General features: G+C 47.5%; 6 protein-coding genes and 2 long non-coding RNA genes across 22 annotated transcripts; 3 read left to right on the plus strand and 5 right to left on the minus strand.

Moving 5' to 3' along the window:
- Positions 1 to 23,703: 23,703 nt before the first annotated feature.
- ISG20L2 (interferon stimulated exonuclease gene 20 like 2) lies at positions 23,704 to 29,340 on the minus strand. The gene is made up of 4 exons (XM_028503251.2): positions 28,992 to 29,340; positions 27,607 to 28,437; positions 25,326 to 25,526; positions 23,704 to 24,604 (listed from the first exon to the last, which is right to left on the minus strand). Exons 2-4 carry the CDS (start codon positions 28,321 to 28,323, stop codon positions 24,491 to 24,493), a joined length of 1,032 nt encoding a protein of 343 aa, XP_028359052.1. The 5' UTR covers positions 28,324 to 28,437; positions 28,992 to 29,340; the 3' UTR covers positions 23,704 to 24,490.
- On the minus strand, positions 25,775 to 27,600 carry LOC118498100. The gene is made up of 2 exons (XR_004900634.1): positions 27,351 to 27,600; positions 25,775 to 27,320 (listed from the first exon to the last, which is right to left on the minus strand). It is a non-coding gene; the product is annotated as an uncharacterized LOC118498100 (long non-coding RNA).
- A 26-nt stretch (positions 29,341 to 29,366) lies between the features above and the next one.
- On the plus strand, positions 29,367 to 36,063 carry RRNAD1 (ribosomal RNA adenine dimethylase domain containing 1). 8 transcript variants are annotated; one of them, XM_036015167.1, is made up of 8 exons: positions 29,367 to 29,695; positions 31,552 to 32,288; positions 32,442 to 32,634; positions 33,043 to 33,159; positions 33,419 to 33,562; positions 34,212 to 34,696; positions 35,115 to 35,299; positions 35,710 to 36,063. In XM_036015167.1, the coding sequence occupies exons 2-8, from the start codon at positions 31,855 to 31,857 to the stop codon at positions 35,829 to 35,831; spliced, it is 1,680 nt and encodes a 559-aa protein (XP_035871060.1). In that variant the 5' UTR covers positions 29,367 to 29,695; positions 31,552 to 31,854; the 3' UTR covers positions 35,832 to 36,063. The 8 variants fall into 8 exon arrangements, with proteins under 8 accessions (XP_035871060.1, XP_035871062.1, XP_035871064.1 ...); XM_036015169.1 differs by having other exon boundaries at positions 29,368 to 29,695; positions 32,164 to 32,288; XM_036015171.1 differs by having other exon boundaries at positions 29,370 to 29,695; positions 32,164 to 32,288; positions 32,527 to 32,634.
- A 287-nt stretch (positions 36,064 to 36,350) lies between these two features.
- On the minus strand, positions 36,351 to 40,054 carry MRPL24 (mitochondrial ribosomal protein L24). 5 transcript variants are annotated; one of them, XM_036015175.1, is made up of 6 exons: positions 39,952 to 40,054; positions 37,528 to 37,771; positions 37,350 to 37,445; positions 37,039 to 37,142; positions 36,672 to 36,802; positions 36,351 to 36,582 (listed from the first exon to the last, which is right to left on the minus strand). In XM_036015175.1, exons 2-6 carry the CDS (start codon positions 37,708 to 37,710, stop codon positions 36,446 to 36,448), a joined length of 651 nt encoding a protein of 216 aa, XP_035871068.1. In that variant the 5' UTR covers positions 37,711 to 37,771; positions 39,952 to 40,054; the 3' UTR covers positions 36,351 to 36,445. The 5 variants fall into 5 exon arrangements, with proteins under 5 accessions (XP_035871068.1, XP_028359054.1, XP_035871066.1 ...); XM_028503253.2 differs by having other exon boundaries at positions 39,944 to 40,039; XM_036015173.1 differs by having other exon boundaries at positions 39,868 to 40,037.
- Positions 40,055 to 41,019: 965 nt separating this feature from the next.
- On the minus strand, positions 41,020 to 50,712 carry HDGF (heparin binding growth factor). Of its 2 annotated transcripts, none has more exons than XM_028502571.2 (6): positions 50,372 to 50,712; positions 44,171 to 44,247; positions 43,891 to 44,029; positions 43,053 to 43,238; positions 42,589 to 42,797; positions 41,020 to 41,522 (listed from the first exon to the last, which is right to left on the minus strand). In XM_028502571.2, exons 1-6 carry the CDS (start codon positions 50,456 to 50,458, stop codon positions 41,462 to 41,464), a joined length of 759 nt encoding a protein of 252 aa, XP_028358372.1. In that variant the 5' UTR covers positions 50,459 to 50,712; the 3' UTR covers positions 41,020 to 41,461. The 2 variants fall into 2 exon arrangements, with proteins under 2 accessions (XP_028358372.1, XP_028358373.1); XM_028502572.2 differs by having other exon boundaries at positions 41,020 to 42,378; positions 50,372 to 50,638.
- A 183-nt stretch (positions 50,713 to 50,895) lies between these two features.
- Positions 50,896 to 52,092, plus strand: LOC118498101. Its single transcript, XR_004900635.1, has 2 exons — positions 50,896 to 51,441; positions 51,917 to 52,092. It is a non-coding gene; the product is annotated as an uncharacterized LOC118498101 (long non-coding RNA).
- A 13,668-nt stretch (positions 52,093 to 65,760) lies between these two features.
- Positions 65,761 to 103,630, plus strand: PRCC (proline rich mitotic checkpoint control factor). The gene is made up of 7 exons (XM_028502674.2): positions 65,761 to 66,651; positions 77,908 to 77,955; positions 80,357 to 80,923; positions 84,115 to 84,210; positions 85,900 to 86,043; positions 88,444 to 88,509; positions 103,166 to 103,630. The coding sequence occupies exons 1-7, from the start codon at positions 66,190 to 66,192 to the stop codon at positions 103,250 to 103,252; spliced, it is 1,470 nt and encodes a 489-aa protein (XP_028358475.1). The 5' UTR covers positions 65,761 to 66,189; the 3' UTR covers positions 103,253 to 103,630.
- Positions 103,631 to 108,886: 5,256 nt separating this feature from the next.
- Positions 108,887 to 118,805, minus strand: SH2D2A (SH2 domain containing 2A). Of its 3 annotated transcripts, XM_036015109.1 has the most exons (9): positions 118,380 to 118,805; positions 117,625 to 117,785; positions 116,675 to 116,859; positions 115,837 to 115,926; positions 115,396 to 115,564; positions 112,334 to 112,483; positions 111,846 to 112,142; positions 110,504 to 110,643; positions 108,887 to 109,975 (listed from the first exon to the last, which is right to left on the minus strand). In XM_036015109.1, exons 2-9 carry the CDS (start codon positions 117,739 to 117,741, stop codon positions 109,801 to 109,803), a joined length of 1,323 nt encoding a protein of 440 aa, XP_035871002.1. In that variant the 5' UTR covers positions 117,742 to 117,785; positions 118,380 to 118,805; the 3' UTR covers positions 108,887 to 109,800. The 3 variants fall into 3 exon arrangements, with proteins under 3 accessions (XP_035871002.1, XP_035871004.1, XP_035871003.1); XM_036015111.1 differs by lacking the exon at positions 112,334 to 112,483; XM_036015110.1 differs by lacking the exon at positions 110,504 to 110,643.
- Between the last annotated feature and the right edge of the window lie 19,928 nt (positions 118,806 to 138,733).

Raw genomic sequence — 138,733 nt, forward strand, 5'->3', positions numbered from 1 at the left:
CGGCACTCAATCCACTGAGCCACACCAGCCAGGGCTAGAAAGCACTTTTTGAAGGTGTCCACCCAGCAGTAACCAATAAACTGTCAGATTTGAAGGGAGCTGGATGCCAAAGCCTGGTTTTAGGGGTCCAGGTTTTATGTGGAGGAGCTTATGTGGGGGTGAGGAGGACTGGGCCTCTGGAAGTATGAGGATAGCAAGTCTAGGAGCTCTCTGAGGAAGGTCAGATAAAAGCAGGGTTGGTAGCACGAAGAGGGTGTCCCTGGGGCATGTTTAGGGCCTGGGGTTGTAAGTTCTGCCTGTGCTCCTCCCCCACACACTGTCTCCAGCAGTGCTGTAGGTAAAGAGAGAAGGATTAGGTTCTGACAGTGAAATCAGGCTCCCAGCCAAAGGGAGGGAGCTGGGGAAACCAGACTCCGCGGCCCCTCCTCCTCCCTCACTGGCCCCTGCTTCCTCCACCCAAGTCTCCACTCCATTCCAGCCCTCTTGAGCCCCCAGACAGGAGAGTCCAGTGTCCTGCTCAACAGGCAGCTTACTGCAGAGACAAAGGCCAGGACAGGCCCCCACCCCACAAGCCTGGTGCCTGGACCTACGGGCGCACAAAGGAGGGACTTGGTCTGGCTGAGGATACTGGGGAGGCTGGATGGGACCTCCCTGGGGTAGGGCAGGGAGGCCTGGGCCCACTCCCTTCCCTTTACTTCCTCACTCCCCACACTGACTAGTTGGCCAGAATTTCCAAAAAGACAGAAGTAAGACAAAGGGAAGTCAGGCTTGGGAGGGGAATTTTTTCCAGATGTGTTTGTGGTTTGGCAGCTCTGGGCCTGAGCTTCGGCCCCAGCACCCTGCCTGTGGCTGAGGGAGGTGGTCCCAGGGTCCGGAGGAGGATGCTGGGCAGCTAGGCTGGAAGTCTCAGCCTATTAATCCATTGGAAAGTGCTGGGGTGGGGGTGGGGTGGGGTGGGCGGAGCTTGAGGAAGATGCTGGAGAAGGGAGTTTGATGAGAAGGCTGGGAGTGCAGGGAGGGATGGGGGAAGGGGACTAACACAGGAGAATGAGAGAATGGGCTAGCCCAGGAGCGAGGAGCAGGGGGTAGGCCCTGGAGCCAGGCACTGGGGAGGAGCTTAGAGAGCATCAGTTGCTCAGTTACGAACAACTGGCTTTAATTTTCTGTTGGGATCAGTAAGGAGAAGGAATTTCCCAGTGTTGTTGGTCTTTTAATTATGACCAAATCTGCAGATCTGCTGGGGGACAACCCTTTCCCCCTTTCCAGGGGCCTTGGTCATACCCCTCTCTTGGGGCTCTCCCAGGAATTTGGAGACTCAAGTCGGGGAGGGTGCAAAGTTGGTGAGAAAAGCTGGGGGAGCTGAAGCAGGATGGGGGTGGAGTAAGGAGGAAACAGGCTAGAGAGTTAGGAGAGGGAACTTCTGGAACTTTGTTCCCATTGCAGTGTGGCTGAGAGGAAAGAGGCTGGTTTGCAGCAGAAGGAATGGAGGCGAGCAGACTTTTGGACGGCTGGAGGAGAGTCAGTGAGAGTGTGGTGTGCATGACTGACAGGTCTGGGCCTCAGGAAAAGGAGATGTCCCCACCCCTTCCATCACTCCCCTGAGGCTGATTGGCGGGGAGGAGTGGGAAGAGTGGGAGAGTCCTGTACCCCTCACCCTCACCCCCAAATGGGACAAAGGAGAAGCTCCAGCCAAATTCAACACTTGTAGAAGGGCCTCACCCTGAGCAGTGTTATTGCATCTGCTGGGTCAGAGAGTTTGTTGGCTGGGAATCATGTGGAAATGAAAGCCAGGTGGGGGTGGACCCTGGGTCTCTGACACTCCATATGGGAGCAGCAAAGGAGGCAGGACTTGGACAGAGGGTGGGAGGTCTGAGAGTAGAAGAAAGGCCTGGGAGTGGCTGGACCAGGACAGTTGCATCTCTTGGCCTCCCTGAGCCCTTAATATTCCACTTAGCTCCTTGAGAGCATCCTGCCTCCTCATCTGGTCTGACCCTCCATACAGAGGGGAATGGTCCATTCCTGTCTCCCTGGATTCAGGGACGCAGCCCTTTTCAAATCTGGTAAGGCCTGGCTCTGATTCTCCCAAATAAAATTGCAGCAGGATGGATGGGAGTTAGACCAAAAGCAGCTTCCAGCAAGCTGAAGTACAAGCTGAGAAATGGGGCCAGAGATCCAGGAAAAAGGATATTCCCTTCCCAGAAACCTTTGGGAGCTGTGGAGAGACCCTGAGAACTAAGGAAGGTATGGGCAGCTGGACTCGAAGATCACCTGACAGTGGCCTCTAGGGCCAGCTCCAGGCCCTAGCACAGGGAGGCAGGTGTGCCTCAGTAGGATCAGAAACATGGTGGGGGGTGCTGCAATAGGAGGCATTACAGTTAGACCAAGAATGGACTGGGAAGCACCCAAGCAGCCAGGCGGTTCCTCTGTTGTTTCTGGCTCTGCCACCTGGTTCCCAACTCCAGCTGCCAGCGCTCTCCTCTGGGCTGGGCCAGGTGCTGAGCAGGCAGGCTGAGCCAGTGGAGGGGCAAGGAGACGGAGGAGGTGGGATGCACTGCCTGAGGTCATGTCTGGACTGAATCTCTGTCCCCTGAAAGAAACCCCTGGCTTTGCTGCCTCTTCGGAGTAGGGGGACAGTGCCCAGGCCGTCATTGAAGAGCCTGGAGCCCTGAGCAGGTGCCGGCAGCTGCCACACTGATCTTATTCTCGGGCCCCGGGGTTTTTGCTTCCCTGTTCCTCTGCCCTGGCTCCCCCACCCAGACTGATACTTCTTGCCAGTTGGGCATGAGGCGGGGGGTAGGTATCTCTATCCCCACTCAGGCTCCTGCTTGTTTTTCTCTCCAACTACAGTGAAAGACACCAATTTGACTCCCTCCAAGCCTCCCTGCTTCTCAGAAAACCTCCAGGGAGAGGTGGGGATACAGTATCACTGGGGCTCTGGGGGGTAGTTGCCAACATCTAAAGCTGGACAGACCTGGGCCTGACCCTGGCCAGTTGTGGCTCCTTCTCCCATCAAGGGCAACACTGCTGGATAAAGAAGTCAGTCAGCAACAGAACTGTAGTTAACTCCTTTTGGCTTTTATGGTCCAGTAACTAGGGCCAGATCCCTCTGCCACTCCCACTCCCTGCCCTGCACTGGCCCTTTAACCCGTGGCAGCCCAGGGTAGAAGGGAGAAGGCTGTAGCTGTGACAAGTTTGGCAGGCTGGACACTTAGGGACAGTGGTGAACAGCCAGCAGTCTAGCCTTGATCCCTGCCACTGTTGCCCAGGGTACTAGACCTGGGGAGCCCAAGCCTTCTCCCAGATGCCACCTTGCCCACTCTCTGAGACGGGAATGGGAGAAGAGCCTGGGGTCCCGGAAATCCCTCTCCTTACTGGGATAAACCGGAGTTCCTGGATGTATCCGCAGGGCTGCAGAATGGGTGGGTGCTATGTGCCTCTTCTAGCCTGAACTGCAGAAAGTAGGCACTGGGCCAGATAACCAGACTCTGGGATTGAAGAGGAAAGAGGAGGAGAAAGAGGAGAAGGGCAAATTCCCAGACACTGAGAGGGTCCTAGGTCTGAGCTTTGAGGTCTGGATAGGGACAGAAAGAGGGGAATGGACTCAGGGTCGGTGGGGGGTGGTCTGGGTAAGCAGGGCTGATGGGTCATCCTTAGGGAGGGGTCAGGCAGCCTGGGGAGAACTCCTCTGCAAGGCTCTTGAGTACTTTATTTCCCTCCTCTCTCCAGCTCCCAGATGCGGCTACTGTCTCCAGACACAATAGTTGGCCTCCAGCCGAGCTCTTAGGGGCCTATGGAAACCAGCTGTGCTAGCAGCTCCAGGAGGAGGCTGGAGCCCTAGAAGTCGGGTAATAAGGACCAGCTTCTCCAACCTCAGGGTCCTTCCTGCTGCAGACCAGGCCCAGGCCCAGGTCCTTTTGGCCAATGGGCCAGACTCCCTAGAGATAGAATTAGAGGTGCAGGGGGATTTGAGCAGAGTAAGGGAGGTCCCGGGAACCCAGATTCCTGGCCCCTGCCCCCACCTTCCCATCATGGGCAGGCAGGGAATTAAGGAGGGGCATGAGTTCAGAGTCTGGCCCCTTAGCCAGGCTAGTACCTTGTCCTTCCAGTGACCCTACCACCGTCACCCCTCCTTATGGTAGACTGGAGAGACGGGTGGCAGGGGAGGCCCTGGCCTGACCTAGCCCTAATAGCATTCTCCGGGCAGCCTGAACAAAATGGGAAAAAGATGTGTGAGGTGGGAAGCTCCGATTTCCTTTCCGCTGCGGGCGCCAGCTCTGGAAAATGTTAGCTGTCAAAGAGAGACTGAACAGTCTCCCACCTCCCACTGCCCAGTACCTCCTACCCCATTCCATCTACCAGGGTCCCTCAGCCTGCCTGGATTCCCAGAGAACACTGGGCTAGCACCTATGAATTTCAGTTAGCCAGGCTGAGCAGGCGCACTGCCCTGAGAAGCCCCCAGCCTCCCTGACCTGTGTCTCCTCCATCAATCTGGGGAACACATCCAGGCGGGAGCTTTGGCACTTGGGAATATGCAGGGATCTGTCCCTGGGGGATCAAAGGAGACAGCAGCTCCTGGATTTCACAGCTGCCAACTTCATGGCCATGGTTTCACACCTCCTAGATCCCAAAGCTCTGGGACTGTCTGCCGCAGGTTTCCAGAGGATCTGGACTTTTGGTTAGTCTTCGCACTCAGCTCACAGTAACTGTCGTAGAGAGGGAACCATCCTGAATCCAGGACACATGGGGTGGGCCTTTCTCACTGTCTACAGGCACTGTGGTCTCTTGGGCCGAGTCTCCCCTTGTAAGCCCCCTGACCCCTTAGTGCCAGGCTTCCAGGAGGCCAGGGAGTTGACTCCAAAGCTGGAAGGAGTGAGTTCTTGCCTTGAAGTGGAGAGTGTGTCTTGGTGGGGTTTTGGCAGGGGGTGGGGGAGTGGTTAGCCTATGAGGAACCTTCCAGAACACTGTGTCCTTTCCCTAGCTGGGGCTCCTTTGCTCGTAACTCAGCTCCACATCCCCACCTTCAGGAAAGCTTCCAGATCTCCCCATCCTACCAGCCCAGCCTCAGGTCTAAAGCTGCCAGTCTGGATTATCTGCCTCTGCCTCCCTGTGGGTCCTGGGTGTGGGCCCCAGCTTCCAGAGCAAGGATACCTGCCTTCTTCCTCCTTAGATTATGGTGTGGATTCCTCTCTTGGAATCTTTCCAAAGAAGTGACCAAACAGGATTCCATGGGGTAGTAGGGCTGGCCTTTGGGAAATTGCCTCTGGCTGAGGGATGCCAGACAAATTAGGTTCACGGTGCTGCTGTGCACTGGGACCCAGGGGTCGGGTCACAGGTGCAGGGCCCAGCCCTCAGTGCACAGGCCTGGGAGAGAAGGGGTGTGATTGGGCCCACCCTGTGCCAGACTTTCCTTGTGCTGCATTAGGTCTGTCTGATTTTACGGCTTTTCTCTTAAACATTGCAGAATGGAATTTGGTTGAGTCTGGAAGAAAATTAAGGTGTGCTCTCTTTTCCATGCCAAATTCTTAAAAATACCTTCTCTCTCCATCTCTCTCCCTACCCCTGCCTCTCTCAAAATCCTATGCATTAGGATTTTGAAATCATAGAGCTGATGGTGTCCCTAAATAAGACTAGAAACCATACATGAAAGGAAGAAAGAGAGAAAGAAAGAAAGAAAGAGAGAGAGAAAGAAAGAAAGAAAGAAAGAAAGAAAGAAAGAGAAAGAAAGAAAGAAAGAAAGAAAGAAAGAAAGAAAGAAAGAAAGAAAGAAAGAAAGAAAGAAAGAAAGAAAGAAAGAAAGAGGGAGGGAGGGAGGGAGGGAGGGAGGGAGGGAGGGAGGGAGGGAGGGAGGAAGGAAGGAAGGAAGGAAGGAAGGAAGGAAGGCCAGTAAGTATCAGCACAGTTGAACAGTGGGAGGGCAGTGAGGACACCAGGACAGACAAGCAAGAGTCCACAGAGACCAGGGGCTGGGGACAGGGAGGGCTGGAGGGTGGCAGACCTGGCTCACCATGACCCTGCCCCTCAGCAGGAGCATCCCCTGTCACATATCCGTTTAGGCACTGCCTGAAAACGATCACGCAACTTGACTCTGCCTAGAGTCTGCCGAGAACCTCCACCCCTGAGCGCACATGGGTCTCCCACTTCCGAGGACGCAGTCGCACCGTGAGCACTCTGTGAGGAGCCTGTGTGCTCATGAACTGGGTTGGGAGTTGAAAGGCCAAGTATATTGGCCTTGATTTAAACATGTGTTCAGGACCAACCACATCAAAGATCATCTGTGTGTGTAAAATTATTCTGCCCCCAGTTAGGCCACTTACTACCTCCACTGTTTCAGCCCATCACCTCTTGCCTAGATTAGAGTAAAAGCCTCCACATTGGTTCTCTGTTCCCATTCTTCCCCCCCTCACAGCAGCCAGGGGGAGTTCTTTAAATATATCAGTTCATACTACTCCTCTGCTCAAAACCCTGCTCCCTGTTTCTTGCAGATATAAGCTCAAGTCCTTACAATGGCCTATAAGGCTCTATATTATTTGCCTATATCTCCCTCTGCTCACTGATTCCCCTTACTACAGCCTTCCCCTTGGCTTACTCTACTTCTGCCCTCCTTGTTTGTTGCTCCTTGAATGCACAAAGCATACTTTTACCTCAGGGCCTTTTCACCCATCACTTTCTCTGAAATTTCTTCCCTCAGGTTTTTTTTTTTTTTTTTTTTAATTTTATTCATTTTATTTTTAGACAGAGGGGAAGGGATGGAGAAAGAGAGGGAAGGAAATAATGTGTGGTCACCTCTCATGTGTCCCCTCGTGGGGACCTTGCCTGCAACCCAGGCATGTGCCCTGGCTGGGAATTGAACTCGTGACCCTTTGGTTTTCGGGCCAGCGTTCAGTCCACTGAACATACCAGCCAGGGCTTCCCTCAGGTTTTTACATGACTCGCTTCCTCACTTCTTTCAGGTCTCTGCTCAAAGGTCACCTCCTTTTATTTTATTTTTTTAAAGATTTTATTTACTTAGCCCTGGCTGGCGTAACTCAGTGGATTGAGTGCGGGCTGGGAACTAAAGTGTCCCAGGTTCGATTCCCAGCCAGGGTACATTCCTGGGTTGCAGGCCAGAACCCCCAGCAACCGCACACATTGAATCTTTCTCTCTCTCTCTCTCTCCCTCTCTCTCTCTCTCCCTCCCTCCCTCCCCCTCTCTAAAAATAAATAAATAAAATCTTTAAAAAAAAGATTTTATTTACTTATTTTTAGGGAGGGGAAGGGAAGGAGAAAGAAAGGGAGAGAAACATCAATGTGTGGTTGCCTCTTGAGCGCCCCCAACTGGGGACCTAGCCTGCACTGCAACCCAGGCCTGTACCCTAACTGGGAATTGAACTGGAGATCCTTTGGTTCATAGTCCAGTGCTCAATCCACTAAGCCACACCAGCCAGAGCAAATGTCACCTCCTTTTAAAGCCCTGGCCTGGTAGCCTGGTAGCTCAGTTGGTTAGGGAGTTGTCCTGATACACTGAGGTTGTGGGTTCAATTTCTGGTCAGGGAACATACAAGAATCAACCAATGAATGCAGAAATAAGTGAAACAAACTGTTGTTTCTTTCTCTCTCCCCACCTCTTCCTCTCTCTCTCTAGATCAATAAAAAATATAAATAAAATCTTTTTATATTTATTGATTTGAGAGAGAGAAATGGGGAGGGAGAGAGAGAGAAACATCGATTTGTTGCTCCACATTGATTTTGATTTCAGTCAAAATCAATGACTACTAAGGCTAAAAGAAATACCTGATTGTTTCTTTCATTAGTCCTTTTGTTCTTGATTTAATCATTTACTTAGCTGTCCCTGCTAGGTACATGAAAGAGGTACTCTGACAAAACTCGAATCTGACTTTGAGAGGGAAACAGCACTGGCTGAGGCCATAGCCATTCTCTGGTAGAGCTCAGAACTCTTCATGCTTCACTGTACGGGTATTTCCCAAGATTCTGCTGGTTTTGACCTTCTGCTCTTCTTTGTATACCTTCATATATAAAGGCCTCATCCCACAGCTACACGGTCATCTGTGAGGCTTAATTGGCAGCCCCGGATCTCTGTTAAGTTCTGGTCTGGTATCTCCAGCTGCTGGTTTACATCTCCATTTGTCTATCTTCAGGCAGCTTAAAGCTTCCTAATCAATACCCAATTCATCTTCCTCAAAAACCAGTTCTTGCCCTGATTGGTGTGGCTCAGTGGGCTGTCCCACAAAGTGAAGGATTACCCGTTTGATTCCCAGTCAGGGCACGTGCCTGGGTTGTGGGTTCGGTCCCCTGTCGGGGCATGTGCTAGAGGCAACCCACTGATCAATGTTTCTCTCTCACATCAATGTTTCCCTTCCTCTCTTTCTCATTCCCTTCCCCTCTCTCTAAAAATAAATAAACAAAATAAAAAAACACAACAGCCCTGTTCTTCTACCTATCATATCCTCTATTTTAGTGAATGGCATAATGCCTGTTTGTTCACTATAATTCAGAAATATCATGTCTACTTTTAGTTCTCTTGCACTGATCTCTAAGTCTTGTTGATTCTACCTCCTCAGTGGTGCTCATATGCATCTTCTCAGTTCGTTGCTTCAGGCCTCCATCATTGTTCATCCAAATTATTCAAACAGAAGAACTCATCTGCTAGCTCTTATTCAATCCAGTTTCCATTTGACTGTCAGCCATCATCTTCCCAATACAGAAATCTGATCACATTAGTCCCTTGCTTTCAGTCTCTCAGTGACTCTGGACAGCACTTGCCACTGTGCACTGAGATTAGTGTACTGGTTTGTCTTCATGTTGCTGTAAGCAACTTGGGGACCAAGACAATACCATTTTCCTAATGCCTAGCACAATGTCTGTCACATAGCAGGTGCTAAAAATTTGAGTGGACTTTGTCCAGGTAACTCAGTTGGTTAGACCATTATCCTGATATACCAAGGTTGTGGGTTCCATCCACATATAAGAAGCAATCGATGAATGGATAATTAAGTGGAACAACAAACAGATGTCTCTCACTCTTTCTCTTCCCCTTCCTTTCTCTCTCTCAAATCAATAAATTAAAAATCAAAAAATTTCAGTGGAAGTATTCCGAGTCTTACCAGATGCCACTTGGATATGTTAGCAGCAGATTAGTACAGTGATTACGAACAGAGGCTTTGAAACTGGAAAAGACACTGGAGTTCGGGCTGCCTATCACTACCAAACCCAATAAGCAATGACAGCAGTTGGATCTTTATGGGCACTTTATTCAGATGGCCAGAGATCTGAGAAGATGGCGGGTTCATACCCTAACAGACCATCTTAAATTTGGTTTTAAAATGACCCTTTTTATAAGGAGAACAAAGTGTAGGTAAGGGGTTTGGAATTCAGGGAAAAGTTAATTGGATTTAAAAAAAAAAACAACTTCAGCATTCTTGTCCTGGGTGGTGGTCTTAAGCTGTGCTCCAGGTGGTGGTCTTTAGCTATGTTCTGGGCAGTGGTCATCTCACCCTGGAGTACTAGGGCTCAGATATCACCTTGAATTGCTTGCAGTCCTCCTGAGGCACAAAGGTGGAACTGCTTATGGTCTCCTGGAGTCAGGGTGGGTCATACCTTCAGTTCCTGGAGCAAAAGCTTTTACTCACATTGATTACTAAGCTTATTGGCTATTACTTAAATTTTCCAACTCTTGCCCTGGCTGGCGTGACTCAGTGGATTGAGCATGGGCTGTGAATCAGGCATCGCATGTTCGATTCCCAGTCAGGGCACATACCTGGGTTGCAGGCCATGATCCCCAGCAACTGCACATTGATGTTTTCCTCTCTCTCTCTCTCTCTCCCTCCCTTCCCTCTCTAAAAATAAATAAATAAAGTCTTAAAATTTTTTTTCCAACTCTTAAGTCCTCCATGAGCTTCAGAATGGCAAACTTGGGAGGTCTGGGTGCCAGCATCACCAACCTCCAGCTATTTGGCCTGGGGAAGATTTCTTACCTTTTGTCATCCTTGGTTTCCTCAGCTGTTAAATTAGAATACCACCCCCAACCTTACAGAGTATGGGACAATGCACCTGAAGGGCCCAGCACAGTGCCTGGCACAGAGAAGCACTCCATAAATAGTTGCCATTATTATTAATAACAGCAATCAGCAGTTAAATGTCAAGGTTTAGAAAAGAACCCAGGATTTTTGATGCTAAAACCACTGAGGCTCCAAGGAGCAAAGTGACGATGTCACACATTTAGTAAGGGGTAAAATCAAACTTAAAACCCAGTGTCAAGCAAGGTAACTTGCTGTTACTCTGTAAGCTGTGGACAAAAGGGATCACATACTAAACCTGACAAGCTTAGAAACCAGAAGTAACCACATAGGATGTTCTGAAATTAACTTTCTAGCTAAAAATGGGCCATGGCAGGTAGTCATATCCTAGGTGTGTAGCTTCCTTTAACAAAGGTCCATCTTAAATGAGGCTGTCTGTTGCCCTTGTACATCTAAGATAACATTTCCTTGGAATGTCAGACTAATCTCTTTTTAGATCCCTCAGAGCTTGGGGCCACAGAATACCTTATTGTTATCTCATTCCCTACAGACCATCTCCACATGCTATATATACTCACCAATGTAAGAGAAGTTTGTCTCTCAGTTTTACTCTTTGTACAATCTCAGGGATTCCCTTCTCTTTGCTTTCTCCCACCTCCCTAATCTACCACCAATGAATTTCATGTAAGCCCACCTATGACTCTAATGTATAAAATAAGCTGTAAAACTGCCATTCTTGGAAGTGTTTTCTCAATTTATTGAGATTTGGCTTCCTGGAATTTCTCATCAGTTTGCTCAAATAAACTCTTACAATTTTTTTACAGGTTTGTATGTTTCTTAAGATGATACAGCTTTCTGGTGGAGTTGTTCCACAGTATAGGTAAGTGAAAGTGAAACCAGAAGAGTCTGTGTTCTTGTTGCCTGTCACTACCAGAACCTATAAGTAGAGACAAGGATTACATCTTTTTGGATGCTTTATTCAGATGCTGGAGATCTGAGAAGAGTTATGTACCCTCAAAAACCATCTTGACATCTCATCTCAAGGTGACATTTTTATAAGAAGAAAGGGTAGGTGAGGGGCTTGGGGGAAAAAGGTTAATCAGATAAGAGTTGCCATCTGGTGACTATTTTCCCAGAACTTCTTTATCTGTTGATTAGCAGTTCTTTATGTGTGTCACAGATGTTCCCTTCCTGGAGTACAATAGCTCAGGCACTATCTCCATCATTTGCAGACCCCCTGGGTCACAAAGTTTGAATTGCTTGCTGACCTTCTGGAGTCATGTAGGTCAAGCATTCCTGTTCCTGGAATAACAGCTTTCCACAAGTTAAAGACTTGTGAGTCTTTAACTCACAAGTTCCCCTATCATTCTCTCACTGTTAGTTTTAATTATCTTATTTCTATAAGATTTATTTCATATGGAAGTATAATTTTGCTATTGAATAAACAGCCCTTCTATATATTAGAAACCATCCTGCAGGCAATTTGATGTGACTAAAGGCATACAATACATTAGTGGTATTGTTGCAATCCATCTAGAACAGTTTTTAGTACAATTGACAAAAGTTGCCTACTGTTCAGCTGGGACTGCATTAGCAATTTTTAAAGAAAAACATTTGCCTGTCCTTTAGAGTTACTGCAGGTCCCCGATTATATTAATAATTTTGGAGGCTTTCCAGGGGAGTACAAATGCCTATGATTCATGAAGTGAAAGTTTGCTCAGCATAGGTTCCTCCTGCAAGACCAAAGTCAGGAATATTATGACATTTTTAAACTAAATATACCCAAATATTTTCATCTTGTTTGAAATGAATAAGTTCTCCATAACATGGGAAAAGATTATAAGTCATTGTTTTGGAAAAATGACTTTCAGGTCTTCTTGTGGTTTGGTGGTCTATTGTTCTTTCAGTGCTTTCTTTATTCTGGTGTGATGAATCCAAGGTTTTATTCCTGCTAACTACACCGTGGTTGAGGTGGTGAGGAATACATTCTAAGGTACAGTCTACTTTTCTTCCAGTCGGCTTTCTAGGGATCCTGTTTTCCAAGTCTTGAGTAGCACCGTATCTCCGGGCGCAAAGGAATGTAGTGAATCTGTTAGGGAGAGAGCTCTAATATATACAAGCAAGGTCATTAACCATAGCTATGGTCTGACTTAGCTGTTGGACATAGTTCTTTACCTTTGCTTCTTGATCTACATACATATCTCCCACCCCAATCATAGCCTGAAATGGTCAGCTGTACTTCACAAGGACTCAACTGAATCCCACTTTGAGGAGCTATCCTTATCCTTAGCAGGCAAAGCTTGATCCCAATGGAGATGAGTTTCTTAATGAACCTTGGCTATACTTTCCTTCAAGATGTGATTTGCTTTCTCTATTTTCCCAGAAGCCTGAGGTCTCCATGTCATGTAGAGTCTCCACCTGATTCCTAAAAGTTTACTAACTTTCTGTGTGATTTATGAAACAAAAGCAGGTCCATTATTGTTCTGGATGCTGCCGGGTAGGCCAAAGTGAGGAATCATTTTATTCAGTAAAGCTTTCACTACCTCCAAGGATTTCTCCGTTCCAGTAGGATAGGCTTCTACCCATCCTGAAAAGGAATCAACAAAGACCAACAAATATATCCACCCTCAGACCTGAATAAAGTCTACTTGCCAGTCCTCAAATGGGCACTGTCCTTGGTATTGTTTCCCTTCTTTCTTCTGATAGGGATCTGTCCTGGGGTTGTTCTTCTCGCACACAACACATCTAGCTGTTGTTTAACATATGGCTTTAGAAATTCCAGAACCTGTGAGCCATGGTTTAATATAAGTGGTTAATGAATCCCTTCCATAGTGAGTGGCCTCATGCACATGCTTCATGACTGGTTCTACTAAATGTTCAAGAGGCAGAAGAACTCCTTTCTTATTCTTCCTCCATTCATTATATGGGCCTTCTTCATTGAAACCCCAGCTCTTAGTTTTTTCCAAGTCTGCAGTCTAATATTCAAGGTTGAATTGTGATGAGACTAGAACAGGTACCAAAGGCACTATAAATGTTCCTTTAGCAGACCCTTTCACTGCTCAACCATCCAGATTGTTTCCTCTAGCCACTTCAGCATCCTCTTTCTGATGCCCAGGGCAGTGTGTAACTGCACAGCCTCTAATAATTTAAAAATTTCTGTTGCTGCCCTGGCTGGTATGCTCAGTGGGTTGAGTGCCAGCCTGCAGACCAAAAGGTTGCCAGTCAGGGCACATGACTGGGTTGTAGGCCAGGTTCCCAGTTAGGGGTGTGCAGGAGGCAACCACTGATGTTTCTCTCACACACCAATATTTATCTCCCTCTTTCTCCTATCTTTCCCCTCTCTCTAAAAATAAAATATTTTTGCTCTAGCTAGTGTAGCTCAGTGGATTGAGCTTGGGCCTGCGAACCAAAGGGTCTCCAGTTTGATTCCCAGTCAGGGCCCAAGCCTGGGTTGTGGGCCAGGTCCCCAGTTGGGGCCACTCAAAAGGCAACCATACATTGATGTGTCTCTCCTCTCTTTCTCCTTCCTTTCCCCTCTCTGTAAAAATAAATAATAAAAATTTTAAAAATATACAAATAAAATAAAATGTTTTTTAAAAATATAAAAAAATTCTGTTGCATTGAGTGCTGCCCTGTGAAACAAAGGGTCATCAGTTCAATTCCCAGTCAGGGCACATGCATGGGTTGTGGGCCAGGTCCCAAGTAGGGGGCACATGAGAGGTAACCACACACACTGATTTTCCTCTCTCTCTTTCTTCCTCCCTTACCCCCTAAAAATAAGCAAATTTAAAAAATATTTAAAAAATAAATGTCTGCCCTGGCTCGTGTGGCTCAGTAGATTGAGCGGGGGCCTGAGAACCAAAGGGTCACCGGTTCGATTCCCAGTCAGGGCACATGCCTGAGTTGCAGGCCAGGTCCCCAGTGGAGGGCATGGAGGAGGCAGCCACATACTTATGTTTCTCTCCCTCTCTTTCTCCCTCCCTTTCCCTCTGTCTAAATAAATAAACAAAAAATCTTTAAAAAATTCTGTTGCATGCTTAATTTCCTTTTTATTGGAGGTTAATAACCCTCTTTCCTTTAGATTGAACCATGCACATGCAAAATTAGGAAAGTGTACACATGACACGAGTCAGAATACACATTTACTCTTTGTGTGCGACAATTCCAGTGTTCTCGTCAATGAAATCAGTTCAGTTTTCTGAGCAGATTCCTGATGGTAAGGCCTTGTTCTCTACTACTCCTTCAAGAGTCACAACGGCATATCTAGACTGTTTCCTTTGTCCATACAACTGCTTCCATCCGCATATAGAGTCCAGTCTGCCTCTTATAGAAGATGGTCCTGTAAATCAGTTCTGCTAGAATAAACTGTTTCAGCACAGTCATACATTAGTACAGCGATGTCAGGCTCTGGGAGAAGGGAGGCAGGGTTTAACTTACAGTTTTGTGGGAGATGGGATTGTTAAGGAGGGTTTTCTGGTACCTGCCTATTCTTCCAGCAGTGAGCCACAAATTTCCCTTTTGCTCTAGGAGGTTTAACACTTGGCGGGGTGCATAAATGGTGATAGGCTGTCCCAAGGGAAACTTTTTAGCTTCCTGTAAAAGTTTTTCACAGGTGGCTGCCACAGCTCTCAAGCAGGCTGGCCACCCATGAATAGTGTGATCTAGTTTCTTTGACAAGTATGTGATGAGTTGTGGAATATCATTAAGCATTTGGGTGAGGACTCCTAGGGCAATGCCCTGCCTTTCATGGACATACATACACTTGAAAGGGCTTCAGTAGGTTTAGAAGCCCCAAGGCTGGTGCAGAAGCCAGGTGAGCCTTCAGGGTCTCAAAAACCTGAGTGATGAGCTATATTCCGGTCCTTTCAGAGCTTCACACAGTGGTTTAGCAATAAGCTCAAACTTTGGAATCCAAATGTGGCAGTAGCCCGCCAGTCCCAGGAATCCTCTGAACTGTTTCTGGGTATTAGGAGACTTCATTTGAATTATGATTTCTTTTCTGTTTCCACTAAGACTCCTTTGGCCAAGTTCAAGCAGGAACCCCAAAAATCTTACTGCTTCTTGGAACATCTGGGCCTTCTGTGCTGATATTTTATAGCCACAAGCCAAATAGTTCAAGGTAGCTATATAGAGTTAGTTAAACATTGCTGAAATGATGTCCCAGTAATTAAGAGGTCATCTACATGTTATAACAGAATTCCTCCTTCTAATTTTAGATCCCTTAAGTCCTGGCTCAGGGTATCCCCCAAAATCATGGGGAGTTCTTGAACCTTGTGGTAAGACAGTCCAGCAGTACTGAGTCTTGACCTGAGATTCCAGTCCTGCCATTGGAAAGCAAACAACGGCTGAGAGCCTTGGCCAGCCAGAATGCAGAAGAAGGCATCTATTAAGTCCAGTACTGAAAACCAGAGGCTGTGCCTGGGTATATACTGTTCACCAAGGTATAAGGATTCAGGACAGTGGGATGAATGTCCCATAGGATATCATTTATACCTCTTAAATCTTGAACAAATCAATGCTCATTTGAATGGGTTTTTAAAAAGATTTATTTACTTTTAGAGAGCAGGGAAGGGAGGGAGAAAGAGAGGGAGAGAAACATCAATGCATGGGAGAGACATTGATCAGCTGTGTTTCACATGCCTCCAGCTGGGGCCCAGGCATGTGCCTTAACTGGGAATTGAACTGGTGACCTTTGGGTTCGTAGGCCAGCAACCAGAGCAGAGTGAGGTTTCTTTTCTTTTTTAAAGATTTTATTTTATTTTTAGAAAGAGAAGGAAGGGAGGGAGAGAAACATGGATGTGTGAGAGAAACATCAATTGATTGTCCCTCACATGCCCCAACTGGGGACCTGGTCTGCAATGTAGGCGTGTGCCCTGACTGGGAATTAAACCAGTGACCTTTTGATTTGTGGGACAGTGCCCAAACCACTGAGCCAAACCAGTTAGGGCCAGAACAGGGTTTATTAATGGGGAATATGGGTATATTGTATGGGGAACGGCAGGGCCAAATAAGGCCATATTACTGAAGCTTCTGAATTATTGGGTGAATTCCTTCTAAGGGCCCTTTCTGCAAGGGACATTGCCTCGTATTAGGAGTCCCCACCTCTGGTTTGAAGTCAACTTTAACGGTGGGGAGTGGGGCTTGCTTAGCCCTCTCTGGCCTTCCAGCAGCCCACCCCATGGGGTTTTCCTGCTTCTCAACATCTTCTGGCCAGAGTTGCTTTTCTCCTTTCTCCATGGTTTCATAAGGAGCTGCCAGGTGTGCTCTGGGGGGACCTGGAGGTGGTACTGCTGTTCTTCTGGAGAGAAAGTGATCTGAGCACAGTGTTGTGACAGCAAGTCCCTTCCCAGAAGAGGAAGTGGTCACTCCATTTAAGAGGAATATATAAAAATTTATGAGACACTGAAATTGAGAACAGGCTGACAGTGAACAGAGGGGAGAGGGGAGGGAATCTCAGGGGAAAAGGGTGGAGGGTGTGCAGGAACAATTATAAAGGACACATGGACAGTAACGGGGGGTATGTGGAAATGGGAGGGAAGTGGGGAGGGCTGGGGGGTTGGGGGAAAAGGTAGAAAACTGTACTTGAACAATTAAAAATTTTTTGGAGTTAAAATCATATTTCTCACAGCATATTCTAATGGTTTCAAGAAAAATTGGTTTTTGAGGGGTTTCCAGAAATTCCAGTTATAGTTACAGCTTGCCACAAGGACTTAGAGTTCTATTATCCACAGAATATGTCACTCCAGTATCAACCACAAAGTCCAGAATTTGTTACCCCACTGTTAGTTTTACCCAAAATTGCTGGGGAGGGGGCGACTTTAATAGTTTTTTTTGTTTTTTTTTTAGATATTATCTGTGCTCCTTTTTTTTTTTTAAGATTTTATTTATGGACTTCTGGCAAGATGGAGGAATAGGTGGACGCACTGTACCTCCTCGCACAACCAAGATTAGAACAACAATAATTTACAACAATAATTTACAGACAGAATAATGCCCAGAACCGGCAGAGGGTTTATCTGAATGGAAGTCAGGCAGCCAAGAAGTTGAAGTAGACACATTCATCTGGACTGGTAGGAGAAGACGAGCCAGGCGGGCGCGGGGCTGGCGAAGGTCGGTGGCGCGCGGAGGTCGGGGAAAGTTTGGTGCGAAATCGGCGCGACAGCCATCCGGGGGCACAAGAACGCAGCGGTGATCCCTGAGTACGCAAGCTGCGGCTGGCAGACCCAGAGGGGTAGCGATTGTGGACCAGGGCAGAACTCGCATCCTGGGAGCCCAGAGAAGGGTCTGAGCCTAGGAGAACGGAACTACCGCCGTTGTTCCCTCCCGTCCCTGCTCCCGCCCTCGCCCCCACATATAACGTCACAATTTAGCGACTGGGGTGCCCAGCCCCGGTGAACACCTAAGGCTCCGCCCCCCACCATAACAAGAGCAACCAGACTGGGGGGAAAAAAAAAGGAGAGACAGGGAAAAATATGTTTTCAACAGAGCAGATCAGTCCCTCAGGACTCATCCTTTTGAGCGACCAAGAAATAGCCAATCTGTCAGACACGCAGTTCAAAACACTGATGATCAGAAAGCTCACTGAATTGATGGACTCTGGGTGCAATTTAGATGAAAGGATGCAGGTTACCATAAAAGAGATGCAGGAAGATACGTGGAGGAGAGCCAAAAGTGAAAGGAAGGAATCTGAGTCTCAAAACAATACAGTGGACCAGAAGGAAGATAGAATCAACCAAGTAGGAAAGCAGGATGAAATAAGAATTCAGAAAATCGAGGAAAAGCTTAAGAGCATCCAAGAAACCTTTAAACGTTCCAATATCCGAATTATAGGGGTACCAGAATCGGAAGGTGAAAAGCAACGAATTGAGCATGTATTTGAACAAATAATAAAGGAGAACTTCCCCAATCTGGCAAAGGGAACACTCTTCCAAGAAATCCAAGAAGCTCAGAGAGCCCCAAAGAAGTTGGACCTAAGAAGAAACACACCAAGGCACATCATCATTACATTAGCCAAGGTAAAAACGAAGGAGAGAATCCTAGAGGAGCAGGAGGAGCAGGAGCAGCAGGAGATAAGGGGACAGTAACCTACAAAGGAGTTCCCATCAGACTGTCAGCTGATTTCTCCAAAGAGACCTTACAGGCAAGAAGGGGCTGGAGAGAAATATTCCAAGTCATGAAAGACAAGGACCTACATCCCAGATTGCTCTATCCAGCAAAGCTCTCATTTAGAATGGAAGGGCAGATAAAGTGCTTCTCAGATAAGGTCAAGTTAAAGGAGTTCATCATCACCAAGCCCTTATTTTATGAAGTGCTAAAGGGACTTATCTAAAAAAAGAAGATAAAGAAAATACATGTATAGTAAAAGGACAGCAAACTCACAAATATTAACAACCACACCTAAAGCAAAACCAGAGAAACTAAGTAAACAATTAGAACAGGAACAGAGCCACAGAAATGGAGGTCACATGGAGGGTTAGCAGCAGGGGGCTGGGAGGAGGAGAGAGGGGGAAAAGGTATAGAGAATAAGTAGCATAGAATGTAGGTTGAAAATAGATAGGGGGAGGGCAAGAATAGTACGGGAAATGTAGAAGCTAAAGAACTCATAAGTATGACACATGGACATGAACTAAAAGGGGGAAACGTGGGTGGGAGGGGGGTACAGGGTGGAGGGGAGAGAAGGGGGAAATGGGACAACTGTAATAGCATAATCAATAAAATATATATATATATTTTAATATTTTATTTATTTATTTTTAGAGAGGGCAGGGAGGGGGAGAGAGAGGGAGAGAGAGAGAGAGAGAGAGGGAGAGAGAGAGAGAGGGAGAGGGAGAGAGAGAGAGAGGCATCAATGTGCGGTTCCTGGGGGTTATGGCCTGCAACCCAGGAATGTACCCTGGCTGGGAATCGAACCTGTGACACTTTGGTTTGCAGCCTGCGCTCAATACACTGAGCTACGCCAGCCAGGCAATAGGTTGTTATAATAATAGAATCTCTGGGCCCCCTAACTCATTTGTTGGTGCTATTTCTGTTTCTCAGCATAACTCTTGAGTTCTCAGACTCTGACCTCCACCCCCCTCACTTGGAGCACTCCTTTCTCCAGGCCCCCTTTCCTCTGCAATATGTGCATTGATCAGTGGCAAGAGTTTTAGATGGGGGCGGTGGAGTGCCCCTTGCCCACCTATGGAATTTTGCTGAGGCTTGTTCCAAGAAAATAGTGGCCACGTGGGCCTTCTTCTGTTTTCTGCTATTATAAACTTTGAAGGCAATGTCTACTGACTGAGAAGGATTCATGCCTATTCCTCCCTCCAACTCCTGAAGTTTCTTTCTGATGTCTGGTGCACTTTGACAGAGAAAGGTCATACTTACCCTTCTAGTATTTTCAGGGACTTGTTGATCCAAACCAGTATATTTTCTATAGGCCTCATACGTTCTTTCGAGAAAGTCAGAGGGGTCCTCAGTGGGCCTTTGTAGCACTGCCTGTTCCATATTCAGACTTTTCTGCTTTGGGACTCCTTTCTTCAGTCCCTCAAAGAGGACCTCTTATAATGCTCTAAGAGAGGAAGGCCATTCCCATTAGGGTCCCAGTTGGGTTTGGTTAAAGGTATTGCCTTAGTAGGGTTGGGAGTCCCATCTGGATTTTCTTGGTGCCGCTTCCAAGCCTCTTCATTTGCCTTATCCAATACCAACCTCTGCTCATCTCCTATAAGTAAAATATTCAGTAAGGCTTGTATGTCTGCCCAACTGGGATGGAGGGTGGCAAAAATTGATGTAACTAAGTCAGTCATTTTAGAAGGATAATCCCTATAAGAAGGATTTGAGCCCTGGCTGGTGTAGCTCAGTGGATTGAGTGCTGGCCTGTGAACGAAAGAGTCACCAGTTCGATTCCCAGTCAGAGCACATGTCTGGGTTGCGGGCGAGGTCCTCAGTTGGGGGCATGTGAGAGGCAACCAATCATGTGTCTCCCACACATTGATGTTTCTCTCTCTCTTTCTCCTTTCCTTTCTCTCTAAAAATAAATAAAATCTTTTTTTTTTAGAGGATTTGAGGTTTTCCAGTTTAACAGATCCAATGTAGAGAACGGAGTATATGCCCAATAATACCCAGTGGGCTGGCCCTACTCCCACTGGAAGTCTTCACAAAGGATACTGCCCTGACCTGGCAGGGGCGTGTCCTCTCCTGAATTTGGTTCCCAGATGAGCTGGGATGGAGAGACCAGCTCAGGCTCACCTTATTTGGCTCCCTCAGCTGGGTAAGGAGGACAATCCCCCAGGGCTGAAGGGGCTGTGGGAACCCTGACCATGCTCACAGCAGCCATGGCATCCTGATTTTCCCAGTACCTCTCTTCTGAGCTTCTGCTCTCTACCACAGGTAAATTCCCTTTTCTCTGGGCCATCAATCTATTTCCTTTTAATCCTGCATTTGCATATTTATTATATAAAGTCATAAAAACCTGTACATAAGGTACTTCATCCCCTTTCCCTGACCTTTGACAAAACAACTCTAACTGCAGTACAGTATAGTATGTTAAAGACCCATTCAGTGACCAGTGCTCTCCTGAGTCCAGATTGTACATAGGCCAAGCAGTATTGCAATAAAAGACCACTTCATGCCCTGGCTGGTGTAGCTCAGTGGATTGAGCACTGGCCTGCAAACCAAAAGGTTGCCAGTTTGATTCCCAGTCGGGGCACACGCGTGGGTTGCAGGCTGGGTCCCCAGTGAGGGGATGCATGAGAGGCAACCACATATTGATGTTTCTCTCCCTCTCTTCTCCTCTCTAAAATATATAAATAAAATCTTAAAAAAAAGACCACTTCCTTTTTAGTCATAGGTTTATAAGCATAGGTGACCAATCAGCCATAATTTGCCCCAAAGAGCTGTCTCCAGAATGGAAGCTTCCCCCACCCCCATTCTACCAGATGGAACCCTGCAATATCACACAAACCAGAAGGCAACTAAAGAAGGCATCAGGAACCTTAATTCCTGACAATTGTTCTAAATCATAACCAGGGACTACAATCTCAAACCAGAAAGCACAGTGATTCAATCCAATGTGAAGGTGATGGGGAGTGCTGAGAATCAGAGGAGAATCCCCAAGTAACATCACTTGGCAGCTGCTAGGGAGTCTCCAAATCTGCACCCTGGTGGCCCTCCAGTCCAGGCAGCCACAGGACTCCCTGACAAAAACCCAGACTTACCAGCGTTTCAAAGGTATCCCAACAGTCGCCAGAAAATGAAACTGGAGAAGTCAGTGTTCATGCTGTCTGTCACTACCAGAACCAATGAACAGAGACACGGATTAACTATTTATTGGCACTTTATTCAGATGCCAGTGTTCTGAGAAGGTGGTGGGTTAAGTACCCCACAAAACCGTCTTAACAGCTCATCTCAAAGCAACCTTTTTATAAGAAGAAAGGGTAGGTAAGGGGGTTGGGAAAAAGGTTAATTGGATAAGAGTTGTAGTCTGACAAAGATTTTCCTGGTACTTTATCTGTTGATCAACAACTCTTGTTGTGAATCGGCAGACATCCCTCCTTAGAGCACAATGACTCAGGTACCAGCTCCAACTGCTTGCAGACCCCCTGGGGCACAATGGCTGAACTGCTTCCTGACCTCCTGGAGTCACATAGGTAATGCATTCCAGTTTCTGAATAACAGCTTTTCACATGTATTAATTGCTTAAGTCTCTCAATTATAACTAAGGCTAAAATCTTTAACTCTTGAATTCCCCTACTCAAAGTGTTCTGTGTACATTACACAGACTATAGATAAAGGGTATTTACTTGGCATATCACATACGTGAGTGTTTGTCTCTAAACTTGGACTTTGGCTAATGTGCCTTGGGGACAAGTTCATAATTATAGTACTGTTGATCTTTCTTATTGTCAGCTGTAATCATCTGTTGAACTAAAGATTAAATGCTTCCTCTTTGGAGCCTTCACTAGATCAGTGGGTTTTTAAAAAAATTTTTATTGTATTTTTTCCATTACCATTTAGTCCCCTTATACCCCCTCCCCACCCTGCAATCACCACACTGTTATCCATGAGTCCTTTTCCCTTTTTGCTCTATCCCTCCACCCCACCCTATAGCTGTCATGCTGCTCTGTGAATCTGATCATGAAGGTGGGGGAAGGGGCAGTACTGTCTTCTGAAATTTCAAAATACACTGCCCCTTCCTCTTTTGAGAACCACTGTTAAGTTCTAGACTATCCAGTTTATGATTGGTGAATATAGTTCTCAATCTTCACCCTTTCCCATGTTCACCTGCAGTAGTGGGTCTCTTAGCATATATCATTGTGCCAGGAAGAGATTACTAGAAGAGCTTGTGTTTTGTCAGGAATGTGGTCCACTCTAAAGGATCTTAAATTTAAAGCCATAAAGGTCTTGCCGACAGGGATTCAGGCAGCAATCTGCAATGGGGCTCTTCTATTATCAGTTGATGAAGCCAGGATCCTGAGGACAGAGGGTTGTGGACAAGAAAGAGGACTGAACGACAGTGTATCCCCATGTACCCTTGCAGGGTGAACTGGGTTCTGATCAGAAAGTGCGATGACAGAAAACAGTGCAAGATCCTCTCATCTTCCAGGTTCTTCCTGGTGAGCAAAGTAAGACTGAGCTCTTTCTAATGTTGGACTGACACCAGGGGGCGTTCAGAACATGGGGATGGGGGTTTCAGGGTGAGAGGATGAAGCAGAAAAACCAGCTGCTATTTTACCAAGATACATACAAACCCAGGTTTGTTTCAGCCAGCAGGTAACACAAAAACTGAACTCAAATGAGGGTTGTCTGGTTAACTGATCACAATGTAATGAAGACTTGCTTTCATGTGTATGTCTAGTTGGGGTGTGGCCTTCCTAGTGTGTAGGGCACCTGGCACCTCCTTGTGAAGTGTCCTGGACATTTCAAGTTGGGCTCAGCAGGAACCAATTTTCTCAGAGCTCAAGAGCTGCCTGTGCAAATAGATCCTGCAGCACAGTATGTGACAAGACCATGTCTGGTCTTGTCCTAACCATCCCTGCTACAGGCAGCCATGACTATGACTCTGGCCCCTGGAGTCAAACCAGCCACTCATGAGGGCATAAGTCCTGGTAAGCATATGGAGTCTGCATTTTCTCAAGACAGTTATCTTAGACACAAGGTCAAATCTGTGACTCACCTTCCCAAAATGAGGGTCTGTACCAAGGAAACGATACCAGGAGCAACCAGGCTAGCATCATGAAGCACCCTTCCTCTTGCTCCAATCCTCCCATGTGCCCACCAAGTCACTCTCATGGTCACATGTACTCCATGTAAATGTGTTCCAGTGGCTTGGGGTGTGATGTGAGCTATGCTTTTTGATTTGTGGAAAGGGCAAGGACAAAGCACCACAGCACACTGGCTATACAAACAGGCTTGTCAGTGCTTCCTGATGACTTCCAGCAAACCAGGACCCAGTCAGTGCCACCCAGACACTGGGACCCCTTACAGAATTACAGCCCAACAAGACCTTGCAACTAAGCAAGTTAATTCACAGCTGGGTATCTTAATCTTAGCTGGAGCACTGTTCCATACAACAAAAGGTTGCGGGTTTGATCCCTGGTCAGGGTGCATATGGTAGGCAACCAATCAATGTTTCTCTCTAAAATCAACGAAGAGATCCTTAGGTGAAGATTTAAAAAATATTAAAAACTAAGTAAAATAAAATACCACATAATTATTTTTCCATTAAAATTTATCAAAGAAAAAGATTTTATCAAGGGAATAATTTGAGTTTTTAAGAGGCTTATTTCAGCAAAGTAAAAGACTTTAAAATTCTTTTTTAACCTATCAAGTGGGATCTAAATTAAATAAATCCTCTATTGCTTTAAGAAAGAGAATGCTTTCCTACATCATAAAAGTTGATTTCCAAGTCATACTCTCTTACCTCTACTGCCTTGTACCTCACCAGGGATGGCTCCTCTCAAAGTCAGGGGGGAAAAAACAGGTGATATCCTGACATAGACTAAATGTAGACTTTGATATGTAATGTGGTCATACAATTATCATCCAACCAGGATACTTCTGAGAGTGAAAAAGGGTGCCGTTAATTATTTGAGAACAAAAGGCATACAATGGGACATATAGCTACCCTAGTGATAAGGCAGTCTGGGAAACTAAATTTTCCAGTATGCCCTGCCCCTTAAAAGTCAAAAAGCTTGACAAGAACAAAGCACCCTGGGACCTGTGGTTAGCACCATTTAACGGGTAAACAGTATATATAGGGCTTGGTACTGACATGGAGATCCCTCCTTCCATGCGACACTTAACCAGACACAGGACACAACACCTGAGGTGAGATTTCAATACATATTAAGTCCGGGGTAGAGCCTCTCTCACCACAACAACTGTGGTTTCCAAAGGTGGGGAGCTGGTAGGGTTGTCCTGTCCATTGGTTCACTGCCCTGTTTCTCCAGGTGTGGTGCTGCCTTTGCCTCCTCTCATCAAGGGTATCTCCACTGCTGCTAATCTTTGGGGGGATTCTGGGCCAGGTGCTGTTCCCACTCAACTTCAACCAACTTGTACAGCTCCATGGTGGCCTGAGCGTCTTCCACAGAGGAATGTCCACTTTTCCCAGCCTGATCAAGGGAGGAAGAGAAGAGCAAGAGGCTATAAGAAAGTGTGCTTTTTTCCCACTTCCCTACTTGCTCCCCTTAAGCCCGATACAAGCTGTTGTTTGTGCAGGCTTACTGGGCTGCAAAGGTAGAACTCTGGTGGGGCTCTTCCCTTTACCTAATTTCAAGGGTTCAACTCCTACAAAGCCTTTGCTAAAGCCTACCTCAGTCCTTTCTGTGGCACCACGTGTATGCCATATTTTCCTACACTGTAGAAACAGGGCATCCAGATCATGGCCAGACCATCTGAGTCTTCCATTTCCCCCCATTCCTTAACTCTCTCTATAACATGTGTCTACATGTTACTTACCAGGCAGATCACACCTTCCTTGAAAGTCAAACATGTGAAATACATGAGAGGTCTTTGCAACCACTATGAGGTCTTTAGACCACCACCACCTGACTTTCCTCTTTTCTTAGGGTTTTATACCCACTTAAGGCTTTTTTTTTTCTTTTCCAAGCACCCTTTGGAACACTGTGAGGTAGAGAACAGGAATTAGTATCCTTATGTATACCTAGGGAGAGAGAGAAGTAGGCCCCTTACACCAACACTCTTCCTATAAGGGCAGCCTTCCTGAATCTCTCTACAACCAAAGGAATTCTGGGGTCAGAGCCTAGAAACACAACAAGGAAAGACTCCACAATGTCCAAGCAAGGGGCCTGGCATCATGGGGGGGGAAGCTACCTGGATGTCCCGGTTCAGCAGTTTCTTGGTGAGATGCTTCAGAGACATGGTAGCATTCTCTGGGCAGTCGGCCTTCCGGTTGAGAGGGGGGATGTGAGAGGTGTCACGGGTGAGAGACTTGGGGTGAAAGTACTGAAGGGCTTTGAAGTCGTTGTGGATGGCATGTCCCACCACTATCTTCCCTGTGAGTATCTTCAAGATCTGAAAGCAGCGTGGAAGAGATGGTGATTAGGAGAACTCAGGTGGAGCCCTAAGTCCTAAAAGTCCATCATGGTCCTTAGGTCCTTGCAGATTTTTTTTCCATCAAGTGCCCACCTGCCTCATCCCTGAAATGCCCTCTCCTACAAGTTTTCTTTCACCTGAAATCTATCTCCTCTCCCCAAGATGAAAACAGAAATTTTGTTTTATTTTTGTGTTTTTTATTTTTCAACTACAGTTTACTTTCAATATTATTTTGTATTGGTTTCAGGTGTACAACATTGTGGTCAGACAATCATAAACTTTACAAAGTGTTCCGCCCAACATTTCCAGTACCTGGCACCATACGTAGTTACTGCAATGTCATTAACTATATTCTCTATGCTGTACTTTACATCCCCATGACTGTTTTGTAACCACCAAGCTGTACTTACTAATCCTTTCACCCAGTCCCTCAACTCCCCTTCCCTGAAAGTAGGTATTTTTCACAGTGTGACCCCAGAGAAAGATAAACCCCAATTTGTTGTTCCACTTATTAATATATTCATTGGTTGATTCTTATATGAGCCCTTGTTTGAGTCGGGAATCAAACCCGAAACCTTGGCACTTTGGGACAACGCTCTAACCAAATGAGCTACCCAGCCAGAACCACAGTATAACCCTTTTTGGACTTACATTGTCAGCAGCTCCTTACCTTCTCATTAATTTCTATCCCAATGATAGATTAATTTGCCCACAGTCCCAAATCACACTCACATTCAAGATGTTTATGTAACTATAAAGCATCTAGTTCAGTTCTGGCTTGCTTCTTGAACTCCTTTAACTGTTATCTTTATGCTGGCCTTAGGTGCAAGGCTAGGACAAATGGAATCAAAGATGGGCTCCAGGGAGGTGATGGAAGTCCCAAATTACAGGCAAATCCATATACCTACATATATTTTTGTTTTTTTGCAAGGAGAAGGTCTAGGCTTTTGTCATGTCCTCAAAAGGTCTACAAGCCATAAAAGATTCAGAATCACTTAACACTAAGGCTGTAGAGGGAAGTGATCAGGTGACCCATGCTTATGCTGTTTTAACAAAGTCAGTCCCACTGCTTTATGGATCCTCCTGCTCATAACCAGGTGTCTACCAGCCATTCAGGAACCTTATTCACACCAGACTTGGAACCAAGTAACTTCTCACCATTTCAGGATCTTAAAGCATGGTGACATATTATCAGTGAGGACAACCAAATAATATGCTATGGGCTCTGAAGGCCATTCCCAAAATGGAGTTCCAAATAGGTTTTAAACAAGAGCAATAGTCCTGGAAAAATGAGTACATGGTCTCCCAATAGGACCCCTTGCTAGGGGCCAGACTCATCTGGCTATACCTTGGTTTCATATCCCACTTGGACCCTGGGGAAATGATTTACGATGAAAACCAGATGCAGTCTAATCAACTAGATATTTAGTTGCTCCTGACTCTACTTGCAGTTTACTGTCCAAACAACACCTTTACTTGCATTAACTTTAACACACAGCCCTTGTTAAGCCGAGTCATTTTGCTATCTCAGGCCCACCCCATCTTCTGCCTCTCCCAAGACTTTGCCCAGCTGTGCCACTAATGCACAGGTTTTTCAACTCTTCAAGTTCTTTGTAAAATCCAACCGTTTCACCTTTGATAGACCTCCTCCAACTGACTATTCTGGTATATAAGGAAATACTGTCTAGAGAAGGCAAAGAAATGCGAAGCTGAAATTACAAAGAGGTGGACCAAGGGCGCCCTCTGGAGGCCTCCCAAGGCCAGTTCGCTCCCCTCCTTTCTATCACCTCTGCTGACACGCACTCCTTTCCTGTTCATTTGTTGTGCTCCCAGGACTCAACAGAGGGCTACAATGAGTAGGTTAGCTCAATGGGTGAAATAAGACACATCAGCCATGTCTTTTATCCCCTTCACTGCAGACTACCAGTCCCAGTTATATAAATAACGCCCAAGCTCCTTCTGTAAACATTCTGCCTTTTTCCACCACCAACATGGTCCACACCTGCCTGGACCTCTCCCCACCCACCTCACTGCTACCATAGTGCCCCACACCTCTCACCTGACCCCGAGCAATCTTGAAGGGTGTAGCATTCACCATGTGGTGCTTGCGAATACCACTCCATCTGGTGCGGTAGTCCACAATGTGGCAGGGGGGAAGGATGTACTCATCATAGAGCACATCTCCATTGTAGTTGATGATGCTACATCGAGCCAAGGAACTGACATGCCCCTTGGGTCCTGTGCCCACCATCTCACAGTCAATTGCCACCATCTTCCTTGGCATCGTCTGGGATGCTCCGGAACATTTATTCTCTGAATGAGCTGGGGTATTCTTCTGAGGAGGGTTCTTTTGGGGGTCCTTCTTCTGGTGGCGAGTTGGGTGGCTCTTAATCTTTGGAAGGGCACTCTGGAACTCCCCCAGCAAATCTACTTTAGCCACAAGAGAACCAGCCTTCTGTGAAGGGGCAGGGGTCAGCCAAGGCACAGAAGCTTTCTTGTCCAAGGACTGCTCTGACCCACCACTGGAGGCAGCAGTCTTCTTTTTTGGAGGGGGAGGGATTTTCGAAGTGTCATCCATCTGACAAGTTTGCCCTTTCTTTGGAGGTTCTGAGTGCAATTTAGGCACATTGCTAAGGGGCTGGTTCTTCTTATTCAAAATGCCTCTCCTTTCCAAGAGCCGCCGCCTCTTGACAAATTTTTGGTGCTTGGCATTTCCCTCTAATGCCTTTTTGTGGGGAGGTTCACCAAAATCCAGATTGAGAAGTAAGGTAGACATGAGGATGGTGGATGACAGGACAGCAATCGGGAAGAGTGGCTTACCAATGAAGGGATAGAGAACTCATCCTCTGCTGAACCCCACAGACCAACATCTGGAGGTTTGTAATATACCCTGGGGAAGAAAGTGAACTTGATAACACAGCCCAAAGGCCTGGGAGAACAATAAGATTCATTTCCATAGGACTTAAGGGGGAAAATACATCAGAGCAACCTTCTTGATAGAGCAGGAATCAATCTGTCATGTGAAATGACGTTAGGAGCACTGAGACAAGCCCACAATTAGCCAGCTATATGGTCTTAGGAAGGTCATTTCCCCTCTCTAGATCCGTCTCATTTGAAACTGAGAAGGCTGAAGGGCCAACCAGCTCGATTCTGTCTCATTGAGTCTGGAAAGCCGGGAATAAGTGAGCTCTACTACATCTGCCCAAGGAGGGAACGTCTAAGTACGCTCGAAACCAGTGAGGAGTGCGGCATACACGGCATCTAGATTACCCTGGCATCCCCAACTCGGGTCCCAGATCGAGGGAATCTCCACATGCTTCTCACCCAAGTCCTTCTAAGAAAGGGCCCTTGACAACACACAAGATCAGAGGGGAAAGTCGAAGCCACGGGCAGGCTACCTAGGCGAGCACACTTAAGAAGCCCGTCCTCCTCACAATCACCTACCTCCCAGAAGAGCCCGCTAAGACCGGAAACGCCCGGAGCCGGGCACGGAAGTCTGCTCGCACCTCAGGGGCCCGGGATTCCCGCCCGCGCGCGCGCCGAGGGACTCTGCTTCTGGGACCGAGGCCAGGACAGAGGCCTGAGCAGAGGCGGTGGCGTGGGCGTGGGCAGGATGCGCTCCCCTGGTCCCTTTGGCTCCGTTGAGGTACAACTTGAAAGTATGGGGAGGCCGCGACAAACGGGAAGTGCCGCGCGCCGGGACCCCAAACCCCACTTCCGGGGACGGGCGGGAAGTACACGGGAAGGGGCGGGACTTGGACGCCGAGACCTGCCTCTGTAGCGTCACTACCCGACACCCCACCACTGCTCGCCTTGGACGCTTACACTTTTGCGCTATGGACGTAGTGGCCTGTGACGTCAGGCGGACGTCTTAGGTCTTCAGCCTCTACCTGGAACTCGGGAAAGACGGCGTTGGAGGCCAATGCAGACTGGTTTCTTCTGCAGAGCCGAGCCCACTCTAGGTTCTGGGCCTGCGTGGTGTTGAGCCTGCTTCCTTCACAGCGTTCTCGCTCGCGGCGCCACCAACTGGACCCCGGATGCCGGGCGTTTCCGCTCGGGGGCTCTCTCACGAGGAGAGGAGGCAGCTAGCTGTGAACCTCACCCGTGTCCTGTCGCTGTACCGTTCCATCCTGGACGCCTACATCATCGTGAGGCCATGGGGGTGTGGCGGGATGCTTCTGGTTGTGTGAGTGGCTAAGTGCCCACGACAGAGAGAGAATCTGGAGTTAGCTTCTGATCTCTTCTGTGACTTTCAGTCTGTCTTTACAGAAAGGGGTTAAAACTGGGATGATTCCTTTTTTTTTTTTTTTACAGATGACACAAATATTAATATTTCTAATATCTAGGTTGTTTTTCTAACCTTTTTAAATCCAAAGTAATAAAACTCATGCACTTCTGAGCCATGCTGCAGATACGTTGAACTCTCCTAGGAACATGTGAGGTGTTCCAAGAACACACAAGTTCATTCATCCACGCTTAAATTCCTGATTTTGTAACGTAACGGACAATAAACTTTGGAATTAGATAGACTCCGACTAGAAACCTGCCTCTTCTACTGTGGGTAACCTTAGGCATTAAGTAAAAATTTCTTCTAGCCCTAGTTTCTAGCTGCAAAAATGAATTCCTATTTGAAGGACCATTGAGAAGAATAAATTAGATGGTGTGTTAATGGCACCAGCAACTGCTGAGCTGTTCAGCCCACAAACCCAAAAGCCATCCTTGATTCAGCTTTCCTTCACTGATCTACAGTCCAATCCTTCAACAAGTTCTCTTGGCTCTACCTCCAGAAAAAAATGTCAAATTCACCCATTTGTCTCCATTTCATTGCTACCACCCTGGGCCAAGCCACCATCATCTCTCTCGTGGACTTCAGCTCCCCCATAACCAGTTCCTCTCAAACAGCCAGACTGATCTTTTAAAAATATAAATCTGACCACAACAGTCCCTTGCTACGAGTTTTGATGAAATCCTAACTCCTTATTACCTTTGATACTTACGAAGCCCTGTGGGATCTGTCCCCTGCTGCTGCTTGAACCCCACAATATTTCATTTCCATATTCACTGTACTGTACCCCCACTGCCATGATTTCTACTCCACAGATATGGCAGGCATCTGGGCCTTTGCTCTTAGTGATCTGTCTGGAATGTTTTTCCGCAATAGAATAGAATGGTTAAAAGCAAGAATTCTAGTCAGCTTGATTTCAAATCCCAGCTCTGCTACTTACTAGCTTTTTGACTTGGGCAAGTTACTTAATTGTGTTGCCAATTTTCTTTTCTTTTTTAAATATATATTTTTAAGTTTTTTAGAGAGAGAGGAAGGGAGGGAGAAAGAGAAGGAGAGAAACATCAATGTGTGGTTGCTTTTCACATGGCCCCCACCGGGGATCTGGCCTGCAACCCAGGCATGTGCCCTAGACTGAGAATCGAACTTGTGACCCTTTGGTTCGCAGCCTGCGCTCAATCTACTGAGCTACACCAGCCAGGGTTTCTTTTCTTTTTTGAATTCTCAGCTGAGGATATGTTTTTATTGATTTTAGAGAGAAAGAAACATCAGTGTGAGGGAGAAATGTTGATCAGTTGCCTCCCCTAGGTGCCCCTAATGGGGATCAAACCTGCAACCTAGGTATGTGCCTTGACCAGAAATTAAACCTGCAGCCTTTTGGTGTACAGGATGATACTCCAGCCAACTGAGCCACCTGGCCAGGGTGCCATTTTTATCTGTAAAATGAGGGATAAAAATGATACCTACCTCATAGCAATTAAATGTGTTACTATAAATATAAAATGTTTAGAACAGTGCCTGGCATATTATTTTATAAGTGTTTGCTATTGCCTGATTTTTTTACATGCCTGTTTCCTGTTAATCATTCAAGTTTCAGCTCAAGTGTCAACTCAAGTCTTCCCTCATTACTCTATCTAAAATCCTCTTTCAGAGTCTTCTTATATTTCATTAGTGTTTTCTTGTCTCTGTGCATTTGATGTTATCTGAATTTTTTTTCTTTAGGTAAACTCTGCAAGAGCAAGAATTTTGTCCGCCTGGTTCATTGCTGTATCATAGAACAGAGCTTGGTACATAACCAGAGCTCCCGAATTTGTGTTCAACAAATGAGTGAATAAAAATATATCCTGGCATATCAGGTGTCTGACATATATAACAGTAGGTTACTAAATGATAACATACTAATACTGTATGTCAGTTACTGTGGTGTCGAGGATGCTGATGTAAAGAAGACACCATTCCTACCCTTAGGTTCAATTGAGTGGAGAAAACAAACACATAAATAAGTGGCAAAAGCTAAAAGGAAAGATGTGTTCAGAATGCATTCTGGTCTCCGAGGAAGGAGGGGAGTCTGGAACAGGCTTTAGAGAAGAGGTGACTCAGTTGAGCAGGATGACACACTGGTTGCAGCTAGTGTTGAGTGTGGGGTGGGGACAAATGGGAATGATAGTAGTTGGTGGGTTTTTTTTGAAGACTTTATTTTTAGAGAGGGGGAAGGGAGAGAGAAAGAGAGGGAGACAAATATCAGTTGATTGCAACATTTCAGTTTGCAGGACGACGCTCACCATGGAGCCACCCGTTGGTAGCAGCCTGTTGATCACATCTCCCCTTCTGCAGGAGTTTTTTACGGACAGCCTATGGGGCACACTGCCTTGCTCATGGCAGGAAGCACTGGATGGACTGAACCCGCCACAGCTGGCCACACTGCTGCTAGGGATGCCTGGGGATGGGGAAGTGGTCAGGTATGGGCAAGGGGGATCCTGTGCTGGGGGACTTGGCACTGAACCCTGCAGCCAACCATTGCTCAGAGTCTCACAAGGGCTTCCTGGGTTGTAAATTGGTGCCCTCGGGACACAATGGGTCTATTCACTGGGGGTCTGGGTGGGCTATCTCAGGTACAGGTCGGTGTGGCCACTTACCCTGCTGGCCCTGAAGTCCACAGCCTATGCCCTGGCCTTTAACCGGACGCCTGGGTTTCAGACCCCCTCAGAGTTTTTGGAGAACCCCAGCCAGAGCTCCCGACTTACAGCTCCATTCCGAAAACACGTCAGGCCCAAGAAGCAGCATGAAATCCGGAGGCTGGGAGAGGTAAGGAGATGCTTGTGGTATAGGTGGTGACTGGGGGCCTGGGGACTTGTTAAGCTGGTGGGTTACAAAGATGCAGGCACCTTATATCACCTGTAGGACCAGAGGTCCTAGAAGTTTCCTTCCTTGGCAGGCATACTAAATCATAACTTATGCTGGTTTGGGGGATTTTTTTTTTAATCCTTTTGCTGGATTGGTTGGTAGCTATGACAGAAATTCCTGTTTTTACACCTTCATAACCTGCTCATGGCTTCACAGATGGGCTCTTGTTCTAAGGGGGAGACTGAATACTGACCTGAGAGGAGCAAGGAGCCTGGGGTCAGCACCCCTAGTATTAGTTTCCCTGTCTTATCTCTTCCCTGGCACCCTCTGCCCTTCTTCCTCTGCCATCTTAAGCCCTTCCATCATTAGGCTCCAGGAATCAAGAACCAGTGGCCAAGAGACCTTTGTTCCCTCCTTTTTCAGTTGGTGAAAAAACTGAGTGACCTCACCGGCTGCACCCAGGTTGTGGATGTAGGTTCAGGCCAGGTGAGCCAGACAGACTCCTAACATTGTTTTTTGGGGGGGAGGGGGAGGTGAGGGGAGTGGTGGCGCTAGAATAGCTAAAAGGCAAGTTGTCGGGCCCCAGGCCTAGGGAGGCAGGCACCAAGGAGCGGCAAAAGTAAACAGGACAGAATTTAAGTCTTCTGGGAGCCTGTGACCCAGGTGTCTGTTCAGGCCACGGTAGGGTGACAGTGGGTAAGAGCACTGAATGGAGCTGTCTCTACTCTCCCTCTCACGGTTCCAGGGCCATCTCTCTCGCTTCATGTCCCTGGGGCTGGGGCTGAAGGTGAAGAGCATTGAAGGGGACCAGAGACTGGTGGAGAGAGCCCAGCACCTGGACCAGGAGCTCCTGCAGGCTCTGGAAAAAGAGGAGAAAAGGAACCCACAGGTAGGCCAGCCCTTACTGCAGCCAGAACTGCAGGAGCAGGGTCTGATTGGCTGAGCTGTCTTTCAAGTTTCTCAGCCTGAGATGGTGTGGTCCCTATTTCTGCTAACCCTTTCCCAGGTTTCCCCTTTGGCAAAGCCTCTTCACATCTTAAAAGCACTCTCCCAGGTTCGATTCCCAGCCAGGGTACATTCCTGGGTTGCAGGCCATAACCCCCAGCAACCGCACATTGATGTTTCTCTCTCTCTCTCTCTCTCTCTCTCTCTCTCTCTCTCTCTCTCTCTGTCTCTCTCTCTCTCCCCCTCCCTTCCCTCTCTAAAAAATAAATTAAAAAAAAAAAAAAAAAAGCACTCTCTAGTTACAAGGTGCTTTCCACACTGGTATGTCGATCTCACAACAAGCTGTGAAGTAGCCAGTCAGGTATTATACTTGTTACAAATGAGGAAACGGACTCAGAGATGAAAAAACTTGCAGTTAATAATAGGTCCATAATTTATCCTGACTCTTGATTCAAGGTCTAGTTCTCTCCCATACCCCAGCTTCTCATCCACCTCCCATGGGAAAGACTAGAGGACATTCCTCCAGCCACCAGAGGTGGCATGGGGACAGCAAACAAACTTCCCACCTGCTTTGTCCTTTCCTGCTTCCACAGGTGGTGCAAATCGGGTCTCGCCGCTCCCCACACCATGTGGTTCAGTGGGTAGACCCCAGGACCCGGTGTGAGGAGCTTCTGCTTCCACTGGAGGACTCACCTCAGGGTGGGGCCCGCTTGCTGCTGACAGGCCTCCATGCCTGTGGGGACCTGAGTGTCGCCTTGCTGAGGCATTTCTCCTGCTGCCCTGAGGTGGAGGCCCTGGCCTCAGTGGGCTGCTGCTACATGAAGTTGAGTGACCCTGGTGGCTACCCACTGAGTCAGTGGGTGGCCACACTACCCGGCTATGAATTGTCCTACAGGCTGCGGGAGGGGGCCTGCCACGCCCTGGAGGAATATGCCCAGAGGCTACAGAAAGCAGGCCCTGGCCTCCGAACCCACTGCTACCGGGCAGCACTGGAGACGGTCATCCGGCATGCCCAGCCCAAGCTCCGTCGGCCAGGCGTGCAGGGGATCCCCAGGGTCCATGAACTCAAGATTGAAGAGTGAGGCTGGGGAATTTGGGGGGTTGGCGTCGGGAGCCAACTGGAGGTCTGAGTCCCCTCCCACCCTCACTTGTTAGCCAGTCCCTAAGAAAACCGAAATGCTCCTGGCGGGTGATTCTGAGTTCTCTGACTGAGGCAGCTTCTCAAAATTTCTTCAGAAGGGACTTGTCACTCTTTTATCAGGAGACTTAGGGTTTTTAAATGCTAAAAATGTAACTAAATAATTGAACAGATCTGGCTGAAAATAGCATTTCTAGATCAATTTGTTATCGGACAGACAGCTAACAGCCTGAGAAACATTTAAAATGCAAATTAGGGTAGAAAATCAAGCAAAGTTGGAGCCAAATTAGGAGCCAATAGCTTAAGTTGGGGGGACCCCGAAAACCAAACTGAGTGCTTTGTGTGGCTGACCCCACAGATATGTGCAGCGGGGGCTGCAGCGGGTGGGGCTGGACCCCCAGCTGCCACTGAATCTGGCTGCCCTTCGGGCCCACCAGGCTCAGGAGAACCGTGTGGTGGCCTTCTTCAGCCTGGCCCTGTTGCTGGCTCCACTGGTGGAGACGCTGATTCTACTGGACCGGCTGCTGTATCTTCAGGAGCAGGGTGAGGGCAGCCTACAGCAGGGCCCAGGGTTAGAGGGCCTGGAGTCCTGGGGTTCCTCCTTCAGAGTCCAGAGTTTATCACTGTGGTGATTCTTAGGCCAGGCCACCTGCTTCAGAATCACCAGTGACGGGAGTGGGGTGGGGGACTTGTGAACAGATTTCTACTGAAGTAGCCTCTGGTGTGTGTCCCTGGAGTGCCTTTTGAACAAGCATCCCAGGCTTTGGGAACCAGCATTAAGCCTCCTTTCAAGTCAGTGCCTGAGGTGTTCCTGGTAGAGAACTGGGTGTCCTTAGTCTCCTGGAGCTTCCCCCATGGGGAACGGGGCTGGGCCTGCCTGTAGCCTGGGCAAGAAGTGCAGCTGAGAGTGGGCTTCATTTCTCCCCTTCTTAGTAGCCCTGTCTTTCTCCCAGGCTTCCATTCTGAGCTCCTGCCCATCTTCAGTCCTGAACTCTCTCCCAGAAACCTGGTTTTGGTGGCCACCAAGGGGCCCCTGGGTCAGGCCTTCTCTGTTCTGGAGAGTGAAGACAGCTGACAAAGCCTGTGGAAGGGCACACCTGGGGCCCAGGAGCCGCACTGGGTGGCAGAGTCTTCACTCCTGACCCAGAGGATGAGTATCCTGCATCCTCACTGGAATCTTGGTGCCCCACAGACCTTCAGCTTCGTACTCTTTATCTCCTTCCATGTGTTATGTTGTATTACGTAAAAATTTATTTTTAATTTAAAAAATTTGAATCTTTATTTCCCTTCCCCTTCTGTTAAATATAGAAAAGGACAGGCATACACCCTCCCTACTTAGATCCTGCAGAGGTATGACAATTAGGTCTCACGTCCCCAACCCCCACTGCCCTCCAGACTAGGTAGCATCTTCTCAGGGCTCCATTGGAGGGAACCTCTCTGCCACCAGTCTCCATCCCAGAATCAGTACGCCCTGTGCCTCGGGAAGGCCATCTTAAGGCTAGCTAACTTCTACACACTGGTGCAGACGCTCCCTCTCCAGCTCCTGGAACAGGCACTGTGGGTTAGAGGCGCCAGAAGACAGCAGCTGCACACAGAGGAGGACTCATGGCTCTTTACTGATGCCTGAAGAAGATGCGACCCCAGCCTTCAAGGCTAAGACAAGGAGGGGAGAAGCTGCTCTCTCCAGGATCAATACCAATAGACTTTCTTGTGTCTCCGAGTCTCCTGGATCCCCATTGCATCCATCACCTCCTCTTCCAGAGTCTTTAGACTGGGCACATAGGTTCTTTCCAGAGCATCTTCCACTGATGTGTCTTTGGGGCCATCTATGAGCCAGAGGAATAAAGATGGGTGAGCATCTTAACATCTGTTACTCCCACCCTACTCCATCTTCCTGTCCCTCGTCCAGCCTCACCAATCCATGTTTCAGGGACGATGCCATCAGCTCTGGGAAATTCAGGTTTGGGAATAATCCTTCCTGATCTTGTGGAGACTCGGACCCGCTCTCCTGCCTCAGTGAATCTCCACTCCACTTCAGTGGGTTTCCTAGTGGAAAGAAGAGATGAACTAGGGCTGGGGCCAGGTCTCCCTGCTGCTCCGCAACCTACAAGTCAATGGCTGAAAATTCTACCTCTGTATTGGGATTGCCTACAGGGGGTCACGTCCATGAGATGGCCCCTCTCAATTTCCAGCGCATCCAAACCACCACTGCCATTGGATAAATGCAGGTAACATCCGTAAGAACTCAGGATGGGAAATCCTCTATTCAGACGCATGCTTACCTGTCCACAGGATCCACAAGTTTGACTTGGTTGTGGAGCAAGGGTGCTTCACTAGGGATCATGGTTCCCCGGTGGTCCTTGGTCCTGCCAACATAGCGGTAATGCTGTCCGAAAGAGGAGGGGTTATCAGAAATCAAAGGGTGTGAAGGTGACTTGCTTACAGCTCTGAGCATCCAGCCCATGCTGAAAAACAGAAGGTTCAGTTGCCTCACTATCCCCTCAGCCAGTCTCCTGACTCCTTTGCTGCTCTTAATAGAGAGGGATAGATAGGACAGGCTTCCTGAGTGCCCCCATCCCCACTCTTCACTTACTGTATTCAGCCCCTCCAGGACCACCCAGTTTCGCTGCCGGATAACTTGAACCACTCTGCCTTGCTTCCCAGCATCCTTGCCTTCTAGGACTTCCACCTGTGGCAACACACGAGGGTCAAGGAGGGGAGATCCTTCCCCAGGAGTCCCCCTGCCGCTCCACCTCATCTGAGATTCTCACCCTATCCCCACAGAACAGATGCCAGTCTTCATCGGAAATGGGTTCCACAGCCACTGGGCGCCGCCTGGTCCCTGGGGGGTTCTTCCTCTTGTCTGCAAGGGAACCTGGGCGGCTCATCCCATAGCGATAGTTGGGCGGCAGAGTGACCTTGGATGCCAAGGCCAACAGGGCAGAGAGACGCATGGCTGAAGGTTCTGAGGATTCCCCTGGCCAGTGAAAGACCCAGAAACCTTCCTAGTCAGCTCTGGAGTAGACAGATAGAAGGGGGCAAAGAAGCAAAGGGAGGAATTTTTTTTAAAGCACTCCATTGCTCAATGGACCTCATCTCACTGAATCCCCATAATATATTATCTTCACTTTACTGAGTATTTCCTCAGAAAGGAAATAGATTTGGAGAGGTTAACTAAATTGCCCATGGCCATAAAGCTACTATGCAGAAGAAACAGCCCTGGCTGGTATGGCTCAGTGGCCATCTTGAGTGCAGGACTGTGAACCAAAGGGTTAGGAGTACAATTCCCAGTGAGGGCACATGCCTGGGTTTCAGGCCAGGTCCCCAGTAGGGGGCGCACAAGAGGCAACCACACGTTGATGTTTCCTCTCCCCCTCTCTCTAAAAACATGTAAATAAAATTTTTTTTAAAAAGCTACTATGCAGAAGAATCAGCATTCAAAGCCACACGTCTGCCTTAAAAGTTCAAAAAGTTCACTGAGGCCAGGAACCACATTATCTAGCTCACCCCTGAATCCAGCAGATAGTAGGTACTCAGTAAAAAGTTATTAAACAAATGCACACACAACAGGATAGGGGAAAAAGAAAAGTAATGGAAGAAACCACTGGCGTAAGGCCAAAAAACAGCTAGAAAGTAAGATTAAAATGTCCTTACACCACTTCCATTTCCTATCTTCAGTCAGGAAAAGAAAACTTTTTAAGATAGCTTCTTTTCTAAAAGGACCCAGAGACAAGCTCTAGGATCACTGTGTCCTAAATTGCCCAATTAATTATGTACCCTAAGCCTCCCAATTTTGGATGATGAACCAAATCTACAAGGTGGTGAGAGAACTAAGGGCAAAAAGTAAGAAATTCTGTTTATTGAGCACTTGCTACCTGTCAGGTGCTGTGCTATGTGCTTTCCAGTATCACTTCATTTAAGAAAGAAAGTACCATCAATATTGTTTTATGGCTAATGCAGTCTAGCTTCAAAGTACAGATAAAGTGCACTATAATGGCATAAAGAGCTCTGGATTGGAAGTCAGATGACCTGGGTTCTAGTTCCCACTTCACCATCCTTATTTTGTGACCCAAGGCAAGCGTCATGTTCATCACCCATAAAACTACCGGGTTGTTGGTGTCGTTCAAATTATTTTTAATGCTAAAAAATGTAAACAGTATTATCCTGTTGGGGTAAATTTTAAAATATATATATTCTGGTACAGGGATAAATGTTTATGGGCAGGAAATAACTCAGGTACTTGTTTAGGGGGAAAGGAACCTTTTTGGAGAGCTATTATTTTCCATCTTGATTCTTGCCATAATGTTTGTATTTTTAACCATGTCTTTCTAAAGTAAGATTTTAAATTTATTTTTAGAGGGGAAGGGAGGGAGAAAGAGGAGAGAAACATCTACCCACTGCCTCTGGCAGGCCCCAACCAGGGACCTGGCCTGGCAACCCAAGCTTGTGCCCTGACAGGGAATCGAATCGGTGACATTTCGGTCCGTGGAGCGACGCCCAAAGCACTGAGCCACACCAACCAGTTTATCTAAATAATGGGATATTGTGTACTTTTTTTCTTTATACTCAATGTGGAAAAGGCCTAATGTTATTTTCAATTAATGCTAGTTGAGTGTAGTCTCAACGTCCCCATTCAGATTCAACAAATGATTAGTGAGCACTATGTGACAAATGCTGGGAACTTCATTGGTACTGGTATTTCATCTTCCCACTGCCCTGTGAGCGAAGTAGACAGGAGACAAGGACACCAAGGCCCGGAGAGTTGAAGTGCCTGTCCTAGGTCATACAGCTTGACAGAAGCAGAGCCAATCTTAACACCCACGACTCCTGTGTGATGACTGCAAAAAGTCCCAACCTCAACCATTCTAAATCTGAAGCTCTAGGAGGAGATCCCAAAAGCCATCCCCCTGGATCTTTTCCTTTTTTCCTTCCATATCCTGGAGAGGTTGGTGTCCCTTTCACAGTGGGACTTTCGCGGCATGCTCTGGAAGCGCCGTGCAAGGTAGTGCGGCGGAGCACCTTGCCTTTCTGGCCTCAGTTCCAAAGGCTACGCCGCCAGCCCCCTTACAGGAGCTGGCGAAGTCCGGCCCCAACAAGCCTACAGCACCCACCCGCTCCAAGCTTCCGGTGCAGAGCAACTCCGGGCGATACCACTGAGCGTCCGCCCAGGAAAAGGAAGACCCTTACCGCACCGCCTCCAGGACGAGCCCAAAGTCGCCAACACCTCCGCTGTACAGGCCTCACCTCCGCTTCCCACTGCGCGCGGAAGTTACGCCTGTTGTGCTACACGTGGGCCCCCAGCCCCTCCCGTTCCCGCCCTTCGACTTTGTGGGAAATGTAGTCTAATCCTAGAGCGGAAGCTCAGCCAATCTAGCCTCGCTGCACGCTGGGAGTTGTAGTCCACAGCTACGAAGCAAGCAGAAACAGGAAACTGGGTCAGGTAGGAAACCAAGGGAGCATAAATCACCGTGAAGCACGCCGGACGTTGGAGGCAAAAGGCTGCCGCACCTGCCGCATTCCTGAACTTGCTGTGTGCGGGCTGCTGGGAATTGTAGTTGAGCCCATGGCTCCATTTTCTAGGAGATAGTGGCTTGTAATTCGAAATAGAGGGCTACCCTTTCCGGGCAAAGGTACAGACAATAGACGCCCCCACGCGCCCTTCTCTGTTGGAGGGGATCAGAAGAGATTAAAAAACAGCTATAGTTGTTCTGAAGGAAGGAACGAAACGTGGACCCTTCCAATGACAGTCAATGATCCAGTCACAAAGTGTCATATCTGGAAGGAACCTCATATGACCTAATTCAGCTATTTGAGACTGCTGGGAAGACTTCACCCTATCGACCTCTTCCCCTCTAATCACCAGTTAAGGGCACCAGGTATACCTAGCTCTGACCTTTGGGTGTCAGTTGCTTCTACAACCAGCCCAAACACCCCTACTTCCATGGCCATTGTGGGCTTTGGTTGATATTGACACCTTCTTATACCCTACTTCTTGTGCAAACTTTTTTTTTTTAAAACATTCCCGGGTGCTTATTGGGGGAGTCTGTGTTAAACAGTGGCTGTGCAAGAGAAGCAGAAAGAAACGGTGTGGTTTATTCTGTGACTGCCCTCATGTAGAATTTTGGTTACTTCAAACAGCTTGAGAATGGAAAAGCTGTCACCCCCCACCACAATCTGAAGTTAACTTAGAAATCATCTGTATTCCCCTTCCCTTCTCCCCTTCTCCAGTACACCTCCCCCCTAAAGAATCAGTCAGAATCCAATGTAGTAATCAACAGGTTTATTTTCCTAGAACTGAAATTGCCTATGGTTCTCGGAGCTAAACTTCTACAGTCAGCAATTTTTCATCAGAGCCCTAGGGAGAGGGACAAGGGTGAAACAGACACGAGATGGAAGAGGCATCCAGACCACTAGAAAGAGATTGGGAAAGGGTATTCATTTCCCTGTCCACTCAGCGGGCTACAAATCGGATCTGGTGACAACACTGAGGGGACGAGGTGGGAGTATGTGGATGGGAAATGACACCAGAAGGAACACCAAAGCCCCAGCTACAAAAGGAAAATCATCAAGCCCAGAGGGGGAGGCTCCCAGTGTACCTCAGAAATGAGGGCAAAAGTGGGGAAGAAAGGAGCAGTGTGGGGGGCACACAAAGGGATAAGGGGTCTTCAAAATTTTTTTAAAATTTTCTTTTATTAAAAACATTTCCTAAAAAATGTGTCTTCTCCATATGTCTGGGCGACATGTGGCTGCAGGCTGGCCTTGAGCACTGTGGGGAGAGGGAAAAGGGCAGCTAGGGATCTCCCCAGGGCATCCCATCTCTGGCCCAAGATCTAAAAGTGGGGACGACTACTCCTCAACACCCCCATCCAGGCGGGGTGAAGTCAACACTTCAGATCTCAGGTCCTTGACCCAAACAACTGGGAAGCCTCAAAGTCTTTTGATGAATTAACTACAACTCCTAGAACTCCTGGGATTAGCAAAGAGAAGAATCGGTGTCGTTAATCATCAAGAATCTATGCAAGGGAGTCCCTCCCACACAAACTGTCCCATTTTCCCTGATTCTAGGAAGCTGGGATAGTAAGTGTGGGAAAAAGGCACAGGAGCTCAAGAAGATGCCATCTCCTGACCACCTCCCCACCCTACTTTGAGGACTGCTCCTCTCAGACCCCAGAAGCCCACCCTTGCTATTTATCCTCCATCCTTTCTATACCTAATTCTGATCCCAACCAATCCAGAGGTCCACAATGCCTAGGGAAGGGGCCAAGGGGTGTCAGGAGGTGGAAACAGCTCGCCCGGGCCCCACCAGGAATCCTAGGAGACAGCTCCAGGCAGGGAGGGACAAAAGGCCTCATCTCATACCATGGAGCAGAAGACATAGCCCTGACTCAGATCACAGGGTGTGGAGACGTGAAAGTGACACGGAGGTAAGGGCCAGGTAGCTTGCCACATCCAAGTCAATCCCCAGGGCCTGGGCTTGGGGAGGGAGAGTGAGTGGAAGAGGAGAGCAGGTTGGGGTGGGAAAGGGGTTCCCAGTTTGCAGGCCATGGCCAGTTTCCCCAATAGCACCCAGACAGCAGCAGGAACGGGGCAGGGGCTCCTCTTGAAACATTGGTGGCTACAGGCTGCGGGGGAGGGTTGGAGGGGAGAAGGGTTAATGATGAGACCTTGGCCTGCCCTTGCCCCAGTCAGTGCCAATCTCCTGGGAAAGCCCACCCGGCCTCCCAACTCCTGCCTCTTGATCAAGAGGCTGATAGCTGCAGGCCCTCCACCTCCTCCTCTCCATAGGCGGCTGGGCCCTCCTGGCAGTGCTGCCAGGGCAGGGGCTCACTCACCTCTCATGATCTCTGATGCCTAGGACCTCAGCATCTTCCTTGGCAGCCTCTTCCTCTTCTTCTGGAGGAGGCCCCCGGCCAGAGCTAGGCTCAGAGGGAGTACTGTTCTTCTCTACCTCCACAGGAAGGGGATGCTCACCCTCCAAGACAGCCACCTCCTTATCCTCCGCTTCAGGGTCTTCTGCCTCCTTGGGACGTTTTGGGGAGTCCTAGGCAGGAATGGCAGAGACGAGGGCTGAGGCTAGAGAGGAAGGATAGCAGCCACCAGCCTGTGCCTACCCCTCCTTTCCCCAGAGGCTCCTGCCTGGGTATCCCTAGTCCCTCCCCATGCTTCTGCTGGCTGAAATATCTTTGTATCCCATCTTTTCAGCAAGCAGCTCCCTAAGACCAGGGACTAGGTCTGTATCTCAGACTAGGAACCTGGCTCCTAGGCAGGGAGTGGGGGGGTGGGGTGGGGGGATTACCTCCAGCAGGTCCCCTGCTCTCCTCTTCAGCGCCCCCTTTTCATTTTTCTCCTTGGCAGGCTCGTCAATGACCAGCTTCCCTTCCTCATCACTGCTACCCTCAGCATTGCCCTTCTTGTCACCATCACCCTCTGTAGCTTCAGGCTCCGGCTCTGGCTCCTCCACGCAGCTCTTTTTCTGAGAGGACTGTGGCAGTGACAGCAAAGGCTGAGTGGCACCAGTGGCTGCCATGCTGGCCCCCTCCCCAGACCCCTCCCTCGGCCACTCACTCCTTCCTTCTCCCACCTCTCCCCCACCCCCACCCAGGTGCCCAGTCTCACAAGTGATTTGAGACCCACCTCTGTCGGATTAGCCCCGGGGTAAACCCACTGGCCGGGCAGGCAGGGCTCTGTGCAGGAGGGGGGAGGGCTGGAGCAGGAGGCAAAACCTCGGGTCAACTTCTCCCAAAGGGAGCTGGGACCCTTTCCCCGCCAACCCCCGCCCCCCACCCTCCCGCCTCATCCTGCCCGGCTCACGAGCACCTCCTCCAGGAAGCCTTTGTGGAAGAGTTAAGGCCAAGTCCTACATTCTTGCTGGGACCAACAAAGGCCTCCCCACTTACCGCCTTCATCCTGTTTTTGTCCCCCCATGCCTCACCACAACTACACCTCATACCTGCAACCCCATCCCCTCGCCAGCAGCCTTCCCCCGCCCCTCCACCCTATGTGCTCCTACTCTGAAAGCCCGAGTGTTTCTCAGACCCGTTCCAGAAGATTAAGCATCAAGTGTGGGTCCGGGATGTCAGAGCCTATGTCCACACCTGCTCTCCAGGGGGCTTCCTGGGCAGCTGGCAGCTCACCTGGTAGCCAGAAGCCTTGACAGTAGGGTTGTTCTCGATCTCCCACAGCCCCTCGCTGAACCCTTTCCTCTTGTTGGGCTTGCCAAACTTCTCCTTGGACTCCTCGTAAGGGAAGAGGTCTTTGGGGCCCAGGAATGCCCTGGTGAGAGATGGGAGACTGTGCTCTCGAGCCCCTCGCTGCCTCTGAGCTGCACAGCCCAACAGGGAAGGGGCACCATGACCACCCGTTTCCCCAATGTGGACCACCCACAGCTCTCCCCACCTCTGCCCCCTCACTCACGTCTCATGGGTCCCGAAAAAAAACACTTGATATTTGTTGGCTGTTGATTTCACTGCAGCCTCAGGCATCTCGTCAATCTGCAAGTAAGATGAGGAAAGGGAGTTTGAGCTGGAGGTTGTGGATTTGGGGCTGCAGGGCTGACCTGTAAGGCACATTTGTGTAAAGGATGGAGAGGGACCCAGCAGATCACCCAGATGGTTTTAGAATCATTCTCGGCAGTGGAACTTCATTCAAAGTCAAACATGATAGCCCAGTGGATGCCCCAGGGCCACCCCTGTCTCCTTTACAAATGAAACAGCATCCATTCTGCCCTCAACATGCCCAGGTCCTGTCCATAAGCTGTGTCTTTGCTATCACCGTGGTTCAACTACTGCCACCTCCTGCCTGGACTAAAACTACAGCATCTATCTCTTCTTTCAGTCTCCATTCGTGCCTCACTGCAACCCATTCTCCCCAATGCAACCAGAGTGGGCCTTTCAAAGTATTGATCCCAATGAGCATTTCCTACCCCTGCTGGAAATCTTTCGATGGCCTTTCATGAATCTAGGGCCCACCTGTTAGTTCACCTCTTCTCCCGAACGTCAAGGTCTGAATCCCAATGCTGCCACCAGTATGTGTATGACACTGGGCAACTTACAGAAGAACCTTTCTGCCTGTTTCCTCATCTGTAAAATACAGTCGTAGTACTTAAACCACAGGAATGTGAGGACTACGGGAATGGAACCTGGCTCAGAGTGCGCCCCACATCTGTGCTCGGTGTTCTCTCCTCTCCCAGTGGGCAGCCCCTCTGCCTGCTGCCCCATTCAGACTGACCCTGCAGCCTCCCATACACACTAACTCCCGACAGGCCCTCCAACCTCAGCCCTATCACCACTTCCCCCAGAAAGCCACCCATCTCTCCTAGCCTGGTCGGATCCCCAGACGAATCTGTCCTAGCGTCTCTCCTTCACAGTGCTTCCCCTAATTCCAATCATATAGTTTTTCATATTATCATCTGACTAATGTCTATGTGGACTCTACCTGCCCTGAAATCAGAAAGCAGGTCCGTTTTCATCCCCAACACAGTGCCTAGCACACAGCAGACGCACAAAGGACTGCTGAACCAGTTTCTGAAACAGATAAAATCAGACAGCTCTAGTTGTAGTGCAGGGGTGAGGCAAAGGGGCTGCCTGTTCCCCCTCCCCTGCCTCAGTAGCAGCCCCAAAAGGATCCTGGAGAACACTTCAAAAGACACTTAATGTAGTCAAACTCTCTCACTTTACAAATGAAAAAACTGAAGGCAGAAAAGGTGATTCGCCCAAAATAACAGGGCAAGTTAGTAAGGCCCAGGCCTTGGAGACAGATCTCCTGACTTGGTCAGTCAGTCCCCTGCCCCTCATGTCCTGGGTACTAGAGCAACCTGGTGGTGAAGGTGAAAGAGGTCTGAGGTCAGGGAAATGGAGAGAGGCAACGGCCCAGCCAGCCTCTCACACGAGGCCCAGGAAACCCAGGCCAAGCTGAACCGAGGGGAAACTACAACTCCCAGAAGCACTTGCAGCAGCTCCAGCAGCCCAGCTTCCCTCCGGACAGAGGCCAGGTGGCCATGTTGACTGGGGCCCCAGGCGCAGATAGGAAAGAGACTGGCTAAGACCGTGATTAACCCAGCAAGACTGTAACAGAGTACCTGACTGGTGGTCAGGGGAGACATGTAACCTGGGACGATGGAAATGAGCTAAGATACACCCAGGAGAGGCGGTGAAGCCTGGGGCACGAATTTTAGGGGCATCTTGCTCCAGACACGGAATCTTCACGCTCCTGGGCACCTCCCCCACTTGCCCTGTGGCCTCTAGGGACAGAGGTTCAGCCCATCCCCCCAGGAAGGCCGGGCACCAACTGGGCCCTCCCTATGACCAGGAGACGCTGGGGTGTGAATGCAGGGGGTGGAAAAGCACACTGTCCCCCGCCCCCCCAACACATGAGCTCCATCGCTATGACAACCCAACCCCGCCCCCGGGGCCACTCAGCATTCAGGAATGTGACCACCCCTCCCCCCAGGCCTTCTCTCCAGATTGGGGAGGAGGGGACACTAAAACACACCCCACCCCCAAGCCTAGACTCTGGCACCTGGATCCTGGGTTATGCTTAAAACCACAGCTAAGGCTGGAGGGCCTAAGCCCTTTCTGAGGAAGCGGGACCTGACGTGGGGGCGGAGGAGGAGGAGCCTGTCCTTGGCCAGGACACCTGGGTCCAGTTACCAGCTAGCTCCCCACCCTCTTCTCAGAGGGAGAAGCAAAAAACAAAATGAGAGCCTTCAGGGCTTAGAGATCCCAGGAGACTAGCACAGCACAGTAATAGCAAACCCCTTCCCTGGTGGATCTCTGCACCAGGAACAGGGCAGGGGTGGGATCTAAGGTTCTCCAGCTAAGAGTGCAGCAGCAGCAAACTTGGAACCCTGAGTTTTCAGTGCCCACACCTGGGCCAGGGCAGGAACATGCTCATAGGAAATGTGTGATGAAAGAGGAGAAGCAGGCCCAGGAGAGGGGTGAGATGAGTGAAGTTCTCTCAGGGAGCACAGCCATAGTGAAGCAGCTGTCCTGATCACCGGTCTCTTTCCCGTGGAAAGCAAACTTGGAGAGAAAGAGAGCGAGCTGACCGGTGTGACAGGACCCAGGAGACAACCAGCTGCCCAGCCTCAGGGGCGGGAGAGAAACAAAAGAATGGGTGGGAATTAAAAATAGAATGAGACACACCAGATATACCAGCCCTGCTGCTGGCCTCTAGCCAAGTAAGGGGTGGGTCTAGAGAAGAGGCCAGGCCTGGGCAGATAGGCAGACCTTTCCCATAAGTGTCACCTCCCCCTCCACGGCCACCCTCACCCTGTGTGGAGGCACTTTTGGGGAAGGGACCAGGAGGTGTGCTCCTTTCACTCCATGGAATTTCCAGTGCCTCACTCCACCTCCCAGGAGAGAAATCCCTTCTGTAGTGGACCCTCCATCCTTCAAGCTAGAAAGGAAATGTCTTTCCTTACATTTGGAAAGATGATACGCATTCTCTGGGGAGGCCTGTACCCACAATACAGACATATGTCTCCCAGGTGGTGTCTTTATATCCAGCCTGTGACTCGGTAAAGAGAGTCAAGGCTAAGTGGGTCAGGGTGGGACCAGATGAATGCTGGAGACCCCACTGTACCCCCTCCACTGGCCCAACAGGAGAGGAGGGGCTCTGCTATTTCTCTGCCATTCCAGGAATCCAAGCAAGTTACTTCTCCCAGGCCAGGCCCACCCACTCCCACCCCTCCCTCTGCATTTGCCTAACTCCATCACACAGGTCTGAGCGTATGAAAGTCAGTCTGCCCAGAGCCCACGGGCACCCGGACGTCTGAAGGGGGCTCTCAAGTTCCCAGGTGAGGACTGAAGACCTCACCCCCAGCCTCAAACCAAATCCAAGTCTAGGGTGGCCTGCCCAGTTTGGGAGGAAGGCAGCAGGGAAGGCCAAGACCACAAGGCCAGGTTCCTGACCACCACACCCAGGGCCAAGGCCCCACCTGACCCAGGAACCAGAAAATCTGGGGCAGGAGGCAGCTGGGGCTGGGAAAGTGTGGCAAACCAGAGAGGCTAACCAGAGAGGCTGAAGAAAAGAGAAGGTGGCGCCTGGGTGTGGGGGAGGGGCAGAGGGAGAAAGAGGGGTGAGGTTCTCTGGCTGTTCAGGTTTTCTGGGACTGAGAAACAGGAAGGGAGAAAGGAGGAAGGAACCTGGGGAGGGGCGGGGAGAATCCCTCAGTCTCGGAGGTTAATTGTTAAGTGCTTGGAGATCCCCCAGGAAGTCAGGCAGGAGGGAGAGGGAAAGGAGAAGGTCAAGATGGAGTCACACCATCCTTCCAGGCAAGTTTTGCCTACCACGTGGCTCCTCTGGCTAGACTCTCTCAGCACTGGGCTGTTCTAGTCTCACCCAGAATCAGCCATGCTACCCAGAAGCAGGGGCTTTGGAAGGAAAAGTCTACGAAGTGGCCTTCAGCACAACAGAGGGGTGGTCCCCTACTCCTCCTCCACCTCTGAAGGGGCCAGGCCCTTTCAGACTTTGCCACTCTAGGGACTAACACTACATACAGTGGATGGTGAGGGGCCTCGATTTGTCCTTTTGGCATTTAAGGGAGATGCCTGGCAGAGAAAACAGCCTTGGATATAGCACTCCCCCCTCCCCCCCCAGCTTTAACAGTCAAGAGCCAGAGCACAGGCAGAGGGTGGGGCCCCAGCTTTGGGGTCCCATCTGATTGCCTTCCCCCAGCCCTAACTTTATCTAAAACGTCCAGGCATCAACAAAGGAAGAGCCTCTGCCTCCCCAGCCCACCCCCTGCCCGTGTGGGCCAGTGGGAAGAGACAGAGTAGATGGCATCCCGGTCCCAAGATACTGCCCTCACTCCAGAGGCCACCAGAAACCTGAGTCTTCCTCACAGGGTCAATGTGGACCCATCCGGGTCTCCCTCAATCCTTTCTCTACCCTGATTCGGTAGGGATTCCCTGTAACCCACATGCCAGCTGCAACCCCCACCCCCAAACCTTAGCCCAGTCTCTGGACTTTGTCCCACCCCAGGAGGCAGGAGTGGTGAAGACCTGGATTCAGTGCTTGCCCTGCCCACCAGGGCCTTGGCATCTAGGCCAAGAAGCCGGCTGGATCAAAGGTGCAAGGTAAAATACATGCGTGTACACACGCGCACACAAGGCTTCTGCGGTTGCTGCTTCACACTGCCTCCCCAGTCCTCTAGTAGGCCCTGGAAGTGGGGAGTCCTGCTTCTCTTTGTATTTCACCCCCGTTCTAGAGGCCAGGTATCCCAAAGTTTCAGTAAACAAGGAGCTCAAGGCATATGGGATAAGGCACATTTCTCAGGAGAGGGTACATTGTGAGGGTCTTCTGGGTTTTCTCAGAGTGACCCCAAAGTTGGCCTGACACCCTGAAGAGGATCCTGAGGTAACTTCTTAATCTCAGAGCAGAACCTGGGCCAGATGAAGAGACCCAGACTAAAGTCAAGAGAACAGCCTTAAGACAATTCTGCACTTGGCCCCCTGGGCCTGAAGATGCCCTTCCCTTCTCTTCCTTTGAATTTCACTTTGCACTAGTTCTACATTCTAGGCACCTGTACCTAATACCAAGGCCTCCCTACACCAACTTTGAAATAAGCTGCCAGAGACACTGCCCCCTGTGACACCCCCAAACTCCTCCAGCACCCTCTGGCTTCCTCCCTCCCGCCTTACTTCCACCTTGTCTCAGTACAGGGACACCTGACAACACGCATATCAAGAAGGACTTTTGAGCCCCACCCTCCCACCTGGACAGGTGCTGGAAGTGGGGAGGAGCCCTCATATTGGCGGGCTGATCCACCACATGGCAGACTGGGCCTTTCTGGAGCTAGAGGCTCACATGTGGGTGAGGGGGGGGGGGGGGGGGGGACGCGACGGGGAGTGGAAAGAAGCAACCACGAAGAGGCAGTATGGGGTGGACTTCACTGTCCTACAGGGCCCTGCCACCCTCAGCCCCAAATTAGTTGGCAGCATATGGAGGTGTATTTTTGTGGCTGAGGAGTGAAGAAGGGCTCTGGCGGATAATTTCCTAACAAGGCAGATCCCCTCTTACGCCGTCCCCAACCATTCCTCGACCCTCTCAATTTCACACCTCTTACGGACGCCCTGAACTAAAGTTTTCTAGAGACGCACTCCATCTCCATCTATTCCTTTCTAGGCTGAGATCCTCCTTTTACCATTTAACCCAGGAAGGAGTCTGAGCTAAAGGCAACAATCAATGAAGAAGCCAGGGGTCTTCAAGGGGGTCCCAAAGGGGGTGTCGGTGGCGCCTGGGGGGTGGGAGGAGTCACACGGCCCGTTCTAACCCAGGGAGCAGGTCGGAAATCGCCGGGAGTACGGAGGGAGGGGGGGGGCGGCTGGGAGCAGACTGAGCACGCAGAGCCAAGTCGGGAAGTGACCCGTGCACTAGGGTCCCCACGCCGCGCACACGCCTCTATACTCGGACACCGTCTTGCTAGGTGTTCGCTGCTCTCACTCCGTCGCCTCCCCCATTATATAACAGGCAAGTGGGCTTAGAGGCGCAGGAGGAAAAGTCCAGGGCTCAGACCCCCCCCGCCCCCACCCCTCCTGGCGGAGCGCTCGCGCCCTCCCGGTGTTATGCAACCCAAGCCCAGAGGGGGATCTAACGACTAGCCGCGCTGCTCACCCGGGCTGGCCAGTGTGGGTAGCCCTTCATCTTGGCGAACACCAGGTCCCCGCATTTGTACTCCTTCTGCCGGTTGGATCGCGACATGGCTGGGCTCCGGGTGCCCCGGGCTCCGCGCCGGGCCGGGAAGCGCGAGCCCAAGTTGGCGCGTGCGGCGGTGGCGGCGCCGCTCCGCTCCGGCCCTCGCGCGGACCCCGCCTCGATGGCGGTCCCCGGCCCAAACTCCGGCGCGGCCACGGCGACTCCCCGCGCGCGCGCGCGCGCCGCACGGACGGGGCGGGCGCCGATCCGGGGCGACGACGCTCCGGCTCGGTGGGTGCGCGCTCCTGCAGTTGTTTGTGTTTGAAATTCAATTGCTCCCTCCTCAGCGCGAGGCCTCTTCCTCCACCCCCCTCCGGGTCCCCACTCCTGCTCCCTCCTCCCCCACTCCTCCTCCTTCCCCTCCGCACCCCCTCCCGCCGGGGTTCGATGCGCGCAGCTTCCGGACGCCCGGGCCTGCCACCGCCCGACACCCAACCTGAAGCCGTAGGGCGGCGCGCGGCGACCTAGGCGTGCGGAGCCGATCGCCGAACTCGCCGAGCAGGCTTTGTGTGCCCACAGTCAGTGGGTGCCCGCGCGGCGGGAGGAGTTGGCGCCCCGCTGGACTGAACCGCCTGGCGCCCCTCCCCCGGCCCCGCGGGGCGCTCACAACCGTGGCCTTCACTCAGTCAAGGCGACTTCTACTCGAGTGTCTTGCTGCCTTCCGCTCCATCCCAATCCACGAGCGTGTGCTCGGCGCTCGCCGTGCTTGGCAGCAGCTGGGCGTCAGGGCAAGGAGTGGGCACAGTGCCGCTGCTCGCAGAGGTCTGCCCTGGACCTCCACGTGTTTACAGTCTGTGGGGGGCCCAGGAAACATCGGGAATTTGCGCCCCACGGCGGTCTTTGTTGGGGAGGAATGGCTTAAGTTTGGTTGCCAGGAGGTAGCAGGGGGGTTGTGGCACGAAGTGGCCACGTTCCAGGTGCATTAGGTAGATCTCAATTCTATATGCTACTTACTGGCAAAAGACAACTGGACTCTACGACTAGCTAAGGTGGGGAAAATAAGCCCTATTCTAGTGGAAGCCAGGAAGTCCCAAATCATCCATCAGTAAACGGAAGACTAGGGAGCCAGGCACTACCTCTCTTGGGGGGTGGGAGTGGGAGAGAATCTGGGAAGGCTTCACAAACGTTGCTTACTTACAGCAGGGACTTAAAGAAGTAGTATGATTTTGCTGGTTTTAGCCTAGGTTATGTCTTATCTGGTGACAGAACCAAAACTTGAACTTAGGTCTCTTCCCACTGAGCCAAACAAGACTTTATTTTAATTATGTCTTTGATTTGTTGTCATTGTATTGGTTTTGGATTTGCCCAAATTTCAGACACTTGTGGTCTTTTAAAAATAAGATAATTTGAATCATATGTTATAGCATATCCATACCCTTAAATTTTTGCAACAAAATTGTCTAGGTTTGAATAGGTAAAACGTGCGTGTTTTTCTTCCCACACGTTCCCTGATTCTACTTCAAGGCATATGTAGTTTCTCTGCAAAGAAGTGCGGGATGTAGCCAAAAGGCCCAGGTCCACATCGTACCCTGCTTGCGGTTCCCCAGTTCTGAGAACTTGGATGACTCCCTGAATTTTGCTCTTAGTCTCAGTTTCCGCAGGAAGATGGGATAACATCACTGCCCTGCCAACATCAGAGGTATGAAATAGCTGTGTATCGTTAGCTGAGGCCTGCAGTTCCCATGGTCTCTCATGTCTGTTGGTTGTCTTTCCCATAGCAGTGCACTTCATGAGTTTTGCCTTATGACAGTGTGCCTTCTTAGTATCATTGCCCCTTGTGACAGGAGTCCCTCTGGCCCTGTCCATAGGCACTCCAGGCCTCAGGTGGCTGGCACAGCGGGGCACTCTGCGAGGTCCTGTTGAAAGAAGAGGGCATTCCTTCAGCCACAGACTTGCAGATTTGTTCAATAGCAAATCCAAACTTGTTGCAACACAGCAGCCAGATTCCAGCAGCTGTTTATTCTGCAGTGCACTCCACTTTGAAATGCAGTCAGTGTGACAGTCCAGTTTCTGTCAGGCTAACATTTTTGTTGTTGTTCATACTGTTGCTAGGAGAGACTCTTGTCACAAGTTTTTAAAGATATTTCTCCTGGCTGGCGTAGCTCAGTGGATTGAGCACGGGCTGGGAACCAAAGTGTCCCAGGTTCGATTCCCAGCCAGGGTACATTCCTGGGTTGCAGGCCATAACCCCCAGCAACCGCACATTGATGTTTCTCTCTCTCTCTATCTCCCTCCCTTCCCTCTCTAAAAAATAAATAAATAAATAAATAAATAAGAAGGCCTTTTAAAAAAAAATAAAGGTATTTCTGTATACCCAGTGTCACAGTAGGTTTCCTTTTGGTGTCCAGGTCAGTATTATAAATATGAACAGGTTCAGTGCAACAAACATTTTAAAACTACTTTCAATTTAGCAAACCCCAATTTCATTAAAGCTAGGAGTCATCCATTTGTCCACTTCAGTTGCATCATAAAATCCTGTTTGGAGGTGGCAACAAGGTTTCTACATTCTTTTTGCAACAAATCTCTTGGGCCTGTCTCAGTTCACCATACAGATGCTGGTTGCAATAAACCAACCAGGGTTCCCTTTGTTGCTGTAATCTCCTAGGCCTTGGGTGCAATTTAATATCCAAGTTCTCACAATAACATCAACCAACTCACAGCTGCCCCTAACAATCCAGCCAAGAGAGGGTCAGTTACAGGGGCAGGTGGGCATAAGCCTGCATCTCTTGGGATTCAGGTCTTAGTGCTGTGCAGACTTTAATGTGCAAATGCTGGTGCTTGTGTCTACATTTGTGTGGGAGGGAGGTCAGGACAGAAGTCAGGGGACTTGGGGCCCCACAGCAGAGAAGATTTGTGGGTGCAGATCTGGTTGTTGGCTTCTGGAGCAGGTCTGTGGAGGAGCGAGGTCAGGGAAGATCAGGTGGACGTTTTCAGTCCATATCGGGAAGTCTGACTGAGCGGCCAGAGGGGCGGGGCTGAGGGTGCTAGAGGAGGGCAGTTTGCTCTAGTGGCCACAACCTGGGCTTGCATGTTGGATTTGAATCTTGCTTTTGGCAAAGACTTAACTAGGATTTTTTAATTCTTTTTAAAAATTATTTTATTGTGCTCGGCTGCAAACCAAAGTGTCGCAGGTTCGATTCCCAGTCAGGGCACATGCCTGGGTTGCAGGCCACGGCCCCCAGCAACTGCACATCAATGTTTCTCTCCCTCTCTCTCTCTTTCTCCCTTCCTTCCCTCTCTAAAAATAAATAAATAAAGTCTTTAAAAAATTATTTTATTGTTCAATTACAGTTGTCTGTGTTTGCTCCCCACTACTGCCCTCCCACTCCAGTCAAACCCACCTCCCTCCCTTGCTTCCACCCCCCTCCCTTGGTTTTGTTCATGTATCCTTTGTAGTAGTTCCTGAAAACCCTTCCCCCCCCCCGTTATCCCCTCCCACCTCCCCTCTGGTTACTGTCAGATTGTTCTTAATTTCAATGTTTAACTAGGATTTCTAAACAAAATTTTCTGCCCCTGTAAAAACACAAATACAAATACAAATACAAATAGCTATCTTATGGACTGGTAAAGATCACCCATGTGAAAACCTCACCTACTCATTAGGATCAAAGGAAATAGCGGTTCCCTCCCTTTAAATGAGAGAGAGAGACAGGGATATGGGGTGAAGGGAGAGGAAAGAGAGGAGGGAGAGAAGAGGCTTGGCTCCAGCCCCCAGCGTCCTACTGCCGTCACCACTCCCTGGCCCCAGTTACCCCCATTGGAAAACGGACAAGAGGAAGATGGGGAGTTCATACCAGTGGTTTTTAAAACTGTGTCTCTATTGCCCCCCCCCCCCATGTGCCCAAAGTAAAAGAGCAGCCCTGCTTTTATGCATTTTAGGAGGCGTCAGAGGGTTAGGGATCAGAGGTGGCAGGGTGTGAGCACCTTCTCCACCACTCACACACTGTCACTTTAGGAAAGCTCCCTAATGAACCTGAGTCTTAGTCGGCATGCCTGTAAAATGTGGCATTTCAGTTTCCATGTCTGTAAAAAAGGGTTGTGATGAAGAATGAACTAATGTATTTAAAGTGCTTTGAATGGAGCCTGAAACATACTGTTTGATAAAATTGGTTATCATTGTATTTGTCATATTAGTTTTGAGTGATACTTAGTTTGAGAAAATGGGTTCCTTTGCAGCGAGCCTCTAAGGTACCAGCACCAGGCCCTGGCACTGCTACAGTGGGTGAGCATGGTTGGGATGGGCTTGGGAGCTTACCTGGGTTTGCTTCCCACCTCCACCCTTAACAACTGTGTGACCTGCTCCAAGTTCCTCAACCTTTTTGTGCCTCAGTTTTCTCATCTGTAAAGGGAGATGTTGATAAGTCAGTTAATATATGTGATATATGTAATATATCAATAGGAGATATTTTTGGCTATTATGTGTTTGCTATTAGCAATTAGCTTATTAATATTGGCTATTTTTCTTTAAAGTGCTTGTATTATAACTCTCTATTTATATTATCCTTCAGAAAAAAATTAATGAAGTTTCTCCCTGACTGGTGTGGCTCAGTGGATTGAGCACTGGACTGTGAACCAAAGGGTCGCCGGTTGGATTCCCAGACAGGGCACATGCCTGGGTCGTGGGCCAACTTGTGCCCCCAGTGGGGGGCGTGTGAGAGGCAACCACACATTGATGTTTCTCTCCCTCTCTTTCTCCTTTCTTTCCCCTCTCTCTAAAAATAAATAAATAAAATATTTTTTAAAAATTAATGAAGTTTCTGCCTATTTATTTATTGTTTTAGGGAGAGAAAATTCTATTTCTTCCACTTATTTATGCATTCACTGGTTGATTTTTTTAAATCCTCACCTGAGGACATTTTAAAAAATTATTTATTTTTAGAGAGAGGGGAAGGGAGGGAGAAAGATGGGTAGAAAAAGATCAATGTGTGGTTGCCTCTCACATGCCCCCTCCTGGGGACCTGGCCTGCAACCCAGGCATGTGCCCTGATTCGAGTCAAACTGGAGTTCAATCCACTGAGCCACACCTGCCAGTACCTGAGGACATTGCTTCTAGCGAGAGGGGAAGGGAGAGAGAGAAACATCAATGTGAGAGAGAAACATCGATTGGTTGCCTCCCGTAGGCGCCTGAACCAGGGATCTATCATATGCACTGGACCAGGGAATGAACCCACAATTTAGGCACGTGCCCAGATCTGGAGATTGAACCTGCAACCTTGGCATATCAGGAGAATGCTCTAACCATCTGAGCTGCCAGGCCAGGGAAAGGGTTCTGTTATTTTTTTAAGGTTTTATTTACTTTTAGAGAGAGGAAGGGAGGGAGAACAAGAGGGAGAGAAACATCAGTGTGCAATAGATAGATCAGTAGGTTGCCTCTCACATGCCCTTAACTGGGGACTTGGCCCACAACCTAAACATGTGCCCTGTCTGGGAATTGAACCTATGATCTTTTGGGTTGCAATCCAATGCTCAATCCACTGAGCCACACCAGCCAGGGCTGTTTTCTAAAAATGGGAAAATCACTGGATTCCTTTTCTAAAGCTGCATACTACTCAACATATGTGACTACTTAAATGTGAGTAGAGCTCTGACCCATATGGCTCAGTTGGTTGGGCAACCTTCCACAAATCACAAATCGAAGGGTTGCCCATTCTGTTCCCTGTCGGGGCACTGGCCTAGGATTTGGTTTGGTTCAGTCAGGGTGTGTATGAGGGGCAACTACTTGATGTTTCTCTCTCTCTCTCTCTCTTTCTCCCTCCCTTCCCCTTTCTTTAAAAAAATTAAAAAATATGACATTTAATTGGTTAAAATGAAATATTCAGTTCCTCAGTCATGCTAGCCACATTTCAAGTGTCTGGTAGCCTCCAGTGGCTAGTGGCTACTGTATCAGCACAGATAGAAAACATCCCCATGATCACAGAAAGTTCTATTGGACAGTGGTGCTGTAAGACAATGGCTTTCCACTTGATCTGTGCATTAGAATCACCTGAAGAATTAAAAAAAAAAAGCCTTGGCTGGTGTGGCTCAGTGGATTGAGTGCTGGCCTGTGAACTAAAAGGTCACTAGTTTGATTCCCAGTCAGGGCACATGCCTGGGTTGCAGGTCAGGTCCCTGGTAGGAGCGTGCAAGAGGCAATCACACATTGATGTTTCTCTGCCACTCTTTCTCCTTCCCTTCCCCTCTCTCTAAAAATAAATAAATAAAATCTTTAAAAAAAGACCTAATGCCCAGGCTGGACACCCCAGAGTTTAGATTTAATTGGTTGGCAGTGGTAGCCATTAAAGGTTTAGGCAAAAGAGAAACATGAGCAGAGGTGGATTTCTAGAAGCTCTATCTAGTGGCCACAGAGACAGACGTGGAGGAGTCTGGAATTGCCAGGCCAGGGGACAGTGGTGAGCCCTGCTGAGGGAAGTATTCCTGGGTTGTTTTCTCTGCTCTTCCAAGACCTGTGGAGGCAGTGGCTCTTCAGCCTCAGGCCAGAGAACTTGAGCCTTCATGGGGCAGGAGGGGTTCACAGCACCTCCAGATCCCCATGAGTCCCAGGTTGCTGTTTAAAAATTTCAATTTAACTTTTCTGTACAAGTAATTAATACATGTATATGATACAAAATTTAGAAGGTAAAGAAGATTATTTAGTGAAAAGTCATCTCTCCATGTTACCCCTGTCCCTAAGCCACCCCAATTTTCTTCTTAGAGGCAAAAATATTACCAATTTTGTATGTATTCTTCCAGTGATATTCTCTCTGAATAAATTTCAAGCTAATGCAGAGCTGTTTCCTTTACACAAATCAGAGCAGCCCATATACACTGTCCTGCACTTTATTTTATTTTTTTTAATATTTTTATTTATTTATTTTTTAGAGAGGGAAGTGGGGGAGGGAGAGAGAGAGAGGAAGGGAGGGAGAGAGAGAGGGAGAGAAACATCAATGTGTGGTTGCTGGGGGTTATGGCCTGCAACCCAGGAATGTACCCTGGCTGGGAATCGAACCTGGGACACTTTGGTTCCCAGCCCGCGCTCAGTCCACTGAGCTACGCCAGCCAGGGCTGTCCTGTACTTTATTTTCTTTTACTTAACACATCTTGGGGCTTCTTCCATATCTGTCCATGGAAATCCACCCTATTCATTCTAGTGGTTGTGTAATAGTTTACAGTATTTTTATGTCATAATTTACTTAACCAGTCCCCTATGGGGGACATTTAGGTTGTTTCCCTTCTTTCGATAATACCAGCAATGCTGTAGTGAATACTGTACACACTTCATTCATGGGTGAGGATCTCTCACCACTTTTTCTCTCCAATTTACAAGATGAAAAAGGCTGTTCACAGCAACATTATTTGCAGGAGTTTGCTGACAAGTAGTTCTGGAAGTAACCTTGCCACTTACAGACAGGGAACTTGAGGTTGGATGAGAAGCCCACCGCTCTACCCTGTCACCAACCCCAGGTTGTCTGCTTTCTCCTTGGTCCCTGGGGCTTAAAGGAGTGAGATCCAGGGTCAGGATCAGGCCTACAGAGCTGCCACGGCTATGTTTCCCATTTCAGCCTCTCCTGGTGGGGGTGTTGCCTCTGAGACCCCAGGGATGGAGGCTTGAAGAGGAGAGGAGCCTGGGAGGTGCACAGGTGAGGCCATGGGGCCATGGAACCTTTTCTGGACTGATGATGGAGCCCTAGTGGCCGCTCTGGCCCTCTCGGGGGAGAGGTTGCCTCCCCCTGCATAGAGCAACAGGTTTCGTCCTATTGGAGGAAGCCAATTGTAGTGGCTTCTGTGGGGACAGATGGCATTGGGGGCACTGAAAGGCTGTTTCTGCCACCACATTCCCTATGGACTTGGGGCTTCATTCATTCACCTGGTCACCCATTCATTTACCCCCATGTATATTCCTCAGGTTTTGTTAGGTTCTGTGCCAGGCCCTGGGCCAATGTGCGGAATAAGACAGGTGCTGGCTGCTAGTAAGCTGGTTTCTAGCCGTGGGCGCCTGGCACACCTTGGCCCTGTTTGGACTTTACTGTCCCCCTTTGGAAGCCTCTAGTTTTCTCACACCAAATCCCATCCTTCTCTGCCCTCTCTCCTCTATTTTTTTGGTATGTTTATATATTTTTCAAAGTATTCTTGCAAACCAAGATAAGATTATGCCAAGATTATCTATTTAAAGAACACTTATAAATTAATATAAAAGAATACAAACAACCCAATATGAAAATGGGCAAAATTCATGGACAAGAGTTTCATATAAGAAAAAAAATACAGCTCTGGCTGGTGTGGCTCAGTGGATTGAACGCCAGCCTGTGAAGCAAAGTGTCACTGGTTTAATTCCCAGTCAGGGCATATGCCTGGGTTGCAGGCCAGGTCCCCAGTGGGGGGTGTGTGAGAGAGAACTGATCCATGTATCTCGCATGCTGATGTTTCTCTTCCTCTCTTTCTCCCTCCCTTCCTCTCTGTCTAAAAATAAATAAATAAAATCTTAAAAAAAAAGAAAGAAAAAATACAAATGGCCAATATATATGTAAGGGAACAGTCACTCTCATTAGTGATTAGCAAAACTCAAATCAAGATCAAAGTAAGAAACCATGTATACTTGTTAAATAGGCAAAAACTAAGACATCCGACAGTGCCAGATGCTGGAAAGTTATGGACAAACAGATTCACTTCTATGTTGCTTTGGAATTCAGTTTGGAAGCAAGTTGTAAGGTCTTTCACAGACCCTATGGCCCATTATTTCCACTCTTTTTTTAAAAAAAGATTTTATGTATTTATTTTTAGAGACAGGGACGGGAAGAAGAAAGAGAGGGAAAGAAACATCAATGTGTGGTTGCCTCTCCCACCCTTTGGTCCGCAGCCCAAGCTTGATCCACTGAGCTACACCAGCCAGGGCCCATTATTTCCACTCTTAAACATATACAGTACACACGAGAAATACTGTGTGTGTGCACTAGGAAATGTGGAGAAGAACATCACAGGTTTGTTCATAATAGGGAAAACTTAGAAACAACTCGAATGTTCATCAGCAGGAGAACACATAGTAAATTGTTGCAGATTCATACAAAGGAATATTATTAAAAAATAAATACGTTCAATGTGGATGAATCTAAGAAATATAATACTGAGTAAAAAATGTTAGCCATTACAACTTGTCACCCTTTTGATAAAAGTTAAAAACAGTTGAAATTGAACAATATTTTCAGGAGTAAATAGATGTGAAAAAATTTACATATATGTAGTTTTAGGACAGAGGATACCTAGTGTTGGGGGGGAAGTGGGGTCCCTGATGAGAAAGGGGAGCATAGGAAAGTATCAATTAGTGGGAAAGGTTGGGGTGACAGGTATGTGGGTATTGATTATATTCATCTGAAATGAATCAGTGAGGGTCATGTGCAGACCAACGGTGAAAGTAATTAAGAACCAAGGATCATGGTAACTTCACTTCTGTGCATTTGAGTTTGTTGTTGCTGCTATTATTTAAGTTACATAGGCATATGATCTAAACATGCAGATTTCTACAAAATTTTAATGCAAACACAGTGGTCCTAGCTCCCACTTCTTTCTATTCCCTTTCTCCCAAGACAACAGCATTCAACATGCAAAGTATTTTAACTAATTTTGGCGATTTATCTCTATGTTTCTAAGCAACATGCTTTTATGGCGACTTCTCAATTTATTTAATTTTAAGTATTATCTATTGATGGGAATCCATGGATTAGATCTTTCCTCTGTTCATCTCAGCCTCATAAATTCTTCGTTTCCCTCAATAAATAGATTTTATTTATTTATTTTTAGAGAGAGAGAAAGGGAGAGAAACATTGATCGGTTGCTTCTCATAGAGTCCTGACTCCCCTGACTGGGGATCAAACCTGCAACCTAGGACTGGGAATTGAACCGACCACCTTTCACTTTGGGAGAAGACTCTCCAACCAGCTGAGCCACACCAGGCAGGGCTGTAATTATTCCACTGATGATTTACTCACCTCTGTTTTTTTCTGCTCTTTCTTTCTTTCTTATTTCTGGAACTCATTATTCAGATATTTCTGGGCCAGTTCTCTGATTTTCTTAACTTTTTATTCCAACTCTTCTAGTGAGAATTTTATCTATCTATCTATCTATATACACATATATATATATTCCATCCTTTGGCACCTCTGCTTTGTTGCCCTGTGCTCTTATATTTTAAAAAATATTTTTTAGAAAGAAAGAAGGAGCTCGTACACTTCATGACAGCATGGATGGGACTGTAGAGCATTATGCTAAGTGAAATAAGCCAGGCTGTGAAGGACAAATACCATATGAGCTCACCTATAAGTGGAACCTAATCAATAACAAACAGTGAACAAAATAGAACCAGAAACGTGGAAATAAAGAACACACTGATGGTGACCAGAGGGGAGGGAGGGAGGGGTGATAATGGGGAAAGAAGGGGAAGGGTCAAGTCAAGGAACATGTATAAAGGACCCATGGACAAGGACAATAGTATGGGGGTGGGGACTGAATGAGGGATGGGGGGGGGTTGGCAGGGCAGGGAAGAGCAATGGGGAAAAATGAGGACAACTATAATTGAACAACACTAAAAATAATTTAAAAAATTTTTTTCAGCCTTTTCTGGTGTGGATAAGTGGATTGAGCACCAGCCTGCAAAACAAAGGGTTGCGGGTTCGATTCCCAGTCAGAGCACATGCCTGGGTTGCAGGCCAAGTCCCCAGCTGGAGGTGTGCAAAAGGCAGCTGATCAGTGTTTCTCTCACACTTTGATGTTTCTCTCCTCTTTCCCCCCTTCCCCTCTCTGTAAAAATCTCTAAATAAGATCTTTAAAAATATTAATATAATTTTTTAAAAATTTTATTTATTGATTTGAGAGAGGGGAAGGTACAAAGAGAGAGAGAGAGAGAAAGAAACATCGATTTATCGTTCCAGTTATTTATACATTCATTGCTTCTTTCTTGTATGTTCCCTGACTGGGGATCAAACCAGCAACCTTGGTGTATGGGGAGGATACTCTAACCAACTGAGCTACCTGGCAAGGGATGCATGTCATTTTTTTTTTAATTTTATTTATTTATCTTTAGAGAGGGAAGGGAGGGAGGGGCAGAGAGAGAGAGAGAGAAACATCAATGTGCGGTTGCTGGGGGTTCTGGCCTGCAACCCAGGAATGTACCCTGGCTGGGGATCGAACCTGGGACACTTTGGTTCCCAGCCCGTGCTCAATCCACTGAGCTACGCCAGCCAGGGCTGCATGTCATTTTTTTATGGAGTTCTTTTTTGTTTAACATATACAGTACCTTCACTAGTTTATGTAAGAAAATTATTGGTAGGTTTTTAAAATTTTCTAATCTGCACTTTCTATATATTTTTATTTTTAAAAATATTTTATTTATTTATTTTAGAGAGACAGGAAGGGAGGGAGGAAGAGAGGCAGAGAAACATCAATGTGTGAGAGATACATGGATTGGTTGCCTCTCACACGCCCCCCCCCCCCCCCAATTGGGGACCTGGCCTGCAACCCAGGCATGTGCTCTAACTGGGGACCAAACTGGTGATCTTTTGGCGGGCAGACCAGTGCCCAATACAGTGAGCCACAGTAGCCAGGGCTCTATGTATTTTTAAAAGGTTTTATTTATTTTTGGAGAGAGGGGAAGGGAGTGAGAGAGAGAGGGAGAGAAACATTGATGTGCAAGAGAAACACCTATTGATAGGTTGCCTCCTCCCCTCAGTGGGGGACCTGGCCTGCAACCCAGCCATGTGCCCTGACTAGGAATCAAATCCGTGACCTTTCGGTTTGTGGGACAATGGCCAACCAACTGAGCCACATGGGTCAGGGCTGTACTTTCTGTATTTGTGTTTGTTTTGTCTCTATCACTCATGTCAAAGGCTTTCCTCAATATATAATCCTTAGTGCCTGCTAATGTTTAAGAGTGACGGACTAAAAATCCATCTTGTATCTCTGAGCATGCGGTTGGGGCTTGTCAGCTGAGAACTTGTTGTTAAGATTGTCTGGTTGGAAAATTTGTAGGCTGAAACTATGATACCAGACTCCATAGGTCTTACCTCTTGAGCTGAGCAGACTTTCAGTGGAGAGTTTCCCAGTGTCTAGGATGGAGGGTAAAGCCCTCCGCCAGTCTTCGGAAAGAAATGGTTGGGTCTCTGTATCTTGTGTACATATTGCTCTGATTCCCCTGATTTCTGAGCAGTGCCTCTGTCCTTGACTGTGCCCAATTTTCCCCATATCAGAAATGATGTTTTATTCCCTCTTGAGAAAAAGGGGGGAAAAACACCTTTTAGTTTTTTTCTGGGGTTGGAGAGAGCCAGTTTCTCATTAGCATGAAGCGGGGAGGAGCTATGGCAGTTTATTAAACAACTTTTAACCAGTCATCATTTTTTGTTCCCTTCCTGTCTCATGCACTTCCAGAGGTTCTCCTGAGCCTTTTGAGGCTTTACAACAGAGCATATTGACTCTTACATTCCCCAAAGCCAGCCTGGGTCTCCGCTGTCTTGGATTTGCCAAGTCAGTTACCACTAGGGCATTTGCTTTACACCTTCCAAAACGTTGTAACTGTGGTTTCCTCTTTTCATTGTCCCATCGTTCTGGGTTTACATTTTTTTAAAAGATTTTATTTATTTATCTTAGAAAGGAAGGGAGGGAGAAAGAGAGGGAAAGAAACATCAATGTGTGGTTGCCTCTCACGTGCCCCCCACCAGGGGCCTGACTTGGCCCGCAACCCAGACATGTGTCCTGACTGGGAATCGAACTGGCAGCCCCCCATTTTGCAAGCCGGCACTCAATCCACTGAGCCACACCAGCTAGGGTAGGGGTTAAATTCTTTTCAAAATGGTCTTTAATACCTTTTCACAAAAAATTCTTTTATTGAAGTTTAAGTAGGATTTCAGGTGGGAACCCAGTTAGATATCTGTTCAATTTGATATCTTTTTCTGGAAGACTTTATTACTATTGTTACTACTTTTGAATAGATAATACATGTAAAGTTTACAAATTTCTAAAGGTATGAAAGAGTACACATAAATAAATCCCCTTTCCACCCTTGCTCTAAAGTTCCTATTATCAATTTCTTGTGTGAATCATTAATCTTTAGAGTAAGAGGACCTAGCTTTGAAAATATTTGTCAAAGATAGGTCCCTGACCTCGTGGGGCTTCGTTTCCCTGCAGGGCAGCACGGTGTGTTCACAAGGAGCAAGGATGGTCCTATCCCTTTGAAAGTTACACTCTTAGGGTTCTAAGTCATTTCACTGTGTGTTTACACAGTGGATAGCAGTTGTTTTTCACAGAAGTAGGACAGGGCTCCTTAACACTTTACCCATTTTTCAAAGAAGAAAAGTAAGACTCAGAGAAGAGAAGTGACTGCCTGAAGTCACCAGAAAATAGGTTGGGGAACCTAGATTCAAAAAGCAGGCGTTAGAAGTCAGCATTGTGCAAAGGACACCAGGACTGGAAGTTCTAGTTTCTCAAAGTGGTTCTGCTTTGCAATTAACTGAGGAGTTTCTTAAAAATCCAGACTCTGGGCCCCACCCCACACTTACTGACTGGGAATCTCTTTAGCGTTGATTCGTAAATTTACATTTTATTTAAGAGACTTTCCCAGTGATCTCAGGTACCTTAAAGTTTAAGAATTACAGCTTGGGCCCTGGCAGGTGTGGCTCAGTGGATTGAGTGCCAGCCTGCAAATCAAAGGGTCACCAGTTCGATTCCCAGTCAGGACACATGCCTGGTTTGCAGGCCAGGTCCCCATTTGGGAGTGTATAAGAAGCAACCACACACTGATGTTTTTCTTCCTCTCTTCCTTTCTCCCTTCCCCTCTCTCTGGAAATAAATAAATAAAATCTTTAAAAAAAAAGAATCACACCTTGGCAGCATGGCTCAGTTGTTTGGAGTGTCATCCTGTACAACAAAAGGTTGCAGGTTCAGTCCCTGGTCAGGGCACATACCTAGGTTGCAGGCTGCAGGTTGGATCCCAGGCCGGAGTGTGTAAGGGAGGCAACTGATTGCTGTTTCTCTCTCCCTTCCTCTCTCTCTCTAAAATCAATAACCATGTTCTTGGGTGAGGATTAGAAATAAATAAGTAAAGTTTAAGAACTGATATGCAGAAAAAATGCTTTGGACATCCAGAGCAGAGAGCAAACATATTTAAGGAGGCTTTATGGAGAAAGTGTCACGTGAGTTTGTCTATACAGGCAGGGTGAGATTTAGGCACATGGAGAGAGTATAGAGGAGGGGGCCATATCAGGCTTCATGGAGGATCAAGCCTGGGCCTTTCACTATCCTTTTCATTGTTGCCATTGTTATTGTCCCCCTATCATCCTTTCCATCTTCCTCTGTAGCCTCCTCCTCAAACTGCAACAATCTTCTTGGGCTGAGTTCAGTACAATCTTTGGCTCTCTGGGAGCAGGGAGGTGGCATCCACACAGAGGTGGATTAACATGTAAAGGACACACAGAGAGCTAACAAGTAGAAGGCACTCACTCAGTCACAGGGATACAGGAAGGAACAAAGATGGATAAAGAAGAAAAGGACACAAGGTCACAGCTGGATAGGAAAGGACAGGTACAGAATCATATACAGGGGCATACATATAAAGGCCGCATACAAAGGCCTTTAATACATAAACACCAGGCACAGACACAGCCGGATATGCAGAACATACGCAGAGGGGTAGGTGGGAGGTACAGTTGAAAGAGATAGATTCAGTGATGCCCCAGATGTGTGAAGGGGGCTGAGATGCAGTTAGTTCGTTTGGGGAAAGGATTAACCTTAAGTACCTGGTTCTGACTTTTAGGGCCCTTTCCATCTTACTGTCTCACTGTTTGCTGTATAGGGAGGCCAGTCCCCAGGCTGCAAGGGCTAGGTTTGCTTCCCGATGTGCAACTTGATCAAGGTGAGGGGTATCAGCTCGTTTTTCTTATGTCACATTATGTTTATTGCTAGACTTGAAATCTCGGTTCCTCCTGGCTCGCAGCCCAATTTCGTACACATCTCCCGGGCTCTGCTTCTCTTTGGGGTGTATGATTCCAGCCCGGTTTCAGCCGACCGGGGAACTTCATCAGTTTATTTTCACATTGCTTTCCCTTTAAGCTATTTTTTCTCCAATCCGCCACCTTCCCAGACTCCCTCCAATTCCCGACATCGCTTGCAGTTTCTAAAGGCACTACATCTCCCACAAAGCTTAGCGCTTAAGAGGCTATACCCTGGGGAACTTCAAGTACCGAAATGCTCTCTTACTCTCCTCTGTGACTACCGCGGTGACCGTTGGGGTTTGTAGTCACCTGGTAATTGTCAAGAGACACCCACTTCCCCCCCACCCCCCCAAACTACTCATTCCAGAAGACCTCGCGCCAGAAGCGGGTTGCCCATCTTTTTGCGCGCCCCTCAATCTTTCCTCGAACTCCAACTCCCACTGTGACTTGCGCTGAGCAACCTGCGGCGAAGAATGGGGCTATGGCCAAAGTGTTCCCTGGGAGTTGTAGTTTCTGTTTTAGAAAGGCGAGGAGGGGGCGGAGTGACTCGGCGGCCATTAGCTGTGTGTAGTTTCCCGGGATTAGGAGCTTAAGTGAAGAGAGAAGCCTTATTCGGTGGAAATCAGCTGTGGCGATGGGCTCCTGCCGGGGCTAGCCCTAGAGTACGGAGAAGGTGGACTTCACGGCTCCCTGCCCCGCCGAGTGGCGGGGCCCACTAGGCCTCCGGGCATCCCCGGTCTCAAGTAGGCCTAGTCCGCCGGCAGGGGCGCCCCAAAAGCGAGAGGCGCCATGTCGCTGGTTGCTTACGCTAGCAGCGAAGAGAGTGAGCCGGATGAGGCTGAGCCGGAGGAGGAGGAGGCGGTGGCACCTACATCTGGGCCCACCTTAGGGGGCTTGTTCGCTTCTCTTCCCGCACCCAAGGGTCCGGCCTTGCTGCCTCCGCCCCCTCAGATGCTAGCCCCATCCTTTCCCCCACCGCTGTTACTGCCCCCACCCAGTGGAGACCCCCGGCTGCAGCCTCCTCCCCCCTTGCCTTTCGGCCTGGGAGGCTTCCCCCCACCTCCAGGCGTGAGCCCGGCAGAAGCAGCGGGAGTTGGGGAGGGGCTGGGATTGGGGCTGCCCTCGGCCCTCGGCCCTGGCCTCAGTCTGCCCCCCTCTATCGGCGGTGCCGGGCCCCCCCTGGGGCTTCCCAAGCCAAAGAAGAGGACAGAGCCCGTGAAGATTGCGGCGCCAGAGCTGCATAAGGGGGATGTGAGTATCTGGGGAGGGCACCCCCAAACTGTCCATCGGGTTTGGGCATGGGCTCAGCTGGAAGAAGGATTCCCTCCCATAAGTGCTTCCGTTCATTCCAGACCACTAAATTCCTGGTTCAGTGCAATTGAGCTAAGTTTGTCAACTTTGAGGAGTTAGTAAGGTCCATGCGGGTTTCTTGAAGCTGGCTGGAGCTGCCCGCAGAAGGGCCACATACTATCTCTAGGCAATCACAGACCCCGCCTCAGGCCTAGGGACACTTGGTCCTGCTCCTTTTGTTGTATCTTTAGCTCAGGCCGGGTTTTTTGTTTCGTTTTCTTTCTTATGCTGAGAACGGCGTCAAGTCTAGTACCTGAAGAAGTCACGGGAGACAGGATTCTTACACTTTGCTGAACATTCTTGACTAAACTTTCCTTTGACTCTGAACTTAAAAGCATCAGGGTCTGAATGAAAAGGGGAGGAATGCTGGACTCTATTTTTGAGGACACTTAGGGACCATTTGGCATGCTTATGACAGCACTCTGGGAGATACCCTTCCAGTTTTTTGCAGGGGGACAAACATGTTCAGCTTGTAGAATTTTACTGGTTAAGGGCACAGAGATTAAGAGTGGTTTGTCTGAACTCTAGGTCGGTGCCTCAGTTTCATCGTTTAGGCCAGGGCTGTCAAACTCATTTTCACTGGGGCCACATCAGCCTCGCTGTTGCCTTCAAAGGGTGGAATGTAATTTTAGGACTGTATAAATGTAACTACTCCTTAACAGTTAAGTGAGAGTTGGCGGGATAAACAAGGTGGAGGGCCGCGGGGATTCGGCCTGTGGCCTTGTGTTTGCCATCTGTGGTTTAGGTATTGTCAAGCCTAGATGAATTAGGATGCTTGGGTACTATTTCTAGAAGAGGCAGCCAAGCTTATTTTTCTGTATTTTAGAGCAAAAAACTAGAGGACCTTTTCTGGAGTGAGTACTTTGGGTATAGAGGAGACATTATAGGGACAGGTAATGTTTTCGAGTTACCTGAGTACCTTAACTGGTCAGTCCCTGGCTTACCTTGGTTACTCCCCAGGAGAAGCTTGTTCTTTTCTTAACTGCCTTTCTTCAGACTTCCAACACTGCCTAGGGACAGTTTCCATTCTTGGCTCTTGCTATTGTCTCCGGTTCTTCCCCAGGTATCCTAATGTTTTCTCCTTCACCTCTTTCAAGTCTTGGCTTGAAAGACATGTTCTCAGTGAGAACTTCCCAGCCTACCTATTTAAGTTTGAGCCCTGGCTGGTGTGGCTCATTGGATTGTGCATCGGCCTGTGGACTGAAAGGTGGCCAGTTCCATTCCCAGTCAGGGCACATGCCTGGGTTGTAGGCTAGATCCCCAGTTGGGGGCATGAGAGGGGCAACTAATCCATTTTCTCGCACACCGTTTCTCCTGTTCTTTCTCCCTCCCCCGTCTAAAAATAAAATGGCCCTGGCTGGCATAGCTCAGTGGATTGAGCTTGGGCTGCGAACCAAAGCATCGCAGGTTCGATTCCCAGTCAGGGTACATACCTGGGTTGCAGGCCAGGTCCCCAGTGGGGGCCATGTGAGAGGCAACCACACATTGATTAAAAAAAAAAAAAGTTCAATAAAATGAAGTGCAACCTCCTATCACTCATACTTCCCCACCTCTTGCTTTGTTTTATTTTTCTCTACAGTACTTAACCACCATCTAACATAAGGTATATTTTATTGGGCTTATGGTTTATTTTATTCACTGCTATGTCTTTAGTGGTTAAAACAATGTCTGGCACATACAGAGTACTACTTAAATATTTTCTGAGTGAATGAACTCTAATGAATATGGATTATTCTTGGAAGGAGTTTTCAGAATCTTCCTCCCTATCTTGTTCTAAATTTTCTTTCATATTATTTTCTCCTTCTTTGTCACCTGAGCCTGTCATTTTTAAGTCTCGGGTGCAAAAAAGTCTTCTGTGCCCTGACGGGTATGGCTTAATGGGTTGGGTGCTGTCCTGTGAACAGAAAGGTCTCTGGTTCTGTTCCCAGTCAGGGCACATGCCTGGGTTGCAGTTCATCCCGGTTGGGGGCGTGCGAGAGGCAACCAGTCATTGTTTCTCTCACGCATGGCATGTTGATGTTTCTCTTACTCTCTCCCTCCCTTTCCCTCTTCTAAAAATAAAAATAAAATCTTTAAAAAAGACACACAGAAAAGCCTTCTGTTGCTGCACTGAAACTTACTTCGTCTTTGACTTACTCAGAAATAAAGGAAAGTTCCTGAATATGACAGAGGGAGATAGGTTCATTTCTTTGGCATTTTCTTTTCTCCCCTCTTCACAGTTTTCTCCCCATTCTTTATCTCAGCCTAATTGTGATATATGGGGGAAGGTGGCACTTTGTATCATCCTGCCTCCTTCTGTAGTGACAGTGGAAAGGTTCAGTTCTAGGTCTGTTTCAGTAGAAAAAGTTGCTGTAGAACCTTCAGTTTAGGCTGGCTGAAGTGGTAGAAAACTCTGAGGACTCTTAACCATCCCTTCTTTGTAAGTATAATTCAGTAAATTCCTGAGGTGAACTGTGATACGCATAATTAAAATTAAGTCACATGTTAGCTGGTTTAGTTTCCCATTTTTTTTTTTTTCTGTTCAAGTTACTATTGTTTTTTGAGCACAATTTCTGGGGAAAGGCAGCTTAAGAAAATTCAAGATGATCAGGTGACCGTGACCTTTGGCTTCTGCCCCCTCCAGTTCTAAGCCCCTCTGGATCTAAGCTTTATGTCATGCACTTAGTAGGCTCTTAGTACATGTTTAAATAAATGAATTAGGTTTCCTTATGTAATTTCCCTGTAGAGTTCGGTACTAAAGTAGAAGTAATTAACTGTGAACTCTTATTAATTAAATTGGTTAATTCATTGTTGAGCTGCTTCTCTGCCAGGGGCTAAGAGTACAGTAGTGAGCATGATAGACCCTGCTCAAAAGGAGCTTATGGCCCATTGGAGGAGGCTGACAAGGAAATAGACTTTAGATCAGGTCAGAGGAGAACCGTGATAGAGCTGGTGCCGTGGGAGCACACCAGTCCACAGGATGGGGAGGCTTCCAGGAGGAGGAGATGTCTGAACAGAGGTAAGACAGATGAGTAGGAGGTAGCCAGAGAAAGAGGGGTGTAGAGGGGAGGGGTGCATTAAGCAGTGGAAACAAAGTGAATGAAAGCTTAGTGGTGAGAGAGAATGAAAGTGCTCTGGGGGAATCGGAAGTGAGTAAGGTACAGTAGCTGGAGCACATGGGTGGGTAGGGGGAGTGATGCAAGTTGGGGCTATAGAGGGACAGGCTGAGGCCAGATGGTAATAGGTCTTAGGTGCCATGCTAAAGCCTACTGTGTAATTCTGGGGGTAGTGGGGGGCCCTTAAAGGCTGAGCAAGCATTGTCTGATCACAGTGCTCCCTCGCTGGAGGGAGCGAGACTGGCAGAGACACAGGGTGTGCAATGATAGAGGTCTGGGGAAGGGTGTAGCAGCGGGTGGAGAGAACTGGGGGTTCCAGGTCTACTTAAGAGGTAGAAGTGATAAGACTACAGGATTGATTGGATATCATGGATGAAGGTGAGGATTCAAGGTTGATCTTGTGCCTTTTAGAGAAAGACAGAGAAACATCAATGTGAGAGAAACATCAATCGGTTGCCTCATGTATGTGCCCTGACTGGAGATTGAACCTACAGCCTTTTTGGTGTATGGGACCATGCTCCAATCAACTGAGCCATCTGGCCAGGGCATAGTGGTGCCATTTACTTAGGGAATTCAGGAGGCAGAGAAGATTTAATTAGTTGGAAGTATAAAAACGTACTGAAGCTCCTGGGCTTGGAATCAGGAATTAGAGATCTTTTGGGGACCCACACAGCTTCTTGCACATTTGATTTATTCTTTGTCTGCAGAAGAGTTTCCTCTGCTTCTTCGTTTTTGTTGCAGGTGAAAGATGGCCATGCACACCTTCTTGTTTTTCATTTCCTTCCTTTTAGTGAGCAGCCCAGGTTCAAATACAATCTTAGTACCAATTCTATTTTTCCAGGAGAGATTGGTTTGATTTGGGTCACACCTCAATTAGCTGTAGCCAAGGGACAGGTTAGTACCATATTCTCTCTCCAGGTGTGTTGCAAAATCAAATTTCAGCTTTTGATTTATGTGAGGAGTTAGGAATGGTCCATTAAATGGATAGTTATCCTCTTTTCCTTCTTGCTCTGACCCAAGCTACTTCCAGGCATGGCTCAATTGTCGATTTCATGGGCTTAGACTGCAGGGGTGTCACTCACTTTCACTGGGGTCCACATCAGCCCTGAGGTTGCCTTCAAAAGGCTGAATGTAATTTTAGGACTATATAAATGTAACTAGTCCTTAACCAGGGGCAAGGAGCTTGGCGCTGCCACCAGGTAGAAACAAGGTGCTGGGCTGGATAAAACAAGGTGCTGGGCTGGATAAAACAAGGTGGAGGGCTGGATTGGGCCCACGGGCCTTGTGTTTGCCACCTGTGGCTTAGAGGATGCAGACTTTTAAAATTAGGATGTAGAAAACCAAAATTAGAGGGGTCTGTTGGAAGAGTTTTCTGTCAGAATGCGCATTTCGAAGCCAATAGGAGTTTCGTGGTTATCTGGATTAGTATTACCCATACTTTGAGATTATTGATCCAGCCCTGGCTGGGTGCTCAGTGGATTAGAGTATCCTGATATGCCAAGGTTGAAGTTTCAATTCCCGGTCAGAGTACCTACAAGAATCAACCAATGAGTGCATGAATAAGCAGAACAACAAATGGATGTTTCTCTCTCTGCCCCCCTTCCTCTTCCTCTAAAATCCATAAATTAAAAAAAATTAACCATTTATAAAGACCAAGAAACAAAAAACAGATAGTTTACCCAGATAGTGGAAAGTTTAAAGTTGTGAGACTAAGATTTCACTGATTCTGGTCATTTCTGTTAACCAGGTAATTAAGAGTTGATTGAAGTGGATTAAGCTAAGTTTTGGCTCTGTATTGATAGGAAAGAGTGCCCCACCAGCACTCGTGGGGCCCTTGCTTAATGTCTGACATTGTGGAGGCACTTCCGTGACTCTGTAAGGGTGTTAGTCCTACTGTACAGATGAGGAAATGGAAATTTAGAGTACAGGGGATTTGCCTAAAACCACACAATTTGGGAGTAGCAGAAAGTCGTATTTGCATCGAGATATGTTTTTGTTTTGTCTATCATAGTGCCTATTAAGATAGAAGAGCCTCAGGTAACCAGAAATAGGAAAGCAATACAACGAGGGGTGCAAAAATGGGAGAGAAAGTGATAACCTAACTAAAGGACAGATACAAGCAAAAGATATTTCAGAACAAAGAGTGAAAAAAAGTTGGTGAATGTAGCTAATTGAGATTAATAGCAGAGAGGAGTGTAGTAGTGATTGAGTCTCTGTCTGTCTGTCTGTCCGTGCTTGGGCCCTTATTTCCTCCTTGGCTCCTGGCCCTGGCAACTAGTGATTGCTTTTTGAAGAGAGAGTCTGTCAGAACCAGAGCCTGGAAAGATAAGAGGGAGGCTGCCGTTGGGAATGAGGCCCTGATAGATTAGTGGATCCCACTGGGCTTAGCTTAATGGAAAACGTCTGTTTCCGCTCTTGCTCAGCAGTCTCGGGTGTGTGTGTCTTGTCACTCTTGGCAGCTGGAACAGAGAGGACAGAGGTGGCCACTGAGGTTCAGGCTCTTGTGAGGCCAAAGAGAAATAAAACACTTTCTTCTTAAGAAAGGCAGCCAGTTTGTGCCTCCAAATCTCGGGAGTGCCTGTTCTAGCCCAGCACACTTCTCCCAGCCCTGGGTGCTCTGGTATTTCTAGCGTTACCCATTTCTCTCTGGCCAGTGGTGCAGACCCACTTGGATTACCTGTCACACTGGTCTTTAGTACTCTCTAGGAATTGACTCTACAGCCTCCGTTGAATATATCCCTGTGGAAAACAGTTTGACAGTTCCTCGAAAAGTAAATTAGAATTACCATATGATCCAGCAATTTCACTCTTAGGTGAAAACAGTTGAAATCAGGGACTCAGCCTGAGTGGCTCAGTGGGTTGGGCGTCGTTCTGCAGAGCAAAAGGTCGGTTGCCGATTGGATTCCCCAGTCAGGGCACATACCGGGCTTGCTGATCAGGTCCCCAGTTGGGGGTGAGTGAGAGGCGACAGATTGATGTTTCTCACATTCATGTTTCTCTCTCTCTTTCTCCCTCCCTTCTCCTCTCTCTAAATATAAATAAAATATTCCTTAAAATAGAAAAAGCAGGGGCTCAAACAGATAGTACACCACTGTCATAGCAGCACTATCCACAGTAGCCAAAATATGGCAACAACCCAAATGTCCATAAACAGATGGGTAATCAAGAAAATGTGCTATGTAGTTACCGGGGAACATTATTCAGCTTTAGAAAGGAATGAGAGACCTGGCTGGTATGGCTCAGTGGATTGAGCACCGACCTGTGGATCAAGGGGTTGCTGGTTTGATTCCCAGTCAGGGCACGTGCCTGGGTTGTGGGGCAGGTCCCCGAGTGGGAACATGAGAGAGGCAGCCAATCAGTGTTTCTCCAGCACATCCACATCGATGTTACTCTTCTTTCTCCCACCTTTCCCCTCTCACTAAAAAAATAAATAAATAAAATCTTTAAAAAGTATTTTAAAAAAGGAATGAAATTCTGATATATGCTGCAACATGGATGGGCTTTGGAGATCATATGCTAAGTAAATAATAAGCTAGACACAAAAGGCCCCATGTAGTGTGATTCCACTTATGTGAAGAACCCGAATAGGCAAATTCATAGATGTGGGAAGTAGAGTAGTATTAGCAGCTGCTGGGGGGTGGAGAGTAGGAGTGGGGAGTCAGTGTTTAACAGGTGCAGAGCTTCTGTTCCGGGTGATGACAAGTTTCTGGAGACAGTGGTGATCGTTGGACAACATTGTGAATGTACTTAACGTCACTGAATTGTATACTTAAAATGGTTTAAAATGGTATGTTTTGTTATATGTGTTTTACTGTGATTTAAAAAAACAACAACAAAACCAGTATGCGTCTGTACCTCTCACTGTCAAGGAGGTTCTCCTGAAGTCTAAATTAAATTCTGTGGGCTCAGGATAAGCCCATTGCTTCTAGCCAGTTACTTGATAGAAGCTGAATTGATTTTCCTTTCAAATGCTTCAAGGCAGCTATATCTCCTCCTCCCTGCATCCCTCCACAGGGTGACTGGAGGGTATTTGGCATATCTTTTACTTTTATAATTTGGATTAGTCATCTTTCTGCTTTTTGGTACTCTAGACCAAAATTCATTATCTTTGTGAAGTATTTGGAAAATTCCTTGCTGAGCTTTCCTTCTGTTTCCTGTTTTCATTCAGGCCCCCACATGCCCAGAAGTGCTTTGAGTGGTATGTAAACTTCTTTTCATAGTGAACCAGCGAGGTTCCCTTTCCAACCTTTTCTAGGATGGAGTTGGCTATAGTTATATATTTTAGCTAACTCCATCCTAGGGGCAAAAGGTGGTCCTTATTTTATTTTGGCACTCTTCCAGTCCTTTGGAACTTACCCTGTGGCCCTGGGTGGTTAGTGAATGTTCCTGAACTCTGTTTGTCAGCTTTAAAGGGTGTACCTTCACTTCTACCCCTCCTTCAAACATCAGCAGACATGACTTAACAAGAGCTTAGGGGCACAGCACATTTTTTGAGGGTCTTGTTTTAGTGCGCTGTTTTAGGGAGTTTGTCATGTTTAGTGCCCATCATGAGATGATTTATAATGGGGTTTAGTGGATTCATATGATAAGTTCAAAGAGAGAAGGATGATGTGCATAGCCATAGTAGTCTTCTAAATCCAGAAATAATGAGGTATTTATTTCTAAGGTCTTTGTACAGTTTTTTAAGATGTCAGTATAATGGAAACAATGTCTGATATTTATTTATTATTTAAACAATTTTTTCTTTTATTCTTTTTTCTTTTAAAGATTTTACTTATGTATTTATTTTTTAGAGAGAGTGGAAAGGAGAGAGAAGGAGAGAGGAAGAGAAACATCAATGTGTGTTTGCTTCTCATATGCTACCCAATAGGGACCTGGTCCGAAACCCAGGCATGTGCCCTGACTGGTCATCGAACCGGTGACCCTTTGGTTCCCAGGCTAGTGCTGAATCCACTGAGCCACACCAGATAGGGCTCCTTTATTGATTCTAAAGAAAAGGAAAGCCCTGGCTGGCATAGCTCAGTGGATTGAGCTTGGGCTGCGAACCAAAGTGTCACAGGTTCGATTCCCAGCCAGGGTATGTTCCTGGGTTGCAGGCCATAACCCCCAGCAACCGCACATTGATGTTTCTCTCTCTCTCTATCTACCTCCCTTCCCTCTCTAAAAATAAATAAATAAAATCTTTTTAAAAAATTAAAAAGAAAAAGAAAGAAAGGGAAAGTGGAAGAGAAACATCAATATAAGAGAGACACATTGATCCGTTCCCTCTTATACAAACCCCAACCGGGGGACCAAACCTGCAACTCAGGCATATGCTCTGACCGGGAATCGAATATGCAACCATTTGGTTTGCGGGACAGTGCTCAACCAGCTGAGCCACACCAGGCAGGACACAATCTCTGCTCTTTAAAGATAAATTGAATTGAAGTGCCTTCAGTTCTGGTAGTTATAGGACAATCTGCCTACATTTTCACAGTGGCCACTTTTTGTCACAGTATCTAAGAATATGCTTGTCCAATTTTATAAATGTAATCATCTTAAACTTGGATAAAATTTATTTATTTTCAGATTGTTTCCATTGAACCTAGTGTGTGAGATGTTAAAGTTTAAATGTGCCTGGGGATTTCATGAGACCCTTACATACTCCATAGTGAGGTGGTTCTGTGTGGTCTGCTGCAAAGGATGTAAGTCTTCACTGTCAAAACAGGGAAGGTGGTCAGGAGCGCCTGGGGCAATGGGAGTTTAGAACAGAGAGAAAAGGTTGAAAATGCTTAAGTGTTTGGGGCTTAAAGCTTTTTCTTTGGTCGAGTTTGACATCTTGGCAGGCCAGAGAGAACAATAACCCCTGAACTCTTTAGGATTTTATATATATTGTCACTCATAGGAGCTCAGGCAGTCCCTAGAACACCTGTGTGACATGGGTATTTCCAACTGAGGCTTGGGGAGTTAGTTAGATGGCTTATTGGGGATTCCCTAGCCAGTAAGTGGCAAAGCTGAGACTCAAACCTGTATTTCTGATTTTGTGTCTGGTACTTTCTTGGCTGTGTCTTGTGGGGCCTAGTAGGGTCTGGTCAGTGTGGCTCTGAAGCCTGGACAGCTCGGCGCAATGTTGTTGCAGAAGCATGGGAGCCAGAACTAACTCAGCCATTATTTAACCTCTCCAAGCCTTGTTTTTCTTAACCATAAAGTTGAGATATCAGTGCTTATTACCTTGAAATGTTATTTTAAGGACCAAGTGAACGATTGTAAGTTGCCTGGCACATAGTATCCTTTCCTCTACCACACTCTTAGTCCTCACAGTTAAATACTGAGACAGGTAAGTGGTTTTTTAAATATATTTGGCAGAAAATAATTAAAACATTATGTACAGACTCCTGTGCAGCAATATTAAATTATAGGGCCTTTGTTGTCAGAGTAGAGGCAAGAATACACATACGAAAAATGTAACATTTCCAGAGCAAAGCACAAATAAATCAGGATTAGTGTGATCCTATACCAACAAATCAGTGACACGGAGTAAAAAAGTACAAGATGAGATTCACCGGGAAGGCTTCTCAGGAGTTTGGGATAAGGAAGTACAGAGTGCAGATTGACAGGAGGGTGAGTGTTGGCAAGTGACATAGGTACAGGGAGGGAGAGTTCTAAGTCAAGGGACTTACGTGAAAGAAAGCACAGATATAGGAACAACAAGTCTTTGAAGTGATATTTGAACCATACTTGATGCCCTTAACTCTTACTGCCTTTATTACAGTTGTTTAGGTATTTGTCATTCTTCTTATTGGACTGGAAGGTCTTTGAAGGAAGGGGCTTTTTTTATCATGGCACACACAGAAAATCTTTGAAGGACACTGGAGTAAATGATCCAGGTTTTGTCTCTGGAAACCAGCAAGCCAGGAGTCTACGTGCTCCAAGTCCTGCAGGGTGCCCTGTGGGCTTCATGGACCAATATCATAGCGGGAACCCAGCCACGGGACACCAGTTGGGAAGCCCTGTGTACATACATAGCACGGAGTAGAATAGGGCCTGTGTAGAATAGGCTTGTGCTCTCTCTTTTTAAAAAGATTTTATTTATTTAGTTTTAGAGAGAGGCAAAGAAAGGGAGAGGGGGAGAGGAACATCAATGTGTGGTTGCTTCTCACACGCCCCCTACTGGGGACCTGGCCTAACACAGGCATGTGCCCTGACTGGGAATCGAACCAGTGACCCTTTGGTTCCCAGGCCTGTGCTCAATTCACTAAGTCACTCCACATTTTATTTTATTTTAAAAATAAACATTTTATTTTAAAAATAAAATGTTAAACTTGCTATTCATTTGCTTTGCAACTTTCTGATATTTGAAGATACTGAGAACTGGTATTAAGTTAAAAGTTTAGATATTTTCAGTGTGAGAGGTTATATTAGAAACAGTTCTGATGAGTCAGGGAGAGAACACAGATGACCTCTCGTCTTGCCCCAAATTCTTAGTCGTCATTTGCTTGCCTTCTTTCTGAACATGAACAACTGTTTGGCAGACAATAGATCAAACTTGGAGAGGGAATGGATTTTTCCAATGGCTTTGACCTTTAATGCTTCATGGAAGAGTAGTTAACACACCACTTAATCCCACTGGAGTTCCCCAGACCTGTGGTTATGTAGTTTATGTAAGTGGTTTTAGAAGTGAAGCTGAGATTGGGTGAGATTGTGGGCCAAATCCCATTTATCTTCTAGTGGGCCGACTTACAGGAAGAAGAATGGGTATAGCCTTTTATTTCCACCGAAGACTAAATGAGAAGAAGTAGTTTTAATTTAAAGGAATAGAAATTGATGCCAAGAAGGCTATGCAACAGGTCTGGGATGGGGAGTGAAAGAGGAGGGGATGTCAGCGCGTACCCATCCTCTGATGTCTGGAAGCAGGAAGGGTGCTCTGCGCTGGGCGGGGCCTGGGTGGGTGTGCCCCTCGTGCAGAGTTGGAGCCCAGAGATGGCCGCTGTCGTCCAGTCCTTTGTGCGTGCTTTACTTAATGTGTTTCCTCCACTGTTCTTAAACAGCGAGGTCTTTACTCTATTTATTTTTCTTTTCTTAGTCAGATTCCGAGGAAGATGAACCCACAAAGAAGAAAACTGTCCTTCAGGTAAGCTTTGTGACATAATAGAAGTCATTTCTTCTCTTTCCATATTGCTTCCTGAGAGACAGGATTTATAGTGCCCAGTGCTTTCCAGATCAGCCAAACGCAGGTATTTAAGGATCGACTATTTTAAATATGATTGTTGTTTACTTTGATAACATGAGATCTTGTGCTTCTGTGCCCTGTCCTCACTGTTCCCTGGCTGTAGTGTGGTGGTGGTACCTCTTGTACAGGACAGGTAGTGATAGGGAGATGAACAGGAACTCAGTTTGATTCCTTCCACTCCCAGGAGCAGGATTGTTGAGGAGGGCGGTATAAACGATGAATGGGTCAAAATGATGTTAGGGAACATCATGTATGCTTATTTATTTATTTAAAAAATTTCTTTAAATTTTTACTTTCCAATTAAAGTTGATATACAATATTATATTAGTTTCATGTGTACAACATGTGATTAGACATTTATATAACCTAGAAAGTGATCATCCCTTTCAAGGACCCACTTGACATCATTCATAGTTGTTAATATTATTGACTCTGCTATCCTTTACATCCCCGTGACTGTTTTATAACTATCGGTTTGTATTTCTTAATCCCTTTTTGATCCAGCCCCTTATCCCCCGTCTCATTTGTTCTCTGTATTTATGAGTTTGTTTTCTAGAACATTTGTATTTTTAAATTGTCCATCTTCTCTGTCTCATTATTAACCTAGAAAATAAATACTTAAATAGCATTTACTGTGTACCAGGCACTGTTTTAAGTGCTTCAGTAACATTTAATTGATTTAACCCTTATAATATTGCCTAAGTCATAGTGCTGTCATCCCTGTGTTATGTACGAGGAAACTGAGAGCTCAAGGTCAGAGAGCTGCGGGGGGCAGAGCTGGGCTTTAGACTTGGGCAGTCTGCCTGTGGAGTCCAAACTGTAACCTGCTGCGTTTGGCTGCTGCTCCTTAATCAAGGCCAGAAGTCCTCAACCAGACATGCCAAGAGATGATCTCTCTGCTGTTTGTTCTGTTTCCTCATCCCAGTTTTTTTATTCTGGTTCCCATGATCTTCTTCCTCTTCTGTTCCACACTTGGCATGGATCAAAATTGGTTCTGTCTTCATAAGGTGGTTGTCTTGTGATTCAGGTGTACAATGCTGAGTCACTTCCCTAATTCTGTTACGGTGTCAGTTCCACTGCTGAGAGGTCTGAGGAGGATGGAACGTGGAGGTTAGAAAGATAACTGGCCAGAGTGACACCGTGTCCATATTTGTGATGGAGGAAACTGGCATGCTGAGACTGAAGGAGGCCAGTCGTTCTCCTGTTACGAAAGTGGCATAAAAGTAATGGGAGGACACTGGCTCAGACCAGAAGATACCCCAGTGGCAAAGTGCAGTCTTCCAGGGGGTTGGAAGAGGTGCGTATTGTAGATAGAGAAACTGAGCTGTTAGGGCGAAGTGGGGACCCAGCACTGCACAGGGATGTAGCCATGATGCACGTGGCATCTGAGAAGTTGAATACTTCACAGGATACCCTGAGGATGTGTTCTGCCGGGCACCTCATTAGGCTCCTGTGACTCTGAGCATCTGGGGTCTGCCAGGCTAGAGGGACTCAAACCTGTGAGCACAGAGAATAAGGGGAGGAGCCCATTTTCTGGGTGATCAGTTCTGTCTGGCCTACTTGACTCAAAAATCTTATTTATGTGTCTGGGTGTTTCTTAGCTGATAGTGCTGTAGTACACTGGTACTCAAAGACCAATGACCTCATTCCATTCTCCTTTTTCAAATTGGTTTCATATCTTCCCTCAGCTTTACAGTTAGATCAGTCTGCCTTGTACCATATTGAAAGCAAAATCTGAGAGATTTTTATGATATATTAAATGCTTGACTCTGGTGTAAACAAGCTGATTATAATGCATCTGTAGGACTTTCCTTGGGCAAAGGGGGCGCCTTTTGCAACACATATGAATGTCTCTTTTGGACAGAGCCTTGTTCTTGACTTTGAGTACCAATCCAAAGGAAGCAGCAAGTTTCCATGTTAAGAGGAACCTTTAGGACATGGAAGGAGGTTGACTGAACAGCTGGAGAGAGCCCTGGGCTTATTGGGAAGAAAGATGGGGTGAAGAGCATCATAGTTGCCAAATGCACAGAACCAGGGAAGGCTCTGTGACAGAGGGCAGGGGGGCTGGGTTGGCATGGAGCCACCCCAACCGTGATGACATCTTACCTTGGGAGAAGCAGGCAGCAGAAGGGCCTGAGATAGGACTTAGGCCCAGATTTGTGAAGGTGAGATGGCAACAGGGCAGGTAAGATTTTAGGCTGGAGCACATACCTGTAATTCTCGTTCTTGATGTTAGTGGTACGTATCATAACGTTTCATTTGTCATCTTTCTTCCCTCCTTCCCCAAACCCGGGCTCACCAGGGATCTGGCCAGGGGACTGGTTTGTCCGCCTTGCTTCCCCAGCCTAAAAACCTGACTGTGAAAGAGACTAACAGGTTGCTCCTGCCCCATGCCTTCTCTCGGAAACCCTCGGATGGCTCCTCTGACACTAAGCCCTCCAGACAGGCTTCAAAGACCAAGCCCTCCTCTCTTGCCCCTGTTGTGGGTACCACAACCACCACTCCATCGCCCTCTGCCATCAAGGCTGCTGCCAAGAGTGCTGCCCTGCAGGTGACGAAGCAGATCACGCAGGAGGAGGATGACAGTGATGAGGAAGTAGCCCCTGAGAACTTTTTCTCCCTCCCGGACAAGGCTGAGCCACCTGGAGTTGAGCCATACCCTTACCCCATTCCCACTGTCCCTGAAGAGCTGCCTCCAGGCACGGAACCAGAGCCGGCCTTCCAGGATGATGCAGCCAATGCCCCCCTTGAATTCAAGATGGCAGCAGGCTCAAGTGGGGCCCCTTGGATGCCTAAGCCTGGGGATGACTACAGCTACAGTCAGTTCTCCACGTATGGCGATGCCAATGCTGCTGGTGCTTATTATCAGGTGGGTAGGAGAAAACATTGGCGCCTGGCCGTCAGGGAGAGCTTTCAGCCAGTGGGACAGCCTCTGGGGCATCACTCTAGCTGAATGAATCAATCTAGGGGTTTTCCTGTATTTATTGGGCCTCAAAACATACTACCTTTATTTTTTATTTTTATTTTTTTAAAGATTTTATTTGCTTTATTTTTAGAGAGAGGGGAAGGGAAGGAGAAAGAGGGAGAGAAACATGGATGTACAAAAGAAAATTCCATCAGTAGCCTCTCTGACGCCCCTAACTGAGGACCTGGCCCACAACCCAGGCATGGCCCTGACCAGGAATCCAACCGGCAACCTTTTGGTCTGTAGGCTGGTGCTCGATCCAGTGTGCAGAACGTACTACCTTTATTCTGAACCATATTTGGTCTAAAATTCCCTGTCTTGACATCGAACAGGTAGAACCACATAATTGACATGTTTATTCTGAAAATAAAATCTTATTGGAGGAGCTAGTGGGAGACATAGGGAGAAGGCAGAAGAGGAGTGGTCTTTAACTTAGAAATCCAAGGTAGTTCCACGGATGTGGATGATGAAGATGAGTGAACTGTGGCCTAGACTTCCACTTGCAGTGAGTTCAAAAAGAGTTCCTGGAAGTGGAAAGTACTGAGAACACAGAAAGGAAGGGGAGAGGTGGGGCTGGACAGGAAGGAGGGAATGTGGAGAGTTGAATGAAAAGGGGGAGTAAGGAGACTGGTGAGGCCTTCGCCTGTTCATGAGAGGTTGAAAGGACCCAGGCAAGGCCCTGGAGAGGGGAAACTAGGTGGCCACAGTTGGGCTGTGATAGAGAATGAGGTCTGAGGGTGGGTTGGGTTTGAATCCCAAGCTGTATGTTTCTGGGCAAATCCTTAACTGTCTCTCTGAGTCTCAGATTCCTCAGCTATTAAATGGGAATGATAATGGTAATCTCATAGGGTTGTTAGAATTACATTAGCTTAGTATGGTGTCTGGAATATAGTAAACGCTCAGTAAGTAGTTATGATGACTTTTTATTCAAATGTTATTTAGAACTATCTAGATTGTTCTGTGTGGCCTCAAAGAGTGAGAGTATAGGATGCCAGGTTGTAAATAGGTTTAAGAAGACTTTTTTCCAGCAGTCAGAGCTTCTCTAGTTGGAGAGGGATCCTAGGAGTTTGGGGAAGTTTGGAGAGGTAGTGGTTGAGCAGAGGCAGTTGGCCGGTCTGGCTGGGCAGCTGTAGAAAGTTTTCCTACCAGACTGGGGTGCTTGGAAGGCTTCAGTCTGGGCTTGGATAGGGACCCTTTTCAGATCAAAGACTTTAAACAGTGTGTGTCTTAGGTATTTGCTGTTAAACCTTGTGTCCTGTAGCCAATCAGGGACTAATCGATCTTCTGTAAACATTGTTAGCAGGAAGGAGGAAGATGAGAGTGTTTGACCTTTTTAGCAAAAAAAAAAAAAAAAACAACAACAAAGCCCTGGCAGGTACCTGTTACAACATTGTCCCCATGTGCCAAGGTTGTAGGTTTAATCCCTGGTCAGGGCACATAGGAAATCAACCAGTGAATACACAGATGAGTGGAACAACAAATTGATGTTTCTGTCCCTCCCCCTTCCTCTCTCTCTCAAATGAATGAATGAATGAATGAATAAAAATTTACTTAAAAAGATATTTAAATCAGAAACCTGGTTTACATTCAGCAAATGAGTAACAAAATGGAATTCTGTATCCAGTTCTAAACACCATGTCTGTGCAAATTAAGGCACTTTGTTTATTTATTTATTTTTTTAAAGGTTTTATTTTTAGAGGGGAAGGGAGGGAGAAAAAGAAGGAGAGAAACATCAGTGTGTGGTTGCCTCTCGAGTGTCACCTACTGGGGACCTGGCCCACAACCCAGGCATATGCCCTGACTGGGAATTGAACCAGCGACCATTTGGTTTTCAGGCCAGCATTCAATCCACTGAGCCACACCAGCCAGGGCAAATTAAGGCACTTTAAATATACTGGAGGACCCTGTAATGTAAATATCTAATTGTCAATACAGGTGACTCCTAAACAAGGAGGGGGTTAGGAGGTTGACATCCTCCCATCTCCCACAGAGTCACAAGTCCTCCTATAACTTTCCATTCCCCAAACACCCAGCTACTAGTAGCCTTCTGTTGACTGGGGGCCTTCCCAGTAACATGAATAGATGATTAACATATATTTTATATAGAATATATATTATATGCTACTGTACTCTTATAGTAAAGTAAGGTAGAGAAGAGAAAAATATCTTTACAGTATGGGGGGAAATACATGTGTAAGTGGAGCTGTGCAATTCAAATTCTTGTTATTCAGTGGTCAACTATACTTTTATGGAAAATCATGCTCTCGTCACTCTGGGTTTTTATATAGTATTTTTGACTTAATAATTCTTAGGCCTTATTTTCCATTTAGGTCACTGTAAAGTGAATGTTCTTAGAGGGGCATTTTCTTCGGCATTTTGGACAAAGATAGAAGGGTTAGGAAAAAGTGGTCAGGGTGGAAACAGTGTTGCAGCCCTGTGGCTGCCTGGCTTGGCCTCAGCGAGGGCCTTGCCTTCTAGTGTCCACAACATCTGGATAGTTCACCCTTAAGAGGAATTTCCAGATTCCTGAACCAAAAACCCCATGACACAAACCTGGTGTAGCCCTAGCTTTCTAAATCCCATGCCACCCGTACAGTGGTTGATTTTACACCAGAGAGCTGAAGCCTCCCTGCCCACTCATTATTATAGGCAGTCTCCCTGTTGTGCACAGAGGCTCTAAATAGGATGAGGAGCAGAAATGACATGCCCTCACACCTCCTCACCCCTCTCACTTCAGAGCTTATTAGGGTCTTATGGGCAGGAGGAGCAGAGCTCCGGGCACTGCAGGCGTAAAGGGTGGGAATCACTCTTGGGAAGCAGCTGAGGGAACAGGGTGTAAACTGAAGCAAAAGAGAACGTCTTATTTCTTGTCATCCTTCCCGAAAAAATACCCATCCGTCTGGATGTTGCCCATCAGAAAAGCTGAAGAAATTGCTCTTGAGTTGAGGTCCTCAGGACCTGTGCCTTTAGCTGGTCTGTAGTGCGGGCGTCACTGTTGCCTCTTTCAGGAGGGTTTTCTCTGTTCCTGAGCAGACCTTGTTGTCCCCTCTCCACTGTGCCCTCAGTTGGTGAGTTTTTTCTTTCTTTGGCGGCAGGATTATTACAGTGGTGGCTACTATCCTGCACAGGACCCGGCCCTGGTTCCCTCCCAGGAAATTGCTTCAGATGCCTCCTTCATCGATGACGAAGCAGTAAGTTAACAAAGTGCAAGTGACTATCCTTGACCCACAGATAAACCTGAAGCTAAAGGAAATTCTTTTTAAAACTATATTCAGTTAGGATCAGGTGTGGTAGCATAGAACAGGATTTCTAAATAATAGGGCTTCTGTAAGAGAAGGTAATATTTTCCTCCTAAAAGATTAGTGGTAGGCAAGCCAGGCAGGGCTGGTGGGACAACCCCACAAAGTTGTCAGGGATCCGATCCCCTTCTGATTATTATTTTAAGGTTGTGGTCTTTATTCATGTGGTCAGTGATAGCAGCTAAGGCTACAGCTGTCACATCTGCATTTTATCTACCCCTCCAGCAGGGTGGAAAGAGAAGAGACATTTTCCTTCCTCTTTTAGGAGACTTCCCAAAAGTTCCTAAGTTCACTTCCAGTTCTATTTAATTGACTAGAATTTGCTCAAATGGCCTTATCTAGTTGTAGGGGAGCCTAAGAAACGTAGTCTTTTAGTTGAGTGGTGATATTCCTAGCCTAAATGTTGGGTTCATTCACATGACAAGAGAAGGGGAGAATGGATGTTGGAAGGGAACAGCAACCACAGTAAATAACCCTTGTGTTCCATGTAACTGGATCCCCTGCTGCAGAGCTCCCCAGCCTCAGTGCAAGGGAATATGAAAACCCCATGCCCTGCAGCCATCAGGCCACGTTCAGGATGTAAAGTATTGTTTCGCCTTTAGGGATGTCACAGCCTGTTGGGGGGTGGGCAGTGGAGAAACAGAGGGTGCTACCCTCTGTTTAACCTTCCATGAAGGTTCTTATAAAAAATTTTTCTACTCACCTGTTCACAGAAAGATGTCCGTACCTTTGCATACTTCTCTGCCTATGGTTAATACTGTGTTCATCCACTCTCCTATGCATGTCCTGGACAAGTTCCATGGTTAGGTTCTTTTTGTTCTAAGCCTGGGAGGCATCAGGGAAGTCATCCAGTTGGCAAAAGTCAGTTTCTTGTGGGTAGAGTGACCCTAGAGGCCTCACTAATGCTCAGACAGGGACCTGAGTCTCACTGAAGTTTCTGAGGGTTTTACTTTGATTACTCAGAACCCACACTCCCTTCCAGGCACATCTTTGGGTGACTGTGACGTGATCTGCATGTTTTGTGAGGAGGAAGAGGAAAGAGTGCGGTATCTTAGAAAATTCCCCAGGCCTTTTTCCGTGAATGTCCCTCTCTACCCAGCTGTCTGTTTTCCCTCATGGATGTATGCTCTGCAGTGGGCTCTGCTGAATTGGTGATACCAAACCAGTGAGAAAGAACAGACATAAAAAGAACTGATTTTTAGAGAATTCCTAGATTTTTTATACCTAATTCTTAATTTGAAAACTATATGCAGTCCTTTTAGGCAGATACAATTTATAGTAATTGGAGTGCAAATTCTTACCAGTTATTCTCAGTGCTCACTTATGTTTGGAAATGTTTCTTGACCTTCCTTTCCCTGAGTCCAGGAGAACTGAGAAGTAACCATGCATCTGGCATCAGGGCAGCTTGGTAGGTATAGGGTGAAAGGATGTATTATACAGAGGGGAAGTGAGGGTGCAGTGCAGTTGGGGAATCGTGAAACCATTCCATAAAGTATGGATCCTTAGCCACACCCCTAATCCCCCACCCAGATCCCCACTTTTGCATTGTTTTGCTTTTTTTTTTTTTCTCTCCTTTTCCAGTTTAAGCGGCTGCAGGGCAAGAGGAACCGAGGTAGGGAAGAGATCAACTTTGTGGAGATCAAAGGGGATGACCAGCTCAGTGGGGCCCAGCAGTGGATGACCAAGTCATTGACAGAAGAGAAAACCATGAAGTCATTCAGCAAAGTAAGTGGGAAAGATCTGTTGGGTGGCAAACTTGGGAGGCCCCCTAAGTCCTGCTCCCTACTGTTACTGTCACAGCACTTTTAGCAAACACCTCTTGTCAGTGTTACTGGAATTTGCACGGAACCTCACAGATACTGCTCCTACCTTCCAGCACTTTGTGGCACTTTGCTCTCCATCTGCAGTTTGCTGAGACGAATGGTGGAACGGTTTCCCAGTTGGGAAGATCTCTGATATGTTGACAGAGTCCACAGCTGCTCTACCCTCTCCCTGTAGTCATATCCCTCTCTCCATCCCGTTGAGCTGTAGGCTTAATGCTTGCAGAGTTTTGTGGGCTTTCCTTACAGAGTTTACAGTGTAGTTGGGAAAAAGATTTAAGGACAGCTTTGAGGTGTGTGCGCCACAGAGCCTCAGAAGTCCTGGGTGCTAGGTTCTGAGTGTGCAAGTCCTCCTTTCTCCTTTCCGTTATTTATTGTAGCCACTTGTGACCTTTTCACATGCTTTATTCCTCACATTCCCACACCACCATCCCACCTCCCCTGGGCTAGTTATCTTCAGTCAGAATGATGAACATCACTTCACCTAGTAGCTGAGTACAGCAAGTGTGGACATTTATGAGCCTGACACGGGGAGAATGTAGGGGAGCCCTGGATTCCAGCCCAGCACCGGCAAGGTCAAGGTCGGGCATCTTATTTCCTTCCCCTCCCGTTTGCTTTGTTCAGTAGCCACAGATGGTCATTGGAGCCCTAGCCATTTGTTTTAACTGAATGTTGGCGGTCATATAGGACAGAGCAAGGGATAGTGGTTAGATAGCATAGATCCATCACCGTTTACTGGAAAAACCACTTAGAGCTTGCTATACTAACTGTGGGGCGAGTGGTATATCACATAGTCATAGTGACTGTTGTTAGCACTCACTGTGGACCAAGAACGGAGCTGGATGTTTTATGTTTCTCAGCTTTAACTGTCACATTAAATGACATTAAGTAAAGCAAGGATTGGGGTTTGCTATTTTCCCTGGTTCAGGTTTTCTTTCCACCATCTCATTGTATGTTAGATTTAAAAATATATATATTTACATATTTTTAGAGAGAGGAGATGGGAGGGAGACAGAGAAGAAGAGAAACATCAAACATGATGTATGAGAGAAACATCTATCAGTTGCCTCTCGCAAGTCCCCAACTGGGGACCTGGCCTGCAACCCAGGCATGTGTCCTGACGGGGCACTAGCAACCTTTCGATCCATAGGCTGGCACTCAGCCAGGGCATGCCTTCTTTTAAAAAAAAAATCTAGTTCAAGCCCTGGCTGGTGTGACTCAGTGGACTGAGTGCTGGCCTGCGAACCCTAAAGGTTACAGGTTTGATGCCAAGTCAGGGCACATGCTTGGGTTTCAGGCCAGGTCCCTAGTAGGGGGTGCTCGAGAGGCAATAACACTGAGGTTTCTCTCCCTTTCTCCCTCCCTTCCACTCTCTAAAAATAAATAAATAAAATTTTAAAAAAATAGAAAAAAAGAGGGCAAAGATTCATTTCCTTCCCTTGCAGAATTTACAGTGTAGCTGGGAAAAAGATTTAAGGACACTTGAGTATAAATGATTACAGTGCAAATTGATTACATAAGTGCTGAGGAGACTCTAGAGAGGAGTTTTGGGAGTTGGGTGGGGCTGATTAGGAAGCTTCTAGTCTGAGAAAACACTGGCAGAGGACAGAAAAAGGACAGAACAAAAGCCCAAACCAATACAGATTTTGACAGTAGATCATTTGCATCAAAGTTTAGTTAGGGGTTCATTGCTGTTATGGGTGGAGTCTGGAAGACTGGAGAGAGGTGGAGTGACGATGGTGAAAACCCCAGTTCCAGGGAAGCTGTTGGGACTTGCTAGAATGGGGGCAGCGGGGATTCGGCCAAAGGTGATTGATGGGAGAGAGTTTGATAAGCAGCTGGTAGGAGATTGGCCAGACATCTGCACTGGCTGGGGAGTAGGGGACAGAGATGAACAGGACTCAAGGGGTTGTGAGATGGGAGGGAGGTTGCCTGTGCTCTGGCACTTAAGCTGTTTTAGACTGACTTTAGGCAATACAACTGGTATCATATGTTCACTGCGGGCAGAGCTTGGTGCCGGGGCAGAGTCCCTACCTTAAAGCATTTCCAGTCTAATGGGGATATTAGCAAGCTATTTCAGGCAAGTATTCTGAGCTTGGCTTTTTGCATATAAGGGTTTTAATAGAAATAACTGCTTTGTAAGTATATAGGCATAAAAATAGCACCAAGCATACTTTTGTCCCCCAGAATTTGGGCAGCGTTATTGTTTTCTCAGTCCCCAGCATCACACTGTCTTGTCTAAGCACCTGAGAAACTTCCTGCTTTTCTTCCCATGGATTAATGATTGTGTTTTCTTCCTTTGCAGAAGAAAGGTGAACAGCCAACAGGCCAGCAGCGGCGGAAACACCAGATCACATATCTGATTCATCAGGTGAGAGCGCTGGGGGCCCTGGCTTGCTTGGCAGGGCCCCTATAAATGTGGGAATTTGAAGGCTGAGACCTGCACTGCAAGCCCAGCTGCCAGGCACCTACCTGCTCTGGGCAGGCATTCTGTCCTGTTCTCCATGTGGCCACTAGGGGGGGTGTGTCCTTCAGAATTACTTCACATAAGACTCAAGTACAGGTGCTTAAACTCTAAGTGAAAATTCAGATATCTAAAATGTAAGCGTAGAGGGAGTGAAATGGTTTATCACAGGGTTTGTAAAGTAAATTTATTTTTGTCAGTTACAGTTGACATTCAACATTTATATTAGTTTTGGGTGTACAGCATAGTGGTAGGCATTTATATAATTTAAGAAGTGATTCCCCCAGTGAATCTAGTACCCACCTGGCACTATACGTAGTTATTACAATATTATTGACTGTATTCCCTACACTACACATTATATCCCTGTGACTATTTTGTAACTGCCAGTTTGTACATCCTAATCCCTTCACCTTTTTCACACGATCCCTCAGCATCTCCCCACTCCCAGTCTGGCAGCCATCAGTTCCCTGTATCTGTGAGTCTGTTTCTGTTTGGTTTATTTTGTTCTTTAGGTTCCACATATAAGTGAAATCCTACAGAATTTGTCTTGCTTTGTCTGATGTATTTCACTTTGCATAATGCCCTCTAGATTCATTGATGTTTTATTGCAAATGGTAAGATTTCATTGTTTTTATGGCCAAGTAATATTCCATTGTATGTACAGGGTCTGGCAGAAATAAATGCCCTTTATAAACAAAATTATAAGTATGTAATTCTATAATATAACAGTATCACACTCAAGCACAGCATATGACATTTTAGGTGAAATGTTCAAATTAAAATGATAAATTATTACATCCATGTTATTACCCTACCAACCACACTCAAGCAGGTGTTATTTCTGCCCGGCCCTGTGTCTACCACATCTTGATCCAGTTGTCTATGGATGGGCACTTAGATTGCTTCCATATCTTGGCAATTGTAAATAATGCTACAATAAACATAGAGATACATACATCTTTTCAAATTAGTGTTTTGGATTTCTTCAGATAAATGCCTAGAAGTGGGATTGCTAGGGCATTAGGTAGTTCTATTTTAAAATTTTTGAGGGAACTCCATACTGTTTTCCACAGTGGCTGCACCAGTTTGCAATCCCACCAGTAGTGCACAAGGGTTCCCTTTTCTCCACATCCTCACCAACACTTTTTATTTGTTGATTTATTAATGATAGACGTTCTGGCAGGTGTGAGGTGATATCTCATTGTGTGCTTTTTTTTTTTTAAGATTTTTTGTTTGTTTTTTAGAGAGAGGGGAATGGAGGAAGAGAGGGTGAGAAACATGGATGTGTGAGAGATAATAGTTGCCTCTTGCACGCCTCCAACTGGGGACCTTGCCCGCAACCCAGACATATGCCCTGACTGGGAATCGAACATGAAACCTTTTGGTTTACAGCCCAGAACTCAGTACACTGAGCCACACCAGTCAGGGCTCGTTGTGGTTTTAAATTGCATTTTTCTGGTAATTAGTGACATTGAGCATCTTTTCATATGTCTGTTGGCTGTCTGTATGTCCTCTTTGGAAAAATGTCTATTTAAGTCCTCTGCCCATTTTTTAATTGGATTGTTTGTTATTTTAGTGTTAAGTTGTATGAACTCTTTATAAATTTTGGATATTAACCCCTAATTGGATGTATCATTGGCGAATGAATATCTTCTCCCAATTGGTAGGTTGTGTTTGCATTTTATTGGTGTCCTTTGCTGTGTAAAAACTTTTTAGTTTGATCTAGTCTCATTTGTTTATTTTTTGTTTGTTTGTTTCCCTTGCCTGAGGAGATGTATCTGAAAAAATATCACTAAGGGCAATGTCAGAGAGTTTACAATCTATATTTTCATCTAGTTTTATTGTTTTGGGTCTTACGTTTAAGTCTTTAATTCATTTTGAGTTTATTCTTGTATATGGTATAAGAAGGTGGTCTACTTTCATTTTTTTGCATTTATATCTTCAGTTTTCCTGATGTCATTTATTGAATAGATTGTTTTACCCTATTGTGTATTCTTGCCTCCTTTGTATAGATTCATTGACCACATAGGTGTGGATTTATTTCTGGACTCTCTATTCTGTTCCATTAATTTATGTCTGTTTTTATGCCACTACTATGCTGTTTGGATTATTATAGCCTTGTTGTGTAGTTAGATATCAGGTAGTGTGATACCTTCAACTTACTGCTCTTTTGATAGCGATTGCATTGAATCTATAGATTGCTCTGGGTAGTGTGGGCATTTTAATGATGTTAATTCTTCCTATTCATGAGCACAGTATATGCTTTCATTTATTTGTATCTTCTTCAGTGTCTTTCTGGCTTTAATTTTTTGAGTACAAATCTTTTACCTCCTTGGTTAAATTCATTCCTAGGTGGGGTTTTTGTTTTTTGTTTTGGATGCAATTATTAATAGGATTGTTTTCTTAATTTCTCTTTCAATAGTTTGTAATTGGTGTATAAAAATACAACTGATTTTTGACTATTAACTTTGTATTCTGCTACTTTACTGAATTCATTGATCAGTTCTAATAGATTTTGGTGGAGTCTTTATGGTTCTCTCTATATAATATCTTGTCATCTACAAATAATGACAGTTTTACTTCTTCCTTTCCAATTTGGATGCTGTCCCTTCCTCCCTCACTCTCTCTCTTTCCTTCTTTCTTTCTCTCTCTCCTTTATCTGATTGCTGTGGCTAGGACTTCCAATATTATGTTGAAAAAAAGTGGTGAAGGTGGACATTCTCGTTTTGTTCCTGATCTTAAGGGGAATGCTTTTAGCTTTTCCCTCTTGCGTATGATGTTAGCTGTAGGTTTTTCAATATATGGCCTTTATTATGTTGAGGTATGTTCCTTCTGTTACCACTTTGCTGAGAGTTTTTATCATAAATGGATTCTGGACTTTGGCAAATGATATTTTTGCATTTACTGATATGATGATGTGATTTTTATCCTTCATTTTGTTTGTGTCGTTTATCATGTTCATTGATATGCAGATACTGAACGAACCCTGCATCCCAGGAATAAATCCCACTTGATTATGGTGTATTATCTTTTTAATGTATTGCTGGGTTTGGTTTGCTAGTATTTTGTTGAAGATTTTTATTTTATTTTTTATTTTTTTAGATTTCATTTATTTTTAGAAAGAGGGGAAGGGAGAGAAAAAGAGAGGGAGAGAAACATCAGTGTGTGGTTGCTTCTTATGCGCCCCCTATTGGGTACCTGGCCCACAACCCAGGCATGTGTCCTGACTGGGAATCAAACCGGCGATCTGCACTCAACCAACTGAGCCAACACCAGCCAGGGCTTGTTGAAGATTTTTGTGTCTATGTTTATCAGTGCTATTGGCCTATGATTTTATTTCTTTGCAGTGTCTTTTTATAGTCTAGGAATCAGGGTAATGCTCTTCTCATAAAATGAGTTTGGGAACCTTTCCTTCTCTTGGATATTTTGGAGTAGTTTGAGAAGGATAGGTGTTACTTTTTCTACTTCTCCTCCTCTTCTTTCTCCTCCACCTGGTACCCCCTGCCCTCCAGCAATCCTCCCCCACCTTAGTTCATTTCCATGGATTTTGCATATGAGTTCTTTGGATTCTCCATTTCTTATACTATTCTTAATATCCCCCTGTCTATTTTGTACCTACCAATTATGCTTTTTAATCCCTGCACTTTTCCCCCATTCTTCCCCTTTTCCCATCTCACTGATAACCCTCCAATGATCTCTGTGGCTGCGATTCTGTTCCTGTTTTAGTTTGTTTGTTTTTTAATTTATTTTTTATTTATTTTTAAAGATTTTATTTATTTATTTCTAGAGAGGAAGGGAGGGAGAGAAACATCAATGTGTGGTTGCTTCTCATACGCCCCCAACTGAGGACTTGGCCTGCAGCCCCGGCATGTGCCCTGATTGGGAATCAAACCGGCGATCCTTTGGTTCACAGGCCAGTGCTCAATCCACTGAACCACACCAACCAGGGCATTTTTATTTTTTTTATTTTTTATTTTTTTTACACTCACTTGTTGATAGTTGTAAATTTGTTGCCCTTTTAATATTCATAGTTTTCTAATAATATATTTTTATTTTTTAAAAGATTTATTTTTAGAGAGAGGGGAAGGGAGTAAGAGAGGGAGAGAAACATCAGTGTGGGATTGCCACTTGCTCGACCGCCACCGGGGAACTGGCCTGCACCCCAGGCATGTTCCCTGACTGGGAATTGAACTGGCAACCCTTTGGTTTACAGGCCTGTGCTCAATCCACTGAGCTACACCAGCCAGGGCTAATATTCATAGTTTTGATCACCTTCTTTTTCTTAAATAAGTCATTTTAACATTTCATGTAATAATGACTCAGTGATGATGAACTCCTTTAGCTTTACCTTGTATGGGAAGCAGTTTATCTGTCCTTCCATTCCAAATGATAACTTTGCTGGATAGAGTAATCTAGGTTGTAGGTCCTTGCTTTTCATCACTTTGAATACTTCTTGCCAGTCCCTTCTTGCCTGCAAGGTTTCTTTTGAGAAATCAACTAGTAGTCTTATGGGAACTCCTTTGTAGTTAACTTCTCTGCTTTTCTCTTGCTTTTAAGATTCTCTCTTTATGTTTAACCTTTGGCATTTTAATTATGATGTGGCTTGGTGTTGTCCTCTTTGGGTCCAACTTGTTTGGGACTCTGTGTATTTTCTTCACCAAATCAGGGACGTTTTCTTTCATTATTTTTTCAAATTAAATTTTCAGTTTCTTGCTCTTCCTCTTCATCTGACATCTCTGTGATTTGAATGTTGGTGTGTTTGGAGATGTCTCAGAGTCTTCTTATTCTCTCCTTGTTTTTTTAAATTCTTGTTTCTTCTTTGTTTTGGTTGAATGTTTGTTTCTTCCTTATGTTCCAAATCGTGGATTTGAATCCCAGTTTCCTTCCCTTCACTGTTGTTTCCCTAGATTTTTCTTTATTTCACTTAATGTAACCTTCATTTTTTCCTTTACATTGTTGCTATACTCAGCGAGTCCTTAGAGCATCCTAATTACCAGTGTTTTGAACTCTGCATCTGATAGGTTGGCTATCTCTGTTTTGTTTAGTTCTTTTTCTGGGGTTTTGTTCTGTTCTTTCATGTGGGTCATATTTCTTTGTCTCCTCAATTTGGCAACCTCCCTGTGTTTGTTTCTGTGTATTAGGTGGAGCTGCTTTGACCCCTGTAAAAGGCACCTATAAATTTTGTGGTGTAGAGCCTTAGGTAATCATCAGGGAGGGGCAACTCTCTTCACTGCTTTGTGGCTCTGTGTGGGGGGAGGGTTCAGAGAGGGAACTGTGCCCTTCCTGGCTTCTGGGGGTATGCCTGGCACTTGCCTTGTTTCCAGTCACTTCACCCACTCCAAATATGCGACTGGTGCCCTTCTGGCTGTTGCTCTGGTGTTGAATCTCAGAATGGGTGGATTTGCATACGTTTTAAGACCATGCGGGCCTTTTAAGCAAAGTGTTCTGAAAATCTGGCAGTTTCTTCTGCCACCCCAACCTCCACTGGATTTACAGCCAGAAGTTATGGGGATTTATCTTCCTAGTGCTGGAACCCTGGGCTGTGCGTGGTGGCCTGGGGCTGGGGGGGTCACTCACTCCCAAGGTATCCCTCTCGATTTTTATCCACTGAGAATGTGGGACCCTGCATACCCATTCTGCTGCTGCTTTCCACGCCACACCGTGTCTCTGAGTCTCAGATGAATGTGGCTTCTTTAAATCCTTGGTTGTCAGACTTCCATACAATTCATTTTTTTTGACCCTTCTGGGTGTTACTTGTTTTAAGATGTAGTTGTAATTTCTTTTTTTTCTTTTTTAAATATATTTTATTGATTATGCTATTACAGTTGTCCCATTTCCCCCCTTCTCTCCCCTCCACCCTGTATTCCCTCTCCCACCCACATTCCCCCCAGCTTTAGTTCATGTCCATATGTCATACTTATGAATTCTTTGGCTTCTACATTTCCCATACTATTCTTGCCCTCCCCCTATCTATTTTCAACCTACATTCTATGCTACTTATTCTCTATACCTTTTCCCCCTCTTTCTTCCTCCCACCCCCCTGCTGCTAGCCCTCCATGTGCCCTCCATTTCTGTGGTTCTGTTCCTGTTCTAGTTGTTTACTTACTTTCTTTGGGTTTTGCTTTAGGTGTGGTTGTTAATAATTGTGAGTTTGCTGTCCTTTTACTATACATGTCTTTTCTTTATCTTCTTTTCTTAGATAAGTCCCTTTAGCATTTCATAAAATAAGGGCTTGGTGATGATGAACTCCTTTAATTTGACCTTATCTGAAAAGCACTTTATCTGCCCTTCCATTCTAAATGAGAGCTTTGCTGGATAGAGCAATCTGGGATGTAGGTCCATGTCTTTCATGACTTGGAATATTTCTTTCCAGCCCCTTCTTGCCTGTAAGGTCTCTTTGGAGAAATCAGCTGACAGTCTGATGGGAACTCCTTTGTAGGTTACTGTCCCCTTATCTCTTGCTGCTTCTAGGATTCTCTCCTTCGTTTTTACCTTGGCTAATGTAATTATGATGTGCCTTGGTGTGTTCCTCCTTGGGTCCAACTTCTTTGGGGCTCTCTGAGCTTCTTGGATTTCTTGGAAGAGTGTTCCCTTTGCCAGATTGGGGAAGTTCTCCTTTATTATTTGTTCAAATAACTTTTCCACTTGTTGCTCCTCCCCTTCTGGTACCCCTATAATTCAGATGTTGGAATGTTTAAAGGTGTCCTGGATGCTCTTAAGCTTTTCCTCGATTTTTTGAATTCTTATTTCATCATGCTTTCCTGCTTGGTTGATTCTATCTTCCTTCTGGTCCACTGTATTGTTTTGAGACTCAGATTCCTTCCTTTCACTTTTGGCTCTCCTCCGCGTATCTTCCTGCATCTCTTTTATGGTAACCTGCATCCTTTCATCTAAATTGCGCCCAAAGTCCACCAATTCCGTGAGCTTTCTGATCACCATTGTTTTGAACTGTGCATCTGATAGATTGGCTATTTCTTGGTCGCTCAAAAGGATGAGTCCTGGGGGACTGATCTGTTCTGTTGGAAACATGTCTTATGTCTTTCCCTGTCTCTCCTTGTTTTTTTTTTTTTTTTTTTTTTCCGGTCTGGTCGCTCTTGTTACGGTGGGGGGCGGAGCCTTAGGTGTTCACCAGGACTGGGCACCCCAGTCGCTAGATTGTGACATTATATGTGGGGGTGGGGACGGGAGGGAGCAATGGTGGTAGTTCCAGTAGTCCATTCTCCTGGGCTTAGACCCTTCTCTGGGCTCCTGGGCTGCGAGCTCTGCCCTGGTCCACAATCGCTGCCCCACTGGGTCTGCCAGCCGCAGCTTGCATACTTAGGGATCACCGCTGCGTTCCTGCACCCCGATGGCTGTCGCGCTGATTTCGTGCCAAATTTTCCCTGACCTCCACGCGCTGCCGACCCGCGCCAGCCCCGCGCCCACCCGGATCCTCGTCTCCTACCAGTCTGGATGCACGGGTCTACTTCAACTTCTTGGCTGTCCGACTTCCATTCAGATAAATCCTCTGTCAGTTCTGAGTGTTATGCTGTCCATAAATTATGGTTGTTCTATTCTTGGTTGTGCGAGGAGGTACAGTGCGTCCACCTAGTCCTTCATCTTGCTGGAAGTCCCCTAGTTGTAATTTCTTTTTGTGGTTGTGCAAGGAGGTGAAGTGTGTCTGCCTACACCTCCATCTTGATCCAAAGTTGTAAATCTTCTTTGAATGTTTGGTAAAATTTACCTGTAAAGCCATCTGGTCCAGGACTTTTGTTTTTGTTGGGAGTTTTGGGGTTATTGATTTGATTTTGTTAGTAGTACTCAGACTGTTCAGATTTTCTTTTCTTCTTGATTCAGTCTTAGAAGATTGTATGCTTGTAGGAATTTATCCATTTCTTCTGATTGTCCTGCTTATTGACTTGTAATTAATTGTTTGTAGTAGTTTCTTATAATCCTTTATTTCTGTGGTGTCAATTGTCACTTCTTTTTCATTCCTGATTTTATTTATTGGGGTCCTCTCTCCCTTTTTCTTGATGAGTCTAGTTAAAGGTTTATCAGTTTTGTTTATTTTTTCAAAGAACCAACTCTTAGTTTCATTGATTTTTTTTGTATTTTTTTAAACTCTCTTTTGTTTATTTCTACTGTGATTGCCCCCCCGCCCAGATTTTTTTTTTTTTTTTATTCTTTTAGAGAAAGGGGAAGGGAGAGAGAAAGAGAGGATGAAAAACATTGATGTGAGAGAAACATTGATTGGCTGCCCCCTGCATGTGCCTGGACCATGGATGGAGCCCACAACCCAGTCAAGTGCCCTGACTGGGAATCAAACCAGTGACCCCTTACTTCATAGGATGAGGGGTCACTGGTCAGGACTCTGCTTTGATCCTTCCTTCTACTCACCTTGGGCTTTGTTTCTGGATTTCTTTCTATTTCCTTTAGGTAGAAGGTCGCATTGTTTATTTGCGATATCTCTCCTTTCTTGAGCTTGGCTTGTATTGCTATGAATTTCCCTCTTAGGACTGCTTTCTCTGTGTGTCTCATTGGATTTGGATCATTGTGTTTTCATTTTCATTTGATTCAAGGTATCTTATGATTTTTTTAAAAAAGATTATTTATTTTTCAAGAGGGGAAGGGAGGCAGAGAGGGAGAGAAACATCAGTGCAAGAGAGATACGTTGCCTCTCGATCCGTTGCCTCTCGATCCGTTGCCTCTCACATGTCTCTAGCCTCTACCTGGCCCTCAGCTCAGACATGTGCCCTGACCAGGAATTGAACTGGCAACCTTTCAGTTTTCGGAACAACACCCAACCCACTCAGCTACACCAGTCAGGGCCGATTTCTTTCTTGATCTCATTGTTAATCCATTCATTGTTTAATAGCACGTAATTTAGCCTTCATGTGTTTGTGTGTTTCTCAGTTTTTATCTTGTAGTTATTTCTAGTTTTATACCACGTGGGACTTGTTTTGTGACCTGATGTGGTTTATCCTGGAAAATGTTCTATGTGCACTTGAAAAGACTGGATATTCTGCTGCTTTGGGATGAAATGCTCTAAAAATGTCAATTACATCCATCTTGTGTAATGTGTCATTTAAGGGCTATTGTTTCTTTGTTGATTTTCTGTGTGGAAGATCTGTCCAGTGATGTCAATGGTGTCTTAAGGTCCACTACTGTGACTGTATTACAGTCAATCTCTCCTCTTTTTTTTTTTAAGACTTTTTGTTTTTAGAGACGGGGGAAGAAAAGGAGAAAGAGAGGGAGAAAAACATCGATGTGTGGTTGCCTCTTGCACGCCCCCAGCTGGAGACATGGCTCACAACCCAGGCATATGCCCTGACTGGGAATTGAACTGACAGCCTTTTGGTGCATAGGCTGGTGCTCAATCCACTGAGCCACACCAGTCAGGGCCAATATCTCCCTTTATGTCTGTCAGTATTTGCTTTATATATTTTGGTACTCCTGTGTTGTGTTCATAAATGTGTATAAGGATTATATCTTCTTGGATTGATTCCTTTATCATTATGAAGTGCCCTTTTGGTCTTTTGTTACAGCCTTTGTTTTAAAGCCTATCTTGTCAAATATAAGTATTGCTACCCCAGCTTTTTCATTTCTGTGTGCATGAAATTTGTTTTTGCATCCCTTTACTGTTAGTCTGTATCTTTAGATCTGATGTGTGTCTCTTGTAGACATATGTATGGGTCCTATTTCTTACTGATTTAGCTACCCTTTGTCTTTTGATTGGAACATTCAATCCATTTACATTTAAAGTGATTATTGATAGGTATGGAGTTATTGCCATTTTATAATTCATATTTTTTTCCGTCTTCTTAAAGAAGTCCCCTTTAACATTTTTGTTTTTTAAATCCTTACCCAGATATCTTTTATTGATTCTTAGAGAGAGAGGGATGGAAAGAGAGAGGGAGAAACATCAATGTGAGAAAAAAAACATTGACTGGTTGCCTCTTGTTTGCACCCCAACAGGGGATTGAACCTGTAATGTAGGTATGTACCCCGATCAGGGATTGAACCCACAACCTTTTGGTGTGTGGGATGATGCTCCAACCAACTGAGCCACTTGGCCTGGGCCCCTTAACGTTTCTTGTAATACTGATTTGGTGGTGATGAAGTCCTTTAGCTTTTTCTTGTCTGGTAAGGTCTTTATCTCTTCCTCACTTTTAAATAGTATCCTTTCTGGGTAGACTAACCTTAGTTGTAGGTCTTTGCTTTTTATCACTTTGAATATTTCATGCTAGTATTTTCTGGCATGCAAAGTTTCTGTTGAGAAATCAGCTGAGCCCTGGGTGGTATGGCTGAGTGGATTGAGCACCGGCCTGCGAATCAAAGGGTTGCCAGTTTGATTCCCAGTCAGGGTACATGCGTGGGTTGTGGGTCAGGTCCCCAGTAGGGGCTGCGTGAGAGGCAACCACACATTGATGTTTCTCTCCCTCTCTTTCTCCCTCCTTTCCCCTCTCTCTAAAAATAAATAAATAAAATCTTAAAAAGAAAAAAGAAATCAGCTGACAGTCTTATGGGAGTCCCCTTATAGGTAACTAACTGCTATTCTCTTTCTGCTCTTCAGATTTTCTTTTTGTTTTAACCTTTGGCTTTTTTAATTTGTTTAGATTTTATTTGTTTATTTTTATTTTTTTTTAAGATTTTATTTAATTATCTTTAGAGAGGGAAGGGAGGGAGGGAGAGAGAGAGAGAGAGAGAAAGAGAGAGAAACATCAATGTGTGGTTGCTGGGGGCTGTGGCCTGCAACCCAGGCATGTGCCCTGACTGGGAATCAAACCTGCGACACTTTGGTTTGCAGCCCGCGCTCAATCCACTGAGCTGCGCCAGCCAGGGCCTATTTGTTTATTTTTAGAGAGAGGGGAAGGGACAGAGAAAGGGAGAGAAACATCAGTATGTGGTTGCCTCTTGAACGCTACCTACTGGGGACCTTGCCTGCAACCCAGGTATGTGCCCTAACTGGGAATCGAACTGGCTGCCCTTCGGTTTGCAGGCCAGCACTCAATCCACTGAGCTATACTAGCAAGGGCTGGCATTTTAATTATGATATGTCTTGTTCACTTTGTTTGGGGCTCTGTGCTTCCTGGACTTGTGTATCTTACTTCCTTCATCAGGTTTGAGATGTTTGCAGTCATTATTTCTTCAAATAGGTTTTCAATCCTTTGTTTTCTCTCTTCTCTTTCTGGTATGCCTATGATGCAGATGTTGTTACCTTTCATGTTTCCAGAGGTCCCTTAAAGTGTTCTTTTACTTTTTTAAAATCTTTCTTTTTTTTTAATTTTTTGCTTCTGATTGGGTGTTTTCTGCTACCTTGTCTTCCAAATTGCTGATTTGATCCTCTGCTTTGTCTAATCTGCTGTTGATTCCATCTAGTGTATTCTTCATTTTGGTTATTAGATTCTTTATTTCGTTCTTTTTTATGATTTCTGTGTCCTTTTTTATGCTTATTGTGTCTTTGTTGAAGTTTTCACTATATTCTTTGAGCCTCCTTAAACAAGTGTTTTGAACTCTGGTAGATTGTTTGCTTCTATTTCATTTAGTTCTTTTTCTGGAGTTTTCTCATGTCTTTTCATTTGGGACGTGTTTCTTGGTTTCCTCATTTTTGATGCCTTCCTGTGTTTGGTCCTGTGTATTAGGTAGATTTGCTACATTTCCCAGGCTTGGCAGGGTGGCTTTGCATAGTAAGTGACCTGTGGGGTCCCAGATCACCAGAGCAGGGTGTTTCAGGAGCATCCCTTGTGTGGGCTGAGTGTACCCTTCTTGTAGTTGAGCCTTGACTGCTGTTAGCACATCAATGGGTGGGGTTGACCCTCAAGTTGACTGGCTGTGTTGGCCACAAGCAGAGCCTACAAACTGCTGTGCGGAGGTTTACCCCAGAAAGTGGGATTCAACCCAGTGGACTCTGGTGCCTGCCAAGACCACTCTGTGGGTGTGCTGCTTATGGAGCTATTGGGGTGGTGCTCTTTTGTGGTGTGAAGCTGGCTACCAGATGTGTTTGTTTCGTGGGGGCCTTTGGGAGGTGCTCTCGTGCAGGTCAAGGTCAGCTGCTGCCTATGACTGGCGCAGGTATATGTGGTAGGAGCTACAAAGTGATCTGTGGTTTTAGCTGCCTGTGCTGGGCTTGGAGGCATGTAGGAGAAGTCACTCTCTGAACTAAGGCCAGTTTCTACCAGTACTGGGCCTGAGGTTACTCAGCAGGAGGTACCTGGTACCCCAAGGCCTGCCTCCACCTGCCAGCTGCTCATAAGGCTCAGCTACTGAAAAAGCTCAGGTTGGTTCCTGACTTGTGTGAGGTGGAGTCTCAGGGAGTCACCAGAGTGGAGTGAATGGTGTTCACCAGGTTAATGCAGATTCAGATTTGGCAGCAGGGCCAAGGCTATGGTCACTCAGCAAAAGGCACAGGGCACACAGAGGCCAGCTGCCCCCTGCCCGGCGCCTGTGGACCTATGAGAATTTTAAAGAAAAACTTCAGTGTAGGCCACAGGCCGAGGCTGGCTACCTGCTGTTGAGTCTCTGGTGGTGCTTAGGTTGGGTGGGGGCAGGATCTCAGGGAGTCAGGGTGGGTGAATGGTGTTCCCCAGGCTATTACAGATTCAGATTTGGCCATGTGTGGGGAGGGCTTAACACAGGAAAAATAGTGCCTACCTCCTGGCTGTGTGGTAGGAGGGGTCAACACAGGGACAATGGCAGGTGTCCCTCCAGCCTTCATCCTGAAGCCATGCAACTCAGTTTTCCCCTGTGTGTGTCTGTCACCCTCCCTGTCCTCCCCAGCCACTGTTCCCTTTGCTAGAAGAACCCAGGGTAAGTGCCTACAAGTGAATGAATCTGTGTGTGGGACCTTTAAGAGGATACCTGGTTTTCCAGCAGCTTCCCTCCCACCTGGATGGACAGAATTCTGCTGATATTCACGGCTATGTTGTGTGGGCTCTTCTTCCCAGCACTGGAGCTCCTCCTGGCTGGGGAACGAGGTGTGGGGCTGGGACCCCGTGTTGCTCACAGGGTCCCTCTGTAGCTGAGATGTCCTTGATTCTCAGCTGCCACAGTGCATGTGGGACCAGCCGATATTGCGTCTCTACCCCTCCTATTACTGTCAACAGGGCTTTTTCTCTTGTTTTCAGTTCTAGGGCTTCTGTTCAGCTAGTCTTCAGGTGGCTGTCCACACTGATTGTTCTGTGATTTAGTGGTTGTGGGAGGAGGTGAGCACAGTGCTTACCTGCTCTGCCGTCTTGACTGGAAGTCACCTATCACAGAGTTCTTTCAAATAGCAGCTTTAAGAATTAAAAAAAACTATTTAAAGGAAAATGTTGGTTCACTAATTGAGGAGGTTGTTTTTGTATTCTCCACCTCCATGACAGGAAACATCAACACAGATAATTGAGAATCACAGTAAAAAAATATCTTTGGGAATTAGAGTGTATCTTGGTATTTATTTGATAGGACCTGGCAGCTTTCAAATACTCATTTAATCATTAAATATTAACCCTTTGTTTGAGGCTTATTACTATATGAAATGCTGTCAGAGATATAGACGGGAATAAAGTCTTTCCTGGCCCTTGGTCTGGGGCGTGTCCCTGCTGCTTGATGATTTCAGTGGCAGATCAGACTTCTGTCGTCATAGTTCCACCTCCCGTTGCAAGAACTCACTTGCAGCCTTACCCTGTCTTGTTACTTGCAGGATACAGATTTGAGGATAGAGTCTGTTTTTAAACCCAGACTGTTAGCCGCACCCCCCCCCTTATTCCATGGGAAGTGAGCAGGCATCTTATAACTTTGTAGGGTAAGGTTGAGGAGCCCGTGTTCTAGGATGGTGTTTGTACATTCCCAGAATGCATTATAGAGCCAGCAGGCGGAGATCAGAAGGGGATCAGAAGGGGGTAATGGTGATTCTAGTACTGTCCAGTCTTTCTCACAGCTTCATTGTACTTTAAAGCGCCGTGAATGTTTAGGGTTCCGTATACACTGTATTCAACACTATAACAAAGCTGCATCTCTAGACTAAGATATTGTCCTGTTTAGACCTGTCCAAGTCTTTCAGCCTGTTCTTTCCCATTGGCTGGTCAGGTATTCAAATTCTAGTTCTTATTTGTCTATTTTTCCCCACTTGAAGATTTCAGTTTTATTTATTTATTTAAATTTAAAAAATTATTGACTTAACAGAGAGAAAAACATCCATTTCTTGTTCCACTTATTGATGCATTCATTGCTTGTTTCTTGTATGTGCCCTGACCAGAGATCGAACCCACAGCCTTAGCATACAGGGCCAATGCTCTAACTAACTGAGCTACTTGGCCAGGGTGAGGATTTCAGTTTTAATTCTAGCAGATGAAGGACCAGGATTCTTGAGTTTTTATTCTTCTTAAACTCTGTTAGCTTCCCCAAAAGATGATTTTTCTTTGCTTTTTCTTTCTCTTCTTATGCTTGAGTAAGAGAAAATTATGTCTTTCCAGGGATTTGCTATTTCCCCGTAATTGTTATGATGGGAGAAATATTTTAAATGGGGAAGCTCATAGAGATGAGAACATTGTCTCACAAAACTCCAGTTTGACTCTCCTCTGCCCCTTCTGTTTTGCCATAGGCTAAGGAGCGGGAGCTGGAGCTGAAGAACACCTGGTCGGAAAACAAGCTCAGCCGCCGGCAGACCCAAGCCAAGTATGGGTTCTAGGGCTCTGGACCTGACTGCAGATCCCAGGATCTCTTGCAGCTCAGCTGGTCCGGCCCCCAGCTTCATCTCTGGGACCCCAGCTGCTCCAAGCCCAGGATCTCTTTCCCTGAGGACCCAGCCCTCGCCTCTGCGAGAATGAACATATTTGATAGGGAGTTTTCTTACAAAAGTTAGAAAACTCAGCTCCTTTCTGTCTTGGAGCTAGCAAAGACTCAAGTGATGCCTCAGAAGGGGTACTGAGTTCTTGGATGGGAATTTGCTACCTGTTGGGTGTGATGAAATATTGAATCCCTCCACCTTTTTTTTTTTAAACCAGGGATGTGTGATGAAATAAAACATTCAGTCTGACAGATGCTTCCTGCCCTGACCCCTTTCCTACTTTTTTGTATGGTCTCCTTTTTCATTTGTTATCCTGTCCCTGGGTCTCAGTTTTTACCTTGTGCAAAGCACCCTCCAATCATTGTGAGCTGCCTCGGTGACTCCTTTGCCTTTTTTTCTCTACCCACCATCTAAACTGGGTTCATGGCCATTGAAGACCCCAGGAGTTGTATGTAAACCGGGGTTGGGGCAGGAGCTTGTGATCCCAAATGGAAATACTGCTGATCTCAGGTATCTTTGAAGATTGAGGGAAGTCGGGAGGTTCTTTGTGTGACATGGAAGAGTTGTTAGACATAAGGTTCAGTCCAGCAAGAGGGAAAGTGGTAAAATGCCTGGCCCTGAAGACGTTCAGCTTTACATTGGTTGTCGTTGGCCTGGACTGGTTTGGAAGCTCTGCATAGAGTTGGGGGCAGGGCGGGGGGGGGCAGGAGCAGCTAGACAAATCTCCTGGGAGGCTTCTGGACCCCTAACTTTTTGCTAGGGAGGAAAGGGTGGTTTGGGTGGGTGGTTAGGGAAGGGAGGTGGTGGGGCCTGCGAACTTGAGTTAGTGGCCCGGCACTGCGATGCCCAGGAGCGACGAGATAGAAGGCCTGGTTCCTCTCGGTCAGGGAAGCGTTCAAGCAGGGAGGGGAGATGTGTGCACTGGTCACAAAACTACAGATTTTCCTGAAACGTGTTGCTGAGGGTCCTGGGACTCCTGCAGGGCTTCACTGAGTGGCTTCCTGGAGGAAGGAAGTGTTGAAGGAACTGGAACGAGAAGAAAGGCCTTGGGTGCTGTCACAGGAGCACCGGATGGACGGAGGAGCTTGACTCCAGTTGCAGATTCAGAAGAAGGAATGTACAGAGGAGTGAGTTTGTTTTTTAATCCTCACCCAAGGATATGCTTATTGATTTTAGAGAGAGGAAGGGGGAGAGAGAAACACTGATGTCAGAGAGAAACATCAATCGGTTTCCTCCTGTTTGCACCATGCCCCAACTGGGGGGTCGAACCCACTACCTAGATATGAGCCCTGACTGGAAATCGAACCCGCAACCATTTTGTATACAGGACAGTGCTCTAATGAACTGAGACACCCCGCCAGGGCTGGAAGAGTTAGTTTTTGACAGTCCTGGTGACAGGAATGTTAGGGCCCGAGGGGCAGTTTTAAGTGTGCGGTGGGGGCGTGGGGCTAGAAGAGGCCGAAGTGTGGCCTCGCACCACGCTGCTTGTGCAGGGCTAGGGTAAGTTGAGTCTGTTTGTCATTAAGTGCAGAGGAGGGTTTCATCACTTACAGGAAAACCACCCACTTATCTGAAATCTGACCTACTTCAGGGTTGGAGCCAGACAGGGCTCTTGCATCCTCCCTCAGGGACATTCGTTCAGGCTGTAGTCAAAATTGGTGCATCAGCTCCCACCACTCCCACCATCCACAGAGGCACAGGGGCTGAGATTGCCCCTCTGGGTGTCTTAGGTGGTGAGGCGGCTCAGCAGGGCCAGCCATTCTGTGATCCTGAGGGGTCCAATGCTCTTTCCCGTGTGCATCGTGCTACGGGGCAGCCCTACTCTCCTGAGGAGGCACACTCCTGGGACTCAGCTGTTCAACTCTCTCTTTCCAGGGGCTGCATCATGATGTAGCAGGAAGGGCTTTGTGCTGGGAGGCAGGACATGGTAGGTAGGGAGAGTCCAGTGTTTTCTGGGAATGGACATTTAGGCCAGATTTCTTTAAGGTTCCTCTTGCCTTCCACTGCCTTTGTTCTGTGCAAGTAATTTTAAACCACTGTTTTGTATTTTTTAAGTTGAACCTATGGGGGTGATGTTGGTTAATAAAATTATACAGGTTTCAGGTCTACAATTCTATAATATATCATCTGTATATTGGATGTGTGTTCACCACCCCTAGTCGAGTTTTATTCCATCACTATCCCCGCTTTATGCTCTTCTACCTCCCCCACCCCCTTCCCTCTGGCAGTTACCATACTGCTGTTCTCTGTCCATGAGTCTTTTTTTTTTCTTTGCTTAACCCCTTCACCCCTCACCCACCTTAAGCCACTTTTTTCAAAAAGCCACTTTATAGTTTTACCTCCATTTAGGGGGGTGGTGGAATCTCTTGGTCACCAAGAGAAATATTTACAGGTTAGAAAATTGGTAGACTTCATCTGGGAGGTAGTAGCCTCAAGTTTTGGTGAATAAATAAGAAAGAGACAGGGATGAGGCAGAGAGAAGGAATAAGAAATGGCACTTGGGCCCTTGCTGGTGTGGTTCTGGATTGAGCACCAGCCTGCAAAACAAAGGGTCTCTGGTTCGATTCCCAGTCAGGGCACAAGTTTGGGTTGCAGGCCAGGTCTCCAGTAGGGGGCACACAAAAGGCAACCACACATTGGTGTTTCTTTTCCACTTTTTCTCTCCCTTCCCCTCTGTCTAAAAAAAAAAAAAGAAAGAAATAGCACTTGGCTAAGGTTGGCAGGCAGCAACAGCCAAGGGGGAAGAAGGGTTGAAGGCCTTGGTAGGAAATGCATCCATATGGCCTGGCAGATTTTGGAGGGGCTGGGGCACAGCCCCAGTGCAGCCCTGCACTGATTAGCACTGCGGAGCCTAGGAAGCTCAGGTATACGGGGATCCAACTTAGAAACTGCAGAGATGGCAAACTTGTCCCAAGGGTTTTCAGCTCCAACCCCACAGTGGCCAGCCCTGGGGTGGGGCTTGGCCAGGTCTTCGTCCCAGCCGGGTGCTGAGCTTGCTGTCCAAGAAGCTGCAGTCCCTTAAGGGGGCGTTTGAAGTTCCGTGGGGCCTTGGGAAGCTCTGTGCTACCTACTTCTAACCTGTTTTACCCTTTCCCTCAGCTTTCAGGTAGGGTCAGGTGTGCTAAGGCCAGTAGAGGTAGTTGAAAGTGGGGCCTCAGTGGTGAGTGGGGTCATGGGCAGTGAGGTGCTGTGGAACTGGGATAGCTGAGGTTATGGAGTTCATTGCTTTTCTACCCCCTGCCCCTGGGCCCGAGTTATAGGCCACCTTACTGAGGTGGTCTGCTGCATCTGCTGAAGGAGCAGACAGGGTGAAGGGGCAGCTTAGGGGAGGCAGGATCAGGAAAAAAAACAACGGTTACCAGGGTCAGTCACAGTGCGGAAGGGGCTGGAATCGAAAGGAATGTGTGGCCCTGCACCGACTGAGTGAACTGCAGGCTCGGAAGGGGGCCTGGGCCTGGGGGTGGGGGACTCCTCTCAGGTCTCAGGGCTGAGCCAGAGAATCCCCTGCCTGCAGGAAGCAGGGATAGGGAGGGAATGCCCAGGGGAGGATTGGGTTAGCTAGGAAATGCCCCACCCGTACCCCCCACCCTCAGCACAGTGGCTGCAGCTACTTTTCTGTACAAGTTACCTTCATTCTGAGGTCTCACCGTAGCCCCAGGGCTTAGCTTGGGAGTGAAGTTAAGCAGGGTGGTGCTAGGGGTCCCCTGTTTGGTGAGGGGAAGGGAGCCTCCACCACCTGGTTCTTCAGGGCTGGGGCTGCAGCTGGAGTTCTCGGGAGGATGGGGGACCTTACTCTTGCTTAGCAGAGGGGCCCTGTGTATGAGGAGGAGCCCTGGACTGGATGGCAAGATCTGGGTCTGACTGCTGGCAACTCCCTGTCACCTCCCCTCTCTAGACCGGTTTCCTATTTAGTTGAACCAAATAGTCACAAAGGGTCTGAAGTCCCTTTAAGCCCCAGCAGCCCTGCTCTGCCAAGCCCTTCATTTGGATGGTCTCATCTGATCTGTACAGCAGTCCTGCGTGCAGTAAGGTGGCATTACACCTCCATTTCAAAGGAATGTGGGGAACAGTGACACAGAGAAAAGGTTTTCCTGCCAAAGGTTACCTAGCTAGTTAGCCCAGTGCCACAGCAGGGACCCAGGGTTTGTGATGCCATCATCTGGGTTCTCGCGCCCCTTCAGTGAGTCCACCCCTCCTGTGTGAAGCCAGAGAGGGAGTCACTGAGTCCCACTCTGCCCCGCTCTAGCAGGCTTCCCTCCTTCGGAAACACCAAGCAGATCATGATACAGTTAGTTCTGCCTCCTCCCTGCACCTGTCCATCCTGCTTTCTGACTTTCTGATTTCCAGCTCTTGCTAGGTAGTGTAAACTCCTTTTTCTGCCTCCTCCCCTTGCCACAAGGAATCAGCCACTGGGTGAGATCCTGAGTCTAATCTGAGACCTCTCTTGCACTTTCAGCCTCTGATTTCGGCAAACCATCTGCTCCCTGCCCTCCCCATCTCTTCTTTTGCTCGGGAGGGAGTTTAGACCTACAGACAGCAGGCAGTGTCATCCCCCCTCCCGCCCTGTTGACTCAGCAACCGAATTTCTCCTTAAGCTGATTAGCACTGGAGTGGAAAGGAGGGGAACTCGCCTGTCACTGGAGCTGGCACCTGCACCAGGCTGGGGGTGGTGTGGTTTGCAGCAGCTAGGCCTAGGGCACACGGCTTCAGGAAAGGGTCTGGGGGGCTTCTTTGCCTCTGGCGGAAAAGGGACCCTGATAAGCACCGATTACCTTAAAGGGGCTGCAGAGATGGGACCACCGGAGTACCTGGGCCTGAGTGGCTTTGGGGCAAAGCGTAGGGGGTGGGGACAGTCTCTGTCCTGAGCCTTGAGGGCAATCCAGGGGCAGACACAACACTGCCTTGAAAAGCCCCCAGTCTGACACAAAAATAAGACCCAGGGCAGATTGTTCCAGGTGGTGAAAGCCCGGAGTCTGCAGCTCTGTGGTGGGGCAGGAGGCTGCCCTGAAGTGGGTCTGGGCAGAGAGGGGAAGGACACCTCACAAGAGGGACAGGGAAGAGAACTGGGGTCCCGACCGAGGCAAAAGCCTATGGCCTTGGCCTTGCTGGCAAGGTAAAGACGAGAGTCTTGGAGCCACTGTGGGGGCTCCTCATCCTCTAAGGGCTCACACACACAGACTAACAGTGCACCTTCCCCTTCCCAGGCCTGTGCTTGGCAGGGGAGGTGGGGAAGGCGGTGCAGGGGCTACCCTCAACAACTTCCCTCCCTGCCTGTCTTCCTTTCCTGGCATCCACAGGAGACACAGCCACCCCTCTCGCTGGCTGCCTGCCCAGCCCAACCCAGTTAGGGTGGGAACACTTCACAGAGAGAGGTCTGTGTCCCTTGTCTCGGTGTCTCCTAGCCCCCAGCCCACAGATTTGTGATCCTTGCCCAGGTGTCTCTTGACCCCCAGGCCTCTCTCCCTCCCACTGCACTAACAGCTCAAACACCCGCCCTTCCATAATGTGAGAGGCAGACACAGAAGGAGCCTGGAGTACTTGGATCCCTGTAGGGGGAAGTGGTTGGCGATGATTTATTAGCCAGACAAGAATCAACAAATAAGTTCTAACATCTGTTCTCGCCAAACCAACCCTCAGACAACAGCAGCATTGGACCAGGGCCCAGGCCCAAAGGCTCAGAGGGCCAAGGAAATCAGATTCCGCGAGAGGCCAGGGCAGCGGGAGGCAGCAGGGCCCTGCTAGCCCACATCTTCACAGGAGCGCCAAGCACTGAGGAGTCTGTGGGGGAACCAGTGGGTGTGTCCCTAACAGGGAGTGGATTCCACATTTGCTCTTCTGACTTCTAGGCTTTTTTGTGGGATCCCAGCCCTACAGGGTAACAGGGCTATGGTGGGGTCTGAGGAAAGGATCCAGCACCCAGGACCCAATGTGGTAGAACTCTGGAGAACAGCCAAATTTCCTATCTCAGGAAATTTCTGACATTTCCTGTGAAGAGCTAGTGGATGTGGGGTCAGGAACAGAGCTCCAAACCAGGAAATCAGGCCTGGGTTCTAGTCCTTGACCTCTGCAAGTCACTAGCCCACTCTGGCTTCGTTTACTTATCTGCACAGTGAGACAGTTGGACTTGATCGGGAAGGGCAAAAATAGAAGCTGCTCCTCTTCCTTCCCTCACCCATAGCAGACATCACTAATCAATCACGGTGCTCTTTTCTGCTGAATTCAGATATGACCTTAACAGCTTTTCCAATGCAGTGACCTGGGCAGCAAAGACCAATGGATTGGTGTTGGCATACAAGGTGACACCTTTTTGCCATCTTTGCAATAGATGGCGCTGAGGTCCTTTCCAGCTCTGATCACCTATAGTTTGTTCCATCCACATTTCCCGAGAAGCACACCTGGGTGTGTGTGAAGTCTCTGGACCAGATGTTCCAGGTCATCCTCGCTCAGAATCACCGGCTACTGAGGAGGCCCCAGGGAGAGACACGCCTGTCCTCTGTCCTGAAGCACCTGTCTAGGAAGGGTATGAGGGAGGCTGTGTCCCCAGAGAGGCAGGGGCTGGTGGGACACGAGAGAGCCTTGTTCAGCCACAGAATTTTCAGAACACAGTTGCCGGCCACCTGGATTCTGTAGAGAAAAGGACAATCTTAGGTCACATTCTCTACCCTCTGCCTCTTAGGCCTCCCTGCAGCCTCAAGGACTAACACATCCAGTCTTAACAGATGTTGGCCTGCACAAAGGAGGGCTAAAGCCCACCCATTCATTCAACTAACATTTCCTGAGCACCTGCTCTGTGTCAGGCACTGTGCTGGGTACTCTGGAAACAGAGATGAACAGGCTCCAGCCCCAGCTGCTCAGTGGCGTGGCAGCTGTGTACAAAGCACAGTGGATGGCTCTATGGTCAGGTTAGGGGAGTCTTTCCGGAGGAGGAGAAGTGCAAGCTAGCTTGTAGGGTGACGAGCAGTTTCCCAAGCAGCAAGAGGCTGTACTTGTAGGAAGTTGGTATAAGCAGAGGGACTGGCAATGTGCAAACCCAGGAGGCTTGAAACCACTTGGCGTATTTGGAGAAACATGAACAGGTCTGGGAGGAGAGGTGGTAAGACTGATGAGGTGGCACCCTCCCACACACCTCCCTCTGAGTATGGAGGGCCTCACGGGCCAGGCAGCTGTTTCAGAAAGACCATTCTGGCTTCCTTGGGGCAGAGTGGATCAGAAGTGGCAGGTCTGGTGGTTAGAGAAGAGTTAGGAAGTTCTTGGAAAAGTTCTGCTAAGAGATGACCAGAAGGGGCCTGAAACTGGGGAAAGGAAAAGTATGTTTGGGAAGAGCCCCAGCAGAAATCAGTGACTTGGGGGTGAAGAGAGGGAGATGTGGAAGGAGCCCTGGCATTCTGGTGTGGGTGGTGGGATGTCCGGGCAGGAAACATGGGAGGGACGATCTGGGGAGCAAGGGTGAGGGCAGTGTTGGCAGCGTGGAGTGAGAGACCTGGGGCACTGGGAGAGAAGTTGGGTACAGACATGGACCGGCGACATCAGCTCTAGGATGGCAGCAGGTAGCAAGGGTGTGGGTGAGTATAACCAGATGCAAGGGTGAGGGGGAGTCTGGGGTGCCAGCAGGGAGAGAGGGTGGGGAAGGCCCTGAGGGGGCTGGGGTGAAGGGACAGGGTGGGAGCAGCCCGCTGGACCTGACACATCCCATGAGGTCTGACTTGAGCTGATCAGTGAAAAGATTGGGGAGGCAGAGGGTTGGAAAAGGGAGCCGGACCCTGGCTGGTGCGGCCCAGTGGAGGGCACTGGCCTTGAAATGGAAAGGTCTCTGGCTCGATTTCCAGGGACGGGCCAGGTCCCCAGCTGCGGGAGTGCGAGAGGAAGTCAGGAAGCTGATCCATGTTTCTCTCGAGCATCAATGTTTCTCTCCCTCCCTTCCCCTCTCTCTAAAAGTAAATATATAAAATAAAATAGTAAATGCTTTAAAAAAAAAGGGAGAGGAGGAGTAAGCATTGGGGCTGGGGTGGGACAGTGCAGGTGCTCATCTGAGATGACACTAGGGACTCAGAGCCCCTTCTTCACGGCAGGCAGGGTGACGAAGCCTGAAGGGAGGGAGGGAGCCAGAGCTGGAGGGGCCCAAATTCAGACTGGGAAGGAGGGGACGGGTGAGGCTGAGGTTCATGGCACAGGTTGGGCTCGATCTCAGGTGGACTGAAAGAAGACCAGCAGGGTGAGACACACACCAACCAAAATGCAGGCTCTGGTGGGGGAAGGCCAAGGGGCGCTTGCCTGGGGCCTCTCTTCTCTGTGTGTTAGGAAGAGATGAACTGCTGAGAGGTGGAGGGGTTGGGACTTGACAAAGGGCCCCAGTGATTCCAGGGAGAAGAGAGGGAGCAACCTCTGGGCCTCAGAACTTCACTCTGACCAAGTCATCCAATCTGAACCCTTCTCAAACTAGCTTCCAGAAAGTCCTCCTTGGGATCTAGCTTTCCCTGTACTCCCTCCCATTTACCTGGCTTCCTGGGACAGGTCTGGACCGGCACTTCCAGAGGACCGGGTGCTGGAGGATGCATGGTGGGCCCTTACTCCCTGAGGGCACCGCCGCTTCCACCTCAGCATAAATGTTGCTGGGGGCTTCCCCAGGGCTGCCCCTGCCCATGGCGTAGAAGGCTATGGGTTCATCAGGCTCGTGGTAGATGGGGTTGGAGGGCTTGGGGGGCACAGCTGGGCGAGGTCGTGGAGTCGAGCTTGTGTAGACTTCCGGAGGTAGCTGAGGTTTGGCGGGGACAGGAGGCTTGGGCCTAGGGGGCTAGGAGAGAAGGTGACAGCCTGGGAGGAGAGTGGGTCAGAGCAACCCAGGTAGGAGCCTGTGCCCTCTGCAGACCCCACCCCTCCCAGCTGGCCCCGCTCCCCGCTCCTTTCAGGCTGCTGCCTGCTTTTTGTCTCCCCGCCCTCGCCTCCCTCCTGCCGGGCCTTCTCCAGGATCCTCCAGCCCAATACCTCCTTTGGCTCGCAGTTCCCCTCTTTCTGTGTGGGGGCTCTGGGATTCTCGTTTTTGAGAACTGGGCTGTACTGGAGGTGCAGGTCCTGGCTTTTGCTTCCAGAGTCTGATTCTTCAGTCCGTAAGGAAAGTCCTGCAGGCTCAGGAGTCTGCAGTGAAAGAAGGAGTCTTGAGGACTTGGTTGAGGACGGCTGGCTGGCAGGTAGGGATCACCTGCCGGTGATCTAGGAGGTCAAAGTAAACCGGCCCAGGTGGAGGATTGGGGGAGGGGTATGGAAACCTGGCCTGTGCTGGGTTCCTTGCCTGAAGAAGAGGGTGTGGGGATGGCAGGGAGACAGAGGGCACGGAGGGGAATAGCTCTGGTCACAGCCAATATCTAGCATTAAACTTAATTTCATCTGGCACACAGGGCCAGACAGGCCTCCCTTGTACCTGTGGTTGTAAAAATGCAACAAGGCTTGAGAATTTTAGCCTAAAATTTTTTGGCACGACAGACCTCCAAGTCTGCTGAGCCTATGTTTATTTCTGCAGGTCCCAGAGGAGTACTTTATGGAGATATAAGCCAGATATTTTAGGGCAGAGAGACTGCCTCGGGGACATGAGCCTTACAGGGGGACAGTTCTCTCTCGTAACAGGTGTGCTTTTAGTGCAGCATTTAGCCCCGGGCTCGTGAACGCTCCCACACGCCCGCTTCTGCTGCTGTGCTCCTGCATCCACCAAGCGCCTGTCTCCACCTGGAGGTGTACAGGCACTGCAGGCTTCGTGGATCCAAGTCAGAATTCTTATTCCCTGCCCCAATCCCCTCCTCTCTTACATCCCCTTTATGAATAAAAAGCAGCACCTCCACCCTGCTGCCACACAGTACCTTAGGAGTCAACCTTGACCCCTCCATTCCCACATCTGCTGGAACACAGCCCTGCTCCTTTCACTGCCCCAGTGTTTTTACCTCTGCACACTTCTCTCCATGCCCACAGCCACCACCCCAGTCCAGGCCTCTTAAATCCTCCCCTTGCATTATCTTGCCCTGGCAACCCATTCTCCAAGAAACTCTCCTAGCAACCCTTCGGTGGCCTGCTGCTCCCAGATAAAGTCCGAACTGCAGAGAGCTTGAGTGTCAGACCCTCTGAGACCCAATCACAGAGCTCGGCCTGCGGCAGGTCTGCCTTCAGCTCTGTCAGTTCCAGCTGGCTCCCCGCGCCTCCAGGCTGTCCTGCACTGTTCTCGCTGCTCCAGAAGCTTCAGGTCTCCTCCTGTTCCTCATGAACTTCCACAAAAGGGCTGCCCACAGACACAGTTACTGCTTCTTTGAACTGATTCCAATCAAGCTCCAAGAACCATTCTTGCCCAGGTCACCAGTGACTTCTTGGCTAAATCCAGTGGTCGTTTCTGGACCTCTAGGCACCTGCCCTTCCCTGACTTGCTTTTTGGCGTGGCTCCGAGGCCATCACCCTCTCCTGGTTGTCTCCTCTCTCTCTGCCTGCTCCTTCTCAATTTTCCTTGTAGGTTCTCCCTCATGTCTGCAAACTTTAAATGCTGAAGACTTGGCGGTCCTTTCTTTTCCCATCTACACTCACTCTTAAGTGAGACTTCACCCTTCCTGGAGGCTTCGGAATCAATCCAGCTACAAGCTGATGACCCAAATATTTATCTCTAGTCCATACCTGTGTCCCAAACTCCAGGTTCAGGTATTCCAACTGCCTACCTGACATCTCCGCATGGATAGTGAATGGACATCTCAGACTGTACATGTCAAAACTGACCTCCTGTTCTCCACCAGCCCTAGGCCTGTTCCTCCTGTAGCCTCCTCCTCTCAGGCAGTGAGAGCTCACCTTTTACACTCACCATCCAGTCTCGCAAAACACCCTTTCGGCCTACCTTCAGAACAGACCCAGCATCCCACCTCCTCACCCCTCCACCTCTACCAGCCTGATCCAGCCTGCATTCACCTCACCTGACGCATCGCAGTAGCCTCCAGCTGGCCACCCTTGCCTCTCCGAACTTGCCAGTCCGTGTCACTCCTCACTTATAACCGTCCGGCACCACAACATCTCACTCAGCATAAAATCTCAAATCCTTTCTAGAGTCTGCAGGGTGTCCTCCCTTCACCTCTCTGATCTCACTTCCTCCCTTTCCACCCTGCTAGCTTCCTCAAACACACTGAACATCCCCCTATCTCAGGGCCTTTGCTCTTGCTGTCCCTTCTGCCAACAGGGTTTTTCCTCTGGTTGTCTGCATGGTTCCCTCCCTTACTTCCCTGAGGGCTCAGTTCCAATGTCCCCTTATCAGAGTAGCCTTCTCTGATGTCTCTGCGTAAGACAGCCCCAAACCTGTCACTCCCTGTTACTGCGTGTTTTTTCTTCTTAGCACCTACTCATCATTACTGAATATATTATTACATATTACCCGTTAGTCATCTGTATTGTGTATTCGTCTGTCTCCTCTCACTAGAATGGAAGCTCCATGAAGGCAGGGATATTTTGGTCAGTTTTGTTTACTGCTCTTTTTCCAGGGCCCAGACCAATGCCGGGCACAGAGTGGTCCCTCAGAACTGCCCCAACGTCCTCAGGGAGGCACCCCCTGACGCAGCTCCCCTGCTCTGTACTTCCTCCCATCACACCCTCACACTTGGTTCTCAGTGCTTGTCTTTGCTGCTGGCAAGTAAGCTTTGTGGGTTCGGGACTGTCTGTCTTTCCATGGCTCTATTTCCAGAACCTGTCAGCATCTGGTACATTCTGGGTACTCAGTAAATATCCCTTAACTAAAAACAAACATGCAAATAAATAAAAACAAGTGATCCATGTGCCTTCTTTGTGGCTGGACTGGTCTCTCGAGAATCCCTCCCACAGCATGATCTTTCTCAAAAGGCTTCCCGCGGAGGTACGTGGGCAAGGGAGGCACGGCTGGGCAGTTTTGCTGGGGTGAGAAAGTGCCTGCCACTGCGGTCCTGTGGCCTAGGCTCTGGGTGAGGAGAGGGACTGGCCCGGGTCTCCCGGTAAGGGTCAGGGTCAGGGGTCAGGTCCCAGGTCGCGGGGGGGGGGGGGGGGGGGGGGGGGGGGCGTACCTCGCGGGCAAGGGGCTGGCTGAGCGTCTCCCCGTAGGGGCTGAGAGGGGACCCCGTGTAGTGCCGCAGCAGGTCCTGCAGGCGCCAGTGGGCACTGTCCTCGCCCAGCACCATGTGGCGTCCGTCCCCGAGCTGGGCCAGCAGGAAATGGCGGCAGCAAGTCCGGCTCCTAGAGGGCGCCAGTCAGGATCAGACTCGCTCCCCCACACGCTCAACCCTCCGGGTCAGGGTCACTAGCGTGATCCCTACCCACCCCACCCGGGGCCCCAGGGTGTCCCACTCTCAGTAGTGGGGGTGGGGAAGAGGAAGAGGAGGGGCTGAGCGAAAAGCCAGGCTCCCGCGAGCGCGAGCGGTCTAGCGCTCGGCCTCACACCCAACTTCTGCATCCAGTTCCGCCCCTCGGATTGGCCCCGAGCCCGGTTTCCTGGCCCCGCCCCTCACCTGTAGGTCAGCACGAAGGTCACAGCGCTCTCGCTGAACCGCACCAAGTAGCAACCCTCCGGCTTGGTCTCTAGCAGCCTTTCGGCCTCCCTGTGGGTGATGGAGAAGAGACAGATGCTGCTCTGACTATTCCAGCCTTGCTCCCTGTCGCCCGGGCTCCCGTGGGGACCGCCAGACCCAACTAATCGGACTGAAGTGGCTGGAGAAGGGTGGAGGTGGGCGAGGGGATGTGGGCACTACTCTCCCGCTGGGTCCATCCATGCCCAGGATGACCTCCGTCCCACCCCGGATGACCTCCAGCCCTGCATTCTCTCTCCTCTCGGCCCCAGCCTGGAAGGGCAGCTGGTTGTGTGCGGGGGCGGGTGTGCGGCGGTGAAGGGGAGCGGGGTGATGGTGGTTCTGTTGTTGGAGTGGTGGCTACAGCGACAGTGCTCTAATGGACTTCTAGATGACAGAAGTCAAGCTGAAGGGAGTGTGAACAAAGATACCAAGGAAGTGAAGCTGAGAAATGGAGGAGGAAGAACTGCAAGGGAGGAGAGAAAGAGGAGAGTTGGGTGAGCCAGAGGTAAAGAAGGGGTGAGAGAGAGCCTGAGACACCTGGAAATCATGAGGATTAGAGGCCTTAGATACAGGAGGATAACTGAGCCCACAGAAGGGAAACTGAGGCACAGGGTGGGTAGGGCTGGAGCCTCTCCAATGATCTCCTCCAGGGGAGATGCCTTAGTGAATGGCCCAGGAAGCACAGCCTGGGCGGGGAGCCCCAGTTGACTCCTGATGGGTGGAGAGACCCAGGACTTGCTCCTGCCCCTCTCTGGGCCTCTCCTGCCCTGTGACTCACCTCCGGGTGATGAAGCCGTGGAACCAAGGAGGGGCCGCCCCGTGCTGCAGGAGCCCTTGGGCCTGGGTCTTCTGGAACCAAGCCCGGGTCTCGGCCTGCAGGGATTGGCCTCCTTCCCTAGGCACCTCCTCAGCTCTTCCAGTGTCTTCTGGGCTGGGGGCAGCCCCCAGGGCCTGCGAAGACGCCTGGTTAGGGGAGGAATTCAAGGAGGGAAAGCAGCCGTGATTACTGGGCCTTCTGATGCCAAGCCAGTGTCTACCTTCTCATCCTTATCTCCAGATCCTCCTGGGTGGGAGGAGGAAGCTCGCAGCCCCCCATCACAGTTGCCTATTTTAAGTATAATTGCCCCGAAATCTCTCCCAAGGTCTGACTTAAATCCCTTCTTCGGCTCCAGCTGTCTTGGTTTCTAGGGAATTTTTCTACTTCTCGCTGGATCCTGGAGGCCTTTAAGCCAGTAGCAATAAGCTGTCAGATTGTGCTCAAATGAGGTGAGACCTTCCAGATGGACCGGAAGTCATACCCTGGCCTGGAGGATGTAGGGAGGTGAAGCAGGAGGTCACCCCAGAGTCTGGGATAAGGGAGAGCCCACTCTCCAGCAGTGGATTGAACTGGTTGGCGGGAAGGATACCCAAATGGGTGAGCTGGAAGGGCTGCGATGGGGGTGTGCTAGGGAAATGAAGGTCATGGACAAAGATGCATATGCCTGTTTCTGGGACTTGATACACTGTACCTTGGCCACCTGGGACTCAACCTGAGCTTCCCAGGGACAGAAGATCAGTGAGTGGGCAGTTCAGCACATAAAGAAGGCGCCTCCTGTCTTCTTTTCCCCCCTCTGTGAAGTCCCAGGTCACTCCTGCTTTCTCCCCACTGGCCTTTGTTCATCCATGAGTCCTCACCCATGGGAGGCTTGGGAGCAGATGAAGGGGCTGCAGACCCAGGTTCCCACTCACCCCAGCGTGGACATCCGGGGCTGTAGGGATGAACTGGGCCTCCTCAGCCTTCAGGGCCTGGAATCTGGGCACTGGAAGCAAGCCCAGGCCCTGGCAGCTTTTGTAGGTCAAGTCCATGGGCTGGAAGGTACTGGAGGTTGGGGTTGGGATTTTGTGACTCCCTGTTAGCACAAAGAGAACAGGTGGGACTTCTCAGCGAGGGACTGCCTCTCTCTGCTGCTCACCCCTGCCCCAGGCTTAGAGGTGGCCTGCATGCCTTTCACCAGGAACCTGGAGGACAGGGACAGTTATGTCAGCAGGAGAAATGCAGGTAGGACAGTGGCAGGGATGGATTTCTCAGAGAGGAGAAGTATGGAGCCACGGAGGGACAGAGGGGCTGAGGCAGCTGAGCAGCTTGTTGGGGAAACTGGGCACCAGCAAGGGGAGCTGGATGTTATCTGGCCTTCTAGTATCCCGGAAGCAAGTCCCACAATTGGGGAGGGGAGCCTGATCTCTTTGGTGCAGGTCCCTCTTCTGGCCCAGGATCCTCTGTCTCCCCCATCCCTCCTGCTTTCTCCGCCCTCCTCCCAAAAGAGCACACAGCAGATCCTTTGTTCTCAGGGCTGAGCAGACCTGCAGTCCCAGAGAAGAAGAGGTTGTGGGCACCCTGCACTCAGCCTTGCCAGCTCTGGCTTGGGGTGGGGCTCTGGCCCAGGAGAGAGCAGGCTGTGGGGGTCCTATCCCCTCTCACCCACATTCTTCAACATCACACTTACCGTGGGGGCCTATCTGGGCCAGGGGGAACTCCGTGGCGGCAGCCTGAGTTGGAGCCCCAGAGGCAGGGTATGTGTCTGCGCTCTGGAAAGGTGTGCACACTCAGCAGTTCCCCTCTCACCCCAGCCCCTGGAGCAGGAAATGCGGCTTTACCGACAGCCCTAGCCCTAGCAGAGGACTCGCGTCATGGAAAGCCTAAGACAATTGTTCCTCCCCCGGAAGCCAGGCAGCTGAAGGTGGTTGTGGTGGTGGTGCATATTTGTGTCACAGTGTCTGGGTGTTAGGAAGTCCTTACTGTTGTTTGACCTGGGTCCCCCCGGGTTCTCTCATTACTCCCTCACACCAGGCTGGGGCTTCTCTTTCTCTGTCTCTCAGCTTCTGCTCTGAGCAGTGGCAGTGGGGAAGTCAACCTCAGGAGGATAAGCCCTAGAAGGCTCTCAGGCTTTGGAGCCGCCACCGGAGATTTGTATTCAGGATTATCCCTTTAGGACACTTGGGGAGGGAGGGGGCAGGGCTGCAACAGGAAGGATGAGGGTCAGACTTCTGGGAGAACATTTTGAGGTATGAAATCTGTGAAACGAAGGATAAAGAGAAGGGGGCCTGGCTGCACCCTCCAGCAGATGACAGAGCTGGGTTAGAGCAAACCAGGCAATCCTGGAGGAAGGGAGGGAGAATTTCCTCCAGCCAGTCGGACTGCTGTTAGTAGTAACACTGTCGTTAGAAGTTGTTAGTAACTTCAGTGCTGACGTCTTAAACTCAGGTGGGCTCTATCTCTGCCGCACCAGAGGACTAATCCTATTTCTTTCTCACTTGAATCCTCACAAATGAGAAGGGGACGGGGAACATTATCCCCATTTTCTGGAAGGGAAAACTAAAGGTCAGAGAAGTGCCTCGGCCGAGGTCTTTCAGTGGCTCCGAAGTTGGTGGCAGGGTTGGAACTAAAATCTAGATCTTTTACTAATTTCACCGTGATTTAGGCCAATGGTCCATGACTATGAGACTATGTTCTTGGTGTGAAGAACCCAGAGAGAAAAGGATTGTGTCTCAAGATGGTGGACAGGGAGCCAGACTTGCCAACAGACACTTATTGTAGCAAATTAATGGTGCGTGCGGATGGTGCTACCGGAGTCTCCCTCAGAGGCCCCAACTCTGGCCTGGTGTGCGTGGGTGTGTGCATAGGAGTTGGGATGTCAAAGAGGAGACTGAGCTGAGTTGTGGAGGATACATAGGACTGAGGAAGATGGGGAAGGGTGTTTCTAGAAGAGGGACAAGCATGCGCAGATGCATGGAAGATAGAAGTGGTGCACTGGGTAGCCGAGGGGAAGCTGGCTCCGAGGCTGCCAGCACCAGTTTATGTAGCTGCAGGGCACCTGGCCAGATTACTTGCTGCCTTGTTCTGGGGAAGGAGTTTGGACTCCTGACTCAGCCTGGAGAGCTATTTCCCCACCTGCTCCGGGCAGGGAAACACTTTTTGAAGCGGTTACTGCTGGCCCAGCCACACCCGAGTCCTCATTCACCTCCTCCTGAGCTGCCTGCTCCCTCTTCCCTTCTTTAAAAACTGTTGCCTTACACTTGGTCCCAGCCCCAGGCGATGGAAAGGGGACTAAGAGGTGCCTCTTGGAGGACAGAGCTCTGACCCCACAAAGGGTTGTTCCCCAGACGGTGCCTGAGCCTTCAATAGGCCATTCTAGCATTCCATGGAGCTGATTAATTTTGGGTGACAGGGAAGACCAGTAACTCCTGCAGTCATGGGGCTGTCGTGTGCCTCTTTGCTGTACAATGAGTTCTTTGGCCCGAGGCACTGAGATGTGGGATGCCATACTGAGAGAGCAGACATCCCGTAAGCACAGGGGTAGTGCTGGAGTTTGTACTGATTCTGATAAGGACAAATCACTGCCTCTTCAAAAGGGATAGGGGGTCTACTCTAACCAACCTGCCACTGTGTGGCTGGATGTTTTCCCCCCCTACTAAGTAATATGGCTCAGTGTCACTCCCTTGCGAGCAAGCTGGGCTCTCCGCAGTAGCTCTCAACCTCGGCGAGATGGCTCAGATGATCTTGGGCCCGTGCAAAGCCTCCATCTTGCAACCAAGTCTGCTGTTTATCAGCCCATTGTTCCAGCATGTGGGTGACCTATGGCTAAAGAGAAAGGATGGCTGTCGTCTGCGGGATGGGTTATCCTGCCCAGTGTTGTGGAAATGCATGCCAGTCCTGGACCTGCCAAACACTTATCTCTTTCCCAGCCTCTTTTCCTTCAGTCTTTCATTTTATTTTTTTTTCCAGGACTCTGACCAACTGGCCAACCCATTTAACACTTCCCAGTACTCCATGCACATCCTTGATCTGGACCATCCCTGTGTACAAAGTGCATGACCAGTGAGTGCTTGCAGCTCTGACCCCTGGGAATAATCCTCTTGCTACTGCCCTTCAGGGACACCCTAGATGGGAACCCCCATGGGGGCATATGTGTATCTGCAGAAGTAGTAGTGCAACAAAGACAGGTAGGTGATTTGGGAGTCTGGGATGCCTGCTCATGCAATTTGTTTTGTTTAAAGTTTTTTTTTAATTTATTGATTTTTAGAGAGAAGGGAAAGGAGGACAGAGAGAGAAACGTTGATTTATTGTTTCACTTATTCATGCATTCATTGGTTAATTGTTTTTTTAAGTATATTTTATGACTTATGCTATTACAGTTGTCCCATTTTTTTCTCCCCTTTATTCCCCTCCACCCTGCACCACCCTGCACCAGCATTTTCCCCCTCGTAGTTCATGTCCATGGTTTTACATATAAGTTCTTTGGCTTCTCCATTTCCCATACTATTCTTAACCTCTTCCTGTCTATTTTGTACCTATCATTTATGCTTCTTATTCCCTGTACCTTCCACCCTTTCTCTCCCCTCCCCCTCCCTGCTGATAACCCTCCATGTGATGTCCATTTTTGTGATTCTATTCCTGTTCTAATTGTTTGCTTAGTTTGTTTTGGTTTGTTTTTTAGGTTCAGTTGTTGACAGTTGTGAGTTTGTTGTCATTTTACTGTTCATATTTTTGATCATCTTCTTTTTCTTAGATAATTCACTTTAACATTTCATATAATAAGGACTTGGTAATGATGAACTCCTTTAACTTGACCTTATCTGGGAAGCACTTTATCTGCCCTTCAATTCTAAATGATAGCTTTTCTGGATAGAGTAATCTTGGATGTAGGTCCTTGCCTTTCATGACTTGGAATACTTCTTTCCAGGCCCTTCTTGCCTGCAAGCTTTCTTTTGAGAAATCAGCTGATAGTCTTACGGGCACTCCTTTGTAGGTAATTGTCTCCTTTCCTCTTGCTGCTTTTAAGATTCTCTCTTTATCTTTAATCTTCAGTAATTTAATTATAATGTGTCTTATTGTGTTCCTCCTTGGGTCCAATTTCTTTGAGATTCTCTGAGCTTCCTGGACTCCCTGCAAGTCTATTTCCTTTGCCAGATTGGGAAGTTCTCCTTCCTTGTTTTTTCAAGCAAGTTTTCAATTTCTTGCTCTTCCTCTTCTCCTTCTGGCACCCCTAAGATCCAGCTGTTGAAACATTTAAAGTTGTCCCAAAGGTTCTTAAGCCTCTCAGTTTTTTGAATTCTGGTTTCTTCATTCTGTTCTAGTTGAATGTTTATTTCTTCCTTCTGCTTCAAATCCTTGATTTGAGCCCTGGTTTCCTTTCTGTCACTGTTGGTTCTCTGTATATTTTTCTTTATTTCACTTTGCATAGCCTTCACTTTTTCCTCAGTTTTGTGACCACACTCAACGACTTCTGTGAGCATCGTGATTACCAGTTTTGAACTCTGCATCTGATAGGTTGGCTATCTCTTCATTGCTTAGTTCTATTTTTGGAGCTTTGATCTGTTCTTTAATTTGGGACATGTTTCTTTGCCTCAGCTCTCCTGTTACGTTGTAAGGGGCAGAACCTCAGGTATTCATCAGGGTGGGGTAACCCACTTTTGGTGTTGTGGTGCTGTATGTGGTGGAGGGGTCAGAGAGGGAACAATGCCACTTGCTCAGCTTTCTGTGGGCTTTTGGCACTTCTCCCACTACCCACAAGCAAATTAGGCCCTTCTGGTGCTGATTCCCAAGTGGATGGGTTTGTGCAGGTTCTAGGACCCTGTGGGTCTCTCCAACAAACTCTCTCGTGAGACTAGGAGTTTCTCCCGCTGCTGCAACCCCCAGATGATTTTACAGCCAGAGGTTTTGAGTCTTTTTCTCCCCGTGCTGGAACACTGGGTTGCATGGTCTGCCTCACTCCCCAGTTATTCCTCCGGGTTTATCTGCACGTGAATGTGGAATTGTGCCATCTGCTACCTGCTGCCTTGCCACTTGTCCTCTTTGCCCCAGCTACCCATCTCCATCCCTCTAGTCAGAAACAGTCTGAATGAATGTTTCTTCTTTAACTCTTTATTTGTGGGACTTCCATACAGTTTGGTTTTCTGGCAGTTCTGGTTGTTTTTTATTTTTAAATTTGTTGTTGTCCTTCTTTTGGTTGTGCAAGGAGGCAAAGTGTATCTACCTATGCCTCCATCTTTGCCCTCATTAATTCATTCTTTGTTGTTCCCTGACCTGAGATTGAACCCACAACCTTGGCCTGTTGAGAGGACAAGACAACTAACTGAGCTACCCAGCCAGGGCTCATGCAACTTACTTATACGTTCTGGAGAAGCTCCAGCCTGGTCCAGAGGTGTCACTCCAATCACACAATAGATGATTGCTTTGCCTGTCTAACTTTATGACTCATGGATCAGATAAGATTCAGCTTATGGGGGTAGCTCAAGTTGAATGGTCACTTGGTGCCCACTGGTCAAGCACTCCATTTTTATTAGGGCCTAATAGCATATCAGTTGCTGTTTTTCAGATGTAATTCTTTGTCAGATGTTGGGGAGCTCTGCCAGCAGTGCTCCCCTTGGTCGCCATGGATGAGAATAATTCTACCAAGACATGATCTGCTTGGGGAAGAAGGCTGACCAGTCTGATTGCCCCCCACTGGGAACTGCTGGTTCCAGCACAGGATTGCACCCCACCTTCGGTATTGTTTCAGGCCTGAATCAGGTAGGGGAAGCAAGGCAGCCAAGAGATTAGGAGACTTTTTACAGATAGAATGAGGCCTCAGGCTATTATAAAGCCAAGGGGTGAGGGTTTTTTGTCCCTTCTCCACAATCCCCTAAATCATTCCCTGATGGCCCCTTTGAAACCACGCCTGTCTTAGGTTGTCCCTCCTTTGAGGAATCTTATGTGTCATTGACTAACCAGTCACCTGCCTGAGGCCAACCAGGGTGAAGTAAAGGGAGCAGAGGCTGCACCCCTGCTGGGAGGATAAGTTTTGTCTCCTTAGTGGCTTATGGTCCCAAGGTCCCCTAGCCATGGAACCTTTTCACCTGTCAGCGGGTTACAGCCTCTGAAACCAGGCAGGATGGTTCCCAATAGTCAGAAAGGGCATGACCTTTTTCCAGAACCTCAGGGTATGTGCTGCAATTCTCCGCCAGAACATGCCAAAGAACCCACACAGCATCCTTCCCTACCATGGGTATTTCTAGCACACTGGACTTGCTGGATCAAAATGCCCAAGTGCCAGAGCAGCTTGTTCACAGCCTGGACCTGCTGCCAGGGCCCTCTCTTGCTCTGGGATGCACCTGAGACTGTCAGCCTTCTGTGTCACTCTATAATTAGTTTGAAGTGGCATTCTCAAGCACAGCACACCTTGTCCCCCAAATTCAAAAAAACCAGCTTGATTGCTCTACGTGCAGAATCAACATCAAAGAAACCAAATGAATACTTTGTTGTCTTCTTAGTGCTAGAAAATGCAGGGTGTAATATCTTGTCCTTGACAGTAAGCTGAAGACCAGAGCTTCTGGAAAGGAGCTGGTGAGCCCTGGCCAGTCAGCTCATTTAGTTAGAGCATTGTCCTGATACACCAAGGTTGCAGGTTTAATCCCTGGTCAGGGCACATGCAAGAATCAACCAATGAATGCATAAATAAGTAAAACAACAGATCAGTGTTTTTCTCTCTCTCTCTCTGTAAAATCAATCAATAAATAATAAAGAAATGAAAATATTTTTTTAAAGAAGAGGGAAAGAGATGGTGATCAAGGGAATCTGAGCTCTGTCCAATATAGCACAGATAATGCATGCTATTATGCATTTTTGCTTCTCCTATCTGCTTTCAGGGAACAAAATGGATGAGTTTTTACTATCCTGTCCTCTGCATTCAGACTTTACCAACAGCCTACTATTACCTTGTATAATCAGTTGTTATTTTATTTTAAAGATTTTTATTTATTTATTTTTAGAGAGAGGGAGAGGGAAGGAGAAAGAGAAGAGAAACATCAATGTGTGGTTGCCTCTTGTGCGCCTCCTGCTGGGGACCTAGCCTTCTACACAGGCATGCGCTTTGGGAATTAAAGCAGTGACCATTTGGTTCACAGCCTGTGCTCAATCCACTGAGTTACACCAGCCAGGGCAGCAGTTATTATTTTATAAATAACTGCCAGGGGCTGGCATTGTGTTATTTAAGGATTACCTGGCACCACTTCACAGGTGGGAAAACTGAGATCAAGGTCAAGGGTCTTAGCTTTAGTCACACAGTGAGAAAATTAATATGAACCGAGCAGGTGCTTCCAGCTTAGGACTTCTAGACTCCGTAGGTGAGGAGGGCCTGTGCTAAGTGCTTTGCAGGTATGAACTCATACACCCTGATAATAGGCCAATGATGGTGATTCTTATTACCATTCCGATTTCACAGGCAGTGAATCTGAAAACTCAGGAGATTAAACAACTTGCTCAAGGTCATGTGTCAGTCAGTAAGTGGGCATCAGAACAAGGCGATCTGACTTCAAGTCTTGGGATCTCAAAATTGGAGAACTAGTGACCAATACTGAATCAGGCACATAACCCCACATGGATAGGTGGGCACTACTTAACTGCTTTCCCATGTAATAGTTTCATGTCAGACAACTGAGTGGAGCAGAAAAGAAGCAGGACTTTCAAAGCTTTTGATTGTCACTAGGACAGAAGAACTCTGTGGAATTTCCCTGAGAAGACCAGTACATTTATACTATAAAAAAACAGAATCTAAGAAACTTTCCTAACCACCAGCCAAAACCCTATATTTCTAGTAACCTGTTATGCTTTGCTGCAATTGCAACCCCAAACATAGACTTGTTTGCAGAACCACTGTTTTTTTCTCCTCACCCGAGGATTTGTGCACTGATCTTTAGAGACAGAGGAAGGAAGGGGGGTGGGGGACAGAAACAGAGACAGAGAGAAACATGGATGTGAGTGGGAAAGATTGATCAGTTGCCTGTTGTATGCACCCCAACCAAGGATCAAACTCACAACCTAGGTATGTGCCCTGATGCAGAATCGAACTGGTGACTTTTTGGTGCACAGGATGATGCCCAACCAACCAAGCCACACTGGCCAGGGCAGGACCACTGTTCTTTGATATGTTTTGCTGACCTTGTGAGCACTCTGACACACTCCCACAGTGCTACTGAAAGGAGCAGTAATGTTCAGATCTCACTCGGCACCTTTTCTCTGAGCAGCTCCAGGCATTTGCAGAACCAAAGGCATTACTTCATAATTATTCTTCTTGTATCTACTTAGTCAACATCAGTCCCAGCCAACGCTATACCAAACATGCCAGGGACTAGGCATGCAAAAGTAAACAAAAACCCAGCAACCTGTTCTTTTAGAGTTCACATCTGGGTGAAAAGAAATAGCCGTGGCATGTAAACATTTTAGTGCCTCTAACTGCTTATTGAAAAGGAACAGATAACAAGTTCAGTAAAAGTGAGGTGCCATGGACTGAAATGGTCAGCCCTTGATTCTGAACTCAAAAGCTTCTTTTCTCCATAGGTGTGCATGGGTCTGGCTGAGCTTCTAAACTCACAGCTTTAGTACAGAACTAGTACATAAATTTATGATGGGCCAGGCCTCATAAAAGTGTTCTTTGTTCTTATGAAGGTATGAAAAAAAAACTCTTTAAATAATATATACTATAAGAATATATTCAATTTATTTGAAAATTATAAGGTCATTTGAAAATGTAATGCTAGTATTGACATTGATAAATTAGATCACTTGCTTGTTTAATAATACAGCACAGTGGGCTCCAAGAGCAACTGATAGACTTGAACAGTGAGCCAACGGCAGAAGGGACAAGTTTCTCAGTTTTTTCTTCCTTCTTTTCCACTCCTAGGTAAAAAGCTTCTCTTATTTTTTTAAACTTTTTTAAAAGATTTTATTTATTTATTTTTAGAGAGGGAAGGGAGGGAGGAAGAGAGAGAGAGAGAAACAACAATGTGCGGTTGATGGGGGCATGGCCTGCAACCCAGGCATGTATCCTGACTGGGAATTGAACCTGCGACACTTTGGTTCGCAGCCTGCACTCAATCCACTGAGCTATGCCAGCCAGGGTGTAAAAAGCTTCTCTTATTTATGTCGCATTCCCAGTGGCTGGCAAAATGTTGGCATGTGGGAGGTGCTCAATAACTATGTATTGACATGTTGAGAAAATTTTATTTATTTATTTTAAAGATTTTATTTATTTATATTTAGAGACAGGGCAATGGAGAGAGATAGAGGGGGAGAAAAACATTGATGTGAGAGAGAATTATCGATCAGTTGCCTTTCATACTCACTCTGACCCGTGACCTGGTCTACATCCTAGGCATGTGCCCTGACTGAGAATTGAACCAGCAATCTTTTGGTTTGCAGGATGACGCTCAACCAATTGAGCTACACCAGTCAGGGCTGTTGAGAAAATTTTAAAAAAGAGAAAAGAAAGCTTTTAGGGAATAGAAAAAACAGCCATTTTAGGCAGAGTCGTCTCTATGTTGGCGTCTTCCCCGCCCCTTCTTCACGTTGTATGTGTCTCTCTCACAGGCCGCTCTCAGTCCATGAGCATCTCCTCACGCACATGGTCTCATGGCAGATGCTTTCTTCCAAGTCACACCTGTGCCTGCTGTGGGCACCTGTGTGGATGAGAGTGTCTTAAGAAGATTATGTGACTGTGGAAAGGGAATGGGAGTTGGGGTCTGTTTGAGCCCCTGCTCTGCCACTTATGGACCCTGTGACCTGGGGCGAATCTCATTGGCCCTCTCAGCCTCAGTTTCCTCATCTGTAAAATGGAGATAAGCCAAGTTGAGCCATTTTATGTAAAAAATGAGCTGTGATTCAGGCAATGCTTCATCAACTGGCAAAGGCCGTTGTACTCAGTATCATCATTTTACTTACATATCAGTAGAGTAATAATAAGAAATGGAGGGCTGCTCTGGCCAGGTAGTTCAGTGGATTGGCGTGTCATTCCATACACCAAAAATTGCAGGTTCGATGTTTCTTCTCACATCGATGACTCTCTCTCTCTCTCTTCCTTCTCTAAAACCAATTACAAAAAGCTTATTCAAAAAAAGAAAAAGAAAAAAAGAAATGGGGGGCCATGCGGTGGGTCCATTCAACGGGGGTAAGTTTTCCCATGAGGTGTCAGCAGCCTGGCATGACAGATGCGGCTGCAAAGACATGAATGGCCCTCGTTCTCTGGGGCGTTCATTCTCATGGGGGAGAGAAAAAGAAACTTGTGAACAAATAAGAAACACAATTTTGGGTTGTGCTAGAGGTTATGAAGATGATAACACAGGGTGTTAGATGCTGCTTTGAAACGCCTCTCTTGAGGACATGTCAGACACTCCAACCCACTGATCAGGAAAGAACAAGCCAGCCCTTCGAGGTCTGGGACACAGGGGCAGTGACCTGGGGCACTGGGTGCAGTCACAAGCCAGTCTGCCGATCTCAGCCCGAGAGCCTCCTTGGCACCGAGGGCTCCCTCCTAGGCCCCTGCAGGAGCGGCTTGCTCTCCCAGGCCAGCCATGTCATCACAATCCCGCTTACATCCTCCTGCAGCCGTAACTCCCTTGCTCTGGGAAGTAGGGAGGGCTGCGCAGGCCTGGGATGGGGCAGAGCCAGCCTGCAGGGTGTTGGAGAAGAAGGAAACAGAAAAAAGGCAGACAGGACTGGTGTGGAGGGGCTACACAGAACACTCCAGCTGGGAAGTCTGAAAATCAAGCCCAGATTCTTCAGAGAATTCCAGAATCCTGGTCATCTCCACCTCAGGATTCTGGCTTTTGGACACATAGGACCCCAGAAATGGACTCTTTCTTTCTATCCCCCCAGAGTAGGAAAACACCATGAGGGTTAGCACTGTTTGGTATTAAGTAACCCCCACTCCCTCACACCTGATCGCCACCTTCTCAATAACCTGCCATTTAACTGATCACCACGGGGCAGGAGCTACTTCAGTGCAGCCGCATCAAATGCCAGGGCTTTGCTCTGTGATGCTCCGTATGGCTGGAAATACGCTTTGCACAGCCCACTGCTTGGATACACTTTGAGATAATTGCAACAGAGGCACTTTTTACTTTTAAAATGGAATCACTCACTCTCTTTGTCTGGAGGCGCTGGCCCAGGCCAGCAGCATTGGCAAGTGAAGGGCCAGTTCCCTTAGGCCCAGGTACAGCTGACCCCTCCCACAACAGCTCTGCCCAAACACAGACCAGGCTGTGGGTCTGCCAGGAATCTCATCTTTGCCTCCACATTTCACCAGAGGAATGTCCCTTGGAGAGCCTGAGCCTCTTTAAAGCTGTTACTGTTTCTCACCTTTATTTATATTTCATCCACTTCCACCTTATGCAAGGTCATCTGGGTAATTACTTGATCACTCCAAGCTTCAGGTGCCTCACCTGGGAAATGGGGAAGAGCAGCTCTACGGAAGGATTTGTGGGATTCCAGCAATGAATGGGTGTTGGGCCCTGTGGAGCACCTGTCTGATACGAAGAAGGAGCTCAGGTGTTTTGTTCCCTTCTTTCCTATAAGCTCCTGGGACTGTGAGGGGAACATTTAACCACAGTCTTTTCATGGCTGGGGCAACGGGCAGACCTCAGGTCTTCCCTCTTGCTGGGTTGGGAAGGCCAGGGTCCAGCCCCACCCTCCGCCATGCACGCTGCTGGGCTGAGGACAGGAAGGGTTCCAGAGGAGCATGTGTGAGGTGGCTTGTTTGCTGGTATCCCCTCCCAGGACCCTTTCCTTGAGTTCCCAAATATGAGTTCAAGCTGCCATAACAAAATACCACAGGCCATGTAGCATAAACTATAGACATTTATTTTCTCACAGTTCTGGAGGTTGGAATTCCAAGAGCAAGGTGCCAGCATGGTTGGGTTCTGGTTGGAGCTCTTTTCCTGGCTTGCAGATGGCTGCCTTCTTGCTGTGTCCTCACCTGGCCTTTCCTCTGTGCTGGCATAGGGAAGTAGGGGTGTCTCTGGTCTCTCTCTTTCTTTTTATAAGGACACCAGTCCTATCCATCTGGGGCCCCACATTTATGGCCTCATTTCACCTTAATTACTCCTTTCAAGGCCCTGTCTCTAAATACAGCCGCACTGGGGGGTTAGGGCCTCCACATACGCATAGTGAGGGGACATAATTCAGTCCCTACACAAAATGTCAAAGCCCATCGCCTCATAGAGTTCAGACTCTAAGGCAGATAGGACCTCAGGAGATCCAGCAATTCAAGGCAGTTGTGCCCGGAGCCATGGTATTCCCCAGGACCCAGGTGAGAGAGTTCTCTTCTGATGGGTGATGGTGGGGAGGAGGCTCAGAGGAGTTTGGCACAGCTTCATAGGGGACAGCTGTGTGGAACCTTGATAAGAAGCCACCTAGGTTTGGGGATAGCCTGGGCCAAGATGTGGGGCCATGTGAAGAGCACATGGGATTGGATCAGTTTGCTATCTCCACTGCTCCCTTTCTCTTCCCTGCTGTGGGCACTTTGGGAGCGTGTGCACTGCTAGACGTTTCCTAAGGCTGAGTTTGCTGTTAGAATGCATCGCAACACGGCAAAGGAAAGAGCTGGCTGGAGTGGCTGCACTGGCTGTGACGAGAGGGCTGCGGGAGGAACCCTGCAGCAGCTGGAGTCCCTGCACCAGGCAGCTAGATAGCCTAGCATCCATCTGGTGCCGGGGCAGCGCCGGCAGCATCCAGAGGGGGTGGAGAGGGATTGCGAGGAGAACGTGGGAGGCTGGGAGTCCGAAGAGACTGCAGTGAGTTCTTGGTGACTCGAGAGTCAGGTTCCACGACTGCTGGGAGGTGATCAGGAAGGGAGACTAGTGGAGAAGTGTGAAAGATCCTGGTTGTCTCAAGGGCCCCCAGAGAACCCAAGGAAGTGCCAGATGTTCTAAAAAACCTATGAAGCTAAGGGTATCAAAGGCACCAGGGAACATGGGGGTCAGGACAAGAAGGTGTTCAAGGGAGTTCAGGGTCTCATAGACCCTGGGGGCTGGGATCCGAGGTCTAGAGAGGGTGGGGAGATTTAAGGTCCCCACCCCCTCCTCCAGCATGGCCCAGTGTGTAGACCGTGGCTGAGAAGGAGCCATGGCAGTCAGTGCTTCAGATTTCTTGGTGCCTCCCTTAGGGCTGAGGTCCTCACGTGTGGACTGAACATCACCCACAGCCATCTGAAGGAGGAGGCAGGTAGGCCTGCCGATGCCTTGGGTTAGGCATTGTGCTGTGAGGTGTGCAGCGGGCTTTCCATTTGGCAGGTGAGCTAAACTGAGGCTAGGAGAAGTAAATAATCAATAACTTGCTTAAGCAGACTAGTAAATACGTTTAAGATTCAGCTCAGATCTGGCTTCAAAGGCAGTATTTTTTTCATCTTTGCACTCTCTGCCCCTGGCTGGTTTGTTATCATTAATTCACTGAGCATCTGTTGAGAACTTATCATGTGTTGGAGTGGCAGTAGTTTCAAGGGCTAGAAAGATAAACGAGACATAAGGGCAGGAGAGATACACAGGTAAATGTCTGCTCCTCCAGGGCAGAATCCCACTTTTGGGACTCAGCCACCTACTGCAGGGTATGCTGTGAGTGGGTGCTCAATACATTATGACATGCTAAAGGCGGTTTGGTGCTGGGGCCGGACAATTGCATAGGCCAGCATCCTGCACACAGGTCTCATGCCCACCCCTCTCCAGAACTTCTGAGTTCATTGTGGGCATCTTGCAGGCAGCAAGATATAGAGGACAAAGCATGGACAGATCTAACTTTGAATCTCAGCTCTGTCATTTATTACTTCTGAGACTTTGGCAAATTCTTTCACTTCCTTAATGATTAGTCTCTTCCGGCAAGATGGAGGAATAGGTGGATACACCGTACCTTCTCGCACAACCAAGATTAGAACAACAACAATTTACAGCTAGAATAACATTCAGAACTGATAGAGGATTTATCTGAATGGAAGTCGGACAGCCAAGAAGTTGAAGTAGACCCGTACATCCAGACCGGTAGGAGGGGCAGAGAGGATGAGCCGGGTGGGCACGGGTTGGCGGCGCCCGGAGGACGGGGAAAACTGGGCACGAAATCAGCGCGAAAGCCATCCGGCGAGCAAGAACACAGCGGGGGTCCCTGAGTACACAAGCTGTGGCTGGTGGACCCAGTGAGGCTGCGATTGTGGACTAGGGCAGAGCTCGCAGCCCAGGATCCCAGAGAAGGGACTGAGATCCCAGGAGAACGGAAATACTGCCATTGTTTCCTCCTGTCCCTGCTCCCGCCCCCGCCCCCACATATAATGTCACAATCTAGTGACTGGGGTGTCCACCGCCAGTAAACACCTAAGGCTCTGCCTCTCACCATAACAAGAGCGACCAGACCAAAAAAAAAAAAAAAGAGAGAGAGAGAGAGAGCGTGATGGCTCAAGTAGAAGATCAAATCAGTGTCCCAGAACTCATCCTTTTGAGTGACCAAGAAATAGCTAACCTATCAGATGCACAGTTCAAAACACTGGTGATCAGAAAGCTCATGGAATTGGTTGATTTTAGGTGCAAATTAGATGAAAAGATGCAGGATACCATAAAAGATGCAGGAAGATATACGGAAGAGAGCCAATAGTGAAGGGAAGGAAACTGGGTCTCAAAACAATACAGTGGACCAGAAGGAAGATAGAATCAACCAAGTAGGAAAGCATGATGAAATAAGAATTCAAAAAAACGAGGAGAAGCTTAAGAGCATCCAGGACATCTTTAAACGTTCCAACATCCGAATTATAGGGGTACTGGAAGGGGAAGGGGAAAAGCAACAAATTGAGCACGTATTTGAACAAATAATAAAGGAGAATTTCCCCAATCTGGCAAAAGAAATAGTCTTCCAAGACATACAGGAAGCTCAGAGAGCCCCAAAGAAGTTGGACCTAAGAAGAAACACACCAAGGCACATCATAATTACATTAGCCAAGGTAAAAATGAAGGAGAGAATCCTAGAAGCAGCAGGAGATAAGGGGACAGTCACCTACAAAGGAGTTCCCATCAGACTGTCAGCTGATTTCTCCAAAGAGACCTTACAGGCAAGAAGGGGCTGGAAAGAAATATTCCAAGTCATGAAAGACAAGGACCTACATCCCAGATTGCTCTATCCAGCAAAGCTTTCATTTAGAATGGAAGGGCCGATAAAGTGCTTCTCAGATAAGGTCAAGTTAAAGGATTTCATCATCACCAAGCCCTTATTTTATGCAATGCTAAAGGGACTTATCTAAGAAAAGAAGGTAAAGAAAAAACATGTATAGTAAAAGGACAGCAAACTCACAATTATTAACAACCACACCTAAAGCAAAACCAAAAGAAACTAAGCAAACAACTAGAACAGGAACAGAACCACAGAAATGGAGGTCACATGGAGGGTTAGCAACAGCGGGGTGGGAGGAAGAGAGGGGGAAAAGGTATAGAGAATAAGTAGCATAGAATGTAGGTTGAAAATAGATAGGGGGAGGGCAAGAATAGTATGGGAAATGTAGAAGCTAAAGAACTCATAAGTATGACACATGGACATGAACTAAAGCCAGGGGGAATGTGGGTGGGAGAGGGAGTACAGGGTGGAGGGGAGAGAAGGGGGAAATGGGACAACTGTAATAGCATAATCAATAAAATATATTTAAAAAAATGATTAGTCTCCTCACATGTGAAATGCTGGCAGTATACTCTAACACCAGGCTGTCCTGTGTGTTAGAGTATAGGTCAAGTGTAGGCATGTAGAAAGTGCTCAGTGCATTTTGAAGATGATAACCTTGATAAATAATAACTATCATTGGTGCTGGGCACTCACTTGCCTGTTTTCTCTCAGCTCTAACCCTCCCTTCTGGACTCTGCCTCGCGATGGAACTGGGGGTGAAACTCTGTGAACTACGGTTCCAGCAGGCTCTCCATTATGTTCCACCAACAGGGAGGTTGGCGATGAGGGGACACGAAGGGCTCGCCTCTTCCTGTTTGCTTCCCTTCGAGTAGCTCCAGCACCAGTTGGGTGGCACTGCCTCCTCCCAGACTCAGGCCCCACCTCCACAGCAGCCCTCTTCTGAATCTGTAGATGCCAACAACCCCAAACTCACCCACGTGGTCTTCCAGTCTGAGGGTGGGAGCTTCTCCCTGCAGTGATCGCTCTGTGACCTCCTGTCCCTCTTGTGTTTGTCAGCTCTCCCCCCCAGGTAAAGCCAGTCCCTTATACTCAGTACTCTCTGTGAAAACACCTGGCATGATTTCTCATTTCCTCAGGGCACACCTGACGCTAACCCATGGCTGTACATGGCAGCACACACTAGTGTATTTTGCCACGTTTAATGTGCACTTTTTAAGGCCAAATTTTTTAGGGAAAAATGAGGTTGTGCATTTTACATGGGTAGTACTAATGATGTGTAAATATCGTAAATTTGTTACCAGTATATAAAATTTCTTGTACCTTATGTCTGTTCTTGTGTTTTGTAATTACTCATTACATAAAATTTCTTACACCATAATGTGTTAAAAAATAAATGCTAAAATTCCTTTATATCAGAACAAGTATTAAATATAAATAAATAAATAAACAATTTAATTAAAACACTAAAACAGGTTTTTTTTTCCCTGAAAGTTTGGGTCAAAAATCTGGGTGTCCATCATACATGGCAAGTTCATAGGTGCCCTGTGGATAATGTAGAGATCATACAGGGCCTGACAGGGGAACCTCAGAGACCAAAGACAGGGCAGAAGATGAAGACAGATGCGAGCAGGCCAGGTGACGGGCAGCATGGTGCAAGCTGTCAGGGAAGAGTCCAGATTGACTGAAATGTGAGGTTTGTATTGGACTGGAATGGTCCTGATGCTGGAGAGGCAGGTTGCGGTTAGAAGTGGGAGGCTGGCAGGGAAGATGCAGTTTAGTGGTAAAGATGGGACTGAGGGACAAGGAAGGACAGTTCAGCTTATTCTCATCTCTTGAGGCAGGATGGTGGTGGAAGGGGTGGACATCCAGGAGCTGGCCAGAGTCAGTTTGCCTCTCAGACCACTGATACTCTGTAAAGTAGATTTTTAATACACATAAACACTTTGGAAATAGAAAGCTCTTTGTCAGTGTAAAAATTATTTTATTAGGTTGTGTTTTCTTTGTTTTTTAAAGATTGTCTTGGCTGGTATAGCTCAGTGGATTGAGCGTGGGCTGTGAACCAAAAGGTCGCTGGTTCAATTCCCAGTCAGAACACATGCCTGGGTTGCAGGCCAGGTCCCCAGCCTGCAGGGGGTGCATGAGAGGCAACCACACATTGATATTTCTCTCCCTCTCTTTCTCCTTCCCTTCCCCTTTCTCTAAAAATAAATAAATAAAATCTTTAAAAAAATACAAAATTTTTAAAAGATCATATTTTGGGGTAACCTCCAGGGTGTGGTGGGCCACTCTCAGACTGGGAGGCAGAGTTGGGCAGATGATGGTGAGTGATGAATGGATCTGAAAGGTGATGAGCATGGTACCCCACTATGGGTGGAGTCTGATCTTGCAGGGTTGGAAGGGGAAGGTTCCCTCACTTTTTGTGGCCCCAAAGACACTGTAAACAGAGGGCTATTGTTTTGGGGGGGGGCCAGAGTTGCCAGGAATCTCTGAGAAATGTCAGCTTTTCTCTACATCATGCCTGTTTTTTAATCTCCCAGATGCAAAATATTGTGGGGTTAAAAACATGCTGCCAATCCTAAATTCATGAAGACTGATGCTGGCCCAGTGCAGGACATGGAGGAAAAATGATTTTGGACAATGTGTGTGGGGCAGACTCCATGGTGTCTGCCCAGCCAGGCAGAGAGAGGGCAGAGCCAGGCTGCAGGCCAGACCTCACTCCTCCTGCGTCTTCACCTCCACTGCCAGCGCGGGGAGGCTCCTTTTTAAAGCAAACTGCTTGTTTTTCACTCTGTAAATAATGTATGGTCTTTAAAAGTCATAATAATATATGGTCTTAAAAAGTCAGATAAGCAAATATAAGATATAAATCATCTATAACCCTATCTTCCAGATGTGTATTTACACTCCCAGATATTTTTCTGGGTTTGTACATGTAAATGCAAACCATGGCACTTATATCATTTGTAACTTGCTCCCTTCACTCTGCAGGTCACCGTGGTCATCCTTCCATGGCACTAAATGTACTTCTGCAGCATCTATTCAAATGCTATCACAATTACATAACAATGACAATCATTTCTATAGTGCTGTATAGCTTACAAAGCACTTGGTGTCCATTATCTTATTTCAGCCCATGGCCTTCCTGGCTGTAGTCCCTTCCTCATGTAATTTTGCATCCAGAAGAGGCCACCCTTGCCTTCTTCACACCTGCACCTCCCAAGCTCTGGAAGTCATTCTACAGTCCCACCCTCATTCGTCCTGCTTTGGCAGCAGCTGACTCCCACTTTGACTACTATCTGGAGAGATGGACGTGGTCTGGACCCCTCTCTTCCATTTCCACTTCTTCTTGCCTGACCTAGCTCTCAACCTCTGCCCTTTTGTCCTATACTCTCTCCTTTCTCTGCCTCTCACAGAGAAAGACTCCTCATCTCATATTCTTTTTGTTTTTTAAATTTGAAATAATGATACCCTGGCTGGTGTGGCTCAGTGGATTGGGTACCGGCCTGTGAACTGAAAGGTCACTGGTTCAATCTCCAGTCGGGGCATCTACCTGGGTTGCAGGCTGGGTCCTCCTCACCTGGGGGCATGTGAGAGGCAACCAGTCGATGTTTCTCTCCCTCTCTTTCTCCTTCCCCTCCCCTCTCTCTAAAAAGAAATAAATACAATCTTTGAAAAAAGAAAAAAAGAAAGTTGAAATAATAAGGACTTTTTCTTTTAATTTTTATTTATAGATTTCAGAGACAGAGAGGGAGAAACATCAATTCATTGTTGCACTGATTTATATATATTCATTGTTTGATTCTTGTATGCACCCCCATCAAACCCACTACCTTGGTGCATCAGGATAATGTTCTAGCCAATGGCACTACCCATCCAGGGCTCCCATCTCATTTTCTCGAGAATCCTTCTCCTGTCTCAGAATTTCTTCCCTGCTGCCACCCTAGTTTCCCATGCATGGCTCTCCTTCCCTTCCTCCCTCTGCCCACTCCCCTGACTCCTGTCAAATCAGGAATAAGGACCAACCTAAGAGGGAGAAACCTGAGTGTCTCTCTGCTCCCTCAGGATGTGCTGCCCACTCTCAGCAGACTGTCTCCATGCTGTTGCTCACCAGTGGGGAGGGGTGGGGGCCAGACCCACAGAGAGCAAATGAACAGGTGGGTGAGAAGTGCTGAGGTGACCTCTGAGTTTCCATTGCACACGTGTAGACAGGGTCTGAACTGTCTCCATGCCTCTCTGTCTCTCCTGTGCCCACCTCTGTTTCTCTCTCTCCTCTCTACCCCATCCTTTCCTGTCCTTTCTCTCTCTGACATCTGAGAAAAACCTTGGTGTTTTAGAGCTGCAGCCATTTGGGTGGGAGAAGGTGGGGAGAGAGGGAGGGAGGAATATCCCGGGCCCTGAATAAGACCTCCTTTTTTTAAAAGTATATTTTATTGATTATGTTATTACAGTTGTCCCATTTTTTAATCCCTTTATTCCCCTTCCCCCTGCACCACCCCCAGAAGCATTTACTGCCCACCGCCCTCCCCCACTGCCCTGCTGTTCATGTCCATGGGTCGTACATATAAGTTCTTTGGCTTCTCTATTTCCCATATTATTCTTAACCTCCCTCTGACTATTTTGTACCTACCATTTATACTTCTATTCTCTGTACCTTCCCCCCATTCTTCCCCTCCCCCTCCCTGCTTATAACCCTTGATGTAATCTCCATTTCTGTGATTCTGTTCCTGTTCTAGTTGTTTGTTTAGTTTGTTTTTGCTGTTTTTTAGGTTCAGTTGTTGATAGTTGTGAGTTTGTTGTTATTTTACTGTTCATAGTTTTGATCTTCTCCTTTTTCTTAGATAAGTCCCTTTAATATGTCATATAAAAATGGCTTGGTGATGATGAACTCCTTTAATTCGACTTTATCTGGGAAGCACTTCATCTGCCCTTCAACTCTAAATGATAGCTTTGCTGGATAGAGTAATCTTGGATGTAGGTCCTTGCCTTTCATGACTTGAAATACTTCTTTCCAGGCCCTTCTTGGCTGCAAGCTTTCTTTTGAGAAATCAGCTGATAGTCTTACGGGCACTCTTTTGTAGGTAATTGTCTCCTTTCCTCTTGCTGCTTTTAAGATTCTCTCTTTATCTTTAATCTTCAGTAATTTAATTATAATGTATCTTATTGTGTTCTTCCTTGGGTCCAATTTCTTTGAGATTCTCTGAGCTTCCTGGACTTCCTGCAAGTCTATTTCCTTTGCCAGATTGGGAAGTTCTTCTTCCTTGTTTTTTCAAGTAAGTTTTCAATTTCTTGCTCTTCCTCTTCTCCTTCTGGCACCCCTATCATTCAGATGTTGGAACATTTAAAGTCATCCCAGTCACCCTAAGCCTCTCCTCATTTTTTTGAATTCTTATTTTTTCATTCTGTTCCGGTTGAATGTCAGCTTCTCCCTTTTGTTCCATATTGTTGATTTGAGTCCCAGTTGCCTTCCTATCACTGTTGATTCTGTGTATATTTTCTTTATTTCACTTTGTATCGCCTTCACTTCCTCCTCTAGTTTGTGTCCATACTCAATCATTTCTGTGAGCATCCTGATTACCAGTATTTTGGACTCTGCATCTGATAGGTTGGCTATCTCCTAGTCAATTAGTTCTATTTTTGGAGCTTTGATCTGTTCTTTCATTTGGGACATATTTCTTTGCCTCAGCTCTCCTATTACATTGTAAGGGGTGGAGCCTCAGGTATTCATCAGCGCAGGGTAACCCACTTTGGGTGTTGTGGCTCTGTATGTGGTGGAGGGCTCATAGAGGGAACATGCAGGCTTGCTCAGCTCTTCTCCTGCCTTCAATCACTTCCCCTGCTATCCAAAAAATTGGGCCTTCCTGGTGCTGATTCCCAGGTGGTTGGTTTTGTGTATGTTCTAGG

This window comes from Phyllostomus discolor, chromosome 14 (genome assembly GCF_004126475.2).
Source record: "Phyllostomus discolor isolate MPI-MPIP mPhyDis1 chromosome 14, mPhyDis1.pri.v3, whole genome shotgun sequence".
NCBI lineage: Eukaryota > Metazoa > Chordata > Mammalia > Chiroptera > Phyllostomidae > Phyllostomus > Phyllostomus discolor.

Excerpts from the sequence above, each read along its gene's own strand:
- ISG20L2 (XM_028503251.2), bottom strand. The coding sequence starts at position 28,323 with ATGTCTACCTTACTTCTCAATCTGGATTTTGGTGAACCTCCCCACAAA. Across the intron at positions 25,527-27,606 it reads TCAAGATTGCTCGGGGTCAG|ATCTTGAAGATACTCACAGG; the intron begins GTGAGAGGTGTG and ends CGCTGCTTTCAG. Across the intron at positions 24,605-25,325 it reads TGCTGAACCGGGACATCCAG|GCTGGGAAAAGTGGACATTC; the intron begins GTAGCTTCCCCC and ends TCCCTTGATCAG.
- RRNAD1 (XM_036015167.1), top strand. The coding sequence starts at position 31,855 with ATGTGTTCAGAATGCATTCTGGTCTCCGAGGAAGGAGGGGAGTCTGGA. Across the intron at positions 33,563-34,211 it reads AGGAGAAAAGGAACCCACAG|GTGGTGCAAATCGGGTCTCG; the intron begins GTAGGCCAGCCC and ends CTGCTTCCACAG. Across the intron at positions 35,300-35,709 it reads GCTGTATCTTCAGGAGCAGG|GCTTCCATTCTGAGCTCCTG; the intron begins GTGAGGGCAGCC and ends TCTTTCTCCCAG.
- MRPL24 (XM_036015175.1), bottom strand. The coding sequence starts at position 37,710 with ATGCGTCTCTCTGCCCTGTTGGCCTTGGCATCCAAGGTCACTCTGCCG. Across the intron at positions 36,803-37,038 it reads CTTGTGGATCCTGTGGACAG|GAAACCCACTGAAGTGGAGT; the intron begins GTAAGCATGCGT and ends TCTTTCCACTAG. Across the intron at positions 36,583-36,671 it reads CGTCCCTGAAACATGGATTG|ATGGCCCCAAAGACACATCA; the intron begins GTGAGGCTGGAC and ends TCTGGCTCATAG.
- HDGF (XM_028502571.2), bottom strand. The coding sequence starts at position 50,458 with ATGTCGCGATCCAACCGGCAGAAGGAGTACAAATGCGGGGACCTGGTG. Across the intron at positions 44,030-44,170 it reads TTTTTCGGGACCCATGAGAC|GGCATTCCTGGGCCCCAAAG; the intron begins GTGAGTGAGGGG and ends ATCTCTCACCAG. Across the intron at positions 43,239-43,890 it reads TCAAGGCTTCTGGCTACCAG|TCCTCTCAGAAAAAGAGCTG; the intron begins GTGAGCTGCCAG and ends TCACTGCCACAG.
- PRCC (XM_028502674.2), top strand. The coding sequence starts at position 66,190 with ATGTCGCTGGTTGCTTACGCTAGCAGCGAAGAGAGTGAGCCGGATGAG. Across the intron at positions 77,956-80,356 it reads AGAAGAAAACTGTCCTTCAG|GGATCTGGCCAGGGGACTGG; the intron begins GTAAGCTTTGTG and ends CGGGCTCACCAG. Across the intron at positions 86,044-88,443 it reads CCATGAAGTCATTCAGCAAA|AAGAAAGGTGAACAGCCAAC; the intron begins GTAAGTGGGAAA and ends CTTCCTTTGCAG.
- SH2D2A (XM_036015109.1), bottom strand. The coding sequence starts at position 117,741 with ATGGACTTGACCTACAAAAGCTGCCAGGGCCTGGGCTTGCTTCCAGTG. Across the intron at positions 115,927-116,674 it reads CACGGCTTCATCACCCGGAG|GGAGGCCGAAAGGCTGCTAG; the intron begins GTGAGTCACAGG and ends CATCACCCACAG. Across the intron at positions 115,565-115,836 it reads ACCTTCGTGCTGACCTACAG|GAGCCGGACTTGCTGCCGCC; the intron begins GTGAGGGGCGGG and ends GGCGCCCTCTAG.